Source organism: Bos indicus x Bos taurus, chromosome 9 (genome assembly GCF_003369695.1).
Source record: "Bos indicus x Bos taurus breed Angus x Brahman F1 hybrid chromosome 9, Bos_hybrid_MaternalHap_v2.0, whole genome shotgun sequence".
Lineage (NCBI taxonomy): Eukaryota > Metazoa > Chordata > Mammalia > Artiodactyla > Bovidae > Bos > Bos indicus x Bos taurus.
In genome coordinates this window covers 72,149,389-72,293,567 of record NC_040084.1, presented here as the reverse complement: position 1 = coordinate 72,293,567, position 144,179 = coordinate 72,149,389, and the positions used below count along the sequence as shown (strand labels likewise).

The following is a 144,179-nucleotide window of genomic DNA, read 5'->3' as shown; positions in this document are numbered from 1 at the left end:
CTTTGCGGTGTCTCTATGGACTTAGATGGACTTCCTTGGTAGTTCAGCTGGTGAAGAACCTACCTGCGAATGCAGAAGATGCAAGGAATGCAGATTTGATCCCTGGGCGGGAAGATCCCCTGGAGAAAGAAATGGCAACTCATTCCAGTATTCATGCTTGGAAAATTCCATGGACAGAGGAGCCTGGAGGGCTACTGTCCATGGGATTGCAGAGTCAAACATGACTGAGCACGCACGCACACACATACGTGGCCTCAGATAATTTTTCAGATATTCAATTTCTTCATCTATAGAGTGGTGATCAAAAGATAGTTAGTGAGACTATCCAATGAGAGAGTGGGTGCCAAACATCAAATATTACTTTTTAGTTTTCTGCTTTTTTTGTCTTCCTTCTTTACCTAGGTGTGGACTAGCTATATCAATCCTCTAAAAGAAAACACTTAAATAGTGCACATTGTACTAGGCACTGTGAAATATACATATTTCATTTACATAGTCAAAGGTCTAACAGTAAGTGTAATGCTGAGCAATATGATCTAGCTGGAAGAACATGTCCTTGGTTCAGACTGCTGCTGCTAAGTCACTTCCGTCGTGTCCAACTCTGTGCGACCCCATAGACGGCAGCTCACCAGGCTCCCTCGTCCCTGGGATTCTCCAGGCAAGAACAGTGGAGTGGGTTGCCATTTCCTTCTCCAATGCATGAAAGTGAAAAGTGAAAGTGAAGTCACTCAGTCGTGTCCAACTCTTCACGACCCCATGGACTGCAGCCTACCAGGCTCCTCCATCCATGGGATTTTCCAGGCAAGAGTAGTGGAGTGGGGTGCCATTACCTTCTCCTGGTTCAGACTACACTGAACCTAAAGGAAGGGGATGGAAAGGCCCCTGAATTCTGCTTTCCCGTCATGTTTTTGCTTAACTTCCCTATGTTCTCATTCCCTCCTTTTTCAGGCTGAGCCTCCTCCTATTCTGTCTCAACCAGATTCCTATGGAATCCATTCGATCTTGGCCATCAGCCCATCGTCTGGTGGCGTGGTAAGTCACTTCAGTCATGTTCGACTCATTGTGACCCTATAGACTGTAGCCTGCCAGGTTCCTCTGTCCATGGGATTTTTTCAGGCAAGAGTTCTGGAGTAGGTGGCAGTTTCTTTCTCCAGGGGATCTTCCAGATCCAAGGATCACACCCACATCTCTTACGTCTCCTGCATTGGCAGGCAGGTTCTTTACCGCTAGCGCCATCTAGGAAGACCCCATCCCCTGATGGAGTGATTCTTAAGCCTTGGATGTGATGGATCAACACACCTTTTTTTTGTTGTTGTTGTTAAATAGGGACCATAATTAAGTTGCCCTGTTTTTATTTCAAATGGAGAAATAAATGGAGTTGAAAGCAACTACTATTCCCACCACCATTTGTGTTTTTTAAAGGATATTTGAACACCAAAAATAGTTAGAAAGGCATAATCTCCAAATAAAGGAAAACCTTTTAAATTGAGTGATTTTCCTTCAGGAAAAACTCCCTGGATGGTTTTTATTTCTCTCATTTTGTTTCAGTCTGATAAAAATGTGGGTGCAAAGGCTGGCTTTTAAAATTCCCTTCTGTTTTTCTTTCATCTTTTTTCTTTCTCTCTCTCCTTATCAAAATGTAACTATCTTGTGCTATGTTTCCTGAAAGCCTGCCTAGTGACAGGAATTAATTTAAAAAGTCAAATTTATAATAACAAATAGCCAAAGATGCTACTACTCCTTTTAATTTTTTTCTACCTACTAATGGCTTAAATAAGAAAGATGTCTGATTAAATAAGACAAATAAGAAAGATGCAGTAGGATTGCTTTGACTTGTAAGTTCAAAGATGTCATTAAGAATTGGCGTCCCTCCTTTTATTATTCTAGCTGCAAAAATCTGGCTCCCCTTCATGTTCACAGGATTGTGGCAAATGCTGTCTGCGTGATTTGTTTCTTCAACCACACCCAGGGAGAAAGCCCGTTCACACTTGTATTTGTTTATTTATTTGGCCACATGGCACAGCATGTGGGATCTTAGTTCCCCAACCGGAGATCAAACCCATGCCCCTACAATGGAAGCATGGAGTCTTGATCACTGGGCCTCCAGGAAAGTCTTGAGAGTCCCTTGGGCTGCAAGGAGATCCAACAATCCATCCTAAAGGAAATCAGTCCTGAATATTCGTGGAAAGGACTGATGCTGAAGCTGAAACTCCAATACTTTGGCCACCTGATGCAAATAACTGATTCATTTGAAAAAACCCTGATGCTGGGAGAGATTGAAGGTGGGAGGAGAAGGGGACAGCGGAGGATGAAATGGTTGGATGGCATCACCGACTCAATGGACATGAGTTTGAGTAAACTCCGGGAGTTGGTAATGAACAGGGAGGCCTGGCGTGCTGCAGTCCATGGGGTTGCAAAGAGCTGGACATGACTGTGTGACTGAACTGAACTGAACTGGGGGGAGCGTGGTGGGTTGCAAAGAGTTGGACAAGACTTAGTGAATGAGCACAAATGAATGCTTACCACCAGGAGAGAAGCATCATTACATCAGACAGCATCATTACATTTTGATGCTGGCCTTCCTGGCAGCAAAACTGTTTTGAAAGTCATATTGAGTCAGACATATCTTTTCATCAAGCAACTGCGTGTACCACCAGAAGGTCCATTTTAAAGAATAATGTTAAGAATTGACTATTTTGTAACTGGCCAGAGTCCCATCTTTCCAAAAATGACTTCTTTCTAACAAGGTATAAAGCCTGAGTTCCTGTGCTCAACTTTCAGTGACATACTCAGGAAGAGTTAAATTTTACCTTATCTTTCTTTCTTTTTTTCCTTTAGGTTTTTTTTTTTTTTTTTTTTTAAACTTGTTTGTTTGGCCAGCCAAGTGGCATGTGAGATCTTAGGTCCCAGACCAGGGATGGAACCCATGCCCCCTGAAGTGGAATCACAGAGTCTTAGCCACTGGGTCGCCAGGGAAGTCCCTGTGTAGTCTTTCTTCTCTTTTATCAATGATGAATTTTAAATCAATCCACTGAAATGCCATTCCCTTAAACTGAAATGCTATTTTAACAAGATGAGAGGGATAAAATTTGGCATATTTATTTGCATTTTATTTTTAATTCTGTAGGAAAACTGAGGAATGAGAGTTGTTTTCCCTCCTCTCACATCCTAAGAAACTAAATTCCAAGTGCTCCTTTGCTTCCGGGATATTTTTATTGCAGAACACAAGGTGGAAGCCACTCAGAATAAGCTCTTTCTTGCCCCCACGTGCCCTTCAGTTCTGGAAGGATAGCCCACTGAGAGTGGAGGAGCCAGGACTGGCCAGGCAGGGATGCTGGGAGTATTAGGTCCAGAGCCTGAAAAAGAACAGGTGGTTTGAGGTTCAGGATGGGTAGGTGCCTGAACCCCAAGAGGATAAGACGTCCATTATGAAGTGGCTCAAAACTGGTAGAGGAACTAAATGCTGGTGTATGGGGATTCCACTTATTCCTTTTCTTGATGATTCTTCTCATATGGCGAGGCCGCCACAAGAGTCAAACAACTAACCTCTCTCCATCCATAACTCTCTGTGCTCAGTGAGAAGAGAAACAACCTTTCTGATGAATGAGTGAGAAAAAGGAATTAGGCCTGCACATTCTAGGTCTTCTCCATTTTTCCTTGCTCTGTTCTACTGTCAGTTTTCCAGGATTTGCTGTAATAGAGGTAAATTGCAATTGCCTGGATCAGCCTTGGCTGGGTGGGTGAACCAGTCTAACTGGATGGGTGAGCCCAGCCTCGCTCTGGAGTTTAGTGTTAGCAAACCATTTGGCCATTTTTCCCAACAGCTTTATCACTATCGTAAGTGGTACTTTGATCTCCATCTGCACTGTTTCTGCATTTATTTCTCAGTTGGTCCTGAGCTTTAAGCAGGAGGCAAAAGAGAAGGCTGTGTATTAAGCCCTTCAGACACCAACAACTAAGAATCATGGCCCTGGACACCTAAGGAACAGATCTTCCTGTCCACTTTGAGTAATCATTCATTCACTTATCTCACATGCTAGTAAAGTAATGCTCAAAATTCTCCAAGCCGGGCTTCAGCAATATGTGAACCGTGAACTTCCTGATGTTCAATCTGGTTTTAGAAAAGGCAGAGGAACCAGAGATCAAATTGCCAACAGCCGCTGGATCATGGAAAAAGCAAGAGAGTTGCAGAAAAACATCTATTTCTGCTTTCTTGACTATGCCAAAGCCTTTGACTGTGTGGATCACAATAAACCGTGGAAAATTCTGAAAGAGATGGGAATCCCAGACCACCTGACCTGCCTCTTGAGAAACCTATATGCAGGTCAGGAAGCAACAGTTAGAAATGGACATGGAACAACAGACTGGTTCCAAATAGGAAAAGGAGTACATCAAGGCTGCATATTGTCACCCTGCTTATTTAACTTCTATGCAGAGTACATCATGAGAAACGCTGGACTGGAAGAAACACAAGCTGAAATCAAGATTGCCGGGAGAAATATCAATAACCTCAGATATGCAGATGACACCACCCTTATGGCAGAAAGTGCAGAGGAACTCAAAAGCCTCTTGATGAAAGTGAAAGTGGAGAGTGAAAAAGTTGGCTTAAAGCTCAACATTCAGAAAACGAAGATCATGGCATCTGGTCCCATCCCTTCATGAGAAATAGATGGGGAAACAGTGGAAACAGTGTCAGATTTTATTTTTGGGGGCTCCAAAATCACTGCAGATGGTGACTGCAGCCATGAAATTAAAAGACGCTTACTCCTTGGAAGGAAAGTTATGACCAACCTAGATAGCATATTAAAAAGCAGAGATACTACTTTGCCAACAAAGGTCCGTCTAGTCAAGGCTATGGTTTTTCCAGTGGTCATGTATGGATGTGAGAGTTGGACTGTGAAGAAGGCTGAGCGCCAAAGAATTGATGCTTTTGAACTATGGTGTTGGAGAAGACTCTTGAGAGTCCCTTGGACTGCAAGGAGATCCAACCAGTCCATTCTGAAGGAGATCAGCCCTGGGATTTCTTTGGAAGGAATGATGCTGAAGCTGAAACTCCAGTACTTTGGCCACCTCATGCAAAGAGTTGACTCATTGGAAAAGACTCTGATGCTGGGAAGGATTGGGGACAGGAGGAGAAGGGGATGACAGAGGATGAGATGGCTGGATAGCATCACTGACTCGATGGACTTGAGTCTGAGTGAACTCCAGGAGTTGGTGATGGACAGGGAGGCCTGGAGTGCTGGGATTCATGGGGTCGCAAAGAGTCAGACACGACTGAACGAATGAAATGAAATTAACCCATCATGTGCTAGGCACAGTTCTCAGTAGTAGGAATATAACAGGTGGGTGTCTCAACCACAACAGTGATGTGGTGAAAGCTAGAAACTTTTCTTGTTGATGCACCATTTGAGTCTTCAGATCCTTCAGACAACACCCACCCTCCCCCTGCCCCGCAAAACATAGCTGATGTATTTAATTTAGAATAATTCAGTCTTCCCCACATGTAAATACTGTAGCTCATATTCATATCTGCTACTAGTTTGTTTGTTTTGAAAGAGTAGCTGTTATTGAGACATTTGGAGGGTGGGATAGGAAGTAGAAAACTAAGGCCTTCCTTCAATCTAGTTACATGGACAATGTAAAAGTTGATCTTTTTTTTTTTTTTCCCACAAAACTATTCTATTATTTGGGAAAAAAAAAAAAAAGAAAGAAAGAAAATCCTAAACTGGAGTCGGAGAAGGCAATGGCACCCCACTCCAGTACTTTGGCCTGGAAAATCCCATGGATGGAGGATCCTGGTAGGCTGCAGTCTATGGGGTCACTAAGAGTTGGACGTGACTGAGAGACTTCACTTTCACTCTTCACTTTAATGCATTAGAGAAGGAAATGGCAACCCACTCCAGTGTTCTTGCCTTGAGAATCCCAGGGACAGGGGAGCCTGGTGGGCTGCTGTCTATGGGGTCGCACAGAGTCGGACACGACTGAAGCGACTTAGCAGCAGCAGCAGCAAACTAGAATAAATGAGCCTCAAAGAGAGGAAACTTAAAATACTAAATAATGGGAAAAAATAGAAATGAAGCAAACAAAAATCAGGCTTTTCTAACAACAGCCCAGACTTCTAAATAATTTTTTAGAAAACAAACCAAAAAAGTTACACAGAATGTTAAAATAAAAAGCTAAATGTAGCCTTCTCTTCTCTCCATACAAAAATTGTTAAAATTGTTGTACAGAATGTGTGTGCACTAAGTCACTTCAGTTGTGTCCAACTCTTTGCAACCCCATGAACCGAAATCTGCCAGGCTTCTCTGTAGGATTCTCCAGGCAAGAAAGCTGGAGTGGGTTCCCATGCCCTCCTCCAGGGGACCTTCCCAACCCAGGGATTGAACCCGAATTTATTTATTTATTTTTTTAAATTTTATTTTATTTTTAAACTTTACATAATTGTATTAGTTTTGCCAAGTATCAAAATGAATCCGCCACAGGTATACATGTGTTCCCCATCCTGAACCCTCCTCCCTCCTCCCTCCCCATACCATCCCTCTGGGTCGTCCCAGTGCACCAGCCCCAAGCATCCAGTATCGTGCATCAAACCTGGACTGGCATCTCCTGCACTGGCAGGAGATCTTTACCACTAGCGCCACCTGGGAAGTCCATTGTACAGAGAAGGAAATCCAAAAACGTTCATTTAAGGGTGGTCCGATTTAGTGTAAATAGCTGGATGAGCAAAACACCATATTTCTGAAGAGTGAATATTACTTAATATGACAGAATAAAAACAAAATAATTATCTTCCTCAAGACTTTTGAAAAATACATTACAATCCCTATTCCTTACTTAATTCAGAACTCCAAGAAAAAAGACTTGAAGATCCTAAAATCATAAAAATTATTTTTATTGTCACTTCTAATTCTTATGTTTGACTAGGGCCAAATGCCAAAAGCATTTAAAACTTTTCCATTTTCTCCTCATTTACCATAATGTTTGCCAAACCTAAAAAGGGAGTGAGAAATAATTTTAGTTTAGTTTTTTTTGTTTTAACATGTGGAGGAAAAAAAAGGCATATGACTATGCCAGTTCCTACCATGCTCTAATCACAGAATGTTGGGTTTAATTTGCATAATAGCTGTTGCAAAACTTGTCCCTCAGCAAATAACTCTGACTCAGCAAAGTCGTGAAGTGAGCGAATAGTCTTCTGGCCCAACCTTTTTATGGCCTGGGCCCCTCTCCGCCCTTCTTCCACTGTGGTCTCTGTTATTTCCCTACTAGGAAATTCCTAATTTAGGGTTAGTGGATCTCCCAAGCAAATTTTTATTTTGAAGATATGCAAATAAGAAATGCAAATGAGCAGCCTGAGTTAGGAGAAGATTTCTTCTATATAATTCTGTATCTGTGTCTGTATTATGAGGTCACACTGTGCTATATTTGTTTGTGCTTCTGACTCTCCCATTGGACTAAAAATTGTGCAGCACATTGGAAACCCTTGTCTCTAGCTACAGCCCTGGAGCATAGTAGGTAATCAATTTATTTTTGATGAATTAATAATGAATCAATGTTTTCATATTTGGACACGTTGACAATATATGTTCTGTCTTTATTCATCTCAACTGCTATCTCTAATTCTATTTTCATCTTTCCTCAAAAAGTACATTTGAAAGTTGGATCTGAGTAAACAAAATGGAAATGTAACTTCCACAGAGTATAAGCAGAAAGCAACTTCATTCTTCGTCTTCATTGCCTTTCAAACCTACCCTGAGGAGGTATTCCTTCTCTGTCTGTTGAATAAAACTTAAGGGAGGTCCTAAGAATCTTATAATAACTCTCAGGAAATTTTTCAAAAAGAAGACCTCTAGTTACTTCTAAGTATAGGAAACAGCTTTATTTTAATACCAATATTTTTTGTTCCAGGTACAGTAAGAACTCCAAAACTATTAAGTGAAGGCTTCTTCTTTATCCAGCTCAAGCTGCCCTCAGGCTGGAAACTTGCAATGGGGAGGAGGGGCGTGGTCATAGAGTTTCCTTTCTATTTCCTTGAACTTCCGTCTCCTCTCTACCAGCTGATCTGGGGCTGTAATTGGGGATGGGTAGTGGAGGTTCCTGGAGAAGGCAACCCACTCCTGTATTCTTGCCTGGGAAGTCCCATGGACCGAGGAGCCTTTCGGGCTACAGTTCATGGGGTCACTAAGAGTCAGACACAACTGAACAACTGAACAAAAACAATGGAGGTTCCACGCAGACAGTTTTCTTTGAGCACCCTAAGGGTTCTCAGAGGCCCCTCGTGAGACCTCACATCCAGCCCTCTGATGTGGATGATGTATATTCTAAATAAACAGTTGTGACAGCCACTACCCTTAGCACCGACCCAGAGGGCTTCCCTTGCCCTGATACTGATAGGATTACATCATTGGGTTAATCTCTTGTGTAGACTGCTTCCAGATGGATTTAGTTACAAACCTCACTGTCCACTTGGTCCAGAGTATACTCAAGCATCCTTGAGTATACCACCTGTCCCTATCGCAGCCCTCTTCCCTTTCCCTGTCTTCACACATGGCTTCAGCTTAGCCTTTTAGCTTTGTCTTCTTATGTATGGCCCCAAAATATTCCCACACACTAAGAAACACTCATCAAGCTTTGCAAATGTGTCTCTGAAGCCTTTCTCACTAGGCTTGAGTAAAGAGGAAGTAGTCCTCTCCTTTCCATATGTCTGGTGTCAGGGGAAGAAAAGAGACTTGGCTTGACAGCATTTTTTTCAAAGGAACTCTCTCTTCCGCCTTACCTTTTTACACCCTCTGGTGGATGTTAAGATGGAAGGGTCGCAGAAATAGCTTTCTAAAAATATACATTTATTTATTTTAATTGAAGGATAATTATAATATTGTGATGGTCAGGGAGGCCTGGCATGCCACAGTCTGTGGAGTCGCAAAGAGTCGGAAATGACTTAGCAATAGAACAACAAATTGTGATGGTCTCTGCCACACATCAACATGAGTTGGCCACAGGCATAGATGTGATCCTTCCCACCTCTCTCCCCATCCCATCCCTCCAGGTTGTCACAGATCACCAGCTTTGGGTTCCCTGCATCATACATCAAACTCTCACAGGCTATCTATTTTACATATGGTAATGTTTATGTTTCAATGGTATTCTCTCAAATTATCCCACCCTCTCCTTCTCCTGATCATCTTCCTTGCTAGCCCCATATAAGAGGTGCAGCACCTCACTGAGGAATGTGGGAATATTTGCTACCTATGATATTTGAATCAACCTTTTGAAGCTGTAGTCAAAATTGAGAGCAAAAGCGCCTATTTTAATTAGTCACTCAGTTGTGTCCAACTCTTTGCTACCTCATGGACTGTAGCCCACCAGGCTCCTGTATCCATGGGGATTCTCCAGGCAAAAATACTGGAGCGGGTTGCCATGCCCTCTTCCAGGGGATCTTCCCAACCCAGGGATCAAACTCAGGTCTCCCGCATTACAGGTGGATTCTTTACCATCTGAGCCACCAGGGAGTACAAGAATACTGGAGTGGGTAGCCTATCCCTTACCCAGGAGATTTTCCAAACCCAGGAATCAAACTGGGATCTCCTGCATTGCAGGTGGATTCTTTACCAGCTGAGCTATCAGGGAAGTCCATTTTAAATTCTATCCAAACACAAATGACAGGGTTTACAGTCACCTGTTGTTTCAAACCCAGACTCTTTTTAAAATAAAAGGATTAGGTTTCTGGTTCAAAATGTTAAGTGAGTGTATGAGTTACAAATGAAGAAATAGAGGAAAGGAAACAAGAGGCAATGAGATTTTAGCTGATTTCTGGAATACAGAAAGAAGACTGGGGATTGAACACCATGCCAGTCTGAGCAACCTCAGGAGAAGGTGATGTGCGAGGTGGCAGATGTTCTTTCAAGCTTCAGGGAGGCTAAGCTCAGCATCAGCAGGTCCAAGGCAGGAGTGGGAGGCAGGAGGCAGCATTCCCTGGAAGGCTTTCAGCAGAACGTGGGCGTTTCCATCTGTCTTCCCTAACCTCACACTTAACAAGCCACTGGCCAATACTCTCGCTAATGCTAGTGGCTGCCTTTCCATCTGTCTTCCCTAACCTCACACTTAACAAGCCACTGGCCAATACTCTCGCTAATGCTAGGAGAAAAAAAACCCCACACAGATGTGGTATCTAAAGAAAGGGGTGACTTATCACACTGGGCTTTGGGTTAACAAGAGTAGACACTAGCACATAAGAGTGAAGCCCTAGCCTTTTTGCCAACAAAATTAGCTTAAATGTCCTCTGCAGAGTTTCCACTCAAAGGTAAACCCTGTCATTCAGTGCATGTGTGTGTGTGTGTGTGCACATATACACACACACCTCCTCTACAGCATGCTGGTTTCAGGAAGAGCCTTGATGGGAGAACAGAGGTACTCAGTGCCTTTAGAAACTGTGTCAGTCACCTCTGTTCATCAGTCTTATCCTTCATAAAGAAATAAACACCCTAGGACAAGCAGAACACAGCCAGGGGGATCTGGGCAGCCCCCAGAGGCTGTCTGTGCTGGAAGCAGGAAGGACCCCAGTCTCTCATCTTGTAGAGAGGCCTGCTTGGTCTGGGGAGCAGCTGAACACGTGGTGGGGCATCCCAGCACAGACACCCTGACTCATTTTTCTCATCCTTTGTATAAATTGAGCACGATGATGGTCTTGAATGTGAAGAAAAAGAAAAAAAGATTGGCCTGGAGTACTGAGAAGTCTGAACTTAGAAGCAGGTTATTTAAGAGCCTTCTGACCAATGCCAGCTGTCCACATCTGGAGAATTTTAGGGCCTTTTAAGTGGGAAGTTGGGCTTCCCAGGTGGTGCTAGTGGTAAAGCATCTCCCTGCAAATGAAGGAGATACAGGTTTGATCTCTGGGTCAGGAGGATCCCCCAGAGTAGGAAACGGCAGCCCACTCCAATATCCTTGCCTGGAAAATCTCATGGATAGAGGGTCCTGGTGGGACTCTTTGTCCATGATGGTACAAAGAGTCAGACATGACTGAGTGACTGAGCATGCACTAGTAAGTGAGAAGTTGAGTTTGGGTACAAGTCCCCCACCCCAGTAGAGGCAGGCAGAGCACTTGACTACAGAGGAAATTTCAGGCTCTGCCCCTAAGAAGAGTGAAGCATCAGGCTCACTGTTGAGCTAGCTTGTTGCCAGGTAACCAAGAACAGCTTCCCAAAATTAGTTATCAAGAGAGAAGGACCAAGCAAAATAAACAGAATGACTAATTCTAGAGAAATTGAAGTTTACCCAGGGAACCAAAGAGACTTGAAAAAAAAAAAAAAGCTTTATTGTGCCCACCTTCCCACAGTACCATTACCCACGTACTTGCCTTCAGAGCAGAAGAGTTGAATTGTCAAAGCTGACACATTCGAATCACAGATCTCATCTAGCACCAACCTTCACTAATAACTCAAAGATTACTGGCAAGAAGCAGGGACAGACATGGCACTTCTTTCAGGAGAAGCCCCCATCTGTCAGACACAGCTTTTTAAAAGGTCTCTTTCTCCCTCCAAAGAATGCATTTTTTTTTTTCAGATTTCTAAACAAGGTATGTGGCATAGTTGTGTCTTGTCTATTCCTCAATCAGTCATCCTGCATAACTCCATAAATCTCATGGTTTTTTTAACAATCTTGATATGTTTCCTCCCTGGGATTAATTTTGAGTTTTACTGAGATAAATCATCAATACTTTTTTCAAAGAGTAAATGGTAGAACATTGTCTGAGAATGCCTTTATTTTGCCTTCATGTTGGAGTAATGATGTAGATCATTATATAGCTCTAGGTTGTCTTCCCTCTTATGGATCACAGCCTTGGCGTGGAGGAGGGGCTTGTGTAAATCAGTGACGCTGTGAACCATGCCTTTCAGGGCCACCCAAGATGAACAGGTCATAGTGAAGAGTTCTGACAAAACGTGGTCCACTGGAGGCTGGAATGGCAAATCACTCCAGTATTCTTGCTGCGAGAACCCCATGAACAATATGAAAAGGCAAAAAATATGACACCAGAAGATGAATACCACCCCCCTCCCCAGGTTGGAAGTATGCTATGGGGGGAGAGCAGACAGCAATTACTAATAGCTCCAGAAAGAATGAAGCAGCTGTGCCAATGTGGAAATGATGCTCAGTTGTGGATGTATCTGGTGGTGAAAGTAAGTACTTTGGCCACCTCATGTGAAGAGCCGACTCACTGGAAAAGACACTGATGCTGGAAAGTATTGAAGGCAAAAGGAGAAGGGAGCAGCAGAAGATGAGATGGTTAGATAGCATCACTGACTCAATGGACATGAATCTGAGAAAGCTCTGGGAGATAGGGGAGGACAGGGGAGACTGGTGTGCTGCAGTCCAGGGGGTCACAAAGAATTGGATACAACTTAGTCAGTGAACAACAATAAGGTTGTCTTAACTGACCACCTGAATTGGCTCCCCCTGCCTCTGTCTGACAGTAAATATCATTAATATGTTTACAAGAAGGTCCAGTCAAGGTCAGTGGACATGTAGGATATGACACTATTGTGACACAAACATACCTATGTCACATCTCCTCCATCACAAGTGTCTTATTTTCAGGAAGAACAGACAAAGAAGAGGACATCTTCCAGAGCATAGATTAAAGGGAAAAAAACATTTAAAAATAAAAATTGTGTGTGATGGCTTCAGGGGGTTTGACTGAGATACTTGGGATTCAGCAGACAGACTCTACGGTGGCCCCCTTCATGACCCCCCTACCTAGTGTTCACACTCTGGTATAATCCACTCCCATTGAGAGTGGGCTGGACTTTTAACTTTCTCCTAGTGAATCGGCTACAATAAACGTGATGGCATATCACATGTAATAAGGAACTACATTACCTTATTCAAGACCTTCTCTTGCTAGAAGACTAGTGTGCAGGGCTCTCTCTCCCCAGCTGGCTTTGATAAAGAGCCATATTGGAAGGTCCATGTGGCAAGTATCTGAAAGGGGCTTACAGGATTTAAACTCCCCCAAAACTGAGAGGCTCTCAGACTAACAGCTGAAGGGAAATGAATTCTTCCAAACTTGGAAGCAGATCCTTCCCCAGGCAAGCTTCCAGATGAGACTGTAAACCAACTGACATCACCACAGCCTTTTGAGATCTTGACCAGAGAACCCAGAGAAGCTGTGCCAGACAATGGGATAGTACATGTTTTGAGCTGCTGTTTAAGCTGTGATAATTTGTCATGCAGCAATAGCTAGCTAATACATGATAGATCAAACCAAAATCTGGTCCATAAGAGTTCCAGAAATAGAAATATTCAGTTCAGTTCAGTTCAGTTCAGTCGCTCAGTCGTGTCCAACTCTTTGTGACCCCATGAATTGCAGCACATCAGGCCTCCCTGTCCATCACCAACTCCCGGAGTTCACTCAGACTCATGTCCATGAGTCAGTAATGCCATCCAGCCATCTCATCCTCTGTCGTCCCCTTCTCCTCCTGCCCCCAATCCCTCCCAGCATCAGAGTCTTTTCCAATGAGTCAACTCTTCATATGAGATGGCCAAAGTACTGGAGTTTCAGCTTTAGCATCATTCCTTCCAAAGAAATCCCAGGGCTGATCTCCTTCAGAATGGGCTGGTTGGATCTCCTTGCAGTCCAAGGGACTCTCAAGAGTCTTCTCCAACACCACAGTTCAAAAGCATCAATTCTTCGGCGCTCAGCCTTCTTCACAGTCCAACTCTCACATCCATACATGACCACAGGAAAAACCATAGCCTTGACTAGACGGACCTTTTTTGGCAAAGTAATGTCTCTGCTTTTGAATATGCTATCTAGGTTGGTCATAACTTTCCTTCCAAGGAGTAAGCGTCTTTTAATTTCATGGCTGCAGTCACCATCTGCAGTGATTTTGGAGCCCAGAAAAATAAAGTCTGACACTGTTTCCACTGTTTCCCCATCTATTTCCCATGAAGTGATGGGACCGGATGCCATGATCTTCGTTTTCTGAATGTTGAGCTTTAAGCCGACTTTTTCACTCTCCTCTTTCACTTTCATCAAGAGGCTTTTGAGTTCCTCTTCACTTTCTGCCATAAGGGTGGTGTCATCTGCATATCTGAGTTTATTGATATTTCTGCTGGCAATCTTGATTCCAGCTTGTGTTTCTTCCAATCCAGCGTTTCTCATGATGTACTCTGCATAGAAGTTAAATAAGCAGGGTGATAATATACAGCTTTGATGTACTCCTTTTCCTATTTGGAACCAGTCTGTTGTTCCATGTCCAGTTCTAACTGTTGCCTCCTGAGCTGCATACAGATTTCTCAAGAGGCAGGTCAGGTGGTCTGGGATTCCCATCTCTTTCAGAATTTTCTACAGTTTATTGTGATCCACACAGTCAAAGGCTTTGGCATAGTCAATAAAACAGAAATAGAGGTTATTGGCTTGGCCCAAAAGTTCATTTGGGTTTTTCCATAATGGAACTTTTTTGTCAACCCAGTATGAAGACACAATTCTGAAATATAAAGAAAAATCTAACTACTTAGATTGAAAACTGTTGTGTGGATTAATGTGTGTGTGTGTGCTCAGTCACTCAGTCATGTCCGACTCCTTGCAACCCCATGAACTGTAGCCTGTCAGGCTCCTCTGTCCATGGGATTCTCCAGGCAAGAATACTGGAATGGATTGCCATGCCCTCCTCCAGGGAAACTTCCCAACCCAGGGATCGAACCCAGATCTCCCACATTGCAGGCAGATTCTTTACTGTCTGAGCCACCAGAAAAGCTCACGTGGAATAATAGGCGGGGATAGAAAAGATTCACCAATTCAGTTCAGTTCAATTCAGTCGCTCAGTCGTGTCCCCCATGGACTGCAGCATGCCAAGCCTCTCTGTCCATTACCAACTCCTGGAAGTTTCCCAAATTCAGGTCCATCGAGTTGGTGATGCCATCCAACCATCTCATCCTCTGTTGTCCCCTTCTCCTCCTACCTTCAATCTTTCCCAGCATCAGGGTCTTTTCAAATGAGTCAGTTTTTTGCATCAGGTGGCCAAAGTATTGGAGTTTCAGCTTCAGCATCAGTCCTTCCAATGAATATTCAGGATTGATTTCCTTTAGAATGGAATGGATGGATCTTTTTGCCACCCAAGGGACTCTCAAGAGTCTTCTCCAACACCACAATTTAAAAGCATCAGTTCGTTGGTGCTCAGCTTTCTTTATAGTTCAACTCTCACATACATACATGACTACTGGAAAAAATTCATACCAAAATATAAAAATTCAGGATACCAGGAATAAGTAAAACAGCTTAAAAGATTTTAAGAAAGGGAAAGAAATGCAAATTTCTCTAAAAGGAAGGAAAATTAGGTAGACATCCTCTTGCTGGATACCTTCAAAGTTCTTATTTTAACCTACTTATATATTTACTCGCACCATTAATTCAACATGCAGACAAAATAAAAGTATTCTTAGACTGCAGAGTTCAAATAGTTTTCTACTATTTACCTTTTTGAAAAAAATACTGTGACTATACCTCAGGAAAACTTAAAATGAATCAAATGAAGAAGGTATGAGGTCAAGAAAGAGGAAAGTAAACTATGATGAAGAATATACAGTGGATCTGGAAAAAAACCTGTTCAAACTAAAACAAGTCAAAGAAGGTGAGTGGATTCACCTTGACAAATATTATTAAGAAGCTCGATGACTTTAGTGAGAAGGTAAAGGTATATGCTTCTTTTAGTGAGACTACAAAGTAGGCAGAAAAAATCTATAAGAAATTATAGGTTCAAATAAAAAGCAATCTAAAACATGGTATGATTTTGAGCACTTAAAGAATAAGACAGTAAATTATTTGATTTTAACATTTGGACATGTTTTTTTCTCCTTGTGTCACAGCTTTTAGTGACATATGAAGACATTTCTTTACGTTTCCTGTCTTATTACTTCACTTAGCTCTTTAATCTTTAATGAATAGTATATTCATAATCATCATCTTATAACTGCTGTATGGTGAATACCAGTTTTAAAAGTCACTCTATATATTACCAAGGCTGTTGCCCCAGAATCACACGCCTGCCTCTCCCTTAAATGGAAACCAATTACTCTTACTGAAGTTTTAGGAGGAACCTGCAAAGAGAAAAACAAGAACTGGTTAGTACCAGCTAGGCCCGAGATGGTGGAAGATTTGACTTCCAGTAGACCTTGAACCTCATTATACCCTCCTTATAATACATCAGCATGCTAAATAACACAGCAACCAGTGCCATGAAAACTACCATGACAACAACTGGAAGAGCCCACGTGAGGAATGAAAAGGAGGGTTGCATCAGATCTGGGACCAAACCACTCCTCTGTTCTTGGATATGTCATGAATATTCCTCCCACTCTTGCCAACTCCCTCCTTTATTACTTCAATCATCATGTACATTTGATATCTCCACCCAAATTGGGTTGAGAAGCTGATTTGTGAACTAGGTTCCTGCTTCTCCATTCTTTGGCCATTAAATAAAGCTTGTGCTATTCCAGTCTCAGCATTGGTTTCATTACTGGCTGCACAAATCCACTTAAGAGAAACAGCCTTCCTGTCCAAGACAAAGGGTCTCAGCAGGGGTTCGGACCCCAGCATGGGTCCAGTCCACCAATTTGGTAACACATAGACAAATTATGAAAAATTAATTAGAGCTGAAGACATTAAAAACATAAACCCTATAAATATTGAGAATGTAAAAATTCATTGGGTTGTAACAGTTGAGAGGTGCTCTAGTGAGAATCACAGGCCTGAGGAAAAATCCAATAGGAGAACTAAAAATAACTCTAATGAACTGGGTGGTAAGAGGAGGCCTGAGGAGCTTTGTGTTTGTGAAAGAGCCATTGGGGATTGAAATGAATGCATTCTGTTCTCTGCTCTCTTTGAGTAAGCTTAGGGAGTTGGTGATGGACTGGGAAGCCTGGCGTGCAGCAGGCCACGCAGTTGCAAAGAGTCGGACATGACTGAGCGACTGACTGACTCTGCTCACCAACACCCAGTATGAGAGGGACAGCTTGGGGCAGCTCTAACTTCCAGGAAGAACTAGGTGAGGAGGAAAGGAACGATCCCTCTGGGTGAACCTAGAATCAGTTCCTCTCAGATTCTGCCCCCAAATGCTCAAGATTGTGAATATGTCAGGGTGAGGAGTGCTGCTTCTCTGGCTGTGGAATCACAAAAGCCCCCTCCACTCCCCAGTTCTGGAGGGGAGCGCGTCCCTTCAGGCACTTAGGTCTTTCCTACCCCGAGCACTCACTCCATTGGCTCTCGCTCTAAGGCAGCACAATTCCCCGGGATCAGCCAGGCCCAGGCAACACAAAAGCCAGGAGGAGGGGTGTCTTCTGGGTGCCTGGCAACCGTTCCTTCCAGCCTCGCCACACAAAGCGGCTGCCGGGAACATTGGGGCCTGGCTGTCTTCTGGAATGGGGGAGGTAAACACACAGGAGCAGCAAGACGCAAACTGCTATTTTCAAACAATCTTATCATTCTCCTCTCTTTCTTACCTTCTTGCACAATCCGGAGTCTCTGAAAAGAAAACAGCATTCCCGGCTTTGTCATACCTCCCAGGGGCCCAGGTCTGTTTCCCAGCATGTTAGCTTCTCCACTGGAAGCAGCTTTATCAGTCGGTGAGGGTTCAGGACTCCTAGACTTGAAGCCTGGGTCTGTAGCCAGTGGATGGGGAGGCAACTTCCCAGCTCATCATGAATCTCAGGTTTAGAATTTTCTTTGCCCAGTGAAGCCCAAAAAAACCTGAAGTTTGAGGGAGTGATGTTTGGCTTAAAGACAGCCAGAAAGGAAGAGTCCAGTTTTGACAAACCCAGATCTTGTCCCTAACTGGGGACTGGGCCCTCTTCTTCCTCACCATTCTTCCCTTCATTGTGGGGGCTCGCTGTAGGGTGGAATAAAAAAGAACACAGAAAGAGCCAGCTGAGCCTAATTTCTTGGTGTGTGGAGCTCCCCCACTCCTTGCTTTTCTCCCTAATTTGCTGAGATCACTGCAAATGCACCCGAGTTGCCGCTGTCAAGCTGCAAAGTCATTCTCGTGCACCATCTACCACAAGAGAAGGAAACACGAAGCCATTGGGCTTCCCTAATCCCTCAGTGGCTTTCTCTATATCTTCCCACATTGGGCTAAGCAGGGCCCTTGGTCTCCACTGGGGCCACTAGGGCTTGCTCCATGCTGTGGTCTCTTCACTTGGGTTCCAGGCCCCTCCTTCAAGGACCAGGTTCTTAAATGGGGAGGGATGAACCAGGCCAGAGGGTACTCTCTGTGGCTCAGCACTACCCCATTCCAGGGGACCCAGGCGAAGGATATCCACCATAAGATCCCCAAAGCCTGCACAAGAGCAATCAGGGCTTTTTATTGCTTTGCTAAATTCCCATCTGCCACAGCAGGCAAGATATGGGCTGCTGAAGTCAACTCATCCATGTCTCGCTCCAGTTTACATGGAAGTGAGCAACTGGCTCCTCATCTCTCTTCTCCCCCTTTCCTTCACCTGGTTCAATGGATAGGAGAGGATTTGGGAAGGGGGAGGGAACATAGGTTCAGTGAGGGTGGACATGCAGCAGCATGAGGCACTCAGCTGCATGTGTGTGCACGCCCAGTTTAAATGAGCAATTCTGAGCTACAGGGGTGTATCTCCCAGACCAGACACTTCTGTACCAAAGACTCTAATTCCAGTTTAAATACAGATCTCAACCTTTTCAACAGCCTTCAAGAGTAGACTTAGGGAACTGATCTGCAGCATCCTCTGGCTTTCAGTCAACTCTAAATCCTTTTCTGAAGTTCTCAGACATTCAGGCACAATGTCTGAAGAAAGGTTTCTCCAAGTGGGGTCCCAATTGTACCCCACTCCCCTAATTCATATATTGGAGGCCTAATCCCTGGGACCTCAGCATGTAACCTTATTGGAAATAGAGACTTTACAGATGCAGTTAGTTAAGGAGGTCATATGGGAGTAGGATGGTGTCCTTATGAAGAGACTTGTGTTGTTATTAATCCAATATGGTTGGTGTCCTTATAAAAAGAGAATACATAGAGGCATGCACACATAGGGAGAATGCCATCTGAAGATTGAGGTTATGCATGGCTCTGCTAACAGCTTGATCTCAGACTTGTAGACTCCAGGGCTATGAGACAATTAAGTTTCTGTGTCTAAGCCGCCCAGTCTGTGGTACTTTGTTACAGTAGCTTTGTTAGTCTGCTAACTAATACACCTAGGATGTCTCATCAGTTGACATCACTTCTGGCCTTGGAAATCTGTCAATGTGGCACCATCTACTTAATGCTCCCACTTTTCTCAGCCTGGGACCTATAGTCACTTATTCCCTGATTAATTTCCATCATGGACTCCCCTCACCCTCAAACGAATTCCAAAAGCTTAGCCTGTAACTCGGGCTCTCTGGTCAGGCTGGAAGATACAGGGGTTGCTCTTGTACTCCTAGAAAAGATTACTTTTTAAAAGAAATTCAGGGCTCCTTTATATCTTTTCATGATTTGAGAGTTCCAGTTGTTTTTTTTTGCAGCTTTTTCAATATAAGATGGGTGTTGGGCCTGCCTGTTCCTCATGCCAGCTTCAGGTCTCAAGTTCTAGCTTATGCAAACCTCCCTTCTCTCCAACTCTTATCTATTTTAGAACAAGAATTCAAAAAGGAGATGAGTGCCATAAAAGATACACATTAATGTGGTTATTTGAACTTAAAAATGAGTTTAAATATTTCGTGGTGAAAAAATAAGTTGTTATTCAACCAACTAAATCTCCAGTACTTTGGCCACCTGATGTGAAGAACTGACTCACTGAAAAAGACCCCAGTGCTGGGAAAGACTGAGGGCAGGAGAAGAAGGGGACGATGGAGGATGAGATGGTTGGATGCCATCACCAACTCGATGGACCTAAGTGAGCAAGCTCTGGGAATTGGTGATGGACAGGGGAGTCTGGAGTGCTGCAGTCCATGGGGTCACAAAGAGTAGGATGTGACTGAGCGATTGAAGTGAACTGAACTGATTCAACCATTTGATTTAACAGTAATGCCTATAAGAAGCCTGGATCAAAGGTCACAGTCTCAGAGAACCATGTCTACACAGTCTCAGAGAACCTAGAAAGGAAGAGTATTAGAGTCAAAATGAAGGTCAGGGCACAGGTACAAAGAACGCAGTCAGATCAACTGGAAAGGTCTTGAGTTCTTCTGGTTGTATTCATTGCTCCACCTCATCACCATGCATTGGGCTGGGTGCATCGTACATGACATTTGTGAGAACGGGTGAATGAGTGTTTGAAAGAACACCTACATTCCCTTTACTCCAGGCAGGCAGGCAGGCAGGCAGCAGGAGCAAGCAGCTAACCAGACCCACAAAACTGCACACAGCAGCTGACAAAGGCAACTCCCCCATCAATGTGGTGCTCTCTTTTCCCAGCAGACATTGGCAGCTACTGTTGCAGTCTCCAGGGTCCTTTAGCCCCTTGTAGCTGAAAACCTGCTTTTCCCTCTGTCTATCAAAAGGGGGCAGCAGAGAAGAGTAAATTCAGGGGCATGGGCGGTTGTGAGCAAAACCACCCCAATCCCACCAGCATCTGAATACAGATTGTCCAAACTGTGTCCTCCTAAAAATTAATGATTTTTTAAAATTAATTTTTTTGTGTGGAGAAAAGAAGGATTAAAGTTAAAGAAGTTAGGGGAAATCTACCTTAAAATTAGATTTCCCCTAACACGATTCTCAGAGGCTGAGAATCTACCTTTAAATTATTTTGTGTCTATAGTGAAAATTTTCTTAAATATAAAATGTTTCTTGGTGTTCTAAGTACAGTATGGTCTTCCCTGAGTGACTTTCACTTTCTTTCTAAGTACAGTATATCATATAGGGAATTTCTCAAACATTTTGGACAATAAAAGAGCCCCCTCATTTTTCAGTTCCTCAGAATGTCTGTTAATATCTCACACCTCTGTAGAAGAGGAAATAGGAAGTACCACCCTAGCCAAGAGAGTTTCCCAGGTGGCTAGGAGAGAAAAAGAATCCGCCTGCAATGCAGGAGCCGTAGGAGACGCAGGTTCAATCCTAGCCAATCCATTCTTATCTTAACACCAGAGTTGATTCTCTCCACTTTAAGGTATTGATTCTCTTTACCAACAGGGAAAGAAGGACTGGGACGTTGACCCCTGCCATTTCATAGAGTAAGCTCTCTAAAAATGGGGCTTGAAAGATGGGGCCTGATTGTTTCTTGGCGCTGTCTCTTCTCCCCTTCTCTCCTGGTGGTAAGCATTCATGTGTGCTCATTCACTAAGTCTTGTCCAACTCTTTGCAACCCCATGGACTGTAGCCCACCACGGTCCCCCCAGTTCAGTTCAGTTCAGTCACTCAATCGTGTCTGACTCTTTGTGATCCCATGAACTGCAGCACACCAGGCCTCCCTGTCCATCACCAACTCCAGGAGTTTACTCAAACTCATGTCCATTGAGTCAGGGATGTCATCCAACCATCTCATCCTCTGTTGTCCCCTTCTCCTCCTACCTTCAATCTTTCCCAGCATAAGGGTTTTTTCAAATGAGTCAGTTCCTTGCATCAGGTGGCCAAGGTATTGGAGTTTCAGCTTCAGCATCAGTCCTTCCCATGAATATTCAGGACTGATTTCCTTTAGGATGGACTGGTTGGATCTCCTTGTAGTCCAAGGGACTCTCAAGAGTTTTCTCCAACACCACAGTTCAAAAGCATCAATTTTTTGGCATTCAGCCGAAGCTCTCCTGTCCGTCGGATTATTTGGCAGGAATATTGGAGTGGAATTCCTCCTCCAGGGAATCAATCTTCCCAACCCAGGGATCAAAGCTGCATCTCCTGCAGCACCTGCATTGGGAGGTAGATTCTTTACCACCCAGCCACCTGGGAAATCCTCTGGTCATGAGAGCAGGCCCCAGATTCGTCTGAGAGTTAAAGATCTCACTGGGTCCTCCAGTTGGGTGTGTGGCTCTGTGAAATGTTGAGTCAGGTCATGCTATTGTAGAGGCTGGAGATGCGTGGACTGTTCTAGTGGACTGTTCTGGTTTATCACCACTATATCAGTTGCCACTCTACTGTCATATGGAATATCTGCCCTTATTTAGAAAGAGCTCCTGATGTTGTATGGATAAACAAACTGAGCATTAACTTGATTCTCTTCTATGGTTGCTACTGCTATTGCATTAGTGGATAAATTTTATTTATATAGCACCTGAACAGTTTTCAAAGTGCTTTCAAATATTTTCTCTGATTTTTATCTTAACCACAGTCCTTTGAGATAATTTTTGCTAAGGAATCTTTGGACTCTGGTCAACAGTAGCCAAAAACAAATGTGTTGCTGGGCTTTGACTGGTTTATAGGACTGCAGGAAAAAACAGGAAGAACGAAGTCTTGGGAGAAACCAGGAAAGTTCTGGAGAAATAGGTAATAGTGGGTGATATTTTCTGTTCTGTCATCAGGAATGAGTGACTGTTCCACTCAGGTATTGACCTGTGTCACCTCTCAAGACTCACATTCCGGGGATAGAACATCTGCTTGTTGTGGCAGGCATTAAAAGCCTACCCCTTGGCTAAGGGATGGTGCACATGTTGGCAGGTCAAAATGGCATGTCATTTCCCAACAGAAAATTACAAGGTTTTGCCAAAAGGAGAGAGCTTAGCTGCATGGCAAAAAAATTTATCAGCTTTCGGCAAAGCAAGTGTATGTTTTCCTATCTTAGAGATAAGGAAATAGCCTAGAAGAATCATTTGAATGGCTTAAAGTCAAGTAGATAATAAACAAAAAATACAATAGCATTTATATGATCTTACTCTTGAATCGGTTTGTTTGTTTTTTTCCTAGACTTACCTGTACTTCCACGGAGCCCCTTGGATTCAACAGCTATTATTTATTGAGGGTCACTGTGGTTGGATTGGAAGGACCGATGCTGAAGCATTGGAAGGACTGATATTGAAGCTGAAGCTCCAATACTTTGGCCACCTGATACAAAGAGCTGACTTACTGAAAAAGATTCTGATGCTGGGAAAGGTAGAAGGCAGGAGGAGAAGAGGAGGACAGAGGACAAGATGGCTGGATGGCATCACCGACTCAATGGACATGAGTTTGAGCAAGCTTTGGGAGATGGTGAAGGACAGGGAAGCCTGGCATGCTGAAGTCCATGGGGTCACAAAGAATCAGATGTGACCAAGCAACTCAACAACAACAACAATGGTAGGATACTGTTCTAAATACTTTCTTTATATTAATACATTTAATCTTCATAAGAACTCTAAGAGATGGGTGCTATTGTTATCCCATTTTAGAGATGAGAAAGCTGAGACATAAAGAGGTTCCTGAGTTAGTAAGTGATGCAGCCAGAATTAAAACCAAAGCTAGTCCTAGAACCTACTTTCAAAGTGATTTTATAAGGAAGCAATACAAAATCAATTTGAAGTTTTATTGTTCATCTCTATCTTTTTCTCCTGTGTTCCTTTATGCAAATATTTAGTGAGTGACTCAAGGTTTCAGCCACCATGCTAGACTCCGGAGGAGTGGCAGGGAACATGTGATCACAACTAGCCAGGTGGGCACAGTGGTTACAGTCTAGCAGGGAGAACAATTTAGGAAATCATCATGTCAGCACTGCACTCTATGCCATGGGAGCAGGGAGTGGGGTCCTTGGCCCAGCTTTTGTAAAGAGAGGACAGAGAAGACTGAGGCATCTGGCAGAGGGAGATGGGGAGGAAGTGGGAAAGGAAGGAAAAGATCATACCTCCCAATTCCTCCAGTATTGAAGGGCAAGTATAGAGCCCAACCAGACCTCATAGAAAGCCAAAAGCCAAGACCATTCTCCTGGGGCCTGACCTAAGAGTTCCACCTCTCTGTTTGACTCTGTGATTTTTCATTCTCTTGTTCCCTCTCCACCCAGCTTTCTCTGATTTTGCACATCTCCTCTGCTGCCTCTACTATAACTCTGGCTTGTACAGATTTTGGCCTGCCATGGCCTGCCATAGCTCTGACCCCAGGCTTCACTTCATATTAATCCAAACATTCACCCACCATTGGTGGATACAGTGGAATGGCCCTTTCAATTTCCATTCCATCCTCCTTCTGCTTGGCTAGAGTAGAAAACTACACTTCCCAGAGTTCTTTGCAATCAGGCTCTAGACATCAGTTGGAAGTATCTGCAAAACTGCAAAATGGTAGGAAAAAAAAAAGAAGAAGGTAGATATGATGGGAGGCTATTTTCTTTGCCTCCTTGGGAGTTTCCACTAGCCTCTGAGATTAAGTCAATGTGAGATTTTCCTGAGGCAGTATTTGACATCCATAACTTCTTGGAGAATGCGAATGTGGGGTGTGTTGTGCATGCTCAGTCATGTCCAACTCTTTGTGACCCCATGCTCTGTGGTCTGCTAGGTTTCTCTGTCCATGGCATTTCGCAGGCAGGAATACTGGAGTGGATTGCCGTTTCCTCCTCCAGGGGATCTTCCTGATCCAGGGATCGAGCCTGCATCTCCTATATCTCCTTCATTGGCAGGCAGAGGTAGATTCTTTACACTGTACCACTTGTGAAGCCCACAGTTGTTAGGGTTAGGGTTAGGGTTAGGGTTAGTGTTAGGTTTAGTATTTAAAACTGAACTCATTGCTCCATTAGGTAGCCTTAGACATAGGAGCTCAGCTGATGAGTCTGCTCTGTATTATTCTGGGAGTCATTTCTCAATGATTGGAATCAAATCTTTCAGGCTTTCCAATGATTTTATAAGCCCCCAGCTCCCTGTGTCAAAGTCCTTCTTGTTTAAAATTCCCAAAGAGAAATCTGACTGACATATAACCAATCTCTAATTTAGTTTAGAGAGTGAAGACCCCTGAAGAGAGGATCCTGGCTCATCCCTTTGGCTCCCTAAACATGGGAACTCTATTCCTAGTTTGGACAGTTGTGCTGGAGGTGAGCCTGAGGCGACTACAGGGAGGAGTGGGACAAGAATGTCTAAAAGCGTATGAGGTCAAGGAGGCACTGGCCCATCATAAAGTCCAAGATGGGACTAGATTGCAGAGTTTCCAGTGAGGAAGCAGCAGGGGATGCATCCAGAGAAATCAGCTGAAGCCAGATCATGCTGGGCATTTTAGGACTCATTAAGACATGTAGGCCAGTCCCAAGAACTGTTGGCAGTTGGTCAAAGGTTTAAAACAACTGGAACCATTTAAGGGTCTGGATTTTAGACAGAAGTCTTGGCTGTAGCATGGAAAGTGGGCTTTGGGGATCAAAGAATGCAGTCAGGTAGACCAGTTGGAGGTCACTACAGCTGTCCACACGGGAGGTGGAGAGTAGTCTGGATTTAGAGAGTGACAGCAGAGATGGGGGTGGGTTCCCTGGTGGCTCCGATGGCAAAGGATCTGTCTGCAATGCAGGAGACCCAGGTTTGATCCTTGGATTGGAAAGATCCCCTGGAGGAGGAAATGGCAACCCATCCCACTATTCTTACCTGGAGAATTCCATGGACAGAGGAGCCTGGTGGGTTAGAGTCTGTAGAGTTGCAAAGAGTTGGACACAACTGAAGTTACTTAGCAAACATGCACAAGACTCTCAAACCAAATATTTATCAAGTATGAGGAGTAAAGAGTAATTTTTTTTTCTGCCATTATGGCATAAAAAGAAAGATAACCTAAAGGAAAGCTTTGGTGATTGAAAAACTGTGGATGCTGCCATCCAAAAAGTTCCAAGGAAAATTTAAAAATTAAGAATAATTTAATTGGAAAAATAGGTAATAGAATGGAGAAGGGTGCGCATAGAGCTAAGCAATACAAAGGCAGATATAGGTTGAACCAACAGATAAGACATTGCAAAGCAGAGGAAGATTATAATTTGAACAGCCCCATTAATTGCCCAAATGGATCTTTGTGCAAATTACATTTTGATTTTCAGGAAAATCTGTTTTATAAATAAACAAATTTCTGTCTAAGGGAATGAGAATGACCCACCTATAATTGTGCGATGTACGTATTGCACAACAGTGTATGGCAACCCTAATTTGAAGCACTTTTCTTCAGATTTATACTTATTAGATAGACAGTATTATAACAACATTAAGAAAATATTTCTTCAGAAAATACTTTTAAACATGGTTTACCCATGATTAGGACTAAATTCATATGGAGAAGGCAATGGCACCCCACTCCAGTATTCCTGCCTGGAAAATCCCACGGACAGAGGAGCCTGGTAGGCTGCAGTCCATGGGGTCGAAGAGTCGTACACGACTGAGTGACTTCACTTTCACTTTTCACTTTCATGCATTGGAGGAGGAAATGGCAACCCACTCCAGTGTTCTTGCCTGGAGAATCCCATGGACAGAGGAGCCTGGTGGGCTGCCGTCTATGGGGTCGCACAGAGTCGGACACGACTGAAGCGACTTAGCAGCAGCAGCAGCATATGTGACCTAAGATTACTCTGTCAGTGTATTTGTTATTTTCAATTTTTCCAAATCCCCTTCTAGTCTCTGCCAATATTCATACTTTACAAAAAAAATTATTATGGTGGTAATCAGCATGCAATTTTCTACTCTGATTTTTTCATTTCAAATAATGGAAATAATATTTTATTATATCGCTATACTATCCTTCTTTTAACAATTCATTTTATAATTTTATATCAAATGGACATAGAATGAATTTAATCAGACTTCTTTTTTAATCTGAGGAAATTTAATCAATATGTTATAACTATTAATATTCTACTCATTAAAAATATTGAATACCCTTAGAAAAAGTTATTTGGGTAGTATGAACATGTAAAATAATAAATATTCTTCCAAAAAACTTCTACCAAGATGAATATTTTATTGGAGTATAGCTAAAAAGACCTGCATTGGTATCTGGATATTTTTGTCCAGAGATCATATTTGCCATTTGTGTTTATACTGTAATGCACTATTTTAGGATAAAAACTGGAGGTACATTTCACAAAACCAGAGGGCAAGGGGATGCACCACAGAGAAGCAACAGGGTGTAGTGGAAAGCATGTGAGTTTTGGAATGCAATGGATTTGGACTGCTGTGCTTTGAAATGGTATGTTCTGCAAAAAGACTTGCAGAATGCTCATAACAGCTTTATTTATAATAGCCCAAACAAAACAGCCCAGGCGCCCATCAGTAGGAAAATGGATAAATAAACTGTGATATATTTACCCATGGAATACTAGTCAGCAATAAGCAGAATAATCTACTAATACACACAAACATATGGATGAATGTTACAGTTATGGTCAGTGAAAGAAGCCTTACACAGGAGTATATACTCTTTGATTCCATTCTATGAGGAGCTAGAACAGGGAATGGTTACCCATGTGGAGAAAATCAGAACATTGGTTGCTTCTAGGGGTTTTGATGGGAAGTTACTCAGAAAAGACATAAAGGGATTTACTGGATGATAGTAATGTTCTGTAACTTAGTAGAGGTTTGGAGTGGACATATGTATGTGCGTCTCTGAATTTATATAATGTTACACATGGGATTTGTGCACATTGTTGTATGTAAAATGTCTCAAAGAAAAAAAAGAACCTAAACAGTTATTGGACTCTAGTTAATGACATACATACCAAAGTATTTCAACCTACTTTGAAATACATAAAATCTAAAATGAATCAATGGATGGATAGAGGGATTAAAATCCAGATACACAGGTGAAAGAGCAAGCCATAGTAAAATGTTGATTATTGGAAAGTGTTTTTTTTTTTTTTTTGATCTGTGACATGTTTCATAAACCTCTCAGTTTCAATTTCTGCCAAATGAAGGCAGTAGTCTTTACTTCACAAAGTTGTTGCAAGGTTTAAGAAAAATCATCATAAAAACAGACCTGGAGGATACATAGCAGAGGTGATGCTGCTTACCTTCTCCTTCATCTCCTCTTATTTCCCTTGTCAGTTTATAAGCTGTCATGTATAGTTTGGGATTTGGTCGCATTAACTATGAGCAGGTGGTCTGAAATGGTGGTTGCTGTTGTTTAATCCCTAAGTCATGTCTGACTCTTGTAACCCCATGGACTATAGCCTGCCAGACTCCTTTGTCCATGGATTTCCTAGCAAGAATATTGGAGTAGGGTGCCACTTCCTTCTTCTCCAGGGCATCTTCCCAACCCAGGGACAAAACCCCCACTCCTGCATTGACAGGTGAATTCTTTACTACTGAGTCATCAAGGAAGCCCAGTCTGAAATGGTATGTAGCAAAATTATTGAAATTATGGGATATGAACTGTCCATCTGTTGATTATATCTTCCTTAAGTGGAGGAACAGTTTTTAAGGATAGTAGTGGCTCAAATTCCACTAAAGAGGGACAGCCTGTGGCGATACTTGCTTTAAAGAGAGTACCAAAAAAGAAAAAAAGGACAAAGTGTTTCAGAAAGTAGTCAAAGGGGTTTTTAGAAACTACATAGTTAATCAGGTCATTCGTGCTGCGATTCATGGGGTCACAAAGAGTCGGACATGACTGAGGGACTGAACTGAACTGAACTGAACTGAAGAGCCCAATATGTGAGCAGTCACTTATTTAACATGTATTTATTGAGGGTTTGCTGCATGTCTAGCACTATGCTTAGAGCTAGGGACACAGAGATGAATGAATGCTCAGGGTAGACATAGGGGCCTGCCCTCATGGGGCTTACATTCAAGTCATGCTAAAGTTAGTTGGATTTACAGGAATCAGTCTGTCATCCAGCAAATATTTACTGAGTATTCACTCTGTGCCAGGAGCTTGGAATATCCATAATGAACCAAACAGACACAGTCCATTGTCACAGAGCCCGTGATCTAGCAGAAAAAAGGAAGGTTGAATCAAACTGCTGTTGTAACTATAATGAAACTGTATCACGGTAAGTGTACAAAATTCTATGAAGGAGAAGTACAGTGTTCTTCAGGAAATTTCGTCAGAAGAATATTTCACATTAGTCTGGGAGAAAAGACTTTTTCTCCTAAACTTTACTCTGTTTAAAAGAGAGAAGTGAGCACAGACCAGAGCTGGGGAGAACCAGTGGCCTGCACTGGGTCAACAGTGAGATAAAGAACAGAATTAGAGGTACCGGGAGCAATGTGGTCAGTCACATTGTGTGCTATTCCTTTGCATGTCTCCTTGGTTTCTGCCTTAGGAGATCCTATGTGGTTCGGCTACAGAAAGCAAATTGAGAATTGCTGAATTGCTCTTCACCATAGTAAGGGATTCTGGAATTAGGTTTATCTTCTACTTGGTCAAAGACTACAGAAAACACCCCCAACACATCCATGGTGCCAGGAAGCTGCTGGAGACACGGGGCCTGAGATCATTAAACAAAAGCAATTATACAGCTGATCCATCGCAAGAACATGTCCCCAGCCGAGGTCATGGATTCCCAGCAGAGAGAAGACAGAAGCCAAGAGAATACCAAGAGCTGATTAGAATACGTGTGTCTTGAAGATAAAACAAAACAAAACAAAACAAAAAACCTGTTGCTCCTACAATGATAACACATCCTGGGAACAAATACAAGCCACAGCATCACCGTACCACACATTCTATAGTGGGGACAGGCTAATCTGCTGCAGTCTGAACCACTCACCTCTGAATCAGAAGAGGGCTGGGTTACACTCAAATAACTAATTTTCCAGCACTAGCAGCTGACATATAATAGGTGCATGATAAACACTAGTTGAATCAACACAGGTTTGTTTCCATTTGCTGCCTGATTCTCTGAAGGAAAAGAAATACATGGAAACATCTAATGATGAGCAAAGTAAATGTATAAATTACAAGTTAATTTAGAGGTGTGTTAGGATCCAGCCAAAGTGATGAAAGTGAGTTCTTCACAGTTCAGCTTCTGCCTCTGCAAGCACGAACTTGTTTCTCTGTCCACAGGAATGACAAGGACCAAAAGCTGCAGTTCATCTTCTTCAGGTAAAGAAGTGCTCAAAGTGGCAGAAACCAAGAAAATCAGAGAAGCACAAGGCTTGAAAGTTAGCATATAAGAGTTATGGCATTAGATCACCTGGCTTCCTGGTCTCAGCTACACCACAGGCTAGCTGCTATTTTTGAGGTAAGTTACTTTGCCTCCATTTTCTTCTCTGTAGTATGGGTACCTGCCTCATAGTTTCTCCCCTCCCCAAAAAAGAATCATTTGAGTTAATGCCCTCAGCATAATTTCTGGCTCCATTGCATTAGTGCTCCATAAATTTTAGTTTTTACTCTTAATGATTTTCAAAAATGATCCCAATTTCTTCTCTAAGCTTTTTCAAGAAATATGGTTTGCTAAGTATATAACTAAAGGTAAAATGTCATGACTCTATAAGGCCTTTTATAGAAATATAGTCACAAATCAGGGTGGAAAAAAGTCCTTCTCAGGTCCTGATTTTGCTCCAGATTGGATGATACCACAGCCACACCATGGACCATAAAGTCTAGCCTCTTGGAATTGGAAATGCCCCTCCTTCTGCCATCAGGCTATCAGGCAACGCAACAAGAAATTTAGGGTCGGTTTCTCCTTTAGACAGCTATGCATAAATAAACTGGATTATCTTGCCGTAACCCCAGGATGCAAAAAGTCCAAAGAATCTGTGCGTTATGACTTTGCCTACGCTTGGTCTCAGGCCTTGATTTGTCTGACAAGCCTTGGAGAGAGCGAGTATGTATGGTGTTTACCTAAGGTAACAACAGGTAGAAACAATGACTATGCTTCATGCTTTGTTGACTTCTCTAAGTGTCATGACTCTTGGAACAACAGTCTTGTAGAGAAATTGACACACTTTCCTTTCTGGTGTGTCTCTGCATAAATTGTTCCTCCCTCTGCAAGATTAACTAATACCATCTGTGAGTATTCCAGGCCCTCCCTCAGTTTGCACTTGGATCTGCCTGTTTCTTTTCTCTGCCTCTTTTCAAAGGTGCAAGAAGAGGAGAGCTCCCCACCACCTAAGGGCCAAACACTGTCAGAGCTCAGGTTCCCAAGCCTTGAAATCCTTTGCTTCCAACTCTGCATCTGCAGGCAAAAACAATCCTCCGGAGATTCGGCCCTCCCACTGCCTGTGATAGGCTGCTTGGAATAGCAACAGCCTGTGTCACCGAAAAGGGCAAAGCTTTCGGAAATAGAAACAAAGTTGGTCACAAATCACATTGGCTTTGCTCGAAGTTTTTTTTTTTTTTCTTCCCCACCTTTCTTTAGCATGCAACTATGGGAAAAGTGACCGCTCGTGTCAGTTGGGGAAGTCGGGGTGGTTTGGTGCCCAGGGAACGGCTGTAACTTCTACGTGACCATGGTACCTGTTGAAAACGCAGAGGGCCCCAGTCTGCTGAAACCGAAGGGGCGAGCGGCGGAGACTGATGGCAGCGACAGAGCCAGCGGCGGCCCGCATCCTCCCTGGGCGCGAGGTAAAGCGAGGCAGCCTGGCTGGGGGACCGCGAGAGGAGCGCGCTGGACGCGTGTCTCACTCGTGTGTGTGCGTGTGCTTGTGTGTGTCCACGTGAGCGTGCAAGGTGCCTGGAGACAAGGGGACAGGATCTCGTGGGAGAAGCGACAAGGAGCTCTAATGTGAAGACTGAAGTCTCACTACTCCTAAGCCGGGTCCCCTCCTCTGTGTGGGCTGTATCAGGGATAAATCTCTTTCATTTGGAGAAATTGACTGGCAAGATAATCGCGCCGATGAAGACACCCCCACACACCCCCACATACACACATTTTTTTTTTTCATTTCTTGTCACACATGGGTAATCTGTAACAATTGGACATCCTAACCACCATTTTAAAAACCAGCATTTTAAGGAGGCTTCCTAAAATTATTAGTTACATAATCAATAAATTCAACTTTCTTTTTAAGTGCCCAGTGTCTTTTTGTAATGAATTTGAGCATTGTTTGCAGTCTAAAACCTCTGCTTACTTGCTCCTGCTTTCTTTAAAACTGGCATGTTAGACTGAGGTTTGTTTAATACTTCTCCTTCTGGAGGTGAAATTTGGAAAAGTTTTCATTCATTTCAGTTAACTTTGCTAAATCAAATGCCTTTCTTCACTTCCATATTTACAATTTTCACAAACACACTGCCCACATGTAGTTGCCTCTCCCGATCAGTTAGTCTTCAAAGGAATAGGAACTCAGTGTAATATGAAATGAAATCAGACACAAATAATACCCCCTTCCCCTGCTTCTCTCAGCTCTGCTCCCTCTAATCATATAATACATTCCCAGGCCATATATTAGAATTTCATGAACAATCCAAACCACCAAATAAATACAAAAAGCATTTATCTTTCATCTTGGGATGGATCTGTATACTTAGTTATTTTTTTTAACAATTGTTCTTTTAAAAGAATTTTGTTTTAATTTGATTTATTTATTGCATGCAGAGTATTAGTTCCCCAATTCCCTGATGGAGTCTTAACCACTGGACACCAGGGGAAGTCCCCTATATGCTTAGGTTTGCATGGTGGGATTGTCTGATCTTGGAATTGAATCCACATTGGAACTGAGGCACCAAGCGACCCCTCCTCATAAATGGAGAAGCTCTCCTTCTCCCCTGCCCTCTTCCAGCTTAGCCCTCTTTCTAGTCAAGAATTCCCTCCTTCTAGTCAAGAATTAATATCTGGGGTCCCTCACACTACGGCCCAGTCCTCTCTTCAGCAGAGCTGCCACTTTCTCTAAGTGTGAGCTAAGTCCAAGAAAAAACAAAAGAAACTTGTATTGGGGAGTAGAGAAAGAGTGGCGAAGTTCTCTCTGAATTCTCGCAAGATTGGGCTGGAGGGTAAGTTGAGGTGGTAATAGCGACAAAAGCAGTAACTATATAGAGTCAGTGATAAATGTCGCAAAGAAGTTGAAAACAAACTTTATGCTAGAGGGGCCTCCACAGTAACAATAAAAAACTATTTAGTTTTGATATGTCTTTGAAAGCACAGTGTCCTTTTAATAGGTCAGATTGTCCAAGTTCACAATGGAAAGCAAGAATGTGTGCTTCTAAAGACTGAACACACACAACTTTCAGTTTAAAGTACAACTTTAAACTGTTGAAACACTAAATGAATAAACACCATCAATTGTCTTTTACATTTAACTTTAAATGAATCTTTATCATGTAGAAGAAGAAACCTAAATGCTTTTCTTAACTCCTTAATGAATACAGCTTTGATGGGTGCTATATGTAGCTTATATTTAGACAAATACAAACCTTATTATTACTTTCATAAATTTTCCTAAATTGTCTTAGGCATTCTTGGTACCCAAAGGCAATTATACAGATCTACATATATAATGAACACATAGCAGGGACTTACTCAGCTGTTTTGACAAGTTAGTTTGTCTCTTCTATCGGGGTTGTATTTTTGTCTGATTTACAAAGATGTCAAATGAAATATTTGACAAAAACTTCTTTCAACTTCTTTATATTTTAAACTTCCGTAGCTTCATGCAGGAAACTTCAAGTGTTTAAAATATGCTTAATAATTATCCTTCTTTTCCTGCATTTGAAGGTAGCAAGTTGTTCTATATTCCTAGATGAAAAACAATGTACAAAGAGGAATGAGTTATAAACCCCGGATAAGGTAATTAAAGCATTTGAGATACTGAAAAATGAAACAAACAAACAAAAAACCCCCTGTGATTGCACCCTTTAATGCTATTGTGCATAGTGAGAAGGGTTGGCAGGTTTTCCCTGGCCAAACCCTCTAAACTGGAAGGAATGCTTTGTTCCAGTGGCTAGAAGCTAATGAATTTAAATTCATTTTCAAGAAGTTATGGCTTAAGTGGGTACATTTTTAGTAAACATTTCAGCTTTCATAGACATGTTATAATTGACCTCGTAGGGCAAGGTTGAGCTCAATTTGAAATCTTGGTACTTAAAGCCAGCAACAGATATAGATGAGGTGAGAAACGTGATGGCTAGAGCACCGCACACAAGGAGAACAGGAGTCCAGAAGATGTGTGGTTGGCCCAAGTTCAGGGGGTGGCTGATCAAGGCGGACCCTGGCAGCCTGTTGCCCAGCGGGGCCTGCTTCTCCACCTCAGAAGCTGGGTCTCCCAGGCTCCTCTAATTCATGATTCAACAATTGGTTAGGAAGAGGGTTTCCTTAAGTCCTACTTTACCCGACTCGCTCTGCTTTTCCACATCAGGTCTGCCCAAAAAGTCAGAAACAGAACAATATTTATGTGAGTGCATGTTTTCCACACCGCAGATCCAGCTGCCCCATGTACTGGAACCCAGATCGCTGGAACTAGGCTCACTGAATCAGCGACACTGACGGCACTTCATCCCCTCCCAGACCCTTCTAAGCCTGAGCTGCCACAGTCCCGCAGTCTGAGATTCATGAAATGCACACCTCTGCTAGTGAGGCGGCTGCACTATGGCAGTTGTCCTTAAACATGTTTAAAGCTGCAAACTCCTTTCTGCAAATGGAGTCTGAGTAGGTGGTCAGTATGTGAGGCAGGTAAACATGGCACTTATTTAGTGGAAAAGGGGCAAGTGTAGAAAGAAAGCCCTGTGGCCTGGCTGCTTCTCTGCTCCCCTCGCATCCCCTGTGGCCCTGAGCCGGCTCTGGGGTCAGGATCACATTAGCAAACCTCAGGTCCATCACTGCTCTGGTTATGCAGGTCATGTTTTTGAGGTTGGGGCATATTTATGGTGCTCCTACTGTGAGCCTTGGGCCCTCAGAATGAGCCTAAACCAGTCCTTCTTGAATTGAGTCAGGCTTGGCCTTCTCAGGCTTCCTCAGACAGCTCAAGGAGAAGTTTACTTGTAAGATAGACTGAGAAGACTTTGGGGAATAGACTTGTTATCAGAGAAGAGAAGGTCAGACTGACCACCTTGACCTGGTAACAGAGCTTTGACTGTGAGACCAACTTTGGGAAGTTACTTTGGGAAGGCCCAGACCTTGACCATTCCCATGTTCCCAGGCTTTCCACGTATTAAAAAGTGACTTCTGAAACTAATATAATATTATAAATCAACTATACCTTTAAAAAAGCAGGGAAAATTTTTTAAATAAACCATATACAGTATATATGTATCAAAAGAAAAAGTGACAAAACCCGTGACGAAACTTGTGCTTTTAAAAGCATGTGTATCTAACAAGTAAATGGCAGTTACAACAGCAACAACAAAAAAGTTGTGTATGGCTTGATATTCCCAAGGAAATGGCAGAATTTAGAGACATTTGAATTTATGAGGGACTATAGATGTTTTTGTCTGAAAATATGACCAAATTTAAAGATAACCATCTCCTCTTTCTCTTCAATCAGCTTATCTCTGGGTCTGTACATTTCACCCCATTTGGAAATCATATCAAAAATCTAAATTTGAGGGGTTTTGTTACAGTGAGACCTGGGTAAATGGCTTCTCTGGGACCTGTGGTGGTGGTGGTGTAAGTCATGTCCGACTCTTTGTGATCCCATGGACTGTATGTAGCTCCTCTGTCCATAGGATCTCCCAGGTAAGGGAGAAACCTCTAAACAAATATGGCGGGAGCTGTTCCTCTGCCAGCTCTGGGTGGGTGGTGTTTGACTCACACAGCAGGGATTTTTTTCCCCTTTAATATCATGTCACCCCGAGAGGTCAAGGAAGATTGCTGCTTGTCACAAACCACCTCTAGGCTGCCACCACAGCAGCAGACATGCATTGATGAGAGCCTGTGGTGGCAGAGCTTGGCAGACAAGGAGCCACCAACAGTTCCCCTGACCTGGAGGGCCTGAAATTAGCCTGTGGATACCAGCGTGCCCGAGCAGGCTTAAAGCTGATGTCTATTTTGATAGGACAGTACCTTGGTGCGGTTGTTAGGTATTTTCAACATCACCCTTCTGTCTAGTAAGATTGCTGACAGGACCTGAGTGAGTTCTTAGGAACAAGCCTGGTGAATAGCTGGAAGGACCCTACTGGGAGCCCTCAAGTATATTTTTTATGTATTCTCTAGGGAGTACGTTTTAGTGGTCTAGACCCTGTAGTAGCTGAGAAAAACAGAACTCAAAATGCAATGAGTCCACTCTGGAGGCGACTATGGAAAATAATTTCCATGTATGTATTAAAGGTGAATCAGCCAATCTTAAAATGCAGTTTGTAATTGCTATAGATGTGTGGGATGATATTTTGTCATTGAAGAATAGTTAGTTCTTTTTTAAAAACTGATTAATTTTTGGCTGTGCTGGGTCTTCACTGCTGTGTGCAGGCTTTCTCTAGTTAAGTCGGGGCTACCCTGCCATGCGGTACTCCAGCCTTTCACTGTGGTGGCTTCTCTTGTTGCGGAGCACAGGCATTTAAATTGAATGGAATTAGGGCTCCCAAATTCAGCTTTTTCTCATGAACAGCCTTCCCCAAGTGGATGAGTTAGCGAATAAAATAAGGCAACAAAAGAAAGTCACCTAGAGTTACACCAAGTCATGGTGTGAGAAAGGAGAAGAGTTGAAACGGGCTGCTTTCCAAGTGGCTATTTGACCAAATGCCAAATGAGAATAATTCTCTATGCTGTCTTCCCTCAGAAAGTATCTGCTGCTGTTGCTGGTTAGTCGCTTCAGTCATGGCAGCCCACCAGGCTCCCCCGTCCCTGGGATTCTCCAGACAAGAACACTGGAGTGGGTTGCCATTTCCTTCTCCAATGCATGAAAGTGAAAAAATAAAGTGAAGTCGCTCAGTCGTGTTCGACTCCTAGCGATCCCATGGACTGCAGCCCACCAGGCCCCTCCATCCGTGGGATTTTCCAGGCAAGAGTACTGGAGTGGAGCAGAAAGTATCCAACCTCTGGAAATTCCAGAGCAGTCCAGTGGTTAGGCCTCTGTGCTTTCACTGCTGAGGACCTGCGTTCAATCACCAGTCAGGGAAAAGGATCCCACAAGCAGTATGGCAAAAAAAAAAAAAAAAAAAGACACAGAACCTGAAATCCCTCCAAGTATTTCCCAGCTGAAATGTTGAGCCAATATACTACCTTTATAGTAAACGTAAAGTCATATGAGTTTTTTTTTCTTTTTTTTTCTGTCTTGGCTCCTTGGGAAAGCTGTTCTTCCTGTATCACAGCATGCTCATTTATCCATTTGCTAATGGTTATGATTCAGTGATATACTAATTTTTCTATACAATTTAGGTAGAAGTGGTCAGATCAGATCAGTCACTCAGTCATATCCAACTCTTTGCAACCCCATGAATCGCAGCACACCAGGCCTCCCTGTCCATCACCAATTCCTGGAGTTCACTGAGATTCACGTCCATCGAGTCAGTGATGCCCTCCAGCCATCTCATCCTCTGTCGCCCCCTTCTCCTCTTACCCTCAGTTCCTCCTAGCATCAGAGTTTTTCCAATGAGTCAACTCTTCGCATGAGGTGGCCAAAGTACTGGAGTTTCAGCTTTAGCATCATTCCTTCCAAAGAAATCCCAGGGCTGATCTCCTTCAGAATGGACTGGTTGAATCTCCTTGCAGTCCAAGGGACTCTCAAGAGTCTTCTCCAACACCACAGTTCAAAAGCATCAATTCTTCGGTGCTCAGCCTTCTTCACACTCCAACTCTCACATCCATACATGACCACTGGAAAAACCATAGCCTTAACTAGACGAACCTTTGTTGGCAAAGTAATGTCTCTGCTTTTGAATATGCTATCTAGGTTGGTCATAACTTTCCTTCCAAGGAGTAAGCGTCTTTTAATTTCATGGCTGCAGTCACCATCTGCAGTGATTTTGGAGCCCCCAAAAATAAAGTCTGACACTGTTTCCACTGTTTCCCCATCTATTTCCCATGAAGTGATGGGACCAGATGCTATGATCTTCGTTTTCTGAATGTTGAGCTTTAAGCCGACTTTTTCACTCTCCACTTTCACCAAGAGGCTTTTTAGTTCCTCTTCACTTTCTGCCATAAGGGTGGTGTCATCTGCATATCTGAGATTATTGATATTTCTCCCAGCAATCTTGATTCCAGCTTGTGTTTCTTCCAGCCCAGCGTTTCTCATGATGTACTCTGCATAGAAGTTAAATAAGCAGGGTGACAATATACAGCCTTGACGTACTCCTTTTCCTATTTGGAACCAGTCTGTTGTTCCATGTCCAGTTCTAACTGTTGCTTCCTGATCTGCATACAGATTTCTCAAGAGGCAGATCAGGTGGTCCGGTATTCCCATCTCTTTCAAAATTTTCCACAGTTTATTGTGATCCACACAGTCAAAGGCTTTGGCATAGTCAAGAAAGCAGAAATAGATGTTTTTCTGGAACTCTCTTGCTTTTTCCATGATCCAGAAGATGTTGGCCATTTGATCTCTGGTTCCTCTGCCTTTTCTAAAACCAGCTTGAACATCAGGAAGTTCACGGTTCATGTACTGCTGAAGCCTGGCTTGGAGAATTTTGAGCATTACTTTAGTAGCGTGTAAGATTAGTGCAATTGTGCGGTAGTTTGAGCATTCTTTGGCATTGCCTTTCTTTGGGATTGGAATGAAAACTGACCTTTCCAGTCCTGTGGCCACTGCTGAGTTTTCCAAATTTGCTGGCATATTGAGTGCAGCACTTTCACAGCATCATCTTTCAGGATTTGGAATAGCTCAACTGGAATTCTATCACCTCCTCTAGCTTTGTTTGTAGTGATGCTTTCTAAGGCCCACTTGACTGCACATTCCAAGATAGACTAAAATAATTTATCACCTTATTCTCACCTTAGGAACTTTCATTCTTTTTGACCGTGACTCACTTTATATTGTTGTACTGAAGTATCAGGGAGAAAAATGCAATCTTTTGACTTATAGGAATATTTTTTTCCCCTTAAGAAAATCAAGTATTATTTATATTGTAGAATTGTGCATCCCTTGGAAGTAATCTCCAACTAGTCCATCCTAAAGGAAATCAGTCCTGAATATTCATTGGAAGGACTGTTGCTGAAGCTGAAACTCCAATACTTTGGTCACCTAATGTGAAGAACTGACTCATTGGAAAATACCCTGATGCTGGGAAAGATTGAAGGCGGGAGGAGAAGGGGATGACAGAGGATGAGATGGTTGGATGGCATCACTGACTCAATGGACATGAGTTTGAGTAAACTCCGAGAGTTGGTGATGACAGGGAGGCCTGGCGTGCTGCAGTCCATGGGGTCGCAAAGAGCCGGACATAACTGAGCAACTGAACCGAACTGAACTGGAAGTAATTGTTTCTCAAAAACAATCATGATGAAGGTCTGCCTGCCATTATTAGGCTCTGTGGCTATTAGCTGCATCCATATTATTTTATTTATATTATTGTTATTTTATAATGTGTTGCCCCTGTATGCACTTGTTTCCACATGCTTTGTGCAAGTTATGAGCCATGTACAATGCTAATTTATATATGGCATCTCAGCCTCAGAAGTGCAAGGCTTTTTAAGAATAAGAGAGAGACTTTCCTGGTGGTCCAATGATTAAGGCACCGCCCTTCCACTGCAGGGGCCACAGGTTCAGTCTCTGGTTGGGGAACTAAAGATTTCACATGCCCTGTGGCCACAGGGCATGAAATAAAATAGAGATGATAAATAAAGAATAGGGGGAGAAGTTGTAATTTTAATCAGTTAATCTTGTGAAAGAACATCCTTAGCTAATGAACGTTTCATTTCTATTGGGAAACAAAATTGTGGAAAACTCAAGGCAAAATCACAGGAAGAATTTTTCATGATTTAAGTCCCATTATTGCCAAAAAAAAAAAAAAAAGGAATTCAGGAATGTATGAAAAGGCAGAATTGTTATGCTGGAAACAAGGTATCATTTTACTTCCTTTGCTATCAGTAAGAGATTGTTTCAAAGTTTTACTTACTTGTTAGAGAGATTTCACTCCATCAGTTCAGGTCAGTTCAGTCGCTCAGTCGCTCAGTCGTGTCTGACTCTTTGCAACCCCATGAATCGCAGCACACCAGGCCTCCCTGTCCATCACCAACTCCCGGAGTTCGCTCAAACTCATGTCCATCTAGTCGGTGATGCCATCCTCTGTTGTCCCCTTCTCCTCCTGCCCCCAATCGCTCCCAGCATCAGGGTCTTTTCCAGTGAGTCAGCTCTTCGCATGAGGTGGCCAAAGTATTGGAGTTTCAGCTTCAGCATCAGTCCTTCCAAGGAAATCCCAGGGCTGATCTCCTTCAGAATGGACTGGTTGGATCTCCTTGCAGTCCAAGGGACTCTAAAGAGTCTTCTCCAAAAGCATCAATTCTTCGGCGCTCAGCTTTCTTCACAGTCCAACTCTCACATCCATACATGACCACTGGAAAAACCACAGCCTTGACTAGCCGGATATTTGTTGGCAAAGTAATGTCTCTGCTTTTCAATATGCTATCTAGGTTGGTCATAACTTTCCTTCCAAGGAGTAAGCGTCTTTTAATCTTATGGCTGCAGTCACCATCTGCAGTGATTTTGGAGCCCCCAAAAATAAAGTCTGACACTGTTTCCACTGTTTCCCCATCTATTTCCCATGAAGTGATGGGACCAGATGCTATGATCTTACTTTTCTGAATGTTGAGCTTTAAGCCAACTTTTTCACTCTCCACTTTCACCAAGAGGCTTTTTAGTTCCTCTTCACTTTCTGCCATAAGGGTGGTGTCATCTGCATATCTGAGATTATTGATATTTCTCCCGGCAATCTTGATTCCAGCTTGTGCTTCTTCCAGCCCAGCGTTTCTCATGATGTACTCTGCATAGAAGTTAAATAAGCAGGGTGACAATATACAGCCTTGACGTACTCCTTTTCCTATTTGGAACCAGTCTGTGGTTCCATGTCCAGTTCTAACTGTTGCTTCCTGACCTGCATATAGGTTTCTCAAGAGGCAGATCAGGTGGTCCCATCTCTTTCAAAGAGATTCCCATCTCTTTCAAAATTTTCCACAGTTTATTGTGATCCACACAGTCAAAGGCTTTGGCATAGTCAAGAAAGCAGAAATAGATGTTTTTCTGGAACTCTCTTGCTTTTTCCATGATCCAGAAGATGTTGGCCATTTGATCTCTGGTTCCTCTGCCTTTTCTAAAACCAGCTTGAACATCAGGAAGTTCACGGTTCATGTACTGCTGAAGCCTGGCTTGGAGAATTTTGAGCATTACTTTAGTAGCGTGTAAGATTAGTGCAATTGTGCGGTAGTTTGAGCATTCTTTGGCATTGCCTTTCTTTGGGATTGGAATGAAAACTGACCTTTTCCAGTCCTGTGGCCACTGCTGAGTTTTCCAAATTTGCTGGCATATTGAGTGCAGCACTTTCACAGCATCATCTTTCAGGATTTGGAATAGCTCAACTGGAATTCCATAACCTCCACTAGCTTTGTTCGTAGTGATGCTTTCTAAGGCCCACTTGACTTCACATTCCAGGATGTCTGGCTCTAGGTGAGTGATCACACCATCGTGATTATCTGGATCATGAAGCTCTTTTTTGTACACTTCTCCTGTGTATTCTTGCCCCCTTTTCTTAACATCTTCCGCTTCTGTTAGGTCCATACCATTTCTGTCCTTTATCGAGCCCATCTTTGTTCCCTTGGTATCTCTAATTTTCTTGAAGAAATCTCTAGTCTTTCCCATTCTGTTGTTTTCCTCTATTTCTTTGCACTGATCGCTAAGGAAGGCTTTCTTATCTCTCCTTGCTATTCTTTGGAACTCTGCATTCAGATGCTTATATCTTTCCTTTTCTCCTTTGTTTTTCACTTCTCTTCTTTTCATAGCTATTTGTAAGCCCTCCTCAAACAGCCATTTTTCTTTTTTACATTTTTTTACATTTTTTGCTTTTTTACATTTTTTGCTTTTTCATGGGGATGGTGTTGATCCCTGTCTCCTGCACAATGTCACGAACCCCCGTCCATAGTTCATCAGGCACTCTGTTTATCAGATCTAGTCCCTTAAATCCATTTCTCACTTTCACTGTATAATCATAAGGGATTTGATTAGGTCATACCTGAATGGTCTAGTGGTTTTCCCCACTTTCTTCAATTTCAGTCTGAATTTGGCAATAAGGAGTTCATGATCTGAGCCACAGCCAGCTCCTGTCTTGTTTTTGCTGACAGTATAGAGCTTCTCCATCTTTGGCTGCAAATAATATAATCAGTCTGATTTCGGTGTTGACCATCTGGTGATGTCCATGTGTAGAGTCTTCTCTTGTGTTGTTGGAAGAGGGTGTTTGCTATGACCAGTGCATTCTCTTGGCAAAACTCCATTCAGACCAAACAAATCATTATTGAATGATTATTGTGGGTAATTCAATGAAGTAACATTACCCCTAGTTGACAGATAAGGAAACTAAAGCTAAGAGATCAAAAGCTAATAGTTACTAAGCACTTACTAGTGTGCACCAGCTACTTTTCTATTTCATTTATTCTCACAACTTTATGAGGTATGTGATATTATTATCTTTACCTTAGGACACAGAGGAACAGAAAGATTAAACTAGACATGTCAGAGTCTAGCTGCTAACTAACCAGGTATTCTGATTCCAAACTGTACCTTCAGTGTTAAGCCGAGGTACCTCTGGGAGAAAAGCAAATTGCTCCATGTAGCATGGATAAGAGCCTAGAGAGCTAAACCCCAGTGTTATAAATCTCTGGTGGCTCAGATGGTAAAGAATCAGCCTGTGAGGCAGGAGACCTGGGTTTGACCCATGGAGAACGGAATGGCTACCCACTCCAGTATTCTTCCCTGGAGAATTCCACGGACAAAGGAACCTGGCAGGCTACAGTCCATGGGGTCGCACAGAGTCAGACATGGCTGAGCAACTAACACTTTCACTTTTCACATTCTAAATCCACGCCAGGGTTTTGCACTTGAGCAACAATACTATCCAACACTGATGTCTCTACTTTCTGCTCTGTTCCGTGTTCTGATCTATGAATTTGGGTCCCCATTACACTTGTTTCAGAACTTCATTGCATTTCATTTTAACTAGTTCCCTAATTTTCCATATGATATGTCTTTTTCTGTAAGATTATGAATTTCTGGGTTAAAATATATATTTTTGAATCTATCAGATCTCTGAGCTAGCTGTTTAGAAAGTACCATATAGCTCATATGAGGTAGGAACTGTGCCTTTTCCTCTGTATTGCCATCAGGGATCATGTGCACACGCATAAGTAACGCCATCTTGTAGCCTAGGAAATGTGTCAGCACGGTGCTCAATGCGCCCACCTTGATGACTGCACTGTCCGTCCAGATGAACCTGTCTGCCCTCTGTGTCCAAGATGGTATTGCCACGGAGTACATGCTTAATTGTTAAATCAGTGAATGAGTGAAGTGTTTGTTGAGTTAAACTAAAGCCCATTCTAATTCTGCAATAGTTATTGACTATCTGTGTAAGAGGTACAGTGCAAAATACTTCAGTGTAAAAAATAAAAATATCTAAAATATTGTCTGGGTCCATAAGTTTTACCAACTCATCAGACAGATAAGAATCCAAATAATGACAATCATTTAGCAAATATTGAGCATCTTCTGGAATCAGACATGATGCTAGAACCTGGGTCCAGTGGTAAACCAGGAACATCTGTGCAATGCAGATGCATATTATCAATGGGCGATGAGAGAGAAGAGATCAAGAAATGTAGACAGGAGGAGGTGACCAGACACTATGCCTTGGTAGTACACAGGGGATCCTAGAAGACAGTATGGCTAAGCTGAGTCAAGAAAGTATCACTGAAGCCAATAAGTTTACAGAGAACATTCTAAGCAGAGAAAATAGCTTGTATATGAGTTTGGAGAAGAAAGAATGGCACATTCAGGGAACTACAAATATATTTGTCTGATGAAAGCAGAATTCAAAGAAGGAGAAAGAAGGTTGTGAATGAATCTGAAGATGTTGAGTAGAGACATGTCATGAAACCTTTGTGTGATAAGTAACATGACAGAAGGAATTGTTGAGAAAAGATCTTATTGGTTTACAGAAATCAGGAAAAGTTTCTTAAAGTGATGATAGTGGTGATGGAATTAGGGGGTCTTGGAAAACTCTTCCTGCATGCCTCTAAACCCTTACCATTCTTTTATTTTTAATTTTTTGGTTGCACCTCAGTTTGTGGTGCAACCAGGATTGAACATGGGGCCGTTGGCAGTGAGAATAAATAGTCCTAACCACTAGTCCATTCTAAAGGAGATCAGCCCTGGGTGTTCTTTGGAAGGAATGATGCTAAAGCTAAAACTCCAGTACTTTGGCCACCTCATGCGAAGAGTTGACTCATTGGAAAAGACTCTGATGCTGGGAGGGATTGGGGGCAGGAGGAGAAGGGGATGACAGAGGATGAGATGGCTGGATGGCATCACCGACTCGATGGAGATGAGTTTGGGTGAACTTTGGGAGTTGGTGACGGACAGGGAGGCCTGGTGTGCTGCGATTCATGGGGTCTCAAAGAGTCGGACACGACTGAGCGACTGAACTGAACTGAACTGAACCACTAGATCACTAGGAAAGTCCCACTATTCTTTTAACAGTTAAACAAAAATAGCTCCAGCTCCCATAAATTTAAAATCACATACCTCTTTGTTCCCCAGCTCTGCCCATCCTCAACCACACACAGTGTACTGGTGTGAGTCTTAGGATCAGAAAGTGGTTTCTGATCACTTTTTGCACCAGCTTCCTATTTATCCTGGTTTCTTGCCCTTTGCTTCCCAAAGCTGGTCTTTTCTCTTATCCCTCTTCTAGTCCATGCATGGATTACAATCCTTTCCTTCATATATTCAAATCCCATTCACTCAAGTTTTTGGTAGATTCTTACTAACAATCTGAAGAGGGCTATAGTGCAATTAAATATTAGGTGGACACATTCATACAATTCTCCTGTCAAATCCACCTTAGGGACTTTCTTGTCAACTAATTTTTGCTAGAAGCTACAAACCTCTTATACTATTTTTCTCTTATCTTCATTCCTCATCCTTACCCACCCTCCACAAGTTGACAAATTCTCCTGACTTTTTTTTTCATTTGTCTTATTTCTGGGTTCTGTTGGCCTTTCTTTCTTGAGCTCTGGTGTGTGTGTGTGTGTGTGTGTTGTCTCTCTCTCTTTCACACACCACACACACACACATACAAATTCGTGCTTCTTAGCATTTTCTCCCTTTCTCTCTCTCCCTCCCATGGCTCACCTCTGTGTTATCAACATGACCCATGGCCTTTTCCCTTAACCCTGAGGTGGCCATCCAGGTATTCATTTTTAGTAAATAAAGTGCTCTTCCTAAGAACTTTACATCCACAAGCTTTACAATATTATTTTCTCCCCATTCATTTCCTTAATTAAAGAATTTTTAAAGCACTGAGGATGACTTTCAACCATTTTGAGTCCCTGAATTCATTTTTAAATAGAAAAACAATTTCAAATTCTCATGTAATAGTTTTGACAGTTTTACATTTAATGATTAGAAAATATAGAATGGCAGGCAGATACTCTGCATTCACTCACACTTTGAATTAAAACCTTTTATTTCATCACATCTACACATATGTATGGAATCTTGAAGGACAAATGTGTATGTTACTATTTTTCCTAATGTTTAGTAAGCATTGATGGGATGAAGATCCTTTTTGAAGACTTTATCAGTTTTCAAATGTCCCTCACTTACCATAATTCACACAGATTGAGAATCTCCTTCCTGGAGATGTCAGAGGTCTCTGGGTGAATGGCTGTTGGTTTGTTCTCCAGAGTCACCCCCTCTTAACTGTCTATTGAAAGTCCTCTTGAAAAGATGGGAAGAGATGCAAAATTGCAATAACATTAAAGCCAGGTATACTTATCAATGGGTTAGAACTTGTGCTGTGCTTAGTTGCTCAGTTGTGTCCGACTCTTTGCCACCCCATGGACTGTAGCCCGTCAGCCTCGTCTGTCCATGGGATTTTCCAGGCAAGGATACTGGAGTGGGTTGCCTTGCCTCCAGGGGGTCTTCCCCACCCCAGAATTGAATCCACATCTGCTGTGGCTCCTGCATTGCAGGCAGATTCTACTCCTGAGCCACTGGAGAAGCCCAATGTATAAAACAGGGAGTAATATTTTAGCTTTCCACAAACTGTCACTGAGCATCCCTGCTGAGAGAATTTTCATCGATCAAAGTATGACATCTCCACAGACCTCTTGGAGCTGCTTTTTTGAAGGGTCAGAAGGTTTTGCTCCATAGTCTAATTCTTCCCACCCTATCCTATCACCGTCCCTTCCCATTCTATATCTCTCCAGTTCAGTTCAGTTCAGTCACTCAGTCGTGTCTGACTTTTTGCGACCTCATGAATCGCAGCACACCAGGCCTCCCTGTCCATCACCAACTCCTGGAATTCACTCAGACTGACCTCCATCGAGTCAATGATGCCATCCAGCCATCTCATCCTCTGTCGTCCCCTTATCCTCCTGCCCCCAATCCCTCCCAGCATCTATATCTCTTAGGGGCTACAATTTCCAAGATTTCAGCAACTCTGGCTAGACAAATGAAGGACAGTGGTATTCTAGAATGTGAAAATCAGTGTTAAGAAGAGACAATGCTCAGATGAGCCACTGGAGTGGTATATTCTGGATGTTGTAGTTTTGCATGTACTGTTTTTGACAAGCAAAAAAAGAAAGTTTGCTTTATACAATGCAGAGATGTTATCCCCTGTTCACAGTCAGGGGACAAAAAGTAGAAGGGAAAAAATTCCTTTCTCAGTTCAGTGGGGTCCCACCAGAAAAATAACTTACAGATATCAGAAATGTGGCTAGTGTCTGTGCACATTAACTCCTCCTTCAAGTCTAACTAAGAAAATTTCCAACTGCAACTGGGTGGTTATAGTAAGATGTGTCAGACACGGAAAACTTAATTGCTATCCCAACTTCCTTTTATTTCTTTGTCTTTTCCAACTAGGGAACTAGAAGATTCAGATACTTATTCTTATTCTCTCTTGCAGCCAAGTTTGACTATGGAACACACTGGTTCTGGTCAATGAGACATGAGGATAAGTCTTTGTGGGGAGGTAAAAAGTTATCCTCAACCTTTTTAGGGTCTGTGACTGAGTCCAAAAATTAAACCAACAAAGGCAGATTAACACAAAGCATCCATATTTAATTAATGTAAGTTTTATGTGACATGGAAACCTTCATAAGGAAATAAAAGCTCAAAGAAATGATTAAGCCTGAATATATTTATGCTTTATTTGTTATGAAAATACGACAAGAATATGAGGTAAGTGTAGTAAACCAGGGGAAACTTAGCAAATCTGTTCATTCAAATTCTTCTTGGTGCCCCTTTGCTTTCTGAGATAAGGATGTTCTTTTCCTCTGGGTATAACAGAAAGTACCTCTCACATGAAATATTCAACATGCCAAGGTGTTGAATTTTGGGTTAGCATGTTGTGAACGCCATCATCTTTCAAGGTTCTGCTGGAAAGTTCCCTCCATGATAAGAGGAAAGAGGCACATGGGGATAACTCCTTGCCCTAAGCCTTCTCCACTGTGAATCTGGTTGTGAGAGCATCTCACGCCTGGAGCTGTGACAGCCACCTGGCACATATGGTGACAGATTGGGGACAAAAGCCAGCCCTCTGTGCAGGCAGGAACAGATGGATGGGTAGAGTGTGAATCCTTGGAGACACCAAATTCAACCTGGTCTTCTCACAAACTAAACAGTAAATGCCCTTGTTTTTCAGGTTTTTGTTTTCCTACAGTCAAAAATATCATAACTGATTTGGGGGCTGGGTAAAGAGAATGTGGCAAGCCAGTTACTGTCAAGTACATTTTAAATACAAAGGCAAAACATGCATTCTAAGGTTTTTCTTTACAGGAAACACATATATTTTGGACAGTATCTGATTTCTGTTGTCTATAATTTAAAAAAAAATGGACTCTGGGGGGAAAAAAAATGACATGCAGGACAACAGCTGGTGATAAGAGTAAATTGAGGTAAAGATGGAGCTCTTGAGAAACCTATATGCAGGTCAGGAAGCAACAGTTAGAACTGGACATGAAACAACAGACTGGTTCCAAATAGGAAAAGGAGTACGCCAAGGCTGTATATTGTCACCCTGCTTATTTAACTTATATGCAGAGTACATCATGAGAAACGCTGGGCTGGAAGAAACACAAGCTGGAATCAAGATTGCCGGGAGAAATATCAATAATCTCAGATATGCAGATGATACCACCCTTATGGCAAAAAGTGAAGAGGAACTAAAAAGCTTCTTGATGAAAAAGAAAGTGGAGAGTGAAAAAGTTGGCTTAAAGCTCAACATTCAGAAAACGAAGATCATGGCATCTGGTCCCATCCCTTCATGGGAAATAGATGGGGGAACAGTGGAAACAGTGTCAGACTTTATTTTTGGGGGCTCCAAAATCACTGCAGATGGTGATTGCAGCCATAAAATTAAAAGATGTTTACTCCTTGGAAGGAAAGTTATGACCAACCTAGATAGCATATTCGAAAGCAGAGACATTACTTTGCCAAAAAAGGTCCATCTAGTCAAGGCTATGGTTTTTCCAGTGGTCATGTATGGATGTGAGAGTTGGACTGTAAAGAAAGCTGAACGCCGAAGAATTGATGCTTTTGAACTGTGGTGTTGGAGAAGACTCTTGAGAGTCCCTTGGACTGTAAGGAGATCCAACCAGTCCATTCTGAAGGAGATCAGCCCTGGGATTTCTTTGGAAGGACTGATGCTGAAGCTGAAACTCCAATACTTTGGCCACCTCATGCAAAGAGTTGACTCATTGGAAAAGACTCTGATGCTGGGAGGGATTGGGGGCAGGAGGATAAGGGGATGACAGAGGATGAAATGGATTGGATGGCATCACCAACTAGATGGCCATGAGTTTGAGTGAAGTCCAGGAGTTGGTGATGGACAGGGAGGCCTGGCGTGCTGCAGTTCATGGGGTCTCAAAGAGTCGGACACGACTGTATGACTGAACTGAACTGAACTGAACTGAACTAGAGCTAGTTGAGATTAGAGATGCAGATAGACCTAATATGAAATGTGTGAAGTGTCAGAGTCTAAAACTGCAAAAGCAGAATTATTATCTGAAATCTGTGATGTGGAGGGTAAATAAGAGAAGCTACTACGAATGCACATTAAAAAAAAAAAAGACAAGAAGAAAGAGACGAAAGAGAAAAGAATGAAGCAGGAGATAGATCCACCCTACCCCTACCCATGGTAAGCAATTCAAGTTGGGTCCTTGTGGATACAAACTCCAAAATACCAATAGGAGGACAACTGAGAGAGGAACTTTGGCCCTGTCTGGATAAGAAATAAGAGACCACATATTTCTCTATTTCTAAAATGGAAGGACTGAACCTGTTGCCTCCTTGGACTATTCAATCACTAAGTCATGTCCAGCTCTTTGTGACCCCATGGACTGCAGCACACCAGGCTTCCATGTCCTTCACTATCTCCCAGTTCAGTTCAGTTCAGTTCAGTCGCTTAGTCGTGTGCGACTCTTTGTGACCCCATGAATCGCAGCACACCAGGCCACCCTGTTGATCACCAACTCCCAAGTTCACTCAGACTCACATCCATTGAGTCAGTGATGTCATCCAGCCATCTCATCCTCTGTCGCCCCCTTCTCCTCCTGCCCCCAATCCCTCCCAGCATCAGAGTCTTTTCCAATGAGTTAACACTTCTCATGAGGTGGCCAAAGTATTGGAGTTTCAGCTTCAGCATCAGTCCTTCCAAGGAAATCCCAGGGCTGATCTCCTTCAGAATGGACTGGTTGGATCTCCTTGCAGTCCAAGGGACTCGCAAGAGTCTTCTCCAACACCTCAGTTCAAAAGCATCAATTCTTCGGCGCTCAGCTTTCTTCACAGTCCAACTCTCACATCCATACATGACCACTGGAAAAATCATAGCCTTGACTAGATGGACCTTTGTTGGCAAAGAAATGTCTTTGCTTTTGAATATGCTATCTAGGTTGGTCATAACTTTCCTTCCAAGGAGTAAGCGTCTTTTAATTTCATGGCTGCAGTCACCATCTGCAGTGATTTTGGAGCCCAAAAAGTAAAGTCTGACACTGTTTCCACTGTTCCCCCATCTATTTCCCATGAAGTGATGGGACCAGATGCCATGATCTTCGTTTTCTGAATGTTGAGCTTTAAGCCAACTTTTTCACTCTCCACTTTCTTTTTCATCAAGAAGCTTTTTAGTTCCTCTTCATTTTCTGCCATAAGGGTGGTATCAACTGCATATCTGAGTTTATTGATATTTCTCCCAGCAATCTTGATTCCAGCTTGTGCTTCTTCCAGCCCAGCGTTTCTCATGATGTACTCTGCATATAAGTTAAATAAGCAGGGTGACAATGTACAGCCTTGACATACTCCTTTTCCTAGAGTTTGTTCAAACTCATGTCTGTTGAGTCTGTGATGTAATCTAACCACCTCATCCTCTGTTGCCCCATGTCTCCTACTACTATCAATCTTTCCAAGCATCAGGGTCTTTTCCAGTGAGTCAGTTCTTCACATCAGTGGCCGAAGTCCTTCCTGGACTAAAAAGGTCTTAGTTGCAGAGGCGTAGAAAAGCTAAGGGAATTGGTAGTTGCACGACTTAGCGACTAAACAACAAGTTGCACCAGTCAGGATCATAATTAAATTATCCAGCATGGGCAGAGAAGTTTAATAAATGCCAAGAGTGAAGGTGAGAGGAAAGAAGACAATAGTTATCTAAATATACCAGAGCATCTCAATTAATCGGTAAGTAGATTGGAGTACCAGAAGGCAAGAGGAAGATAGTGGCTACAGGTACTTGGCAAGAGGCTAAGAAGTTTTTTTGTCCCTTCTGAATAAGAGCTTCAAGTCTTGGAGTGGCTCACTCATCCACCTGGAATTTTCAGTCTGTTCTGAGTCCCCCTGATCCTGTGGAGATTTGGAGAAAGGGATGGATTCTCAGGGATGGCTGGAATGTGGGTCTTCAGGTTCCTGTAATGTATCAGTGGAGACAGGTTTAATCCTAGACAGATGAACCCAACTGGTGACATCCTGGAGTTTAACTGCTGTAGGGTTGCTCAGAAAGACTGGTAAGAGCCCTTCTGTTTTGAGAGAAGCTGGTCACCGGGGACTCATTTTTCGAGGTCTTTCAGGGATTACAACAGGGTACCTGGGACTATCATCTGGAGCGGGCTGCACTCTGTTGCCGTATTCTTGTATTGCCTTCTGGACCCGGCCTAGGTTTAAAATGTATTTAAGTTGAGCCTTAAGTTGGGTTTCTGGATCAGTTAACATGTCCAGAGTAAGGAATGGCCTTCCAAATATCGTTTCAAAATGGCTTAACTTGGTGGTTGCTTTAGGAGCTGCCCTGACCCTTAAGAGGGCTATTGGCTGCAGGTGATGCCATGACTCAGACATTTCCTGATGGAGTTTGCCCAAGATTTTCTTTAGCCTGTTCTACTTCCCCTGAGGACTGAGGTCTCCAGGATGAATGGAGGTGGTATTTATTTCCTAAAGCCCATGAAAGCTGTTAAGTGACCTTTGCAACTGAAGGCCAGTTGTCACTCTGGAGGTGATGGGGCAATCCAAATCTAGGAATAATTTCCTCTAGGAGAGCCTTAGCCACTTCAGTTGCCTCCTCTGTTCTAGTGGGGGAAAGCCTCTCTCTATCCAGTAAAAGTATCCATAAAGAGTAATAAAAGTTTGAAGTCCTAGAAAGAGGGCATCTGAGTGAAATCTATTAACTTAGCTAGTCCTGTCTCCTGGGTAAGTCCCACCACACTGGACTGGGCTTAAGAGGGGAGGCTTGAGGTTATCTCCTGGATTATGGGTGGCACGGAGGGCACAGGCCCAAGTCACTCTTTTAATCGTCTCTGGGAGCCTTTTCCCTGTAAAAAAAAAAAAAAAAAGTCAGAAAACAATCATAGACATTGCATCTCTCCCCAGATGGAGAGAATCATGTAACCCTTTAATAATTTTTTCATTGGTCAGAGAGATATATGAGCAACTTCTGACCTATATGCCACCAGCCATCTGTTCCCTCAGGTCCCCCCTCTGTCTCATGCCCAGATCTCTGCTAAAGTCCAGTGCCTGGGTATAACATTAAAAGGGATAAGGGGTGGGATTAATGCCTTTTTGGTTTGGGGTATCTGGGCTGCTTCCTTTGCTTTCTGATCTGCCCCACTGTTTCCTTGGGAAATTTGAGAAGTTCCCTTTTGATACCTGTAGCTGTGGATGACACCTGCCTGTTTTGGTTTTTGAACCGTCTCTATGAGACGTAAAATCTTAGCCCCATATTTTATAGGGGAATTTCTTGCATTTAGAAGTCTTCTCTTTTTCCAGGTAGCTGCATGGGCATGTAAAACAGGGAAGACATATTTTGAATCTGTATGTAGATTTACAGCCTTTCCTTTCCCTAGGGTTAAGGCTCAGGTTAGAGCTGTCAGGGTTTTGCTTCTGTGACGCTGTGGCATACCCTCCCTCTTGACTCCATCTTTAATGAAACTGCTGCCATCAGTAAACCACTCTTCCTTTTTTTTCCCACAGCTTCATCTGCTAGGTCAGACCTGCAGGCATTCGGTCAACGGTTTTGAGACAAGAATGTGTTAGCTCTGAGTTTGCGGCAGACATTAAGGAGCGAGATTAAGAGGATGGCAAGTTTTGAAGGTTAGCTCTGGGAAGTCAAAGAGCAAATCCTGGTACTTAATAAGGCAGCCTTCAGTTAGCCAAGAGTGGCCTTTTATCTCTAGGATCCCTTGCACTTGATGAGGGGTCTGGACTTCCGTTGCTGTCCAAAGGTAAGCTTGTTAACTTCTTCCACTAATAAAACTGTGGCAGCTACTTCCCAGAGGCCCCCAGGCCAGCCTCAACCATAGAGTCTAGTTGTTTGGAAAAGTCTCCTATAGGCTGAAGAACTTCCCCTAGCTTCTGTATAAGGACCCCCAGAGCTGTCTCCTGCTTTTCATCCACATAGAAGATGAATGGCTTCTTCAAATTGGGAAGACTGAGAGTCGGGACTCTGGTGAGGCCCTACGTGATACCATTAAAAGTCTTTTCCTGTTCCCTGTTCCAAAGTAACAGTTCTGTATCTGGTCCTTAAACAGCTTTATACAGGGTCTTAGCCATAAGCCTGAATCCTGGAATCCAAATTCTACAAAATCCTACCATGCCCCAAAAGATAGAGATGTTCCTTTGTCTTTGGAACACTTAGGCCTAATATAGCTTGTTTTCTATCTGGAGATAACTGTCTACTTCCAAGGTTTATAATATATCCCAGATAGTTAACTTGTTTTTTTGGAGATTGATGCCTTTGTCTGAGAGACTCTCTAACTCTGGATCCCAAGGAAATGAAGGACTTCAATGATATTTTGATCTGAGCCTCCATGGAGGGACTTCATATTAATAGGGCATCTATGTACTGTAGCATAGCACCCTCTTTTGGGTGTATTTCCCTTATTTACTTTACAAGGGTCTGGGCAAACAAGTGTTCAGTTTAGTTCAGTTCAGTTGCTCAGTTGTGTTCAACTCTTTGCAACCCCATGGCCTGCAGCATGCCAGGCTTCCTGTCCAAAACCAACTCCTGGAGTTTACCTAAACTCATGTCCATTGAGTCAGTGATGCCATCCAACCATCTCATCCTCTGTCGTCCCCTTCTCCTCCTGCCCTCAATCTTTCCCAGCATCAGGGTCTTTTCAAATGAGTCAGCTCTTCGCATCAGGTGGCCAAAGTATTGGAGTTTCAGCTTCAACATCAGTTCTTCCAATGAACACTCAGGACTGATTTCCTTTAGGATGGACTGGTTGGATCTCCTTGCAGTCCAAGGGACTCTCAAGAGTCTTCTCCAACACCACAGTTCAAAAGCATCAATTCTTCGGTGCTCAGCTTTCTTTATAGTCCAACTCTCACATCCATACAGAACTACTGGAAAAACCATAGCCTTGACTAGACGGACCTTTGCTGTCCCGAAACCCCTGAGGCAATATTGTCCAGGTATATTGTTGCCTTTGGCCTGAGTCAAGGTTAGTCCATTCAAAGGCAAACAGATATTGTGATGATGGATGAATTGGGATGCAAAAAAGGCGTTCTAGAGATCCAGCACAGTTAAACCATTTAGCATCCTCAGAGATCTGGGCTAATATAAGGATTGGCCATGAAGGGATGTATAGGGACCATTACACAGTGGTGACGCATTTACTGCTTTAAGGTCTTATACCATCATATATTCCACATTTGGCTTAACAACTGGCAGAATAGGAATATTGCATGGAAACTGTTAGGGCAGCAAGATATCTTAAGACTTTATCCACGGGGGTTGTAAACCTTTCTTCACTTCCAACTTTATGAAGTATTGTCTCTTGTTAGGATAGGCAGCTTCTGGTCCAAGACTAATCCTTACAGATTGAGGGTTTATGGAGCTTCCAAGGTTTCCTTTGTCCCACATTGAAGGAGCCACTGCTTGTACAATATGACTGGGATGAAGACTTACTCCTCTGGCTGTTCTGTGTTATAGTCAAGATAAGAAACTGCTCAGGGCCTCCTAACTGGAGTATTGCCTGAGGGAGCTCAGGTCTCTCCCCCGCAGAGGGTGGGACACTTAGATATAACTAAAAGGACACGTGAAATCAACCGCTGCTCACATTTGCAAGTGAGAGGCCCTGTAAAGGAATGGCTGTGAGGCTTTCTGTCCACACCAGTCACAGTACGACTTTTGGAGGAAAGAGGTCCAGTGTGAATTTATTTATTCACTCAACAGATATTTATTGAAGACTGCTCCTGTGGAGAAGGCAATGGCACCCCACTCCAGCATTCTTGCCTGGAAAATCCCATGGGCAGAGGAGCCTGGTAGGCTATAGTCCATGGGGTCACTAAGAGTCGGACACAACTGAGTGACTTCACTTTCACTTTTCAATTTCATGCATTGGAGAAGGAAATGGCAACCCACTCCAGTGTTCTTGCCTGGAGAATCCCAGGGACGGGGGACTGAAGTGATTTAGCAGCAGCAGCAGCTCCTGTGCCAAAGACTAGAGTTGAGAATATAGATGTTAAGGAAAGGAGACTTCTTGCCTCAAAGTCTTCCTGTGTGAGAGGGGAAGACAAACAGGTCAATAAATGACTTACTAATATGCCTTCATATGTCTGGAACCCCATATTCTGTGCACAGTGGGAGTCCAGAGGGGTCGAGGGTGGGGTAGCAGAAGGTGACAGAACAGGCCAGTCACTCTGGGGGTGGTGGCACTTGAAATGACTCTTGAGTGATGGGTTGGGATTACAGGTGTTCGGGAAGGAGGAGCTGAGAGCAGGGAGAACACAGATGCAAGGCCATTTGGGGGCCACTGCAAGTTTTTCTCAAGCAAATGATGAAGTAGGAGGTCTTTTCAATGTGTGAAACCTTCACAGTTGGTCAAGCTGTATAATGACCTGGCTGCCTGCCAAAAAAAGAACCTGTGTGTGCACGCTTTCCAGTTTGCTGTAGAAGGCAGTCTTCCGCCAAGTGTCTGTTGTGTGTTCCATTATGTACTTATGATATAATAGGCATATGGAGAAGAAAAGGAAATAAAAAAGTGGGCACAAAGTCAAATATTGTGGAAGATGGAGTGTTCGGGTGCAAGCCAGTTAAAGTTGTGGTTTCGTCTGAGTCACCGTGAGTGGCAGACAATGCGGCTATTGTTGTGGAAGTGGCTGCAGCTGCCTAGCCTGTGGGAGTTGGCCGCCCTTTGTGCCAGGGATGTGGGTCTCAGTGCTCATTTGCATAAAGCCTCTGGGTTGTGATCACATCTTCAATAGGAACAGTTTTACTTTATTATCTTATTAAGGAATTATCCTTGCTCCAAAGGAACACGACTGGTCTATTACTAACAAAGCAGCCAGACTCAGAGTGTAGGCATGACCCAGCAGCCTGTGGGTACCAGTTAGAAGTTTCTAGATAGTTTCTACTTCTGTGATGTCCACAAAAGGCTGAGAATCCCCTATGGCACCTTTAGGGGGACACAGGGATGTAGAGAAGGGCTCTCGTGAAGCAAATCCATGGGCAGAATGGCCAGGAATGCTAAACTTCACCATGAACTGGAAGTTCGGACTGACTTCAGGGCTGGATGTTTGTTGAAAAGGCTCTAATTATGATTCCTCACCCTCCTCTCTCCTTCAGCGCTGGCTGCTTCTCCTCTGTCCACCCCAGACTCTGTCCTGCTCCAGACTGCCATTCATGATTAAGCAGCCATTCTTTTTCTTTCCTCCTGGTCTCTGTCAGATTTTTTGGGAAAGTTATCTCTGCTTTCTGGCATTCATAGGGTAGCATCCTGCTTCTGTCATCAGCAACCAAAAGGTAAATACAGAAAAAAAGAAAAGAAAAAACAAACCCTACTCTATGTCTTTCTTCATTTTATTTGTATGGTAAAGTAGCACCAGGAAAATTTCCTGTGGGGAAGTCCTAAGGTGTCACAGGGCTGAGATCTTGGAAGACTTGGGGACTAGCCTTCCACCCTAAATTAAAATTCCAAATCTTGAATGGGCAGCTTGAGGACCATAATGGACCTCAGCAGTAATAAGCAACAGTGAGATGAATGGGGAAACTAGTTTGGAGCAGTAGCCCTTAAACCATGTAACAGGGAAGATATACTCTTCCAATAAAATTCAGACAATGAAAACCTTAGCTTAATTCTGTAGCATATAACCTATGTTGGTATCACCTCACTCATGTGAGAATAGGGTCATGGAGTGCAAAAATTTTTTTAATAATTAATTTAATTTATTTATCAATGGCTGTGCTGGGTCTTCATTGCTAGGGGCTTTTCTCTAGTTGTGGTGAGCAGGGGCTCCTCTCTCGTTGCAGTGCTCGGCCTTCTTGTTGCAGTGGCTTCTGGTTGCAGAGCTTGGGCTCTAGGGTGTGCGGGCTTCAATAGTTGCAGCTCCCAGGCTCTAGAACACAGGATCAATAGGTGTGGCACACAAGCTTAGTTACTCAACGGCGTGTGGGATCTTCCTGGATCAAGGATTGAACCTGTGTCTCTTGCATTGGCAGGCAGATTCTTTACCACTGAGCCAACAGGGAAGCCTGGGATGCAGTTGTTGAAGGCAAATTGCCTAGATAGATAGGTGATTGTTTTGTGTGTCTCCAACTTTTTGCAACCCCATGGACTGCAGCACGCCAGGCTTCTCTATCACCAACTCCCAGAGCTTGCTCAAACTCATGTCCATTGAGTTGGTGATGCCATCCAACCATCTCATCCTCTGTCATCCCCTTCTCCTCCTGCCTTCAATCTTTCCCAGGATCAGGGTCTTTTCCAATGAGTAAGTTCTTTGCTTCAGGTGGCCAAAGTATTGGAGTTTCAGCTTCAGCATCAGTCCTTCCAATGAATATTCAGGACTGATTTCCTTTAGGATTGACTGGTTTGATCTCCTTGCAGTCCAAGGGACTCTCAAGTATCTTCTCCAACACCAGAGTTCAAAAGCATAACTTCTTTGGTGGGACAGCCAAGGCCCAGGGCATGTCATCCAGCCAGGGCCCAGGGCATGTCATCCAGCTATGCATCGATAGATAGATAATATTGTGATATATAATTTTTAAAAATTTGCGATTTTGTACAGATAATTTTTTATCAATTCATATAGAGACAATTTTATTATATCTCTGAAGAATTGTACTGAGCACTAGCTGCTGGATATCAAGAGGGCCACTGAAAAACTGGGATGGTTTCTAGACCCTTTGCACATACCCTAGTCTGTCAGTGTCCTATGAACTCTGAATAAAAGAACTAGGCATATGAAGTTAAGTCCAGAAAGCTGAAGAAAAGGCTACATCTCTGTTCTGTTAGGAGCTTTTTTCCCCAGACCACAAGAAGCTGGGCCTGGGACTTGTACCCTCCTCCACCTGCTTTCCCCCTTAATCCACCACCTCAACTCTCTCTAAAGTAGAATAATAGAGCATCAAGGAGTATCTGGATGTATCTCAAAGGGTCTTTTTTTCTGCTGCTGCTGCTGCTAAGTCATTTCAGTCGTGTCCAACTGTGTGTGACCCCGTAGAGGGCAGCCGATCAGGCTCCCCCGTCCCTGGGATTCTCCAGGCAAGAACACTAGAGTGGGTTGACATTTCCTTCTCCAATGCATGAAAGTGAAAAGTGAAAGGGAAGTCGCTCAGTAGTGTCTGACTCTTAGCAACCCATGGACTGCAGCCTATCAGGCTCCTCCATCCATGGGATTTTCCAGGCAAGAGTACTAGAGTGGGGTGCCATTGCCTTCTCCATTCTTTCTGCAGGGAAGCACTATTTCCCATCCAACAAGAGAGAGAAACTAGGGAAGGGGAAGGAGAAGGACAATGTGGCAAAGACATCTGCTGCTGCTCACACAGCTCTGGCATCTCTTCCGCCAGGTCCTTGCTCAGTACCTTCCTGCAGCCTTCTGTCCCTCTAAATCCCCTCTGAGGGGCCTCATGCAACCTGTTCCCCAGGTGCATCACTCTCCAGAATCACTTATTTCTCCAATCCGAATATTGGAGATGAATCGACGAAGCACACACCCTAATCAACACATCAGACTTAGCTAAAATGAACAATGACAAGAAGAGATACAAAGCAATACAATATTCTTATCCTAATATGAAAATCTGACCCAAATCTCCTTTTGGTAGAAGAATCTGCTGAGAATTTTAAGATTATGTGGGGAAATAATTTATGTGGAAACTGAGGGCACGAGAGTGCTGTAAACTGATTTTGCACATGAAAATTAAAAGAGATATGATAAATAATAGAGATATCACTGGAATGTTAAGTTTCTTGGGGGGCAAGAACCACATTTGTTTTGTTTCATTATGTTACATATAAAGAGATAACACCTGTTGTGTAGGGATTTTACATATCTGTTTTCCAATTAGCTGGATAAGTTGCTGATGTAGTTTCATTTTAATGGTTTGTGTTCACAATGCTCATGCTGCTGCTAAGTCGCTTCAGTCGTGTCCGACTCTGTGCGACCCCATAGACGGCAGCCCACCAGGCTCCCCCGTCCCTGGGATTCTCCAGGCAAGAACACTGGAATGGGTTGTCATTTCCTTCTCCAATGCATGAAAGTGAAAAGTGAAAAGCGAAAGGGAAGTCACTCAGTCGTGTCCGACTCTTAGCGACCCCATGGACTGCAGCCCACCAGGCTCCTCCGTCCATGGGATTTTCCAGGCAAGAGTGCTGGAGTGGGGTGCCATTGCCTTCTCGACAATGCTCATATATCAACTTTATTTTATTGTGGATTATTGCGTTTTTATTTGCTCCTCCATCTAAATAATTGATGCTTTTTAAATTTTATTTTTGGAGTCTTTCATTTTCCTTATGCCATCAGGATCCCAGAGATGTGAAATACCTTGGATACTTGTAGCGGGGGAAAGTGGTTTCAGATCACCTTTGTTTGACCTGCTCCTTTCACCAAAGCTAAACAGCATTTTAAAACCGTATCTGCTACTCCAGAATGGCACAATCTCAGCCCTAGCTCAGCCTGGGATAACTGTGTGTCCAAGTACACATTTCTAGTCCATTTCACACATATCTCAGTTCTGCTTCTCCATTGCCTTTGCTGTCATCTCCTCTTCTGAATGCTGGTGTTCCCAATATCCTCGCCTTTCGTCCTGTCTCTCCTGCTACTCTGTTCTGTCTCCCAAAGTGATCTCACCCCTTCCCATGGCTTTAAATATCATACACACATTGCTGAATCCCCAGTACATCTCTCCAGGCTTGACTTGTCTCTTAAGTTCCAGATCTGTATACTCAATCTGCTACCTGATATTTTAATCTGAACATCTTACAGGGAAAACAAACATTTTAGCAAGTCTAACGTGGAACTTCTGATTTCCACTTCTCCTTTCACCCCCACCCATAGCCAGGTCCCCTGGCCTTCTTCCCTAGGTCAGTCTATTGCCTGTATAGTATAATACGTAAGCCCATGTACAGGGTACTATTATAAAATCACCCAACTGACTGCTCAAACCAGGGGGCCATCTTGGGTTCTGATCTACTTCCTTACCCTCCAACACCAATTCATGAGCAAATGTCATCATTTTTACTTTCAAATTAACTCTTGAATTTGTCTGCTTGTCATCAATTCCATTCTCCACACCCAAATGCAAGCAAATGCAAGCTGGCACTGTTTCCTATCAACACCAAGGTTACAAACTACCCTCCCCTGCTACAAGTCTGGCCCCTTGAAGAACTAGTCTCCACACAAAAGCAAGAAGCTCAGAATACTTTCCCTTTTACTGGTCAGTAGGCATGCACACTGGAGAAGGCAATGGCACCCCACTCCAGTACTCTTGCCTGGAAAATCCCATGGATGGAGGAGCCTGGTGGGCTGCAGTCCAAGGGGTCACTAGGAGTCGGACACGACTGAGTGACTTCACTTTGACTTTTCACTTTCATGCATTGGAGGAGGAAATGGCAACCCACTCCAGTGTTCTTGCCTGGAGAATCCCATGGACAGAGGAGCCTGGTGGGCTGCCGTCTATGGGGTCGCACAGAGTCGGACACGACTGAGGCGACTTAGCAGCAGCAGCAGCAGTAGGCATGCACCCTCTGTTACTGGGAATACAATAAAAATTGTCACTGTGATCTGCCAGGTCCAGCATGAAGTCTACCTGTCCTCTCTACCTACCTATGCTCACTGACACACACCCCCTCTGCCTCCCTATCCAAGCTCAGGGTATGCCCCATACATCTGATAGTTCCTAAAACATGACCTAAGCTTCCTTGTGCTCAGACCTTGGAAGCTACTGCTTCTTCTGCCTGCAGTACTCTTCCCTGGCTTTTTGTCTTTTTTGTTTGTTTGTTTCCTTTCTGTTGTGACAAGTTGTTGTTCAGTCACTAAGTCATGGTGAACTCTTTGTTACCCCATGAACTGCAGCACTCCAGGTTTCCCTGTCCTCTGCTATCTCTCCAAGTTTGCTCAAATTCACGTCCATTGAGTCAGTGATGCTATCTAACCATCTCATCTTCTGCCGCCCCCTTCTCCTTTTGCCTTTAATCTTTCCCAGCATCAGGGTCTTTTCCAATGAATTGGCTCTTCGCATCAGGTACCCAAAGTAAATTACAAACATGTAACAAACATCGGTGTACCTACCACTGAAAATGAATGACTTAACATTTTGCCTGTTAAAATGAATTTGAGCAAACTCTGGGAGATAGTGGAGGATAGACAAGCCTAGGGTGCTACAGTCCACGGGGTCACAAAGAGTCAGACCTGACTTAGTGATACAACAACAATAACATTTTGCCATTTTCCCTCAGATATTAACCTCAAAAGAATGGGACAATACAAAGCCTCTTTTGTTCTTCTTCTCCACCCCTTCTTTCTGACCCAGCCCCGACTTTGTGAAGGCACTCACACCCTGGTCTTCCCCATCACCCTCCTGTGTTTCAGCAAAGCCAGGGGTGGCTGAATTTTGGCCAAGGAGACATGAGGGCAGGTTTCCTGGACGCTGTGCTTTATTTTCCCCCAGATTCCACACTGGGCAGACTGAGGCCCTTCCAGAGACTGCTTCCCTCTGTAACTTGCTCTCAAGGGTTTGCCTTAGACAGCAGGACCTGAGGAGCCAGGCGTTCTGAATTTCCAATCCAGCACCAAGACAGGAACAAAACTGTGTTCTTGCTTGTTCAGTCCCCATCATCTGTCATCTGTTTATCTCACATATGGGTCTGTTCAAAATGAAAACCAATATCACATCACACACACATACATACAAACAAAAACCATGTAAATGCCTCCACTCCCTCCTCACCAAAAAAGAAAAAAGGACTTTTCCTTCTTTATCTAATCATGTTTTGGTTAGTGTATTATTTGACTGTAATTATATGTGTTTATTGGTAAAGAATCCGCCTGCAATGTGGAAGACCTGGGTTTGATCCCTGGGTTGGGAAGATCCCCTGGAGAAGGGAAAGGCTACCCACTCCAGTATTCTGGCCTGGACAATTCCATGTACTGTATAGTACATGGGGTTGCAGAGTCGGACATGACTGAGAGACTTTCACATATATGTGTTTATAATCAGTGCTATGGAAAATGTACTTAGACAAGGTTGAGTCTCCATCAGATGCGACTCAGAACTGACCTGTTTCTTCTCTCTGCTCGTAGGTTGTGGCATGTATACTCTCCTGTCGTCTGTCACAGCTGCTGTCAGTGGCTTCCTGGTGGGGTATGAACTTGGAATCATCTCTGGGGCTCTTCTGCAAATAAGAACCTTGTTAGTCCTGACCTGCCATGAGCAGGAAATGGTGGTGAGCTCCCTGCTTATCGGGGCCCTCCTGGCCTCTCTAATCGGAGGAGTCCTGATTGACAGGTACGGGAGAAGGGCCGCCATCATTTTGTCCTCCTGCCTTCTCGGACTTGGAAGCCTGGTCTTGATTATCAGTTTATCTTACACCACTCTTATAGGGGGGCGCATTGCTATTGGAGTTTTCATTTCACTCTCCTCCACCGCCACTTGTGTCTACATCGCAGAAATTGCTCCCCAACACAGAAGAGGCCTTCTCGTGTCACTGAATGAACTGATGATTGTCATCGGAATTCTTTTTGCCTACATTTCAAATTATGCATTTGCCAACATTTCCCATGGCTGGAAATACATGTTCGGCCTTGTTATTCCCTTGGGAGTTTTGCAAGCCATTGCAATGTACTTTCTTCCTCCAAGTCCTCGATTTCTGGTGATGAAGGGACATGAGGAAGCTGCTAGTAAGGTTCTTGGAAAGCTGAGAGCTATCTCGGATACAACGGAGGAACTCACTGTGATAAAATCTTCCCTGAAAGATGAATATCAGTACAGTTTTTGGGATCTGTTTCGTTCAAAAGACAACATGAGGACCCGAATCATGATAGGCTTAATGCTGGTATTTTTTGTACAGATCACTGGCCAGCCAAACATATTATTCTATGCATCTACTGTTTTGAAGTCCGTTGGCTTCCAAAGCAATGAGGCAGCTAGCCTCGCCTCCACCGGGGTTGGGGTTGTCAAGGTCATCAGCACCATCCCAGCCACCCTTCTCGTAGACCAGGTTGGGAGCAAAACCTTCCTGTGTATCGGTTCCTCTGTGATGGCAGCTTCGTTGGTGACCATGGGCATCGTGAATCTCAACATCCACATGAACTTCACCAGTATCTGCAGAAACCATAGTCCTATCAACCAGTCCTTGGATGAGTCTGTGTTTTATGGACCAGGTAACTTGTCAGCCAGCAATGACACTCTTAGAGAATCCTTTAAAGGGATGACTTTCCACAGCAGAAGCTCACTGAGGCCCACGAGAAATGACATAAATGGGAAAGGAGAAACGACCCTGGCATCCTTACCAAATGCTGGACTAAGCCAAACTGAATACCGGATCGTCACAGACTCTGCAGATGTCCCCACTTTTTTGAAATGGCTTTCTTTAGCCAGCTTGCTTGTTTACGTTGCTGCCTTTTCAATTGGTCTAGGACCAAGTAAGTATTTTAGTTTTTATTCCTTCCCTCTCTTGCCTTATGAATGTTACCAATTACTTTTGACCAGTCAGAACATCCTACTGCTGTAATACTTCATACGTGGAAATACTAGAAGCAAGCCAGGAATAGTATTGGCCACCTCATGTTTCTGGTAATGAGGAAAATACACCTGTCTTATATCTGCTTTGTGAAATGTGCTGGGCTAGTATCCAACCAATGAGGAGCTTCCCGTTATCTGTCACATGAAGATGCTTTACTATTAATTAATTGGGAAGGAATCAGACCTCAAAAGATATATTGCTCAAGAGAATATATTGTTTTATGAAGTCTAAGTTTACTGGGACATTTTCTTCTGTATAATTCTCTAGTTTCTTTGAAGGTGGAAGAAAAAAATTGTGTTTAGATTTTTTCAAAGACACAATAATGGATTCATTCCAGTAATAATGAAGAAGGGAATTAAGACGGCATTATTTGGGGAAGGATGATATTTGATCACTAGAATAACCTCCCAAGACTATACTCTGTTAAATGGGTGAATGGGGATCCATGTATTCCCATTGAAAACAGTGCAAACAGTCCACAGGGAGGTAGCTACAAGACTGTTTTATTTGATATAGTTGGTCTTTTGCAATGACAAAGCTTAATTACTTCTCTTGAGCAAACTTCATCTAGAGTTTGCTAGCATAGGTTGGTTGTTGCCGTTCTTTAATCTTTTAGCTTCTCATCCAAACTCTAAACCTCTCTGCAGAGAAGTTGTGAAAGCTCTTTTTTTTTTTTTTTTTTGCACCTCATTGGAAAAGGACGGGCTTAAAAATCAAGGGCGGTCTGTCCCTACCACCTTTAGCTTCCATCTGCATCTCTCTCTCCCTTCTCATTCTTCTCCACCCCTCTTTCTTTCTTCCTCCTTTCTTTCCTCATTTACAGAGTTGATATTGAAATGTTTATTTACAATCATCAAGGAGCAGATATACTTGCTCCAAAAAAGGAAAGTGCTGGAAGCTCAGGAATAATAAGAAGATGTAGGCTGTGTTGAAGGAGAAGGAATTTCATGAACACATGCAGCTGCCAGACACGGGATAGTGTTTCTGGAAAAGGGCTTGACCTAGTGATCCACTGTTAGCTCTTCATTGAAATAATGTAGATTGAGTGACGAATTGTTTTAATAGCCAGGAACTATGAGTGATAGGGAAACAGTAATGAGCAAGACAGATATTGTCCTGTCTTCAAGGAGGTTTTTGGTTCAATGGATTGAGCTATGCTCCCTGTGTCTGCTTCATTCTGTTCAGCAATCAGCAGCTTTGGCCTGCTTAATCTGAGTTCATTAATGACTGGACTTGCACATGGCCAATGTGGCCTTTCCTTCAATTCTCTGCTTCCTCATCTTTTAGCTTCTACTCCTACTTCTTTGTGAAATCAATCTCTAGATAGTGATTCATTCAGATTCCAGAGAAGGAATCTGATCTACACTGCTCTTTGCTATGCCGAGTCATAACTGGCTGTTCTGGTATAAGCAGCGATGGCTAGATTGGATTGCATGATCTAAAGCATTGATGTCCTGAAGCTGGCCCTTTCTTTTGCAATATGGGTAGGCAGATTTCCCCATAAAGGACTGTGCTTAGGAAGAAGATGAAATACTACAGTACCATCAACCCTTGATCTCTCTGACAGATTCCTGGACCCTGGTACTGCTTCTTAAGGCTGAAAATGATGAATACCATTAACGAACAGTTTCCTGGAAACAAGTTTCTACCATTATTTCAGGATTCAATTACTTGGGTGTGTACCTGTGAGACGCTTGTTTTAATCAGCTTGGGTCGCCATGGCTTAGAGAACAAACATTAATTTCTCACAGTCTGGAGGCTGGGAAGTTCAAGATCAAGGAGTTAGGAGATTCAGTTCTTGGCAGCTCCCTCTTCCTGTGTTGTAAAGGCAGACTTCTTGCTGTGCTGGAGAGAGACAGAGAGAGAAGTAGCTATATCTTTTGTGTCTCTTATTATAAGGGTACTAATTCCATCATGGAAACTTCACCCTTATGATCTAATTACTTCCCAAAGGCCACATTTCAAATATCATCACAATGGGGTTTAGGGTTTCAATATATGAATTTTGGGGAGCCATAAAATGCAGCAATAACAATGCTTACATGTCAACTCTGATACATACAGCTAATGAAATAAATAAGTAAGCACCTTTTAAAAATTATTTTCAGAAACTCATTAAAGTCTACCGGAAGAGCAAGATATGAGTGCTAGCTTTTACCAAGGAACAACTTAGCCTTGTCTACGGACCTTTCTATATTAATAAGTACAATAATCTTTGCTCACTTGATAAACTTGAGGTGGTATTTATTGCTCCGTTGATTTCCTCTGCTGGCATCTTTTTTTTCCCTCTGTGCTTAGATGCTCAGTCAAGTCCGACTCTTTGCGACCCCACGGACTTTAACCTGTCAGCTTCTTCTGTCCATGGTGAGTCTCTAGGCAGGAATACTGGAGTGAGTTGCCATGCCCTCCTCCAGGGGATCTGCCCAACCCAGGGATCTAACTCAGGTCTCCTGCATTGCAAGCAGATTTTTACTGTCTGAGCCACCAGAGAAGCCCTTTTCCACCTATATATTTATCATAAAACTAAAAATATTTCCTTTTTTGCATCAGTTTTCTTGATCCAGTCTTTTGAAATATCACAGATCAACTAAGAATCTAAGAAAAGAATGCCTTTTTTTTTGTTTTGTTTTCATTCAGAGAACCTCTCAGATTGGAAGAGATTAATACATGCTACATATTATAATATGAGAAACTGATTTTAAACTTCCAGAGCCAACCTGTTCATTATAAGAATCTTCTTGAGCACATGCTACACTTCTTCTCTTTAGTTTTTGGATAACTTTGTAAAGTGCAGTAATTCTTCAGTTACACATATATCATTTGATACATTACTGTATTAGAGCAAGAGTTTTCCTTTTAGGATGTTCAGTCTGACTTTGGGGGAACTTATTGGAGGCTGTTTATTATTTACCTTCTGCTGCTGCTAAGTCGCTTCAGTCGTGTCCGACTCTGTGCGACCCCAGAGACAGCAGCCCACCAGGCTACCCCGTCCCTGAGATTCTCCAGGCAAGAACACTGGAGTGGGTTGCCATTTCCTTCTCCAATGCAGGAAAGTGAAAAATGAAAGTGAAGTCGCTCAGTCGTGTCCGACTCTTAGTGACCCCATGGACTGCAGCCTACCAGGCTCCTCCATCCATGGGATTTTCCAGGCAAGAGTACTGAAGTACTACAGTAGCCTTCTCTGATTTACCTTCTAGAATTCCTCAAATATTATTCTATACTAATTTTAAATATATATATATATAATTTAAACTTTAGAGTCAACTAATATTATGTCAAACACTGCTCTAGGAATTTTTTACATGTTTTGGAGGTTTCACCACAAGCCTTGGAAGAAAAACATTCACTAGATTTTATAAATGAAGACACTGAATCTCAGAGAAGTTAAGTGACTTGCTCACATGAAAACATGTACTGTTTATGAAATGGACAAGACAAACAGACAGAACTGTATTGGTCCTGATGGTAACCATTAATTGCTAGTTCAGTTCTCTCCTTGAAGATGTATTCAGCTCAGTTCAGTTCAGTCACTCAGTCATGTCTGACTCTTTGCAACCCCACGAATCGCAGCACACCAGGCTTCCCTGTCCATCACCAACTCCTGGAGTTCACTCAAACTCACGTCCATTGAGTCGGTGATGCCATCCAGCCATCTCATCCTCTGTTGTCCCCTTTTCCTCCTGCCCCTAATCCCTCCCAGCATCAGGGTCTTTTCCAATGAGTCAACTCTTCGCATGAGGTGGCCAAAGTACTGGAGTTTCAGCCTCAACATCATTCCCTCCAATGAACACCCAGGACTGGTCTCCTTTAGGATGGACTGGTTGGATCTCCTTGCAGTCCAAGGGACTCTCAAGAGTCTTCTCTAACACCACAGTTCAAAAGCATCAATTCTTTGGCGCTCAGCCTTCTTCACAGTCCAACTCTCACATCCATACATGACCATTGGAAAAACCATAGCCTTGACTAGATGGACCTTTGTTGCCAAAGTAGTGTCTCTGCTTTTGAATATGCTATCTAGGTTGGTCATAACTTTCCTTCCAAGGAATAAGCATCCTTTAATTTCATGGCTACAATCACCATCTGCAGTGAATTTGGAGCCCCCAAAAATAAAGTCTGACACTGTTTCCACTGTTTCCCCATCTATTTCCCATGAAGTGATGGGACCAGATGCCAGAAGATGTATTAGAAATAGGAATAAATGAAACTTGTGTATTATTATCCATTGCATGAATTCATTAAATAAGCCACTGCATTTTATGCAAGATAGAGGTAGTCTCTTTTTCTGAAGCTCTGCTAGGTAAGTGAGCATGTACATTTTTTATAAGATTGAACTATGGGCTAAAAGAGAAGGAAAATAATGATAAAATGAAGAAGGTTTTGACATGCATTTACCTGAATAACTAAAGAATTAAGATATGTTTAGCATGTATATTGGTTGAAATTCAAGGTCAGCTCCAACAAAGACCAAAATAAAAGTAGCTTAAGCAAGATAGGTGTTTCTTTCTTTCTCAGTTAACAGCTGGACCTGGGTAGTTCTGGGCATTATGGAGGTTTCCAGCTTAGTCACCAGTAGCCAAATAGTGTGCTTAAACCTCATGGTAGCCCGAACTTTGATATTGGTTTCCAGTCTATCATGAGGCCTATTTAGAAATATTAAAATGCATTTAAAAATTTCATCATCCTTTTCTGATAGCTGATGATCCTTTGAGAATAAGTGAAATGCACAAGTAGTCAATTAAAGGGAGGCTTGGTAGACAAAGGCCTGGTGAGAAGACACTGTGAGAAATTCTATAAGAAAAGGTAGAACCACTATGAGTGATATGAGATAAGGAATTTTCCGCAGGGATTAGACATCACATAATTGTGGGAGCTGCTGAGAAAGCACAGATCTGGAACGGACAGTTAGAGGAAAGAGAGAAGATCACTTATCAGGGCCTCAGAGGAAAGCTGGTAGAGTCTGGGAAGCCTGTGCCCTCTGCATCTGGATGCTGCCTGAAGTTTCTGCAGGTCAGCAGGGCAGGTGGGAGGAAAAGCTGCACTTGGAACAGGGGCAGCAAAGACCAGGGGCCCTGCTAGGACAAGCAGGAATCCCTGAGGAGAAATGGGAACCCACATTTGTCTCTCACCACGTCAATTCTGATAATGCAGGCCACCTGCAGGAAACCAGTGTCCTTTTTCACAGAGCCCTCCCATGTGCCTGGCCTGGTACTTGAAGGTGAAGGAGGAGATCTGGGTGTACTGGCTGCTCCTCCATGCCAACAAGGACAACCAGCATATCACAACAACTTATACATCCTGCATTGATGTCCAGGGCGCCAGCCCCCAAGCATGGGGCTCAGTGTCACCTTGGCCTTCCAAGTCTCAGGCAAATTTCTCTTTTGGCCAACCCTCACCCAGAACTACATGGGGAAGGGAATTCTGGGAAATGTAGTTCCAGCTTAGCTAAATTGGCACAGGACAAAATTGTCAGGTAATAAACTCGACTAAGAGAATAAATATGAATCTGGAAAGAAATATTTCAGAGGGTCAAAGGCTCTGTATTCTGTCTTCTGTGTAGACATTTATTTCTTTTAATTGAACATTACTTGTTAAAATATATGACTAGCTTCCATTCCATCTAGTTCTAAAAAAGAGGTTAGGTCATTTCATTATTGTCTCTTGGCTTTTGTTTCTTTAGCTATAAAACCAAAGGCACTCTTTTGCTAATGCATGATAAAAGCTTTCATATTTATTTTCTCAGGAATGTTAATTGTCTCCCTTGAGCTGACGATCGTCACGTATCTCGAGTTCCATCACCTCACATGACTTCTTGTTCCTTTTTTCCCAATGAGTGCTGGACTTTTCCATTTTGATGCTTCACTGTCAGCTGAACACAAAGAAGCTGTTGCTGAATTCTTATTCCCCTTATGCCAAGAAGACGTGTCTTTGTTTTCCATGGAATAGTCACTCTTCCAGTCACTTAGTTCTAATGCTCTGGGACCATTTCCCGATGGAGTCAATGATCAAAAGTTCTTGGATTTTCCCTCAAAATGGACTCCTCTGTTCATATTGTCCCTCCCTTTTCTGCCATCCTCATCTATTCTTTATGGTCTCATCCTGAGATTACTGGGAAGCCCTTCCTGTGGTTCTTTCCCCTTCCAGCCTTTTCTACATACATACATCCACCATACCAGTATTCCCTAAACAACCATGTTCCTCATGTCACCACAGCTCACAAATCTACCATGACTTCCCACTTTCTTCCATATCAGAAAAGTCAAATCATTTTCAAGATGAAAAGAAGACTAGAAATGCTCCACTCTACATTTCCCTTTTATAAAAAAGAAACAAGAAATTCTGAGAGATTGAGATCACAGAGATTTAGGACTAGATCTCTGGGTATCTATCCGAAGCCTAATTCCATTCTCTTTCTACTATGATATCACACATCTTGGAAGGAAAGGAAGTGTGATTTTCAAGGCCCTCCATGATCCACCCAACTCCATCAGGGTGTCTGCATGACTCCAAGGGAACCATTTACATCATAGTCTATAGATTTTTCTTCCAGGGCTACCATTCATATAGAAATACATTTAGGTTCTTAAGGATACGAAGAGTTGTGACATGAGGCAATACTTTGCTCTCTGTGCGTTTTTATCTTCCACTGCTCCATACCCAGGTCAGGAGACAGAAAGCACTTGTTGTGACCTCTTTTCCTTCTGCCTCTAGTCTGCCCAAATCCCTCCTATCTTGAAAGCTCAGTGAAAGTCTTATCTCCTCTATGAATTCACTCCATTTCTTCAAGGTCTTTATTCATATGAACTACCAGTTATTTCTAGTGTAGAGTAGTTCAGTTCTGGGCTACAAAGAGCCTGAATTTGAAATCAGAAAACTTGAGTTCTAATCTCAGTTCTTCTGCCTACTGGTTATGTGATTTTGAGTCATTTATTTTCTCGGAAGCTGTTTCTAAATCTATGAACTAGGCATAATAATACCTGTCCTACATCACAGAGTATAGGTGAGTATCAAGGGAGCCAATGCATAGTGTTTGGATCCTGGAGTGTACGATGTAAATGAAAGTTACCACGTGATAACAACTTAGTCCTTAATGAAACAGTGTATTGCTTTTGAGTGTTTACTGGTTTATTAATCAGAATGTGGTTACTGGATTGTAAGCTCTTGGAGGGAAGACATGACATCTCATATTTTTTCCTTCTATCCCTTGAAGTCATGCTGAGTGCTAAGTTGCTCAGTCTTGTCTGACTCTTTGTGCCAAGAGTAGTCCACCAGCCTCCCTGTCCATGGGATTCTCCAGACAAGAATACTGAACTGGGTTGCCATGCCCTCCTTCCGGGGATTTTCCCAAGCCAGACTCAAACCTACATCTCCTTTGTCTCCTGATTGGCAGGAAGGTTCTTTACCATTAGCACCACTTGTTTGAAAATGATGCTGGGGTATGTTCATGTTTCTAAGGAGGAGAGCAAAAGAACTTTAAAACAAAGATGAATATACAGGAAAATCTCGGACTGTGTTTCTTTATCTATGTCAAGCTATATCTAGTTGGTAGGATAAGTACTAACAAAGCTAGGGTCACTAGGTTGCCACAGAAAAGCCTGTATGTCCTGAAACCATCAAGTTTTTGCAGAACAATCCATCACTTTGCAATCACACACCTCAATTTGGGACTCAAACCCACAGTCTTCTAACCTCACTCCTTTGGGTGGGACTCCAATCCAGCTGCACTTCAGATGGTACTGGAACCCACAATTTCTGGCTTAAGAGGGGCCTTAAACCCACAGTCTCCCAGCTGAAACCACACACCTGGTCACAGGACTTAATGGACCTCAGGTTATTTATGTCTTGCTGCAGAAAAAAATTCAGCAAGAGGCATAGTGACAGGCAAAAAGTAGGTTTATTAATATAGGACACTTGTGAAGGATATAAGAGGGCAGGCAAGAGGAATCTGCTCTGAAAAGTAAATAGGAAAGCAGGTTTATTTAGGGAGAAACACACTCCACAGACAGAGTTCAGGCCATCTCAGAAGGCGAGAGGCCCCAAAATATTGGGGGGTCGCACAGAGTCAGACATGACTGAAGTGACTTAGCAGCAGCAGCAGCAGCAGCAGTTTGTATGAGCTGGATAATTTCATAGGCTAATAAGTGGGAGAATTATTCCAACTATTTTGGAGAAGGGGACTGAGATTTCCAGGAACTGAGCCACTGCCCACTCTGACCTTTTATGGTTAGCCTCAGAACTGTCATGGTGCCTGTGAGTGTGTCATTTTGCACATGCTAATATATTATAATGAGCATATAATGAGGCTAAGATTCACTGAAAGTCAGTCTTCTGCCATTTTGGGCCTAATCTGTTCTAACCAGCCTTTATCATACCCTCAATGGCCTTGTCATTCTTTTAAAGGTTGTGCCCTGCCCCCTTCCCTCCCGTCTCAATTTGGGCATGAGTTCTAAAAATCTTTTTCTGTTGTGGTCTCTAAGAAAAGATGCAGGAGAGTTAGCAGTGCTCAGAAACAAGTAATTGGAAGCACTTAGGGCATTTGTCAAGTCATAAAGAGTTATTTGGGAATTTCAGACACAAAGTATCTAAAATAGTACCAGATTTTTTTTTTTTTTTGACATCTCTGCTTTTTACTCTCACATGGAGAAGAGTCTTTCAGAGCATTTCTTAGAACAAAAGCAAAGCTAATGAGATGAGAATCTCAGGTTTGAAGGAGGTTTGCATTTGGGAAAGGGAAATAACCCATCATCTCCTGATTTCTTCCACTTGCGATTGCTGTTTCAAGCACTGATTCAGATATTCACACCTGAGGCTAGAAGGCAAGCAGTAGGGGACAGAATGTGGTGGTGGTTTAGTTACTCAGTCTTGTCAAACTCTTGTGACCCCATTGATTGTAGCCTGCCAGGCTCCTCTGTCCTTGGGATTCCCCAGGCAAGAATACTGGAGTGGGTTGCCATTTCTTTCTCCAAGGGATCTTCCCAACCCAAGGATCAAACCCGAAGATCCCCTGGAGAAAGAAACGGCAACCCAACCAGTCCATCCTAAAGGACACCAGTCCTGGGTGTTCATTGGAAGGAATGATGCTGAGGCTGAAACTCCAAGTACCTCATGCGAAGAGTTGACTCACTGGAAAAGACCCTGATGCTGGGAGGGATTAGGGGCAGGAGGAGAAGGGGATGACAGAGGATGAGATGGCTGGATGGCATCACAGATTCAATGGACATGAATTTGGGTGAACTCCAGGAGTTGGTGATGGACAGGGAGGCCTGCGATTCATGGGGTCGCAAAGAGTCGGACACGACTGAGAGACTGAACTGAACTGAACTTTACTGCTGAGCCACCAGAGAAGCTCGAATACATTCCCTTTAAGGAAAACAAGCAGTTAATTTACACTGATGGCTTGAGACTATCAATACTGCTAGAGTTTTTAGAAGAGATCTGAATAATTCTCCTTTTTTTCTTGCTAAGAGTTAGTCATTTATGTCCATGTTCATATTGTATTTAATTTTTTCTTTTCCAAAGAAACCATGCCATAAGAATTCCAATTCAATAACCAAAATTGTGTTCTAGAGTATTGGCACAAATGATTTGAAATTTAAAGAATCTTTTTATTAAGAGCAAATTTTCATGCCAGATCATGAATGCATCATAAAACTTATTAACCTGATGCGATTATTGCTCAGGTATTTCATTTAAAGAGTTTATTACTTGTAATAGAAGCAAATCCTTTGTGTCAACAGGGGCATAAAGGGAAAAGTACTTGCTGTTCCAAAGAAAACTCAAAAGCAAGATTAAATCATCTTTATTAAATCTTTTAAAATATGGGTTGGCTTAGAACAACATTCCTTCATTGTATTAGATCACAACATAGTTTCTCTTGTCAGAAAGTATTTCTATTTTTAGGCTAAAGTGTATGCCCTACATTATTTCACTTTCTGGTCCTCTGTTTGCCTGAGTCTAGAATAATTGGGGTACTCTGGAATCTAGAATTCAGAAGGGGGCTTAAATTTGCAACCAAGTAATCTTACATATTTTATTTTGTACATTTAAAATATTATTCTATGGAGGAATCCATAGGTTTCATGAGCCTGCTGAAGGGGTTCATAGAGGTTAAGAACTTCTGCCCTCCTGTAACTCATACTAAAACTCTTCCATCAAATAAAATCACAATATATACCCCACTGCTTTTATTACTTTTATGAAACATTCTGTTTTCCACGACTCATCTCTCCCTTTAAAATATGTTCAAAATCTTTCCTTGACTCTCCACTCTTTCTGGGGTGATTCTGGTCATTTTAGCTCCTTCTAATAATGAACACTTTTCTATTGTAGTTCAAGCTTCAGGGTAGAACCAAAGATCCCTGACATTGTGAGGATATAGAGCCACATAGAGATTTGTCTTCTTCTTAGGCTTCAAAAGTAAAGCAGAAATGAGTCCAAACCCAAAGCATAAAGTTATTATCTCATGAGTTCATTTGAGGTAATACTTGTGTAGCCGCCTTCCTTAAAATAGCCTCTGCAACTCAGAAAAATGTGTGTGACTGTTCTTTTCAAAACAATTATTAGGGCCTTTTTTAAAAATCCAAAAACTCCTACGTCCATTAATTAATTAATTAACCTCTTCTTCTTATCTCATGACTAATATCTTTTCATTAGAGCAGATTGAAGGAATTTGTCCATGGTCACATATTAAGCTCCATAATGAGGCTATAACTGTTATCCTTTATCTGCCTTTGTATTCTCAAGTTTAAACAGAACTTTACCCTGAAGATTGAATGACAGATGACACCAAATCACCTCCATCTCTTCTTCCAAATAGGCAGGAGCTCCAGCAAGAAAGTATCTTGGAGTGACCCGGAAGAGAGGAGAGGGGCAGAAGGTGGTGGGGATTCATCTGGTCACTCACTTGTCCAGCACATGTGAATGGCTCAGTCATGACCCATTGGGCATGGGGCCCATTGATGGTGACTCAGGGATGGATGAGTGAAAGCCACACCTCCCCTGCATGGGGACATAGTGGTGGGGACAGGCAATAAAACAGAAAATAAATAGATGTATAATACAGCTTCGAGAAGAGAGAAGTGTCAACATTTAAGTGGAAGTAAGAGTGATGAAGAAAAATAAAAAAGGATCAGGGATAAGATCAATGGCCTTAAGGGGGTCACACAAGGTTTAGGAGAGAAAGAAAGCCTGCAGAGGTTGTAAACAAAGTGCATGAATTCAGACAAGACATTGGCATCAAGCTTCCTGACACTGAATTGCAGTTCCATGGTGTAGGACTCCAGACAAGTCAATCCATCTCCCCAGGATTCAGCTTCCTGACCTACCTCACAATTTAACTGTGGGGTTGAACAAAGCTATTTGCATGTAGTATACCTAGTGCATAGCCTGGTGGGTGGCATGGACTCAATACACTTAGTTATTAGTGCTATTAAACATCTGGGTACAGTCTAGACATGAGATGGATGGTTCCAGTAATGCCAAGCGCTGACCTCAGCTGGCATTTTGCTTAAGCCATTTCAGGAGACATAGCAAATGTTCCATAGCTCCATACTGAATTATGATGCCATGGTCCTTCTCACCTCCCTTCCAAGCATCATTCCAATTAGGTCAAGACTAAAGAAAATACATGTATTGCTTGAAGTATGGTTCAGTTCTGCATTACCTACAGTCAAGAGAGCCTTCTTTTATAGTATATCAGACAGATGTTACAGAAAATTCTGAGGCTTTGGTGAAAGGTGTGATTTAGGCTGAGAAATAACCAATTTCTTTGTTATTCTGAGTTGGCACAACTAATTTAGACTCTGTCTTGGATGTGCACAGTCCGTCTTGTTCATTGTTGTTTCCTTGAGCCTAACCTCGTGCCTGGCCCACAGGAAAGGCTCAAGAAATATTTGTTAGATGAGTCCAAAAAAGTTTCTGGAACTCTTTCAGCTTCTGTGATGTAGGGGTGCTGTCTCTCTAGTCAGGTGTTGACATATCCTGATCTCCTCTAGTATGAATTTGTATCAATATAGAGGGCATCAGAAATAAAAGTGGTTTGTGTGGAACCTCATACACATTTGACCAAAAGTTATGTCAGAGTAAAGCTACTCAATTGAGGATGTGGAGCCATCTCTAATTCATTTGGTGACTTAAGAAGTTTCATGTCTTAAAGTTACAAAAATTAAGGCCATAAAAAATTTATGGTATTAGAAAATATTTATTTCTATTATATTCTCCAAATATAAGATTCAACCCTTCTCCTGAAGTGGAAAAAAAGACTGAGATTAGCCATATCATGGGATAATAATTCCTATCTTGGTTTAGTAATTGAATGTTTTAAAACTTGACACTTTCCAAAAAAGTGTTGAGATAATTTCTTCCCGGTTTTCCTAGCAGAAATATACAAAAGTCTAAGTCTGGTATTTGGGGGTTGTTTTTACTTACTTAATTAGTGTTAGAGCTTATAGAAATATTTCAATGGATTATCTGAGGCTTAAGAATCATGTAAAATTTCTCAGATGTAAGTGGGAAGTCTAAAGTTAATAATGGTAATAAAAGATCTTTTTTAAAAATTCATACCATAGCTACAAATAATCAGCTCTCAAGAACTATAAACTGGCTGATATTTGAGCCCACTAGAAAGCTTACAAATTAGCCTGTCTCAGTTTCATGGATTTTGGCAAAAGACACTAGACTCTTTGGTCAGAGACAAAAGACAGTTTATTACTCTTAGCAATAGCAATAGCCAGAGTTAACCACATTTGCATGGTTCCCCAAGCCCTAATGCCTTGACATCATGAACCAGGCCAGATGACACCTACACATAGAATGGGTTATTTTAGAGGAGAGGAATCCCAACCTTGGGGAACCCAAGTCTTTTATAATAGACAGTAAACCGACCTGATCTTTCCCTTGGAGGGAGACATTAATGTAAGCAATAGTAAGCAAACTTTTGCCCAGAGGAGACACTCCATCTTCCAAGGCTGCTTGTTATATGAACATCCTTAGAAAGATAGTCTGGAACAAAGTCAGTGCTTTTCTCAGGAAACATACTGAAATGCAAGACCCATGAAAAATTGCTTTTCAACTCAAATATTCTAAAACATATTAAACAATGTTCTGTTTAAAACAAAACACTGAAACTTGTTAAGGCACAAAGATTGTAGAGCCTAGCTTTGGTTGTTTGGTTTTGTGGCGTTTAAGCAGCCTTTTGGAGGATAGGTATCAGTAGTAAGCATATGACTCTTCTGCCATAACATTTAATCTAAAATTTATAACTAAATAATGAACTCCTCTAAAAGAAATTGTTCATGTGATGTTTGCATAGTTAAAGATGATGACAATTCCAGGGATGTGGAACAGCAGGTTCTAATTTGGAAGTTTACTTAGCTGCTCGACTCCAAGATATACAGGGTTTAGAACAAAGGCTTGCAGACCAGAATTTCATCAAATGTTTCCAAAGAGATTTTGATATTCTTTATATTTCCTTCTAGGCTCCAGGCCTCTAATATTCAAAACCATTACAGTCAAAGACTTTTTTAGTGCTCAATCTTTTCTTTTCCCTACCATTCTTATGGAATAATACATACTTTTAGAGAAAAGGTATATTGATTAAATTATTATTCTTTAAACAGAGAATTTTATTATCAAATGTAGCCATTATACAATCATATTCACCCAATGGGTTTGTGTTGTGTGTCTACCTTTAAGATCTTCCAAATATGTCTTTTCTTTCAAGTTTTATGTTTCAGTTATTCAAAATTCATACCAATACTGTTCCTCCTCCCCCCAAGATAATTAAGTTAAAAGATATTTAACTTGATTAAAGTGGTGATTTATTTGGTCCTCTGGTGTTAGTCATTACAGTAATGCAAAGTAAACCAACAATAGTATCTGAATGGTTTTGTACTAAATTTGCATCCAAGCAAAAGAGGAAAAACTTAAAGAAAAGAAATATATGCCCTTTGCTAATTAAATTTCACTTTCCTCTTTGGAGTTAGATGATGCACAGTGGTTCCCAAAAGAACCAAAGAGTCTGAAACTGTATTTTTGTAGCACAAACACAGCTAAACACAGAGAAATTGCACCATTTATTACATTGCCATCAACAACTTTTCACATAATATAATACATTAGTGTTTAACTTTCCTCTCTGACCTGCACTATGATCATTGTCTCATGCCCTTAAAAATTATGAATATCAGACACTGAAAACATTAAAGAAATAGAGTAAAGATTTTAACACTATCTTAATAAGCACAGTATGTGCTTGTTACTTTATTGTTCTTCAGAACATGTTAAACATTTTTCCAAAGAACACTTGCAACATTAAAAACTATAATACTTTTCATTATATTTTTTATTATGAATACTGAAGCATCATTCACAAGAAAAGTACAACATAAAATGTTACGTGTGAAGCACTCCATTCACATCATACTGTAAACCAGAGTGGACTACTTTTTTGTAACTCCTTCCCTTTTTTTTGTTTTTCATTTTGAATTCTAGTTCAGTGATCTGCAAATTGGGATAAGCATACTCCTGGGGGCTACTTTCTGGAATCTTCCTTCAATGATTCATTAAAGGAAATCAATTTCTTGATCTTTAGGAAAAATCTGTTTCCTAGTTTCTTCTTCCTTATCTTCCCACTAAAAACTATTCTTCCACTTAAAAGAAAGCACATCTATTACCTTCCAGAAATCTTATTATGACAATATATCCCCAATTATAAAAACCTGAGGAACACTAATCAAAAAGGCAGTTTGAGATATTGGTGTAGGTGTGGACTAGAAAAATGACTCTAATGACTATACAATAATACTTCTTAAGCTTAGATATTTCCAATAATTTTCTTTCAACAAATCTATAGGCTGAGCTAATCAAGTTATCAACTGATTTATCATTACAACAAATTTTTTTTGTTAATTTAAAGAATGTAGTGACACTGCTATTATAAAAAATTTTCAACTCCCCATCAATTTTTATTATTCTTGAGAATATTTCATCTATTTAAAAATGTAAACTTTATATTAAATGCCATATTGCTATATTTTTAAATGGATGAAGATGAATATCAAATAGAGATGGTATTTAAATTCCTCTGGAACTATTTGAGTGATATAAATATTCTCTATTATAAACATAGATTTTAAATGCCATCAAAAATAAATAAATAATCATTGAAATTGCATATTTTGCTGTCATTTAAATTTATGGTAAAAAAAAAAGTGAGATGTTGACTTATAAATGAAAGAAAGTACTTAGCTTTTCTAATTATTTTAAAGGCTACACAAGCATTAAAGCTTGGAGACCCTGCCACAGTTCTTATTCCCAATTGGTACCTGCTCACAATAGGGTTCCATCTTTAACTCTGGAATTTTTTTAAGGATTTAAAATTTAATCCAATTAATCCACATAATCCAATTTCTCCTAAAATATTTTAGAAAATAATTTCTGATGGATTCTGACTAGAAATCATTAAAATAGAAAGATTGGGGAACATTGAGGCTTTATTTCATTGCTTTTCTTGGTTTGTTAAGATTCTTGAATAAAGTATCTATTTTAAAAGCGGCCAGGAGTGAGCAAAATTCAGAGAGACTGAGAGAAGGGAAAATACAAAAAATAAAGTAAAAATATCATTGCTGATGTTGCGGATGGTGGTTTGCTGTGCTGTGCTTAGTCGCTCAGTCATGTCTGACACTTTGCTACCCCATGGACTGTAGCCAGCCAGGCTTCTCTGTCCATGGAGATTCTCCAGGCAAGAATATTAGAGTGGGTTGTCATGTCCTTCTCTAGGGGATCTTCCCAACCCAGGGATCGAACCCAGGTCTCCTGCATTACAAGTGGATTCTTTACCATCTGAATCACCAGGGAAGCCCAAGAATACTAGAGTGGGTAGCCTATCTCTTCACTAGTGGAACTTCCTGACCCAGGAATTGAACCAGGGTCTCATGCATTGCAAGAGAATCCTTTACCAGCTGAGATACCTGGGAAGCCTGATGGTGGCTTATGGAGGAGTATATTTTTAAAGGACAAGATTTTCCCACTCAAGGCACTTATAAGATCATAATTTAAACATCTAGTTGGAAGGAAATGAGCATACTCCCTTTCAAATCCACATTTTAAGTACCTCTTTACAGTGAAAGGAGAGCTTGGGTCTGCTGCACATTGCCTGCAAAGTCAGTAAAAGCCGTAGGATTTGGCTTCACTCCTACAAAGTATAGGACACTGGCTCCATCAGGTTGTTGGGAACTCTACAGCTTAACTGTAGAACTTCCTCCAAATTGCTAGGAGTTCCCTAAGAGTTTCAAGGTAAGGTAAGAGTTTCAAGCCTTCCATGAGTCTTTCAGACCTGAGGCTGAAATGCTCAAGCCAAATGGAAAGCATGCCTGAAATGCTGCAGGGTTTACATCTGAAAGCACAGGGAGAGAAAGGACAGCCTCAGTGGAAAAAAATGTTCAGCAGTGGCAGAAATATAGGAGGAGGGGGAGATAAGCATGGCTGCCGACATGGCAGAGCTCAGCTGTTTCCACTGATTGGCTCTATTTATCCAAGTTTGTGTCCTCTGCTGCACACAGAGCCACTTCAACGAGCTTGTCCCTCATGGTCGTTTTATGGCACTCTGTGCAGCCATAAACACCACAGATTTCATCTGGATCAGGCCTGTTCTGACAGACAACCTTGGTGATTGAATACCATGTGAAATATGAGTCTCAATATTTGTGGACAATCATCTCCCAGCAAGTCCAAAGTTTTCTCAATCCTTGTAACCTGGAAAAGACTTTAAAGACTCACGCAGACGTTTATAGAGGCACATATGTCAGAGGTGGTCCTGGAAGAGTAGGGTAAAAGGTGAAATAATAGATGTCAAGGAGAATTGTTGCAGGGCCTGCTCACCTGCAGTGAATGGCTGTACTCATTGTGGAAGAATTATTATATCTCTGACTACTCCAGAGAGAGCCACCACTTTACTGCGGCATGTGGCAATAACTTGATTTTTGGTGGTGAAAAATTAGGCTCTCTCATTGGAAAAACATTTGGGATTAAAAAAAAAAAAAAAACTTCCATCTATTATTAAATATCAATATATTAAATTCCTGTGATAGTTTATACCTCTTTGCTCTTTACTTATGACTTGAAACAGCTTCTCCATTCCCTCTGCTCTGGGTACTCACAGCCCTTTTCCAGAGAGTGTGGAGACATAAAATTGTGGCACCATCTTGCACCTAAGACTGCCATGGAGGGACTTTACCCTTTCAGTAAGTTCTATCTTGCTGCAAATGGCACTTTCACATTTTTATTTCACTCTCTATGGATCTGAAAACCTGTACTTTTTATGATTCTGAGATCTGTTAAAGCTATTTTAACATTGTCGTTGTTGTTCAGTCGCTAAGTTGTGTCAGAGCCTTTGAGACCCCATGGACTGTAACACGCCAGGCTTCCCTTTCCTTCACTATCTCCTGGAGTTTGCTCAAACTCATGTCCATTGAGTCGGTGATGCCATCCAACCATCTCATCCTCTGTCATCCCTGTTTCTTCCTGCCTTCAATGTTTCCCAGCATCAGGGTCTTTTCCAATGAGTGGGCTCTTTGCAACAGGTGGCGAAAGTTTTAGAGTTTCAGCTTCAGCATCAGTCCTTCCAATGAATATTCAGGGTTGATTTCCTTTAGGATTAACTGGTTTGATCTCCTTGCAGTCCAAGGGATTCTCAAGAGTCTTCTCCAATACCACAGTTCGAAAGCAGGACTCCTACCTGAATCAAATATCCATGGCAGGAAGGAGCCCGGGGGGACTGGTCTTTGGCATAGGTGATTTGTCTTCAACAAAGTGAACTTACTTACTTTTATCTTGTATTTGCTCAAGGACAGCCTTGTTACAAAGGCTTCACCAAAATTACGCAGCTATCACTCTTCTCAGAGCCAGATCCTCAGTCTGCAAAGCTCAGGGCAAGGTTACCTGATCTTTGCACTGGTCTCCAAGGATATAATCTGCAGGAATCTGGTGAAGGACTTTGGGGCACAGAGTGGAGGGGAGGGCTCTGGAGTGCTATTTTGGAATTCCTTATTAATTAGAACAATAATCATGTTCCTTTGCTTGCGATTCTCTTCCATACCCTCAAGGTAACTGTATGTAGATTCACTTGGAGCAAATAATCAAGGGGAAAAAAATGTGTTTGCAGCCCTCTTCTGTAATTTAAATATTTTTCTTTGAAACAGCAAATTTACTTTGAGCAGATGTTCTCTCTACAGAGCATGATCCTGCTACGAGAGGTAAATTTTCCGTCAGAGACCGAGGTGACAGCCCCACGATTCTGGCACAGGCAGCCCGAGTGGTTGCTGGTCAAGGGGGGCCCTCCTCAGCCTCTTGTTTCTTCCTCCTCCGGGGTAGGAGGACGCAGCTGGGCTGGGTATAAACACTGGGTTTGCAACACAAGGTGACTTGGCCAGCACTGAGCCAGGGCTGGGGCAGCTCCTAAGCCCTTCTTTCCTCAGCATCAGAAGTGCTTATACTCCTTATCTACATGCTCATTAACAAATCTTTATTGAGCCACTCCCAAGAGCGCACCGAGATGAAAAAGTGTGAGATCCAGAGATGGTCGGGCTCCATGCCCCCTCCGAGCTCTGTTAGTGTTTAGTCGCTCAGTCATGTCCAACTCATTGTGACCCCATGGAGCCCGCCTGGCTCCTCTACCCGTGGAATTTTCCAGGCAATAACACTGGAGTGGGTTGCATGCCCTCCTCCAGGGGATCTTTCCGATCCAGGGATCAAACCTGCATCTCTTATGTCTCCTGCATTGACAGGGGAATTCTTTACCACTAGCGCCACCTGGGAAGCCAGTGTTGGGACCTTGGCAAATTATGAACTCCTTTCAACCTCAGTTTCCTCTACTTTTTGGCGTCCCTGGTGGCTCAGAGGTTAAAGCATCTGCCTGGAATGCAGGAGACCCGGGTTCGATCCCTGGGTCGAGAAGGAAATGGCAACCCAGTCCAGTACTCTTGCCTGGAGAATCCCATGGAGGGAGGAGCCTGGTAGGCTACAGTCTATGGGGTCACAAATAGTCGGACAACTGAGAGACTTCACTTTCACTTTCCTTTACTTTAAAAGAGGGGAAGAGTAATGTTAGTCCCTAATGAGGAGGGATTCAGCGAGGATACAATGACAACAAGGTTTGTAAAGGGCTGAGTCCATTGAAAGAACTTGTAGCTATTAGGCAAACTGTTTTTGACAGGCTGTGAGCAGAAGTCAAGTAATCCCATCAGGCAGGTCCTATAGTGGTCTGTGTCACTCTCAGATCACAAAAAAGTCCTCGGATCAGTTCTTGTGCCAAGAAGAGTCTCCTTTCAGAAAGTCAAATATTTGATATAAAATCAAATCCTACAGCTCTGTTTAATTGAGAGCTTCTCTCCACCCAGCTTGCCACAGGCCGGGAAGCCCGAGTGGGGGAAGGGAGAGGAGCCAGTCTCCTCTTCCACTCTCCTGGCTCTGTCTCCTACCCACTCCGTAGCTGTGATGGTGGACTTCTCCAAGGTTAGGGGCAGAGGAGATTACAGGATAGGGCCCAGAGGACAGTGGGGAGATCCAGCGTCTGGCACTGAGGCTCTGTGCTTGGCAGAGCCTCAGAGCTGCCTCCTGTCATGGGCAGGCGGCCCCAGCCGCCGCGCTTCCCCTTTGCAGTTCTCAGCCAGTGTCACCTGCCCCAGCCCTTTATGTTGCTCCCCCTACTTCCAGGGGCCCTTGTCAAGCTCCCTCAGTTTCTCACTTGACTGGAGAGAGAAGAAAGCACATCCCTCCTCCTTCCTCATGTAGAAGGACACGGCCCTGCAACCACAAATCTCGCAGAGGTCAGTGGGGCAGAGGTCAGTGAGCTGGCTGTCAGCTTCAGTGGATTTTCCATCATTTTGCTGTTCCCCGTCCACTCTTCCCTTTCTTCCAGTGCCCTGGTTGGTGCTGAGCGAGATTTTTCCCGGAGGAATTCGAGGACGTGCCATGGCTCTAACTTCCAGCATGAACTGGGGCATCAATCTCCTCATCTCTCTGACATTTTTGACGGTGACGGGTAAGAACTTGCTTTTCCCTAAGGCCTTTTATGCTCTTAGGACAGGTGTTAGGGAAGTACATCACCTGAAAAACACTTTCTTGTCAACATTTTCAAACACTCAAAAGTAAAGAGGATGGCCGTGAACCTGGTGTACCCACCACCCAATTTAAACAATTATCAATCCTTAATTCAGTCATGACCCCACTTGTTCTGCCCACAAATTACCTTAAGTCATGTTCCAAACACATCTCTAAAGTTTCAACAGAGACCTCTAAAAGATAAGACATTTAAATACTGTGACTACATAGCATTTTCACCCCTAAAAAAAATACTACTAATAATCCCTTGGTATCAAGTATCCAGTCTGGGTTCACATCCTTTCAATTGTTTTATAATTATTTTTTATACCTTATTTGAATCACAGTTCAAATAACTGATTTACAATTGATTGGTATGTCTCATAATTTACAGGTTTCAACTCTATGTTTCTTCCCTCCACACACTTTATATTTTTAATAAAGAAGCTGGGTCATTTGTTTCATAGACTTTTTCCCAGGCTGGTTTTGCTCATTGTAGTCATATCATATGACCTCCTGTCCTTTGTGTTTTTCCTATAAACTGCTATTTATCTGTGAGTGCTCAGTCACTCAGTCATGTCTGACTCTTTGTGACCCCATGGACTGGAGCCTGCCAGGCACCTCTGTTCATGGGATCTTACAGGCAAGAATGCTGGAGTGGGTTACCATTTCCTTTTCCAGGGGATCTTCCCAACCCAGGGATCTAATCCGAGTCTTTTGCGTCTCCTGCATTGGCAGGTGATTCTTTACCCCTAGAGCCACCTGAGAAGCCTATTTATCTGTAGAGGCTAGAAAAGATTTAGCTTTTCTTGTTTATTTGCAAACCTCTTCCCAGGTGATGGCGTGTGTCCTGCTATTAGAGGCATGTCCTGTCTGTTTGTCTCCCACCTTGTCGTGTCTGCACCTTTGAGGATCATTGCCCAGATCCATTATTTTCCTTCCATTATCCCTAAAAGACCCTGATGCTAGGAAAGATTGAGGACAGGAAGAGAAAGGGGCGACAGAGGATGAGATCACTGAATAGTATCATTGACTCAATGGATATGAGTTTGAGCAAACTCTGGGAGATGATGATGAAGGACAGGGAAGCCTGGTGTGCTGCAGTCCATGGGGTCACAAAGAGTCAGATACAACTGAGCAACTTAACAACAACTGAATTTTTATCAGCAGTATTTCTCTAAGGAGAAAATTCTTCTCATTAGTTGTTTGCCTGCCCTGAAGTATGGATCATATACTAGATTCATATACTAGCAAGATTAGTGTTTGAAACTTTCTCTTTATTTTCTAGTTTTCAAAATAATAAGGTGGTTCCCCAGCATCCTCAAAAACTAATGAGTTGAGTTTTCTTTATTTTATATGCATATATATATATAAAATACATAAATTTTAAATAGTGTGTATATATATATATACATAATATAGAGATAATATATACATTTTCAGAAGTGGTTCATGCGTGCATACTTAGTCTCTCAGTCATGTCTGACTCTTTGCGACTCCATGGATTGTAGCCCACCAGGCTCCTTTGTCCATGGGATTTTCTGGGTGAGAATATTGAAATGGGTTGCCATTTTCTTTTCCAGGGGATGTATACTCAAAAAAATATATATCTAGAGGGAAAAACAAGAGTCTTTGAACTCATGTACTTCTGAATCTTGTTGACCACTTTCTTTTTTCTTTTTTAGTACATCTACTTTTGGAAGTGAACTTTTGGAGTTATTAATTAAACTTAGCTTGTGTTTTTAATAAAATTTTTAAATATTTATGTCCCACATTTTTGGAAATAGCCCAAGATGAAACAAAGGAACTGGTCATTTGCACCAGCCATACATCTCCTGCTGAGATCACACACATAGATCCATGCCCTTCACCTTCTCTCTCTCTCTGTCTCTCACACACACACACACACACACTTACACGACATTTATATAGAGAAAGAGAAATATAAAAGAAAGAATGGAAATGATGGAGGACAAGTAAAGATGATACAAATCTCTGGGAAGGATGGCTAATATACAGGATGAGCTGATGAAGACTCAAGTTCTGAGTGGACTTTTAGAACAAATGTTTGGAAAGCATATTCATTTATTAAAAAAAAATCCTGGTATGATCTCAGACCTGTAGATGATATTTCATTGGACTAAGTTTGAAATTCTATACTTCTTTTCAAAAATCAGTTTTCCAAGTAAAAGATATAAGGGTTCAGCTTGACAGCAAGCCCTTGGGCACTGACTTTTAGTGTAATGTCAGCTGTACCAATAAAAGAAGAATGTTCTGGAGACACAGACATACCCTCCTGTGGTCATAATACAGCTGGGTACTGCTTTCAGCTCTGAGTAAAATATTTTTAGAGAGTTTCAGTGTGTCCCCCAAGGAGGGCACCCTGGGTGACATGGGCACATGACCTATGGTCTGTGAAGAACAGTTGCAGGAACTCGGGGTGTTTGACTTGGACAAGAGGATGCTCAGGAAGGGATGGAGGTGCATTCAAATATTTGCGGCATGTCTTGAAGAAGGAATGAGAAGGTTGATGCAGAGAACAAAACAGAGCCTCTGAACCCAAATTCCCAGAAGGGAGACTTGGCTTTAGAAATGAGTGAGAAGTATGTTTGAACAGACAGGGCTGATTCACAATGAAGTGTACATCTTTGTAAGTGGTGAGCTCCCTGTCACTGTAAGTACTCAGACAGAAAAGGGGACAAGTTTGATGAGATGAGCTTTCCCCAACCACCACCTTCTACATTTCTGATTTTATGCTCCAGAGAGGGAAGGAGGACCAAATCTTTAAACTCTTTATTAAGTATTCGCTTGGGGGAAACCATGCATCAGGAGCAAGAAAGGCAAGAGAGAGCAGACTTTAATTAAAATTGCCAGGAGAACTGCAGTGCTGGTCTTTTTTGCCTCTTGAACCCTCCTCAGCACAGCTGGCCTACAAGTGCTTAATATGTGTAGATCCTTCCACTCTGCATTTACCAAACTGCCTTCTTGCATAATTGCTCAGTCAGTGTTCCTGACTGACTAGCTGTGATTTGTGGCCACTCCAAGGGCTATTTGCACTGTTTCAGTCTGTGGCTGGTCTGAGCCAGGCTCCTCGTCTCGGCTCCTGGCTACACTGGACTTTCTGTTGTGCACAGGATGCCGCAATACAAGGTCAGACTCAAGTGCATTGGGGGCCGCCTCTCACTAGCTACCTTACCTTGACCTTGGTCAGTACTACAAAGGGACAGTACCTCTGGCAAGAAGCCGTCAGAGGAAACACTAGGTTAGCAGATAAGATCCATCAAAACCTGGAGGATCCTGCTTCTTCCTGATGCTTCTTAGCAAGTTAATATCCTTCATTCAAACCATTATCACTTTTTTTCCCTCTGAATCCAGGAAGCAGCATTGCAAATACAGTGCCAGCTACTAAAATGATGAAATGCTGCCAACATGAAGTGATTTATTCAAGTCAGAGTAAAGAAGGGGGAGCTCATTCCAAGAAGAGTCCATTTGTATAAATGTCTTTACAAATGTCGACCAAATAGAAACCAAACTGCCATGGCAGTGATTCCCGAGAGAGGAACTGTAGGGGGTGAGGAGAGAGGAGAGTGCCTACTTTCTGCTTTATGTGTTTCTGTGTTATTCGAGGTTCTTTTTGTTTGTTTTGCAACGAACATGTCTATTACCATTTTGAAAACAAAAAGTATGTTCACCAAGAAAATGGCATTGAGTTTAAATTGTGATCCTTACAAGACTGTTATTCACTTCACCAGAGAGAGCTGGGGTTGTTTGTGAAAATGAACCTTTCAGATGCTGGCTATATTTTTAATTTGTGATTGCTATTTCTCTGGCTACTACTGGCATGTTTGAAAATACATATGTTTTTATATGTGTCCTAAGAAGCATCTATCCACAAATAGGATGGAAGCCACACAAAATGCATCTCTAACTAGTTTCTTTTGTCTCCCCCAGATCTCATTGGCCTGCCGTGGGTGTGCTTTATATATACAGTTATGAGTCTAGCATCCCTGGTTTTTGTTATTGTGTTTATACCTGAAACAAAGGGATGCTCTTTGGAACAAATATCAGTGGAGCTGGCAAAAGAGTGAGTATTGTGTGCGTTGCTCTCTGAACAGCACTCTTAGCTCAAAAATTCAGCTTTTATATACAATGAAATGATAATATCTGAAATTATTTTAGGATATATGCTTTGGTGGGGAACCATATCTCAAAAAATAATTCTAGTTTCTCTGCTATGTGTTTAATTTGCATAATTCACCTAAGAATTTAGAATAAGCATGGTTTTTTAGTCTTCCAAAGCTCTTTTCAGTAATGATTGAAGAACCTCTCCCGTCTCTGTGCCTCCCCTCACAGGAGTGGTTTTTTTGCTTGGGGGTTTCAGATTGGTCCCAGAATGACATGCTCACCCTGTGCTAAAATAGTGGGCTTCAGCCTTCTGTATCACACTGGTAGGTTTCTTGAAGTTCTAAACACCCATTAAGGCTAAGATTACCAGGAAAACTCTTGGGCTTAAATGTCTAGAATTATTCCAAATATGGCACAAAGTATGTTATGCAAGATGAAGAGTTTCCTAATGAATAGGCAATTAGAACAAAGGTTAAATAAAACTCACATGGAGAGATTGCTTAAACAATTCAACACAGCAGTGGGCTGCAGAAAACCCCTGTTTTCTTTAGGAACAGAACTCACAACTCTGAGTGATGAAACTGGTCTGCGGGAGGAGGTGATCAGTGCACAGAGGTCAGGGATGAAAGGGAACTTGCTGCTCTTCCTAGCTTTTAATCATTCTACTTGAAATACAGGAATACTTGTGCTTAGGCTGTAACATGACAGGAGGAAAATATATATTTACAGTTTGATTTTCTTCTAAAAATACTTCCAGTACACTAGAGAGAAATGTTATGATGGCTAAAGAAATTTGTAAGCACAGTGATTCTTCAGCTTTTGTCTGAAGGAAGAATAAACCTGAGGGCTGAACTGACATCCACTGACAGGTACATGTGTGCAAATATATAGACCGAGTTTTTAATCCTGGTTTAAAAGTATTATATAATAATTATTTGTTATTATTATTATTAGGGTACAAAGGAAGTAGGAGTATGGACGATTTTTACTTTGTACTTTATATACTTTATTTATTTATTTTTTTGGCTTTTATTTTTGTTTTACAAGTAATTATCTGGTCCTTCAGTAATTAGGACTCGGTGCTCTCACTGCCAGGGCCTGGGCTCAATCCCTGATTGGAGAACTAAGATCTCATAAGCTGAGTGGGGCAGCCAAAAACAAACAAACATAAAAAGGCTTACATTTTAAAGACATTTCCTTTTAGTAAGCAGAAAAACTTTTCTCTTAATTCAGCATAAATATCAACTGTAAGGCTAATTTTTGATGCAGATAAGGCCTTATTTTATAAGTATTCAATGAAAATGAAAATTATTCACTTACAAAAAAAATATGTATATATATAGTTGTCATGAAAGCCAGATATCCCCTTGGCCTGGTCAGAGCATTGTCTGGCTCTATACAAGTTAAAGTCAAACAATTGGATTTCTTGGTGAGCGCAGAATCTGAACAAGACAATTAATTACACATACATGATTTACATAAGGAATATCTTCAGACCTTAATAACGCATTCATCTGTAGACTGAAAACATGTCTGACAGAGGCAGGCCTTTTCCAGAACTGAGATGCCAGGACCCTGTTGACATCCACCTCTGTTGGTCACCCTTTACTTCTCATCCTTTCCTAAGAGCTTGTTTCACATCAGTGGTCTGTTTAGATATAAAACCTTCTCCCCAGATGTAGTGGATTGAAATACACTAGTTGCTATTTCCCATGATTCTTTGGTTTGGCTGGGTGGGGCCCCTGCTCATTTCACCTGAGCTCAGTCACGTGACTCCAGCATCAGCAGGAAGGGCAGCTGGTGGAAGATGCTGACATAGAGGGGAGTTTCAGTTCTCTTTGGGTGGCCTCATCCTCCATGAGGCTAATGTGGCTTCCTCACCTGTCAGACTCTGGGCAGCATTCCCAGGTAGTGGAGGCAGAAGCTGCAAGGTTCCGTGAGGTTTCCATTCTGGAAGTCCCGCTACATCACTTTCATCAATTTCTATTGTCAGTACAAGTCCTAAGGCCAGCCCAGATTCACATAGAGAGTGACTTATGTCTTGATGAAATGAAGGGCAAAGGTCTTTTGTTTGTTTGTCACATTTAACCTATCACATCTATTCTTTCTTTTTTTTTTTTTAAGTCATTTATTTATTTGGCTGCACCAGGCCTTAATTGAAGCATGTGGGATCTAGTTCCCTGCTGCTGCTGCTGCTAAGTCATTTCTTGGTGAGAAGTAGTGTCCAACTCTGTGCGACCCCATAGACGGCAGCCCACCAGGCTCCCATGTCCCTGGGATTCTCCAGGCAAGAATACTGGAGGGGGTTGCCATTTCCTTCTCCAATGCATGAAAGTGAAAAGTTAAAGTGAAATCACTCAGTCGTGTCCAACTCTTAGCGACCTCATGAACTGCAGCCTACTAGGCTCCTCTGTCCATGGGATTTTCCAAGCAAGAGTACTGGAGTGGGGTGCCATTGCCTTCTCCACTAGTTCCCTGAGCAGGGAATGAACCCAGGCCTCCTGCATTGGGAGCTCAGAGTCTTTGCTACTTTGGACTGTGATGGAAGTCCCACCCCTACTGTTTCTTGAAAGTCTTTTACCTCTTGCATGCATGCTAAGTCACTTCAGTCATGTCCAACACTTTGCAACACTATGGACTGTAGCCCGCCAGGCTCCTCTGTCCAAGGGATTCTCTAAGCAAGAATACTGGAGTGGGATGCCATTTCAGTCTCCAAGGGATCTTCCCAACCCAGAGATCGAACCCGCATCTCTTACTTCTCCTGCATTGCAAGTGGATTCTTTACCACTAATGCCACCTGGGAAACCCTTTTACCTCCTAAGAAACACTTTTTCCCCCTGGGGCTTCTTCTCCTACTTCATCAACTCTTAATTCCTTCTTTCTCCTTCTACTCCTACATGATAGTTATCTTTGATATCTTAGCCATACATCCTTTTGCCTTAAGGCCAAATCTTCATCTTCAAAGCCTTGAGTAACCCTAGCCCTGGATAGTATTCCTTTCTCCTGGATCTTCAAGATTTTCTAGTCCTAGTTTCTTTTTATGTTGCCCTAGCTAAAATTCTTGTGGTTTCACTTCCTTAAGTACTTTATAAAATTTTGGTTTCCAGGGATGGTCTTGACCCATTATCTTTCTTATGTAACGTCTACAGTGCCTAGATTAAAACTGATTCCTAGTGGATGACTGAAAAACATCCACCATGTGGTCTGTCGATCCAATGCTGAATTCACTGTATGTGGGTATTAGATTGCAGGCAACAATACAAATCATAACAGGTTTTGATCTGTGGATCATAGGATGAGATTTAATCTATGACCTAACAGTCATAGAGGAGAAAGAGGTATGTGTTCAGAAAAGGGAGATGAATGGGCTTCACCATACTGCTCCCTTCCCACAACTGCAGAGATTACTCATTCAGCTCTTTGTTGATGATCTACTAGGGACTAGACACTGTATTAGGAAAGAACTGAAGGTATCCAGAGTTCATAACTTCCTTATTTGAAGAGGCAGACCAGAAAACAGACCATCGCAATACACTGTGTTGGCAAGTGCAAAGGAAGGTCACATGTATTGGGGAAGAGAATTCCTTTAAAGGTAAGGGTTCGTTACCATTCTGGTGAGCAGTATTAATTTAAAAAATTGAAGTAGGGAGAAAGCAGTAATGAATGAACTGAACAAGACTATGCATCACTCATTATTGCACTCTCTTTTAAAAAGTCTGAAAGCAGAATGTTCTCAATGAATTAAAGTTAAGAAACTTTTAGATCTTTCTTTTTCATATGGGACTGTCAGAATGTATCAAACTTCAAACCAAATGAAAATTTGAAGACAAAACTTAAGAAAAGCCAGTCTTCCTATCCAGTAGACCTTCAGAATAAGGCATTCGTAAGAACATAGTGATTTGGGTGGCTAAAATTCAACAAAACGTATGCATTAGAATTGAGGGTAGGGAAGAAATTCGTCTAAATTAGCAAAACTCTGCATTATGAAATGTTTTTGAAAGAATCACATTTCTGTTCCTTTTGAGTCAAACAATTACTCAAACTTAAATCCATACCCTCTCCAAGAAAGTTTTACATCGCAAATTAGGAGAGATCCAAAAGCCAAAGGCAGACTCTTCTTGTGCCAGGAGGTTGATGTAGAACAGAAACAGATAATGGCACAGGTGTGAATTATGAAAGATGAGTTGGCAAAACAGTTCTGCATTTTGAATTCATTTCTAGCAGCAGCAAGCAGCAGTATCTACCTGGGTTGCATTCTTGCAGAGAAGCCCAGCACCTGAGGGCAGAAAGGAAACAGTTGCTTTCAGAAATCTTGGTTAACTGATTTCTACAACACCAAAGAACCTGGGACAAGTCTTAGCTTGAAGCAGCAGATTGGCCAATGCTTTAAAAATTAAGAAGTAAGCAGCCTGAATGGTGTAAATTGACCAAAGTTATGTATGAAGTATGGGTGTTAAACAAGGTTCCCTGGAGGGAAATGGTGGAGACAAAACTAGAAGTAAAATACATAATTTTATTGAAAATGTATTGAACTAGCTAAGTGAATATGGGGTGGCAGAAAGCCCCAGGGAACTTGAGAGGACATGAAAGTTGAAGAAAACTTGAAGATGGAGGAAGGCCACAGCTGAGCTAAGAAAGTCTTTCTGAACTTAGAAGTTGGTGAAACAAAGAATCAACTTTTGTTACCAGGGAAACACAGAGTTCAGATGTTATGTCCAGTGATTTTCTAAGCAAGAAAGGAAACTACTTATAACATCGAATTAACTTCAAATTTGATACTCCATTCCACTTAATATTTTCGTTTCTCATATTTAGAGCTGGCTTCTTTTCCTTCTGTTTCTACAAGACTGAGAAAACACATCTTCTTCCAAAGTTGTTAAATTTTTTGTAAGATAAACAATGACTCAGCGGAGAGGTCAGAAAAGATCTCACTAATAATGTAATTTGAAAGGATTTTATTTTGAACTCGTGCCCTGCCAGCTACAAACACAAAATGGGACACTTGCCATGTGTGCTATTTCAGCTGTGACTTTCATTCTTTTCCTCGATTTAAGTGGAAGCAATTAGAGAAACACAAGTTAATGTTTTGTAAATATTTTAGCTCTGAGGCTTAGATTATTTTTCACTTTTAGCAGCTAATTTTATGTGGCCATTCCTTCATTCATTCACACAAATTCATTTATTCTCTGAATATTTACCGAGCATCTGTTCCATGCCACACACTGCTCTAAGTGCTATAACATTCATCAGTGAGCAAAGTGCCGTAAGAATTAAGATAGTAAATGTGTGTGTGTGTGTGTGTTGGGTGGGTACTTTGAATTGGTGATCTGAGAAGATATCCTGAAAGATAACATTTTAGATAAAAACTGAGTGCTTATAGTCAGTCCTGCAAAGAGAGAGGGAAAGAAAATTCATGCAGAGAGAATACTAGTGCAAAGGCTACAGTAACATTCTTGACCTGTTCTAAGAACTGAAAGATGCCCAGGAGGAGGCTGCAATCTTTGAGATTCAGTGAGAAAGTCAGTGGAAATGGATGTGACTGAGTGTGGATTTCATTCTAAGTGCAATGGGAAGCTACAAAAGTACTTTAAGCAGGGAAGTGACGTGACCTGATTTACTTTAAGGTGTGCCGAGCTAGTGTCTGCAGGCACACAGCTGCACAGGGCAGAGAAAGCACACGAGAACAGGGCTGGGCCCCAGGTTCAATCCCCCTCATACCTCCAGGGCCCCTCCCATGCTGCCCGGCCATTGCCCACGTCCATTGTCTATGAACTGCCTCTCCTGGACAACTGCTCAACACCAACTCCTCTCTCTGGGAACTTCCCACCTCCTTGGTGGTGGTGGTTTAGTCCCTAAGTCATGTCCAACTCTTGTGACCCCATGGACTGTAGCCTGTCAGGCTCCTCTATCCATGGGATTCTGGACAAAAATACTGGAGTGGGTTGCCATTTCCTTCTCCAGGGGATATTCCTGACCCAGGAATTGAACCTGGGTCTCTTGCATTGCAGGAAGATTCTTTACGACTGAGCTATGAGGAAAGCCCACCTCCTTAGCCCTCCTCATTCCTGCTGACAGCCTTGCTTCTGACTCCATGGAGGCATGCGTGCCCATTCACTCAGTTGTGTATGACTGTTTTGTGACCCCACGGGCTGTAGTCCACAAGGCTCCTCTCTCCATGGAGTTCTCCAGGCAAGAAAACTGGAGTGGGTTGCCGTTTCCTTCTCCAGGGGATCTTCCTGACCCAGGGATTGAACCCAAGTCTCTTGTGTCTCCTGCATTGGCAGGCGGATTCTCTACCACTGAGCCACCTGGGAAGCCTCTACTTCTGACTTCACGGAAGAAATGAACACAATCAGAAAGGAAACTTCCCTAACCTTCCGCCTCACCCTCATCTCAGTGTCTGTATTGAAATATAGTACCGTCCCTCTAGGTTCTACCTTTAACTTATTGCTACATGAAGGTGACCACTTCACACCCTCTTCCCTTCCCTTTTCCAGAAAATTCCCCAGCAGTACTCCTGGTCCACCCCATCCATATCTCCCTTCTCTCCTGGATCTTTCCTTCTCATCAGCAGAAAGATCTTATGTGATTTTTTCCCCTATCTTAAACAAAAAAGTCTTTTGGTCCCATTTTCCTCTCTAGGTTTTGCTCTGCTGTCATTTATTTTCATGTTTTCTTTGCCATTATTTGTAGCAAAGTTCTTCCAGAGTTGTCTCTATTCCCTGTCAGCAATTCCTCTCTTCCTATTCTCTCATGAACCTGCTCCAGTGAGCAGACTTTTGTGGCCACTACTCCACTGACATTGTTCCTTTTAACATCCAGGTTACTCCGCATTGCTAAACCCAGCAGTCCGTTCTCAGTCAGCATCTTAATGGCTGGGATAGTGACCATTGCCAGCATGGACTGGGGTGAGCGTGTCCTTCTTTCCAAGACCCTTGCTTCACTGCCTTCAGGGACCAACCTCCTGGTTGTCTTCTGCCACTCGCTCCTTCTCAGCATCCTCTGCTGGATCCATCTCATGTTTCACTGTCTTAAAGTTGGCGTGCCCTGGGGCTTCATCCTCTGATCACCTCTCTCCCTCACTGGCTCATTGATCTTAAAGCCATGGTGCTTATACTATCCATATGCCACTGATTTCAACATTTATACCTCTAGCTTCAATATCTTCCCTGAATTCAAGTCTTGTTTATTCAACTCTTTGCTCTACACCTTTTTTCAAATGTCTAACAAATCTTTCAAACTGAGCATGATCTAAATTCAACCCCAATGCCCCCCAAACCTACTCCACTCACAGACATCCACCTCACTTGAGGTCAACCTTATCCTTCTACTTGCTCTGGTCACAGACCTTCGAGTCTTCCCTCTCCTTCCCTCCCACTCCATGTTCAATCTTTCAGAATATAGTGTTGGTTCTTATTTCAAAATACATCTAGAACCTGGCCATCTTCACTGTTCTTTCTTTGATCTGAGTCACTATGCTCTCTCCTGTATTACTGTAGTAACCATCTGTGCATGCTCATTCTCTTCAGTCATGTCCAACTCTCTGAAACCCTATGGACTATAGCCCACCAGGCTCCTCTGTCCATTGGGATTCTCCAGGCAAGAATACTGGAGTGGATTGCCATGCCCTCCTCCAGGGGATCTTCCCAACCTGGGGATTGAACCCACATCTGCCTTCATCTCCTGCATTGCAGGTGTATTCCACTGAGCCACCGGAGACCCACCTAACTGGTCCTGTTTTCAGACTCCATCCCCTCCAGTGTTTTCAGCATAGCAACCAGTGACCCCTTTAAATGTGATCAAGCCATTGCTTTGCTCAACTCTTCCAGCAGCTTTGATGGCCCATGTTCTTCAGTTGCCAAGTCACATCTGACTCTGCAACCCCACGAGCTGCAGCACACCCAGCCTCCCTGTGCCTTACCATCTCCCGGAGTTTGCTCAAATTCACGTCCATTGAATTGGTGATGCCATCCAACCATCCCGTTCTCTATCATCCCCTTCTCCTCCTGCCTTCAATCTTTCCCAGCCTCAGGGTCTTTTCCAACGAGTCAGCTCTTCGCATCAGGTAGCCAAAGTATTGGAGCTTCAGCTTCAACTTCAGTCCTTCCAATGTGTATTCAGGCCCATGCAGGTCTACATATCCTACCACTCTTCCCCACTCTCACTCTTACCAGCTGTATAGGTCATTCTGCTGTATCCCAAACACACCAGGAAATGGTCAAGACTCAGGGTCTCTGCCCTAGTTTTTGTATACTTAGTTCACTGTAGTTTCCCAGCACCTGGAATAATTTCTTTGCATATAATTGAAGCACATTATTGAAAATGAATGGATGAATGAATGAATTCAATATAGGAGTAAGGTAATGGAGTAGTGGGGCTTCTCCAGTGGCTGGGCAGTAAAAGAATCCGCCTGCAATGCAGGAGATGTGGGTTCAATCCCTGGGCTGGCCAGATCCCCTGGAGAAGGAAATGGCAACCCACTCGACTATTCTTACCTGGGAAATCCCACGGACGGAGGACCCTGGCAGCTACAGTCCATGAAGTTGCAAAAGAGTTGGACATGACTGAGCAACTAAACCACAGCAATGAAATAGTCAGGATAATAACTAAATTTTTAGCTTGAGAAGCTGCATGGATGGTAAAATTGGGGAGCCTGAAAGAGAACTTGGTTTCAGAGCTGGAAAGATTTCAGAGATGTCCATTTGACATCAGATGGATGTGTATTCATTGGCAGCTGGATACATGAGATTCTGGAGACATTCAGAGTCTGGGTCAGATTTGGGAGTAAATGGTATGTAGGTTATGGAACCAGATGAGATCATCTAGTCAGAGAGCAGAGCAAAGAGAATGAGATCCAGGACCAAGCCCTAGTTTATGCCAACATTCAGAGAACAAGCAGGGGAGAGTGAGCATGGAAAGCACTGAAAAGGAGCCAACAGTAGGGTTGGAGAGGAGCCCGGAAAATATGGAATCACTGAAGCCAGAAGGAGTGTTGTGGGAAGGTGGCACCAAATGATGTTAAATGCTGCAGAGTGGCCAAGTACAAAGGTGGGTGGTGACTACAGGTTGTTGGGTACAGTCTCAGTGGGATTGGGAGGACAGAAGGGACCGAGGAGGCTTGAGAGTGGAAGTTTGTGAAGACATCAGCTACAGTCCAGTTTTGCTGGGAATGGGAACAAACAAGATGATCACGGTCTTGACTGTCTTAACCCATCACCACTCCTTTCATAAGCCTCCCACGCACCCTTGGACCACTCTGCATTTCAGCTCACTCTCTCAAACACCTGCCAGGACTGGGAATCCACTGAAGAGTCATCGTCCACTTCCTTTCTTACGTTAGATTCCATGCACCACCCCTCCCTTTACCTTGTCCCCTCTCCCTTCATTGTTCAGGCAAATCTTAGTTAAGTCTATTCTTAATCAGGCAAATGTGATTAAGTCTGTTCTTAGCCTGTTTTTTCCCTGCATCCAAGGAACTACACATGGCTGGAGAAAATAGCCAACTGTGCTAGGTAAGTTCAGTTTTGAATTGCTGAACGTAAATCTCAAGTAGGTTTCCAGGAATGTCCTTCCGGAGTTGGTCTTCTACTGTCCTAGATGGCAACCTCACACTCTGTCACCTCTCAAACCTCCAGCATTCCGTCCCACTTCCTCACCCCCTGCTGATGGTCTTGGCTTTTTAGTTCACACACACGCAAAAAGAGAGAGAGAGAGAAATAAAGAGCCCACCTCATGCTCTATGCCATCTACTAAACTACCTACATCTATGCCCGTTTTCTGCGTCTTGGTATAAAGGCCAATTCTTCCATTTGTCCTGAGTATGTCATCAATTTCCCCTTTCTATGGGATTATCTGGAGAAGGTGATGGCACCCCACTCCAGTACTCTTGCCTGGAAAATCTCATGGACGGAGGAGCCTGGTAGGCTGCAGTCCATGGGGTCGCTAGGAGTCGGACATGACTGAGCGACTTCACTTTCACTTTCATGCACTGGAGAAGGAAATGGCAACCTACTCCAGTGTTCTCACCTGGAGAATCCCAGGGACGGGGGAGCCTGGTGGGCTGCCGTCTATGGGGTCGCACAGAGTCAGACACGACTGAAGGGACTTAGCAGCATGGGATTATCACTACATACACACACACAGCTACAGTACTTCCCATCCTAAACAAAATACCTCCCTAGACCTCAAGTCTCAAATTCCCCTCAGGTACCACCCACTCCTTGCTCTCACTATTCAGTTACAGAGTATTTTGTTTGCTGTCTCCACACCATCACCTCTCATTCAGTATTGAACTCACCCCACTCAGGTTTTCTTTCCTGCTTTCTTACTCCCCATGACTTCTGCTGTTACCAAACCTGTTACGTTCCCGTTATGTGACTCTAGCAGTATGTGCCCAGTTCTCCATGCTCCCATCTTTAAACACTTTTTCTTCTACTTATCTTCTAGAATATTGTACTTTCTTGGTTTTCCTCCCTCATCAGTGACTCCCTGGTCTCCTTTGTTTCCCTTTCTGTCCCTCCTTCCTCCCTCCCTCCAAATACCATAATGCCCAGAGCTCCATCCTTGATGTCCATCTACACTCACTTCTTGGGTGTATTCCCCTGGCTTTATAAGCCATCCATAAATTGATGATACCCAAGTGATTTTCTCTGGTCTCTGACCTTTTACCTGATTTTCAGTTCCCAAATCTGTCTACTTGACATCTTCGGTTAGAATGTCCATAGGCATCTCTAATTTAACATGACCTGCACAGAACTCTGGATTCCCAGTACCATTGACTACCCTTCTTATATTTCCTCCACAAGTCTTTTGCTTGGGGGAACCTCTGAGGCCAGAGGCTTAGGACTCATCCTAAGTGTAAGGAACAGTGTAATGTTCCTTACACTGTCAGTCTTGTTAGCTGTGAACATGCGAATATACACTTTCTACCAGTACTATTCTAACTCCAAGCCACCATCTTTTATCTGGACTAACCTCCAAACTAGTCCTCTTTCAACTTCCACCTTCTGCAGTCCATCCTCCATACAGCAGCTAGATGGATCTTTTAAAAATATGTCGTTCTTAAAGCTCAAAATCCTACTACATTTCAAATAAAATTCATGCTTCTTAATTATGGCTGCTACCTACCCCTCCAGCCTCACCTGTCATTCACATACTCGCCATGTTCTAGCCATGCTGGACTGTCCGTAACATGGTCCTTAGTTGCAGTCCTTCACATGGTTTCCTCCCTAACTTCACTCCAGTTTCTGACCAAACGTCACCTCATCTTTGGAGATGCCAGCAGTATGATAGAGTCCTCCACATCCCCACTAAGTCATTCTTTTCCCCTTTCTTGGTTTACTTTTCTCATTACACTCTTACTAGTTGAAATCATACGCTTATGTGCTTGTCTCCTTTGTTAAGATGTAAGATCCTTGAAAGCAAGGTCTTTATCTACTCCAACCACAGAACACCTGGAATGTTGTAGCCACTAAACGAACTGGATAAACCATAGGACAGTATATTTAAGGGGAGAGAAAGGTTTGAAGGTGGTCTTTTTAAAAGTAAACATAAAATATTGGAGCATGTTTCTATGCTGATGGAAATAATCTTGTAGAAATGAATTTGTTAAAGCAGGAGCAAGAGAATAACGCAGAAAGCAGAATGTGTAGACACAAATATAGGCATATTGGTAACCAGTCTGAGAAAAGGGGGGAAAAAATAAGAGGATCTTGGTTGTAATCTCCACTCATTCTACGTAAGACTACCCTTGGAATCCTTCCTTGCAGACAGGAATGCCATGGTTGTTCTGAGAAGACACCCCACCTTACCCTTTGCATGAGATCGATCAAAGGTCTGTGGTGCCCAGAATTTCGTGACACGTGGAAACTTTGCAATAAACATTGGTCTTTTTTGCACAGCTAAAACATTAAAGCCCCAGGGTGATTTTAAAAAATGATAGCCTGCACATTTTTTCCCCTCAAATACTGTAAATTAAGAATGACATTTTCATTAGTGCCTCTTTCTCTTTCAGGAACTATGTGAAAAACAACATTTGTTTTATGAGTCATCACCGGGAGGAATTAGTGCCAAAACAGCTTCAAAAAAGAAAACCCCAAGAGCAGTTCTTGGAGTCTAAAAAGCTAAGGGGTAAGGGACAGCCAAGGCAGCTTTCTTCAGAGGTCTAATGGCCTCAAAACTCTTCAAGTGTTGATACAGAAAGAGTACTTACGGTGTCTTCCTATCAATATGTGTTAGCCACGCCTGTGTTTTCTTTTCAGTGTCATAGAGCTAGTTTACAAAGGATACCCTGAAATTATAGTCTTTACTCATTACCCCACCCCCCAAAGGAGCCATGAAAGGTATTTGAGGAACAAGGTCCCAAGTGGTCTCTTTCTTACTCTGAGCAGGACACCAGGATAAAAATAATACCAGCTGGTTCAGTATTTTCCACCTTCTTCACAGAGGAGCCTTTGAAAGACGATGAACTAGTGATGAGAGCAACTTTTATCTTAAGGTTTGTTATGCATAGAGGCCTGTTGCGGCTTTATTATTCAGACACATAAGTTGTCCGAACATAAGCTTGCAGTTCTTTGCCTACCAAGACACTCCCCACACTAGGTCTTGTGTAAAAAAGAACCAAGACACAATACAGACAATTGCACACATGTTCTAGGTTAGGATGGGGTCCTGGTTAGGACTTCAGTGATCATCTCTAATTATAGTTCAACAACTATAAGGATTATCCATCTTATTTTATGAATCATGAACTACAATGTAATTCAAAATACTCTTTTATGAATTTGATGTTAGTATTACCAAGTATTAAAAAAGAAACAACTCTGCAATAGTTGAGAAAGATAAGCATTTTTCTATCCATTAAAAAATATATGAGTAGAAAGGATACTTTCAAAATCGTGGGATCATATTTATTTAGTAGTAGTTGTTAGTAAACATGAGAAAAGGAGTCAGGTCATTAGGTTATTTATCCAAATCTGTAAGTAATTAGGTTTGAGTTACTAAGTTAAGCTTGCACACGTCTCTCTTTGTAAGACTTTCATGATAACTTAGATCCATAGTTTCCTGCAGTTCTTCACACGCCTCAGGAATATCACTACCTCAAGTTACAGCCTATGGGCTATAATTGATGCTGACTTTCAGATGCTTGCAGACATAATAAATGACATCTGGACATTGGGACAATTCCCTCACTATGTTCTTTTCTATGATGAAACAGAGATCACTGACTGTACCAAAAACTTGGGTTTTCACCCACACAGTAATGGACTGCTCTTTTCTGTACTGCACCAGTTGAATTTTAAGATGTGGGGAGGCATTTTACCAATACATTTTGGTACACTAGAAAATCTACAATAAAAAACCTCAAACCATTTATGCAATAATCCATTAAATGACTTAAGCTATGGGAAACACACACAAAACATAATGAACAACCTAAGTTGAAAAAGAATACAAAAATATGATTACCCTGAAGAAAAGAGAATCCTCAGAGTCAAAAGCCCTTTTCAATTAGCCTGAAATTTTTGTATTGGCCCGTAACAAACTGTCCCAGTTTGATATAAGGAAGTAAGATCTACTGCAGCCCTTTATAATGAAATGGTCAGACTTCAGCCTCTGTAAGCAACAGTAAAACTGTATTATCAGAAACTCAGGAGAATGACTAAAAGCCCTGGTGCTGAAAAACACTATCTACATTAAAATTGGCAGGGGAACTTATGAAGAAAGATCTGCAACCTCCATTCTGCACAGTACATTTCTCACGCAAGTTAGAGCATGCATTGTTCATTTGTTCTGGAAGAAGGGAAAGTATGTTCTGTAGAGGTAATCGATTGAAGAAATTTATTAAGAACCTTCAGTGGAATTATATGCTGACATTAAAAAAGGTCAAGACAGGTAATTAATCAGTATGATGTTTTTTTCTTTGCCAAGCATCACAGATTGTAAGATACTAACAAAACTGTTAAACTGTGCAAGTTCAAACACTGTATCCATTAGCTATTTCATGGCTTAGCCATGCATTATCAATGGGCAGGAAACTGTTTATAAACTTAGTAGGTTTATCATTAAGTGATTTCAACTTCAGTATCTTAAACATTCTATTTTTCTTTTATTATTCAGAATCTGTAATGAAACAATTCTATTTTCAAGCTAATTTTTACCCAATACAACCCCAACTACAGCATTTTCACTTTCAAAAATAAAAAGGGGGAATACTTACACTTTTTATGTATATATTTACAGTTTTTATTTATAAAAAAAAATGTACAGCACTTGTGAAAAGCCAGAAGACATCAGACACACTCATTTCTTACCAGCTTTAAGTCTAGTGGGTCACACCCATGGCACTTTGCCAGGCGACACGCGAGCAGCAGCCCTGAAACCAGACCAGTTGGATTGTCTTTCTTCCACTTTTCTGAGAAAGCGTTTTGATGAGCTACTGATCTACCTAGTTTTCAAGTCACTCCAATACTGAAAAATCTTAGAACATTTGGATCTGCCTCTTGGCTATATCATCATGTTCCCCTCCAGCCCTCCTTCTCTTTTTCTTTTTCTGTGAACACTGCAGAACAGGAGATCACTTAATTACTGTTAATTAAGTTTAAGTGAAAACTCAAATTTTTCAAACAGTCTGCCCAGAACCTATAATTTTCATTGAATTTTATTCTGTATATATTTTATGAGGCTACCTAAACACAAACGTAACAAGTGAGAAAGAAGTCTGAAAATCACAATTAAGTCTCTCCCAAGAGAGAAAATATAAAAGTTAGCCCTTGCCTCCAACTTATGAAAAGTCAGAGGAAGGGCAGGGGAAGGTATTGAGAAGACAAAGATAAACATAAAATAATATGCATTGTTCAGTACAGTTTTCAAGATTTTAGAACATGGTCAGGAAAATGTACTAGAATATAGAGGTTAAAGTGTTCCAATTTTTCACAAAGGTTCCAAAACATTTTGGAAATTCAAGGTTTTAGTGGAAGACTATGTTGTATTATTATCTCTGTTAATGTTAACTGAGAACTAATATGACTCTCCACTTAGTTTTATTTCTAGGTAAAATCATTCTTAGTTAATACTCAATTGGTCGAGCACCATTACAGCTTGATACTGTTATTACCATTCCCGGGCTCATGGGTGAGCCAGAGTTACTGGTTCACAAATGCGTATTTCCTGTTAACTTTAAAGGCGCAATCCCATGTATTGAATAGTCACTCTTTAGCTTCATTCAATAAGACACAGCAAGGGGAAAGACTTATCTTGCAAAATGGCTTTCAAGTTCAAGTTGAACTGCAGTATTAATATAGTCACACTGGGGCACTTCTTGTTAAAACAGCACGTTTCAACTTCTGACAAGACTCCTAATATACAGCCTTGAGTATCAACCTCAGATTATTCTTTTCCTATAACCAGAGTTGAGTCTTTCCAGAATAACAAAGGTACATATGAGGTACAACCCATCACAGCTTTTCTTGTATTTATCTTGTAGGTAATAAGAGGTTTCTTTTTTTAAAACTACAACTCTGCAACTTTTAAAAGATGGTTAACATTTTCTACCATGTTAAATTAGCAACATAAAACATTATGCTTAATCTATAAAGTTCTACTCTGGTTCCCTACAATTTATATACAGGTTTTCATTTCTAATCTTCAAGAAAAAAAAAAATTCCTATTTGATATTTGGTAACAGAGCATTAAAAGATACTATACACATATGGCATATTTACAAAATACACTTCAAAACGAAGCTGACACACTTTAGCAAAAGTCTAAGCTTGCATAGATTAAAAAAAAGAATTATGAATACAATTTTTGTTAAAATAGAAAAATGGGGAATAAAAGTTATAGAATGGATATGAAGAGAGATCTTTTCCAAACTTTTATTTGTGCACATTCAATTGAAAAAGGTAACTTTTACAGGTTCTTTGGTGCCCATATTCAGCATACAAAAATGTAAAAGACTATTCACAAATAAAACACATTAGCTCAAACTGGAAAAAAATAATGACAACAACAAAACGATCTGCGGTAGTGCACACGGTGACAGCTCTGCTCACGGGGACATGAAAATTACTGCGAAAATAAATAGAAATGTCCTTTTGTAAAAGCAGCAATGTCATGTCTTGTAAACTTCCTTTTTATATTACAGCAAGGTTTGACATAAAATCCAAAGGGCCTGGAGCTTACACTGTAGCCGTGAAAGAATAAAAGAGTCTATTTCCTCAGTTACTGTTGGTCCGGTTTTCCTTTTGAGTCCAATGTGCAGCAGGTTTTAAAAGGTGCTCAGTTAAGGATTCTAACCAATTAAGTGGTGAATTATAAAATCTCTTTCCTGCTTTCAAACACAAATGGGTAAATCTGTTCCACAGCAGTAGCAACAGCCTTTACATTGGGTCCTGCAACAACACAATGGAGGAAGAGGTGAGAAGAGGCAGAAGAAAACTAGGAAAAGCTGATTTCCCAGAATTACAAAGAACTGAGTACTTTAGAATATCAGGTTGTTCTTTTAAAAATCTACACTTATATAACTGTACACATAGTAAGAACCAAGAAATACAACTTTTTACGAACAATTAAAGGGAATCAAACATAAAATGATGTTATTCATCTTGGTTTGGGCACCATTGTGAAAATAAAGTATATTAAACACACACACATACAAAGTCACAGAGCAAATACGAATTGCTAAAATATGCTCATTAAAGGAAGGGAAAACAAACGGAACTAGACAACTATTAATAATATTATCCTTTTGGTCACTGTAGCCTAGCTTCTGGTTAGGCTACGACTAAAGCTCATCACAGGAGTATCAAGGAACCCAGCAGAAGTAAACAAAGCTGCTACCAGAGTTGGGAAACCAGAGGGCTGTTATAAACTGCACAGTCTGAACATCCCTACAGATTTACCACTATCTGGTATTCACATCTTTATTACTAATCTGGTCATTCAGCTTACATCCTTACATCCTTACAGCTTACATCCCTGGTGGCTCAGTGGAAAAGAGCCAATGCAGGAGATGCCAGTTTGATTCTTGAATTGGGAAGATCCCCTGAGAAGGAAATGGCAACCCACTTCAGTATTCTTGGCTGGGAAATCCCATGGACAGAGGAATTTGGCAGGATACAGTTCATGGGGTCCCAAAGAGTCAGACATGACTTAGTGACTGAACAATAACTGCCAATTAAAAACAAAAAAGCACCAGGGGATGGGTGATGCAATATATTTATTAATCCATACAATGCTAAGAATAACTTTAAAATAAGTAAGCTTTCATCTAAATAGGTAAAAATATATATAGAAAAGAAAGTGAAAAATAGTTTCATAAAATCTATTTTGAATAAACACATGTATTTCCCCCCACTAACATTTACACTTACTTTTTGAAAGATCCTAAAAATGTACATATGCATCCACTGGGAACCCTTTCCTGACTCACCTCAGTCCCTCCAGAGACTAGAGCTCTGCCTGTCGGGACCACTCAGAATGTGTCCACTGAACCAACAGATCAGAGGGTATTCCAGATGTTAATATATAATGCATAATAGGTAACCAGGTCAATGGTCTTCAGTTTGCCATTGTGTTAATTATCTATTAACTTAATATACATATTTTACATAAGCATTATTTTATTCCATACTTCTTGTTGTTTTGTCACTAAGTCGTGTCTGACTTTTTTGCAACCCCATGGACTATAGCCCACCAGGCTCTTCAGTGCATGGGATTTCCCAGGTAAGAATACTGGAGTGGGTTGCTATGTCCTTCTCCAGGGAATCTTCCCAACCCAGGGATCAAACCGAGTCTCCTGCTTGACAGGCAGATTCTTTACCACTAAGCCACCAGGGAAGCCCAAGTCTATACTTAGCAAGGACTTTATATATTTTAGAACCTCTGTGAAATCTGAGCTCCAAAGTGTACACACCCAAAGAAGGAAAGAAAGAGACTTGTTCCCCATGATCCTGGCAAGAGCCTTTAAAAGTCTCCAAGGAAGATGTGAAAACCCAAGGATGAATAAAAACTAAAGCCTTTCTATTGAAGGTTTATAGGTATATTTTCCTTTAAGGATTAATGAAATAAAAAGAAAATTCAAGGACCTAAAGAAATTTTCCTTAATTTTCCCAAAGGTTGGACCTGACTCCAAAGTACTGTCTGCTGCTGCTGCTAAGTTACTTCAGTCATGTCCGACTCTGTGCGACCCCATAGACGGCAGCCCACCAGGCTCCCCCGTCCCTGGGATTCTCCAGGCAAGAACACTGGAGTGGGTTGCCATTTCCTTCTCCAATGCATGAAAGTGAAAAGTGAAAGTGAAGTCGATCAGTTGTGTCCGACCCCCAGCGACCCCATAGACTGCAGCCCTCTAGGCTCCCCCATCCATGGGATTTTCCAGGCAAGAGTACTGGAGTGGGGTGCCATGAACAATTTATAACCACAATACCATTTAAAAAAAATCACCCTGCATGCTAAATGCTACCCTTTGACATCTATGCCTACTCTTTTGAAATCACCTCTTCCAAATAATTAAAAAGACTTGAAAGATATAACAAAATACACATTACAAATAGATACCAATTATATTTGAATATTCTGCTCATGTAAAACCTCTATGAAGTTCATAAAATAGGCTTCTCTTGAGTATTTTAAATGCAAGACATCATAAACTTAAAAACAATGTATAAAAACACATACTAGAATATTCTTAATTCCAAACTGAAAACCCAAATGTCCATGGAACAACAGATTCACACACTGGGTACTAAACAGCAATAAGAATGACTGATCCACAACTATGTGGAACAATACAGATGAATCTACTAAGGTAATGAAGAAGATAAAGAAGACAGACATAAAACTGTATACATAAGATTTCAAAGTAGTATATAAAAGCAGGTTAAACTCATCTACTGTGTTTGCCAACAAAGGTCTGTAGAGTCAAAGCTATGGTTTTTCCAATAGTCCTGTACAGATGTGAGAGTTGGATCATATGGAAGGCTGAGTGCTGAAGAATTGATGCTTTTGAACTGTGGTGCTGGAGAAGACTCTTGAGAGTCCCCTGGACAGCAAGGAGATCAAACCAGTCAATCCTAAATGAAATTAATCATGAATATTCATCGGAAGGACTGATGCAGAAGCTGAAGCTCCAATACATTGGCCACCTGATGTGAAGAGCCGACTCATTGGAAAAGACTCTGATGCTGGAAAAGATTGAAGGCAGGAGAAGAAGGGGGCAACAGAGGATGAGATGGTTGGACGGCATCACTGACTCAATGGACATGAGTTTGCGCTAACTCTGGGAAATGGTGAAGAACAGGGAGCCTGGCGTGCTATAGTCCATGGGGTTGCAAAGAGTCAGACATGACTTAGTAGCTGAACAACAACAACTGTGTTAAAAATGAGGAGACTGGCTCTCTGAGGAAGGCAGAAGGGAAAAAGCATACTTCATCTCTATTTTGGTATGAACACCTCCTTATCTCATTCAATCCATAATTGACAACTTGGTTTCAATAAAATAAAATACCTGTTACTGTGATACTTCCTGTTGAAAAAATCTGTAATGTAGCTCTTAGCGATTTTATCCGATAGCACACAGCAGGATGAAGCTCAGGTTCGTAACTATACCAAAAGAGCCAAAATTAATATAAATATTTATAGACTGACAAGTAATTTCAAATTTGGTAAGTTACGTTGATTCTTTGAAGACCTACCTGGCATGAGGTCTATTGTTCTTTGTGAATTCTGGCAAACGGATTTCAAACGGCATGTTACACACTGCCAAAACGTTAACAACCTTAAAATCTGTAAATATTACCTTTAGGAGAGAAGTAAAACCAATGAATTATTTTGAAACAAACAAAAAAACCTTACTCATCATGGCAATCTTAATTTTAAATCTTAAATTTTAATCCTTAAAAATAAGAGCAAACAAGATAAATAGAAACATTTCAAGCATGGTTTAATATTTGAAGTTACCAGAGACTCCTTAATGCTGTAATTAAAGCGGGGAGGCGGGGAGCTCAAAAACTTTATTGAAAAATAAACAAAGCCTGAGATAACTGCATGAATAAAATAGTACATCTGGGTCTTCTGAATCTTATTTTAAGACTGTACTTTAAACGGGATATTTAATCTACCGGTGTAAGAGGGAGAACGGTGAGGAAACATTAAAGCAGATTCCTCCAAAAAGAGTCAAAATGGAAAAGCTGTCATTTCAAACTCAAAAAGCAGTGGACACTGAGCTCCAAAGGCCAGACTTTTTCTTATACACAGTAAGGTAGAATCACGTTTCTGCAAATTTAGTTAGATGTTTGCTCTTTTGGGGGGACAGAATGAGGAACAGAGTGACAAAACTGTGTCTTTAACTCACTGGGATTTCTCGCAACATCTCTAATGTAAAAGAGGCTCCAAGGCTGAAAATAATGTCCTCTCAATATTAATAACTTTAGCCACTTCTGCCAATGTTTTAATGGTTTTACCCTGTTATCCTTTCAACTGTTCCTAGTAAAACCGCAAATCTGGATGAACTAACTATCCTCTAACTCAGCACAGCCACAAAGCAGTGAGAGAAAGTCAAGAGACGTGCCCAGTGGCCCTGCCATCAGTCTCGGCTCTCTACTGTACTCTTGGCCAGCACCAACACCCCCACACCCCCCAGCACCTCGGGGCCTGCTTAGCACCTTCCACCTCAGGGGAGACTGCAGTCATCAGAGAGAAACTTGACCCCCATCCCCTCCCACCCAAATCCCAAACTGCCTAGGCCCATCTCTTTTTCTTTTACTTACTCATCATTTCTAAGTGACCCAGCGAGTCCAGGATACATATTCACCTTATTCAAAGTTATGCCTCCAGAAATTATATTTTATAAGGCTGACCTGCTAGAGATGGTCACCTTACAAGGCTGAGAGCCTGCTAAGCAGTGTGTACATGTCAACAGGGTCCTGTGGCTCTCGCTCATCATCCTGACACAGCATTCTTGTGATGATCAAACACAGATTGTGTGTGTGCATGTGTGTGTGAGAGTGTGAATGAGAGAGAGAGAGAGAGAAGTGAAAAATGTAAGGAGTTGTAAAGCAGTTAATGTATAAGGAAACACGTCTCTTTGGGAAAGCAATTTGTGAAAAAGCCAGGATCCCACACAAACATCCACGTGGGCAAAGTCTGCCACTACAGTTTTGAGCTGAAGGACAGAATTACACAACTTAAAAAAAGGTCAATCATAAGAGGGGACTTCTTCAAATCATTAAATAAGATATATATATATATATATATATATATATATAAAATTTACAGAAATAAATTTTTGGATATCTGCAGCTTGGATAGCTTTTGAAAACATTACCTGAAATCCTAGTTTCTGGAGACTACGGGCTAAACGTCTGGCACCAAATTTAGCTTCTTCTTCACTATGGTTTGAAAGAAAGAAAAAGATTATCAGTTACACAGGAAACAAATTGTACACTGAGGAACACAACACACTGTACATGTGATTTTGTTTTCAAGTCTGGAAAAATATCTTTCCCATGAGGGGCAAATTAAAAAGTAAAAACCCAAGTAACATTTACCTTGTTGCTCCAGTGCAAATAATTTTTCCTGAGGACCAAATTGTAGCTGTAATTCTAGGCTTTCTAAGCTTCATTAATACTTTCTGCAAAAAGAAAAGAAAACCAAAAACCCAACAGCTTGGTTAATTTCCACACATGGTTCTACTCTGTGTGGCCATTTTACGTTTAAATACTACTTCAAGCTTACCCAAGACTGAAATAACTGTTCTCCAAACCACCCACTCTGAAATCAAGAACCACACTGAACATAAAGAACATATTAAGTCAAAAGGACATTTAATTAATAAAAAATTCAAGGCCTGTATATATCTCTCACTATATACTTGAAATCAATGTACTACAAATACACATTCCAACTTCTCACTCTGCTCACATAACTGGAATTTGCAATTTCCATGGATTCTCGAACATGCCAAATTGTGCATGCCTTAGGACCTTGTTACTTTCTTCTGGTATTCTCTTCCTTCAGTGTTCTCACTTCATTCAGGTCTCTCACCAGATGTCATCTCTACAGAGACCTTCCCTGACCATTTCACCAAAACACCCATCCCTTCACCCCTCTGTGACTTCTAACCCTGCTTTTCTCTGCTTCATGGTGCTTATTACTTTCTTCTGTGTCTTACAGCTGATATGCCTATTACATATTCATGACTGATGTGCAAATCTTGAATGCAGGAGGAAGTTTGGAGCTGGAGATGTAATTTTAGATTCCTTAGAAATGAAAGGCACTTAAAGCTATGGATTTGGACTAAATTATCTATAGTGTGAGTGTAAATAGGTCAGGGACTAAGATCCAAGATAACATGTGAATTTAAATTTTCATGGCAACTTTTCATTTATGGCAATATTTAAGAAATGGCCATAATATATAAAAGAGCTAAATGTTTTACTGAATATGAAACAAAAAAAGGAATTGGACATTTCTTCTTAATACTCTTGACATTTTGAGTTCCTCTCTTTCTCTGTCATATATTATTAAACTACAAAGCTAGTAAACCTGGGGAGACCCAATTTATCACAGGCTCAAAATAAAATTTGAGCTAAAATAGATTATAAAATTTCTTACCTAAGTGGCTGAGAAACAGAGTTTTTTCTTCATTTAGTTGTCTTTCACTACCAGCTTGTCCATCGACTCAAGACATAAACCTTCCCAGGAATAATGACTTGTCTGCCATATGGCATGCTCAAATTTCAATGCAGCATTAAGCCTGTCCCTCTCTTTTTAGCAGATTATTTACTTCTTTTTAAAAGTGAAGATGGCATTATTGATGAACATGAAAATCTTTAATTGTGACTCACTGAAATTTTTAATTGAATTCATCTGTACTTCATTTCTAGCCTGAAGAACTAATGCAAATTTACCAAGATATACTGGCATCTAATTTTTAGAGCTTCAGCAGGGCCTTCATACCCATTCTTAATTTTTATAATAAATGTATAAGGTATTGTCCTCATTCTTTACTTAGTATGTCATTCACAGCACTATACAATTAGGCTATGTAGCACACATGACAAAAATCAGATACTTACTCCAACATCACGCTTATAAATTACGTTTGCTCCCTCTAAAGCAATCTTCCTTAAGTTCAAATGGCATCTTGTTCTAAAAACACATACTACATTTGTAATTAGAATGTCCAGTGCAACATCACTGTCTGCATCCATTGGGGTAGTTTAAAAACTTGGCTTCCCACCACGAAGATCACATCCTGAGAAATAAAAACAAACAAATAATTGAACTCAAATGTTCTGTTACTGTTAATATTTTCGTCACAAGGAATTGAAAACTAAAATGCAAGAAGTAGATCTCTATTTTTTATTTTTCAAATGTTATTCAAATCACGTCCTTTCTTTTCCCCATGAAAAAGGTCACTTTCTAAAAGATAACATGTCATAGAAAGTCTTTGAAAACCTGAATCTAACTTTTATTCCTTAAAACCAATCAGTAACTTTTACATGCCAGGAACTTGCCAGACTTAACTCTTGCAACTCGCCTTTACAGCCACCACTTTCCAGGTGTGTCACGGCTACGGTGATTCTCCAAACACACCATGTTCAAGGGCTGGACTCTATGCGGTCCCAATGTCCAACCATTAATGGGACTAAAACCCACCTCATACAACTTGAAAGGGCTATATAAAGAATGACCTACTTTTTCTCTATTCTGGTAGGGCCACTGACTTTCTTAAGTTTTAAGACACAGCAATGTTAATAATAACATTCATTAACAGACTTTCTTCATTTACTAGTCATTAATTCATTAATCACTTACTGAAAACCTCTACACACTGAAGAGACTGGAGAAAAACAGAAATAAGGCAAGGCCTTTCGTCCTGAAGCAGCTCACCGGGCTGTGTACGTACGGGGAATCTCTAACAAACAACTGCTCAGCACAATACCACTTTTACCAAGATCCCAACCTTACAGACTGCACATCTTTTCAAAACAATGCCAGGATCATTTCCAAAAGCAAACGAAAATGAGCCCTAGTTTTTACTAAGTACACGATCTAAGTCCGGCTAAAATATTTTCTCTTTGAGTATCCACATCTTAAAAAATAAGCAATGGTAATTCAGTTGACCTATCCCACAAAGAGAAAAACCAGAAAATGGTAACAATGCTATTATAATTATCTTTATAATTCCTTGAAGCACAATATGAAAAAGAACTAGTATTCTTTATAAGGATTCAAATTATTATATGACTAAAAAATGAAGCCAAGAGTCCAAATTTAAAAAAAAAATTCTACCTTGTTTTTCTGCCTTTTAGTTTCTGGTAGGACACAATGAGAAGTCAGGTGGAGACTTTTAGCATCTCTCTAGGATCCTACAGCATTGAACTCTGTGTATCATTTGAACCCCAACTTCATTCTATTTTCTTTCTTCTATTTAGTTCAATCTACCTATCTTTTTGTTTTTCTGTTCTTTGTGCTTGAGCAACCTCAAATGATTCTTGGGTACAAGAGGCGGGGACAGGGGTGGCAGTGGCATCTGAGGGATAGATACATAGGTGGACAGATTAATAAACAGAGGACGGAAGCAGTTATAAGTGACGATCTTTTAAGTGCACATTCAACGTTCGACTCACCACTGACTATTCGGAGGACACGGGCCAATTATACCATCTATCTGTGTCTTGGTTTTCTCACCTATGCCATGAAATGGACAGTGCCTAACAGATAGTGCCATGGGAATTACATAAAATGTATGAAAAGTACTTAACACATAACACATATACTTGGAAAATAGTAACACAAAAAATAACAGTGATTAGGGGTAAAAGTTTAAGTCCAAGTCCACAGGTAGAGCAGAAGTTTCTTAGCCGTCACTTTGCATGATTGTATCATAACCCAGATATTGCTCCACTTGCTACTTTCCTATTAGAACTCTGAAATAACTGTGAGGCAGAGGCTCCTGACTGCTCACCCCAACACCCATTTCACCCCTCCTTCACAATGAACAGAACCCAGATGTCTAGCTGGATACATTGTGGCAGGAAAAAAAAAATTCTATACATTTTAGCCTCCCTGGCAACAGACATTTCCCAAGAGGACACAAGCGCTGCACTGTCAAAGAAACGTAAAACACTATGGCTTCATGACTTTTGAGAAGCCTGCTCAGAGGGACCGAATTAACCAGAAGACCCTTTTGCCTTTCTGCTCTTCTTCACTCTTGCTGGATGGAGTCTGGATGTGAGGGCTGGAATTCAAGAAGCCATTCGGGATCATGAGATGGGCACGGAAGAACAGTAAGAGAAGGAGCCTGTGACCCTGATACTGTGAAACTCCTTGTCACCCCCATCATTTTCTAATTCTAGACTTTATGAATGTGAGGGGGAAATCAATTTCTATTTTAAGCCCTCCTGGTGGACTTTAGCTATATGCAGCCAAATCTAATCCTGACTGATACACATCCCAAGATAAGAGGCCACAAAAAGCATGACTTAAAAGAGAAATTACATATTAAGGAACTATGTTGAATTTACCGCCTCACACAGACTTTTTACATCAAACAGGCTAAAACAAATGATTCAGATCTCCTACTCTGAGTATTAACTGCTGAACTGTCTGGAAAGACTACAAGGATAACATACAAGGTAAAAATAAGTCAAGAAACAAGGGGGAACGCAAACTTTGAGAATGCAAAGAAGCCTTGAAATTAATCAAAATTTGATGATAGTTTCCATACATTAGCAACTTAAAATCTAAAAATAAAGTCATGGGCATAGATAAGTTAGGAAGTATTCATATTTTAGATAAGCATCCTAGCAAACAGTCTCAGAAGATATATCATTGATTTAAGAGGTTTTAAATCAAGAGTAAAATATGAGAAAGTCATTACTAAGGAAAACAAAGAGGCAGGAATACTACATGAAAACTCCAGATTTTTAAAGCAGTACTAAAAAAGAGATGCATTTGCAAACAGTTTATCTATCTTGTAAAACAAGAGTAGTACTGAGTATTAAAAAGATTCACTTCTTACAGCTAAGCACTTCATATCACTTTTAAGTAGGATAATTCAAATGGCAATCTAGTGAAAGAGACAAATCTCAATTTCTACAGAGCATCTGACAGCCTATCATAGTCCTTCCAATTCTGAATGAAGCTAAATCATTTATCAATGTGTGAAAAATTCTACCTGAGTAAACTTAACTCTCAGCATTAAAGAGGAATGAATTGATTATCTCTAAAATTAGTTCAGAAGGCTTACATTATTCCTAAAACATACACATAACTTTTTTATTAATTAATTTAAATCACTGCAAATGGTGACTGCAGCCATGAAATTAAAAGACGCTTGCTCCTTGGAAGAAAAGCTATGACAAATTTAGACAGCATATTAAAAAGCAGAGACATCACTTTGCCTACAAAGCTCTATAAAGTCAAAGCTATGGTTTTTCCAGTAGTTATGTATGGATGTGAGAGCTGGACTATAAAGAAAGCTGAGCACTGAAGAACTGATGCTTTTAAACTGTGGTGTTGGAGAAGACTGTTGAGAGTCCCTTGGACTACAAGGAGATCCAACCAGTCCATCCTAAGGGAGATCAGTCCTGAATGTTCACTGGAAGGACTGATGTTGAAGCTGAAACTCCAATACTTTGGCCACCTGAAGTGAAGAACTGACACACTGGAAAAGACCCTGATGCTGGGAAAGACTGAAGGCAGGAGGAAAAGGGGACGACAGAGGATGAGACGGTTGGATGGCATCACTGACTTGATGGACATGAGTTTGAGCAAGCTCCAGGAATTGGTGATGGACAGGGAAGCCTGGTGTGCTGTAGTCCATGGGGTTGCAAAGAGTTGAACATGACTGAGCAACTGAACTTAGTTTTTAATTGAAGGATAACTGCTTTACAGAATTTTGTTGTTTTCTGTTAAACCTCAACATGAATCAGCCATAGGTATACATATGTCCCCTTCCTCATGAACCTCCCTCCCATCTCCCTCCCCACCCCACCCCTCTAGGCTGATATAGAGCTCCTGTTTGAGTTCCCTGAGACATATAGCAAATTCCCATTGGCTATCTATTTTACATATTATAATGTAGTTTCCATGTTACTCTCTCCATACATCTCACCCTCTCCTCTCCTCTCCCCATGTCCATAAGTCAGTTCTCTATGTCTGTTTCCCCACTGCTGCCCTGAAAATAAATTCTTTGGTACCATCTTTCTAGATTCCGTATATATGCATTAGTATACGATATTTATCTTTCTCTTTCTGATTCTGTATAATAGGCTCTAGGTTCATCCACCTCATTGGAACTGATTCAACGGTGTTCTTTTTTATGGCTGAGTAATATTCCATTCAAAAACCAATACCCAGCTGTGGATGTAACTGGTGATAGAAGCAAGGTCTGATGCCATTAAGAGCAATATTGCATAGGAACCTGGAATGTCAGGTCCATGAATCAGGGCAAAGTGGAAGTGGTCAAACAAGAGATGGCAAGAGTGAATGTTGACATTCTAGGAATCAGCGAACTAAAATGGACTGGAATGGGTGAATTTAACTCAGATGACCATTACATCTACTACTGCGGGCAAGAATCCCTCAGAAGAAATGGAGTAGCCATCATGGTCAACAAAAGAGTCCGAAATGCAGTACTTGGATGCAATCTCAAAAACGACAGAATGATCTCTGTTCATTTCCAAGGCAAACCATTCAATATCACAGTAATCCAAGTCTATGCCCCAACCAGTAACACTGAAGAAGCTGAAGTTGAATGGTTCTATGAAGACCTACAAGACCTTTTAGAACTAACACCCAAAAAAGATGTCCTTTTCATTATAGGGGACTGGAATGCAAAAGTAGGAAGTTAAGAAACACCTGGAGTAACAAGCAAATTTGGCCTTGGAATACGGAATGAAGCAGGGAAAAGACTAATAGAGTTTTGCCAAGAAAATGCACTGGTCATAGCAAACACTCTCTTCCAACAACACAAGAGAAGACTCTACACATGGACATCACCAGATGGTCAACACCCAAATCAGATTGATTATATTCTTTGCAGCCAAAGATGGAGAAGCTCTATACAGTCAACAAAAACAAGACCAGGAGCTGACTGTGGCTCAGACCATGAACTCCTTATTGCCAAATTCAGACTGAAATTGAAGAAAGTAGGGAAAACCAATAGACCATTCAGGTATGACCTAAATCAAATCCCTTATGATTATACAGTGGAAGTGAGAAATAGATTTAAGGGCCTAGATCTGGTAGATAGAGTGCCTGATGAAAATGAGGTTCATGACAATGTACAGGAGACAGGGATCAAGACCATCCCCATGGAAAAGAAATGCAAAAAAGCAAAATGGCTGTCTGGGGAGGCCTTACAAATAGCTGTGAAAAGAAGAGAAGCGAAAAGCAAAGGAGAAAAGGAAAGATACAAGCATCTGAATGCAGAGTTCCAAAGAATAGCAAGAAGAGATAAGAAAGCATTCCTCAGCAATCAATGCAAAGAAATAGAGGAAAACAACAGAATGGGAAAGACTAGAGATCTCTTCAAGAAAATTAGAGAAACCAAGGGAACATTTCATGCAAAGACGGGCTCGATAAAGGACAGAAATGGTATGGACCTAACAGAAGTAGAAGATATTAAGAAGAGGTGGCAAGAATACACAGAAGAACTGTACAAAAAAGATCTTCACGACCCAGATAATCACGATGCTGTGATCACTCACCTAGAGCCAGACATCCTGGAATGTTAAGTCAAGTGGGCCTTAGAAAGCATCACTACAAACAAAGCTAGTGGAGGTGACGGAATTCCAGTTGAACTGTTTCAAATCCTGAAAGATGATGCTGTGAAAATGCTTCACTCAATATGCCAGCAAATTAGGAAAACTCAGCAGTGGCCACAGGACTGGAAAAGGTCAGTTTTCATTCCAATCCCAAAGAAAGGCAATGCCAAAAAATGCTCAAACTACTGCACAATTGCACTCACCTCACATGCTAGTAAAGTAATGCTCAAAATTCTCCAAGCCAGGCTTCAGCAATATGTGAACTGTGAACTTCCTGATGTTCAAGCTGGTTTTAGAAAAGGCACAGGAACCAGAGATCAAATTGCCAACAGCCGCTGGATCATGGAAAAAGCAAGCGAGTTGCAGAAAAACATCTATTTCTGCTTTAATGACTATGCCAAAGCCTTTGACTGTGTGGATCACAATAAACTGTGGAAAATTCTGAAAGAGATGGGAATGCCAGACCACCTGACCTGCCTCTTGAGAAATCTGTATTCAGGTCAGGAAGCAACAGTTAGAACTGGACACAGACCAACAGACTGGTTCCAAATAGGAAAAGGAGTTCATCAAGGCTGTATATTGTCACCCTGCTTATTTAACTTCTATGCAGAGTACATCATGAGGAACACTGGACTGGAAGAAACATAAGCTGGAATCAAGATTGCTGGGAGAAATATCAATAACCTCAGATATGCAGGTGACACCACCCTTATGGCAGAAAGTGAAGAGGAACTCAAAAGACTCTTGATGAAAGTGAAAGAGGAGAGTGAAAAAGTTGGCTTAAAGCTCAACATTCAGAAAATGAAGATCATGGCATCCGGTTCCATCACTTCTTGGGAAATAGATGTGGAAACAGTGGAAACAGTGTCAGACTTTCTTTTTTGGGGCTCCAAAATCACTGCAGATGGTGACTGCAGCCATGAAATTAAAAGCCGCTTACTCCTTGGAAGGAAAGTTATGACCAACTTGGATAGCATATTCAAAAGCAGGGACATTACTTTGCCAACAAAGGTCCATCTAGTTAAGGCTATGGTTTTTCCTGTGGTCATGTATGGATGTGAGAGTTGGACTGTGAAGAAGGCTGAGCGCTGAAGAATTGATGCTTTTGAACTGTGGTGTTGGAGAAGACTCTTGAGAGTCCCTTGGACTGCAAGGAGATCCAACCAGTCCATTCTGAAGCAGATCAGCCCTGGTATTTCTTTGGAAGGAATGATGCTGAAGCTGAAACTCCAGTACTTTGGCCACCTCATGTGAAGAGCTGACTCACTGGAAAAGACTCTGATGCTGGGAGGGATTGGGAGCAGGAGGGGAAGGGGACGACAGAGGATGAGATGGCTGGATGGCATCACTGACTCGATGGACGTGAGTCTGAGTGAACTCTGGGAATTGGTGATGGACAGGGAGGCCTGGCGTGCTGCGATTCATGGGGTCGCAAAGAGTCGGATATGACTGAGCGACTGAACTGAACTGAATATTCCATTGTGTATATGTACCACAACTTCTTTATCCACTCATCTGTTGATTGACATCTAGGTTGCTTCCATGTTCTAGCTATTGTAAACAGTGCTGCAAGGAACATTGAGGTCATTTGTCTTTTTCAATTTTGGTTTCCTCAGGGTATATGCTTAGGAGTGGGACTGTTGTGTCATATGGTAGCAGGGCAGGGGGCACTGAATGCAGCAGAGCATGCAGGGGACCTTTGAAGGAAGTTGCTATTATCTTCATTACCTTCACCATAGTTTGCCTCCAGGTCAAAAAAGAGCCAGAGAACACTGCCTCCCTCATCAACAGAAAACTGGATTAAAGATTTACTGAGCATGGCCCTGCCCATTAGAGCAAGACCCAGTTTCCCCCGTCAGTCTCTCCCATCAGGAAGCTTCCATAAGCCTCATTATCCATCAGAGGGCAGACAGAATGAAAATCACAATCACGGAAAACTAATCAAACTGATCACATGGACCACAGGCTTGTCTAATTCAATGAAACCATGAGCCATGCCACGTAGGGCCACCCAAGATGGATGGGTCATGCTGGAGAGTTCTGACAAAATGTGATCCACTGGAGAAGGGAATGGCGAACCGCTTCAGTATTCTTGCCTTGAGAACCCCATGAACAGTATGAAAAGGCAAAATGATAGGACACTGAAAGAGGAACTCCCCAGGTTGGTAGGTGCCCAAATTGCTACAGATCAGTGGAGAAATAACTCCAGAAAGCATGAAGAGACAGAGCTAAAGCAAAAACAACACCCAGTTGTGGATGTGACTGGTGATGGAAGTAAAGTCCAATGCTGCAAAAAACAATACTGCATAGGAACCTGGAATGTTAGGTCCACGAATCAAGACAAATTGGAAGTGGTGAAACAGGAGATGGAAAGAGTGAACATCGACATTTTAGGAATCAGTGAACTAAAATGGACTGGAATGGGTGAATTTAACTCAGATGATCATTATATCTACTACTGTGGGCAAGAATCCCTTAGAAGAGATGGAGTAGCCATCATAGTTAACAAAAAAAGTCCAAAATGCAGTTCTTTGGTGCAATCTCAAAAATGACGGAATGATCTCTGTTCGTTTCCAAGGCAAACCATTCAGTATCACAGTAATCCAAGTCTAGGCTCCAACCAGTAATGCTGAAGAAGCTGAAGTTGAATGGTTCTATGAAGACCTACAAGACCTTCTAGAACTAACACCAAAAAACGATGTCTTCTTCATCATAGGGGACTGGAATGCAAAATTAGGAAGTCAAGAAACACCTGGAGTAACAGGCAAATTTGGCCTTGGAGTACAGAATGAAGCAGGGCAAAGGCTAACAGAGTTTTCCCAAGAGAAACCACTGGCCATAGCAAACACCCACTTCCAATAACACAAGAAAAGCCTCTATGCATGGACATCACCAGATGATCAATATCAAAATCATAATGACTATATTCTTTGCAGCCAAAGATGATACAGTCAGCAAAAATAAGACCGGGAGCTGACTGTGGCTCAGATCATGAACTCCTTATTGCCAAATTCCAACTTAAATTGAAGAAAGTAGGGAAACCACTGGACCATTCAGGTATGACTTAAATCAAATCCCTTACAATTATACAGTGGAAGTGACAAATAGATTCAAGGGATTAGATCTGCTAGACAGAGTGCCTGAAGAACTATGGACGGAGGTTGGTGATACTGTACAGGAGGCAGTGATCAAGACCATGCCCAAGAAAAAGAAATGCAAGAAGGCAAAATGGCTGTTTAAAGAGGCCTTACAAATTGCTGAGAAGAGAAGCTAAAGGCAAAGGAGAAAATGAAAGATATAGCCATTTGAATGCAGAGTTCCAAAGAATAGCAAGGAGAGATAAGAAAGTCTTCCTCAGTGATCAATGCAAAGAAATAGAGGAAAACAATAGAATGGGAAAGACTAGAGATCTCTTCAAGAAAATCAGAGATACCAAGGGAAGATTTCATGCAAAGATGGGCTCGATAAAGAACAGAAATGGTATAGGCCTAACAGAAGCAGAAGATGTTAAGAAGAGGTGATAAGAATACACAGAAGAACTGTACAAAAAAGATTTTCATGACCCAGATAACCACAATGGTGTGATCACTCATCTAGAGCCAGACATCTTGGAATATGAAGTCAGGTGGGCCTTAGGAAGCATTACTACGAACAAAGCTAGTGGAGGTGATGGAATTTCAGCTAAGCTATTTCAAATCCTAAAAGATGATGCTGTGAAAGTGCTGCAGTCAATATGCCAGTAAATTTGGAAAACTCGGCAGTGGCCACAGGACTGGAAAAGGTCAGTTTTTATTCAAATCCCAAAGAAAGGCAATGCCAAAGAATGCTCAAACTACTGCACAATTGCACTCATCTTACACGCTAGCAAAGTAATGCTCAAAATCTTCCAAGCCAGGCTTCAACAGTATGTGAATCTTGAACTTCCAGATGTTCAGATTCTAGATTTAAAAGAGGCAGAGGAACCAGAGATCAAATTGCCAACATCCGCTGGACCACATATAAAGTAAGAGAGTTCTAGAAAAATATCTACTTCTGCTTTATTGACTACACCAAAGCCTTTGACTGTGTGGATCACAATAGACTGTGGAAAATGCTTAAAGAGATTGGAATACCAGATCACCTTACCTGCCTCCTGAAAAATCTGTATGCAGGTCAAGAAGCAACAGTTAGAACTGGACATGGGACAACAGACTGGTTCCAAATTGGGAAAGGAGTACATCAGGCTGTATATTGTCACCCTGCATATTTAACTTATATGCAGAGTACATCTCTGCATATAAGTACAGAGTGAAATGCCAGGCTGGATGAAGCACAAGCTGGAATCAAGACTGCCGGGAGAAATATCAGTAACTTCAGATATGCAGATGACACCACCCATGGCAGAAAGCAAAGAACTAAAGAGCTTTTTGATGAAAGTGAAAGAGGAGAGTGAGAAAGTTAGCTTAAAACTCAACATTCAGCAAACTAAGATCATGGCATTTCGTCCCATTCAGTCAGTTCAGTTCAGTTCAGTCGCTCAGTCGTGTCCGACTCTTTGCGACCTCATGAATCGCAGCATGCCAGGCCTCCCTGTCCATCACCAACTCCCGGAGTTCACTCAGACTCACGTCCATCGAGTCAGTGATGCCATCCAGCCATCTCATCCTCTGTCGTCCCCTTCTCCTGCCCCCAATCCCTCCCAGCATCAGAGTCTTTTCCAGTGTGTCAACTCTTCGCATGAGGTGGCCAAAGTTCTGGAGTTTCAGCTTCCATTACTTCATGGCGATTAGATGAGGAAACAATGGAAAGAAACAGTGAGTGACTTTATTTTTTGGGGCTCCAAAATCACTGCAGATGATATAGCCATGAAATTCAAAGACGCTTGCTCCTTGGAAGAAAAGCTATGACAAACCTAGACAGCATGTTAAAAAGCAGAAACATTACTTTGCCAAAAAGGTCCATCTAGTCAATGCTCTGGTTTTTCCAGTAGTCATGTATGGATGTGAGAGCTGGACTATAAAGAAATGAACTGTGGTGTTGGAGAAGACTCTGGAGAGTCCTTGGGACCACAAGGAGATCAAACCAGTCAATCCTGAAGAAAATCAGTCCTAAATATTCATTGGAAGGACTGATGCTGAAGCTGAAGCCCCACTACTTTGGCTACCTGATGCAAAGAGCTGACTCACTGGAAAAGACCCTGATGCTGGGAAAGACTGAAGGTAGGAGGAGAAGGGGATGACAGAGGAGGAGACCGTTGGATGGCATCACGGACTTGATTGACATGGGTTTGAGTATGCTCTGGGAGTTGGTGATGGACAGGGAATCCTGGGTGCTGCAGTCCATGGGGTCACAGAGTTGGACATGACTGAGTGACTGAACTGAACTGAACTCATGGTGGTTTCTGCCTTATGGCAGAAAGCGAAGAATAATTAAAGAGCCTCTTGATGAAAGTGAAAGTGGAGAGTGAAAAAGCTGGCTTAAAACTCAACATTCAGAAAACAAAGATCATGGCATCCAGTCCCATCACTTCATGGCAAATAGATGGGGAAACAATGGAAACAGTGACAGACTTTATTTTCATGGGCTCCAAAATCACTGCAGATAATGACTGCAGCCATGAAATTCAGACGCTTGCTCCTTAAAAGAAAAGCTATGACAAATCTAGACAGCACATTAAAAAGCAGGGACATTATTTTGCCAACAAAAGTCCATCTAGTCAAGGCTATGGTTTTTCCAGTAGTCATGTATGGATGTGAGAGCTGAACCATAAAGAAAACTGAGTGCTGAAGAATTGATGCTTTTGAACTGTGGTGTTGGAGAAGACACTTTCGAGTCCCTTGGACTGCAAGGAGATCCAACCAGTCCATTCTGAAGGAGATCAGCCCTGGGATTTCTTTGGAAGGAATGATGCTAAAGCTGAAACTCCAGTACTTTGGCCACCTCATGTGAAGAGTTGACTCATTGGAAAAGACTCTGATGCTGGGAGGGATTGGGAGCAGGAGGAGAAGGGGACGACAGAGGATGAGATGGCTGGATGGCATCACTGACTCGATGGATGTGAGTCTCAGTGAACTCCGAGAGTTGGTGATGGACAGGGAGGCCTGGCGTGCTGCAATTCATGGGGTCGCAAAGAGTCAGACACGACTGAGCGACTGAACTGAACTGAAATGAATAATGAGTGATATTTAGCATCTTTTCATGTGTTTGTTGGCCATCTGTATGTCTTCTTTGGAGAAATGTCTGTTAGGTCTTTTTCCCACTTTTTGATCGGGTTGTTTGTTTTTCTGATATTGAGTTGTATGAGCTGCTTGTATATTTTGTAAATTAATCCTTTGTCAGTTGTTTCATTTGCTCTTATTTTCTCGCATTCTGAAGGCTGTCTTTTCACCTTGCTTATCGTCTCCTTTGCTGTGCAAAAGCTTTTAAGTTTAATCAGGTCCCACTTGTTTACTTTAAAACATACCCATAACTTTTAAAACACAGTTTAAACACACACATACACAGCTACAACTATAAAAAAGATGGGGAGAATTAACTGAACTGAACTGAGGGGAGAAATAGACCAAATTGCTTGTAACTATGGTACCTATAGTTCCCTATGGTACCTTGAAGTTCCCTGATAGTTCCCACAGTAAAGCGTCTGCCTACAATGTGGGAGACCTGGGTTCGATCCCTGGGTCAGGAAGATCCTCTGGAGAAGGAGATGGCACCCCACTCCAGTACTCTTGCCTAGAAAATCCCATGGACAGAGGAGCCTGGTAGGCTACAGTCCATGGGGTTGCAAAAAGTCGGACATGACTGAGCAACTTCACTTTTCATGGTACCTATAGTTAAACATCTATTTCACTTATTATATTCTGAAGGTTAAAGACTACATCTTAAACTCACATTCATGACTTGGCACCATATCTCATTCATTGAAAATGTTCTATTACTATTTCGTGAATAAATGCTACAAAATCCAACAGTTCAATCTTCAGGTTAAATTAAAATTCTCATTAGCTAGAATCCCAAACTACTATTTTTTTTAATATTGGTTATGGAAAAAAAAAAAAGCAAAACTAAAAGCTCCTGAAGAAAGTGCTTCAGGTCAAGTCCAGCCTGCTTTAAAGTCAAAATGGAACCATCAATTTGAAGCAAAATGAATCCAAAACAGAGTGAGTGCCACTAGTCTACTAAATCTCAGAATTGAGGTAAACTAAACATAATAGTGTTTACTTGATGATAATACATTATTATTAAAGAAAAACAACATGTAACAGAAAGAAAAAAAGAAACTAAAAGCAAGCCTGAAACTTCAGTTCCAAAGCCACTCATTCTCATTTAAATGAAGAAGAGCGAAGAGTCTTTTTCTTCCCTACATGCCCCTTAATATCCATGAAAATGCATATGTAGTGTTCTTTACTATATTTCATGATGGCTTACACATTTAAAACTTTTAAACTTGTTTGCATGCATCCAAGGGAAATAGGTCTCAGCAAATCCACAAAAAACACCATTTTAAAGTGGCATTTAAATTTACAAAGCTGTTAAGCCTGCTAACACTATAGCACAAAATACTTAAGACAACATAAATGACAAAAACAAACATCTATGTTCCTACCACCCAGCTTAAAAAATATAATTTACAATACAATGGATGTCTCCCCTCTTGCTCTTCTCCTAGATAAGGTCCTCAATTCCTTTCTCTGGAGAAAACTCTATTCTCACGGAACTGTTTTATCATTCTCATATATTCCTCTTAAGGTTATGACATACACATTGTATCCTTGGACCCAATAAATCATTAAAAAAATACATTAATGGATTTGGCTTGCTAATACTTCATTTTGGATTAATACATCTATTTTTGTAAGCAGAATTTACCTATAATCTTTTCTTGGACTTTATCTGGTTTGAGTATCATTCATGGTGATACCACACTTACTAGACAAGTTAGGTTGCCTTCTTCTTTAAAAAAAAAAAAAAAAAAAATCTCTGGAAGACAGTTTTAGAAGACCTTATTTGAAAACTATCTTGACCTGTTTCTTGGTTCCTTTTTTTAAAAGGTTAATTCAATGTAAGAGTTTTAAGACATTTGATATCTTCTATTTCTTCCTTGATCAGTTTTCCCAAATTAAATTTTCTTGGGAAATTTTCCAGTTCTTCTAAAATTTAACATTTTATGGCATATAATTTTTCGTGGTTTTCCTACAAATTTTAAAAACTCAACTTCAGTATACTTATCTCTTCATCATAGTATCATTTATCCCTGATTTTTTTTTCTATCATCAATCTTGCTGAAAAGTTTTTCTATTTTTTGTTTGTTCAAAGGACAAACTATTGGTAGTTCGATCCTCTTTATTAAATTTTTTTTTTTCCTTGTGTTCTTCCTTCTACAGATCTACTCTTTTCTTGATTTCTTATATTGGAAAGTAAGCTGGATGCTTAATATGTCAGTTTTGAACTTTTTCTCTTTTCTTGTATGAGCATTTACAGGAGTGATAACCAAGTGCATTCAGTATTTCTGAAGTTGGATATATAATGTTTTCACTATCCCTTGATTCTAACAATAGTTGCATTTCCATTATTATTTTTCTTAAGACTACTTATTTATTAATTATTTATCTTTAGACATACATAGCTTTAAAATCACTAGCAATGAGGAAGTGCTAACTTAAAAGAATGAGATACCACTACTCATACTGGTAAACATCAAACATTGCTGATGAATGCATCTTGAGAAATTATTCAACTGAGCAAAGTATAAATAAAGATGATATACTGCAATTCTGTTAATAGCAGAAACCTACGTGCCAATGCAGAAGGGGTTGGTTAAATAAAGTATAGCCCAGTCTAATAAAACAGACTACTAAACTGACTTTACAAATTATAACTACATGGATATAGACAGAGGTTCATAATGTGAAAACAAACATACATTTGATAGAGTTCATTTTGGTTTATATATCTACGTATGTACTAAAAATGCCAAAATGTTCACAATTATTCTATTCAGAGAACTGGCAACAGGGTGACTTTGGTAATTTCCCCACTGTCCAAAGCCTAATAGTAAGACGTGATTTAACAAGACGTTTTGTCCTGTTTCTCAAGTAAATGCCAAATATGAGTTTGTCAAGTATTTCCTTCTAATAAAAAGCAAAGTTGAAAGTTGAAGCTGTCCTACTTCAGGAAATAACATATTTCTAGCATTGTATTAAGATACAGTACTGAGTTGAAGCAGATTTTTATGGACAAGTTAGGTCCTCCTGGTGGTATTCCAACCACAACCTTAAAGCATCAACTGGAAAACATCGCCACCTCCTGGTTTTTAAGACAAATTACATCCAACACTGCTACATTTAAAATTTCCCACTGGAGGAAAGAAGGAAATGGCAACCCACTAGTCAGTGTTCTTGTCTGGGAAATGGCATAGACATGAAGGAGCCTGGTGGGCTGCTACAGTCCATGGGGTCACAAAGGAGTCGGACAGGACTTAGCAACTGAGCACACTAGGAAAGATATTTTAAACTAAAAGGGCACAATAAGCATTGTTATGAAAACAAAGCAAAAATAGCCCTAAAATCTAACCAAAAGCCAAAAGAATAAAGTAAAATAAAACTGAGAATACAGAACAGTAGATTCTGGCTACTTTTAAGTGTACTTAAGTTGGATCTGAGGATACAGTGGGTGGGTCCTCTAAGGTTTAACCACAGAACTACTCTCCATGATTTGAGAAATGGCAGACAGAGGCAGACTGGACACAGTCCAGCTGCAAACACAGCGTGAGCCCAGGTGGTGTCCTGGGGGTCGTTCTTTTCTACAAACAAGACACGCCACCCAAACTAACTGCATATTCTTTATAAAGTTCCCAAAATAGCAGTTTAGGAAAGAGATATTTTGTGTTCCTGATTCCAACAGATTACTCAACCATCTCTCAATACACACCTGTGACTGAGATGGAGAAAGGCTAATATTCTGCCTGTTACAAAGAGGGTCTTCTTTCACATAGATTTAATATTAATAGTACACCATAAACCTTATAAAACAGGGTGCTGACCTAGTGTTCACATTTAGGTATGTGACACTGGGTAAGTTACCTAACCTCTGTCTTAAGTCCTAATTTTCTCTTCTCTTCTCACCCATCTTATCTCCCAGGGTGTTTTTAAGAAGTAAGGACTAATTATCTGTGTCAAGTACACAGCATACTGTGTGTATTCACTAAATGGTAACTATTACCATTTAATGGATTCACAGGTAGAATATTGCAACCAGATGGTATTAATGAACTGACACAAAACTTGGGAACAATCATAGTGATAGAAAAAAACAAACAAACAGACCATAATAGGTTAGGCAGGGGTCAGTAACATAACAACCCGTGGGCCAGGCCCTGATTTTTTTTTTTTAAATCTTACTGAAACAGTCATGCTCATGTGTTTACTTAATGACTATGTGGCAGAGCTGAGCAGTTGTTAAAGCGAAAGTGAAAGGCACTCAGTGGTGTCTGAATCTTTGCTACCTCATGGACTATACAGTCCATGGAATTCTCCGGGCCAGAATACTGAAGTGGGTAGCCTTTCCCTTCTCCAAGGGATCTTCCCAACCCAGGGATCAAACCCAGGTCTCCTGCATTGCAGGCGGATTCTTTACCAGCTGAGCCACAAGGGAAGCCCTAGCAGTTGTGACAAAGACCAAAAGACCCACAAGCCTAAAGTAGTTACTATATGGTCCTCTAAGAAAAAGTTTGCAGATCCCCGGGCTAGTGCAATGGGGCAGTATCAATAAAATGACATCTAATGTAAATAAAGTTTACATTTTTATTAAGATGAACAAAATATCTGTATACCATGGTCCCTGATTGGCTCCTGGTTTGAACAAAACAGGTGTTAAAATCTGAATACGATAGATAATTTGAGTATATTAGATAGTATTAGGGAACTGCTATTAATTTTGCTAGGCCAAATAATAGAGTGGTCATACAGACGATTATGCTTATTTTTTAATATGCATATTCAAATAGTCAAGGGAAAAATGCCATGTCTGGAATCACTATCTGAACTCAGTAACAAACAGATTTGGTAAAGTTTCAGATGATCCCCTCAATATCTAGCATCTTGCCACAGGAACCAAACAAATTTGGACAATTTGAGTACAGAACAGATCTGGATCATAGGTATAATTTTAAGACAAAGAAATGCCATATTACTGCCTCAACTCTTAACAATGATTAAATCTAGGCGAAAGGGTATAAGGGTATTCATCACACTGCTCTCCCTACATTTTGGTCTAAAAAAATGTCCATAATAATTTTTAAAAGCTGTTTAAAAAGAAAAACAAATTTCTTCACAAATAGGCCACACTAAGACAATGTGGGCATTAATTATATATATATTTTTTAAAAGAAAAACCAGATCAGATAAGAGTATTCAGAGCAAAGGAATTACTAGCTTCTTTGCTACTAAAACATCTAGAATATCCTGACCTTATCATTTAAAGAGGCCACTGATATCCAGATATCCAGAGGAAAGTACGGTGGCGTGAGATATAAAAATACTTGTGAGGAAAGTCTCAGGATATTTAGCACAAGACAGGAAAGACAGCAGTTGCTTTCAGATGTCTGAATAAAAAGGAAACTGAAAAATCCAAATGAAGGCCCAGAGGAGACCTTATGAAGCCACACCAAAAACCAAATACCTGCAACGCAGTAGGCTCCATGGAAGATAAGTGGCCAAAAAAACGGAGGCAGGGCAAGACGAACTGGAGTGTTAGAGAATGAGTTTTTTATTCGGTAAAAGATGTGACTAGATGGTTTCTAAGATGCCCATCTAACTCTCAAATCCCAGGATTCCAACATCTTAGATGAAGACATACTCTAGACACATCTAGGAATTACACACTAAATTTCAATTTTCAGTCTAGAACTATTATGTAGTTTAGTTAAATTGACAACCCATTCTGAACTCCCCACTTTTCCTACAACAAGCACTTGCATTCAAATGGACAATACAGAGAGGAAGTTAGACGCATCGAGGGCCAACAGCACAGGCAGATGACCCAACTGCAAAATCCGTCTGACCTGGTGACATCGCATCGTGAAGACACTTCTGTGTGTGGCCCAACAGCTTATACTTTATACCAACAGTTCTTGGTGTTGGCGTTTTTGTGTTCTAGCCACATGCAGAAAATTTTATTAACAATATGCCTGACCACAAAAATCCTTGTATATTCTAAAGGAAAGGATTCTGAAGGAAAGGATCATATAGTATACTACTCATATGACAAAAAACAGTTAACAAATGCTTAAGTAAAAGAGAAAGTATGTACAAAACCGTAATTTGTTGTTGTTCCATTGCTAAGTCTTGACCAACTCTTCGTGACCCCATGGACTGCAGCACGCCAGGCTTGCCTGTCCTTCACTCTCTCCCAGAGTTGGCTCAAACTCACGTCCATTGAGTTGGTGATGCCATCCTCTGTCTTCACTACATATGTATCTACCTTTTACCTTTGACTTTTTCTAAATACCAATTCTGAAGACTGGTATATCAGAATAGTTATTACAATTTTTAAAAATCTACATCAAGAAAATTACAAATACTGTTTTTCTCTAGTTTTTATTTTACATTGGAGTACAGTTAATTCACACGTTGTGTTCCTTTCAAGTGCACAGCAAAATGATTTAGTTACACATATACATACATCTATTCTTTTTCAGATTCTTTTCCCTTATAGATTATTACAGAGAAAGGTACTGGTTTTTAAACAACTCTGATGGTTGCCAGCAACCATCTATTTAAAAAATCAGTAAGGAGAAGTATATTTTATGTTTCAGTCAATAAAAATATCTGTAATGATGCCTAAAAGGTGGTGGAGGAAGATTTAAACAGTGCTGATTTTCAGAATGAGTGCTTAAGTCACTGGTTTATACAATCATAAAAAAGTTCCAGTACAAAAACAAATCTGCCTGCAATGATGGACACCTGAGTTTGATCCCTGGGTTGGGAAGATCCCCTGGAGGAGGGCATGGAAACACACTCCAGTATTCTTGCCTGGAGAATCCACATGGACAGAGGAGCCTTGTGGGCTACAGTCCATGGGGTTGCAAAGAGTTGGACACGACTGAGCAACTAAGCATCTTGCAATTTGAGAATACATAATCTAATACTTATCCTATATTAACAATGTTTAAACAGTAGACTGTTAAAGGATTTCACTATTTTAATATGTACTAAAATGTATCTGTGAAGTAAGAAAACTTGGGTATTAAGGTGTGGACTCTAAAATGGATGCTATGTGACACAGACTGATTCTAAACTGTTCTTACCTTTATATGCAAAATACAAACAACACTATTTACTCACAATATGACTGATTTGAGGGATTAATGAGCACCTCACAAATTATAATAGCGTGGGGTTTAGTCGCTAAGTTGTGTCTGAGCCCTTGATACCTCATGGACTGTAGCCCACCAGGCTCCTCTGTCTATGAGACTTTTCAGGCAAGAATACTGGAGCAGGTTGCCATTTCCTTCTCCAGCACAAATTATAATATGCTCTATTAAAGTAACATTACACTAGTCAATGCTAACATTAATTTTAACTAATGTACTATTATAAGAGGATAAAGTATATTTTGATGAATACAACTTGAAATTTGGGGATTCAAACTCAAAGATGAAGAAATCTGGCATAGAGATTCCTTACTATGTAAAAGAAAAATTTATTTTGGCTAGATTTCTTAGTATTTCAAATAAGTGGTCTTAACATATGATTTTTAAAGATTATATGTCATTTTCTGATTACATAAGAAATATTTAAAGAAAAAAAGTCATCTATAGTCCCACCACTGTGATAATTACTACTGTTTTTCTATGCTCATATGGGCACATGTTTTTAGGCTGCTAAGTCCACATACTTATTTGTATATACTAAACAAGGTTGAGATCATATGCATATGCTGTTGCATCTAGTCAACAAAAGATTTTGTAAAAATATCTGCAACTTTTGCTAAGAAAAACAGTAATATTGAATTCATTAATTTTCCTTGAACACTAATGAAAGTGAACTTTTCAAATATTAATAGTTACATTTACTCTAGGCTAATTGCCTCATATTCTTTGCTCATTTTCCTTCTGAGATATCCTACTGATTTTATAAATGCTCTTATATGTAAAGAAGTATCAGTCTTTTGCCTGCTTATGCTATTTCTTCAGCTAAAAATGATTAATGCCTATTTTTACACCTGGCTCATTCCTACTTGTTCTACAAGTTACCTTCATTCATAATCAGTTCTGGAACAATAAACGGTAATCTAAGCATCAGGCCCCATCTTAGTGGATGGGGATCCAGTAGTGAGGAAGGCTTGGCAGAGGGGACAGCAGGCCTTCTCAGCTCTGAGGAGAGGAATGTGAACTGTTCAGATGTGAAGAAGGGCCAGTCTGGCTAGAGTGGGAAGAGGGAAAGGGGCACGAGACCAGGCTGGAGGTGCAGGGAGGGGTTAAGTCCTGCCTTCCAGACCATGTTAAGGATTTTCACATTTATTCCAAGAAACTGGTGGACTAAAGAGAAGCAAGAAATGACATAACGTATTTGCTTTTCATGAGACTCTATCATTGCCATTTCTTTAACAAAAGAATGGGATGCAAGGCAAGAAAGGGCAGAAAACTCAGTCACGTCCACCGCTGAGGTCCTGGTGAGAAGGGACAGTAGTGGGAGCAGGGTGGATGAAGAGGCAAAGCGGTAGGTCAGAGAGAGACTTCTTTAGGAGACAGAGGGAACAGAGCTTTGCGACTGATACAGAGAAGAGGAAAATGGAGATGGAGTATGCCTCCAGGTTTGTGGCCTAAGACGCCGTCTACTGGGACAGACACACTGGAGGCAGAGCAGGTTTGCAAGGGGGTAAGGATTCTGATTTTGACCTGTTGATTTGAAGGAACTTGTGAGACATCCACAAGGAGAAACAATCAGGTAAGAGTCCACTGCTCAGGACAGGCCTAGGTCTAGACTGCAGGTGAAATCTTAGAAACCCACATGTAGAAGGTAATTAAAACCATGCTGGATAAAATAAGAAATCAAAGGTACTAAGACCTCTGGTCTCCAAGACTGAGCCATTACCATGACCCACTACACAGCACTTGCTCACACTACAGTGGAATTTCATATTTCAGTGTCTCTATGGTAGACAATAAGCTCCTCAGAAGAATGATCAATTCTTACTTATTTCTGTACCCAAGTCTTGGTATAGGTCCCAAGGCATGAAACACATTCAATGAAGTGTCTGTGAGAGGTTAACTGTTAGCTTGAGATTATTAAAAAGCAGTATCTCCAAACACGCACAGAGAAACAAGTTTTAAGAGCCCAGGCTCCGGAGCAGATTACTTGGGTTAAATCCAGACTCTACCACTTATCAGTCATATGGCTTGGGAAAGTTATTTAATGCCTTTGTGCCTCAACTTCCACATCCATAAAATAACAGGTAGCAGCATCTACCGCCAAGTGTTGGGAAAACTAAAATTTCATGCAGACCATTTAGCATAGTACTTGTACATGATAAGCATTCAAATTTAGCTATTCTTATTGTTCTATTATTATATTCTTTCTTCATCTTCCATAGATAGAGAAACGTGCAAAAATGGAAAGGATTTCCAGTTATTCATTGTGGTCCTCCAGCTTTGGAATGCAAAAACAGATCATGTTGTTTCAGGTCTAAAAGCAAGGGTAAAAATAAAACAACTTTGATGTATCTGGTAAATGATATAAGGATTTAGAAAACAACTAAATTTAACAGTGAATTAAAAAAAAAAAGCCCTAACAATAACAAAATCATCTCAAACCAACACAAAAAGTAGTTGTTGACTATGTCAGGTGTTTTTCTGGAGGGGGCAGTGGAATATGGGGGAGACAGAGACAGGAATAGACAAGAAGAAAGAGTCTGACCAAGTCTACAACAAATTACAAAACAGACATTTTGCTAATGTTTACTTAGCTAGGTACCTGGAAAAACAGGAAAACTTCACTTAAAAAATCAGCAAGTTTATCTCTTTATAGAGAATCTTGATATCTGCCTTAAGTTACCCATGATAAGTAACTACAATTTGTGACTAATCTCATCATTATGCTGATGCTATTAACACAGCAGACTCTTTTAAGATTATCGTTTTCTTTGCAAGTAAAAATGTTAATTCATGAGGTTGCTAACAAACTGAATAAACCCTCTTCCAGCTTGTGGCTGGTGTCAAGGCTGGCATGCATAAAGATCATTTTTCTCCATATTCTAATTTTTATTTCAAGGGTGTGAATGCAGCATTCAAGCTTGAACTTCTGACAGCTCGTCAAGAATTTAATCCAGAGAAAGCACTGCAAGGTGAAAACACAACAGGCTGAATTTCGTATTTTGACAGTTTCCTTTCAACCACTTTTATAGGCTTACCTTTCATATGAAATGTCTGTTTTAATGGAGACAAACTGTTTAAGGTCTGGGTCATGTATGACTGCCATTTTAAAAACAGGAAGGTAAGATTATGAAATTAGCTATTTGGAAAACAGTGTACAGAGTTCAAACTTTTCTAGTTAAAAAACAGTTTTTGCTATTTAGTGAAAAAAAAAAAAAGCAACATTTAAATAAAAGCAAACAGGACTACAGAGTGAATACTTTCCACGTGTTGGCACCATTAAGAATTTCTTGTTTTACTCAGAAATGGGCAGATCTTTCACTGATTGAGGGCTGTATCATCCAAAGAAGACATATGTGTACAACTCGGCTAAAGATCAGAAGAAAGCCACAAAAAATATTTTGAATTAGAAATTCAAATTCAATGTAAAAAGGACTACAGGGAACTGATTTAAAACTAGCATGACAGTAAGCTAAGTAACTGATGATAATGTACAAGAAAGTGTTCTAACACAGAATACACAAGAGTGATAAGGAGGTTTTCTGATGGGTACACTGGTTCTTAATTCTAAGAAAAAGCCAAAACAAAACAAAATAAAAGCTATAAAAGAGGCACAAGCCCCAGAGATATTGATTAACTAACCTTTGCACGGCCCTGATTTTAAAAACATTTCCAAGTTGTTTCTAATGGGGCAGTCAGTTGAGAACCACTGGGCTGAAACGCCACAACAGGTCAACAAAATGATAGAACTTCCCTCTCAGTAGGTCCTTAAAATGGGTTATAGTCTCACACCAGGGCTGTTTATCATAGAGAACATCAAGATTTCTGCACTGTTTCCCATGTGTGGCTTCCTTAACTCGGATTCATGCCTTAAATTGTCACAATCTGCCTTCTGCCTCTGCCTGGGATTAAGTGTTACAAAAAACTGCTCCTTGCTGAATCCAGTGTCACCACTGACACTTCCTTTTATTGGACTACTCCAGAGCATAAAGCCGAAGAAGGTGCTGGCACCCCACTCCAGTACTCTTGCCTGGAAAATCCCATGGATGGAGGAGCCTGGTAGGCTGCAGTCCATGGGGTCGTGAAGAGTTGGGACACGACTAAGCGACTTCACTTTCACTTTTCACTTTCATGCACTGGAGAAGGAAATGGCAACCCACTCCAGTGTTCTTGCCTGGAGAATCCCAGGGACGGGGGAGCCTGGTGGGCTGCCGTCTATGGGGTCGCACAGAGTCGGACATGACTGAAGCGACTTAGCAGCAGCAGAGCTTAAAGCACTGGGAACCCCTGATTCCCCAAATTCTTCCTCACTATTCCCTATCCTTGGCTTCTGAGGCACCTTTCCTAGGTTCTCCTCCTATCTCAAATATTGCTCTGTCTGCCTCTTAAATCATAAATTCTTCAGGGAAGTCAGTGACATTCCCTTAAAAGGTCAGCAACGGGTTCTAGAGGGCAAACTCCCTTGGAATCATATCCACACTAACCTGGATACGTATCTGAGGAGGCCATTATTTTCTTCATATTTTCAAAAGGATTTAAGATCTTTGAAGGTTATAAATCATTGCCTTAAATACTTTTTAATTTAAGCTTTCCAGGCTTCAATCACTATCCATAAATTTAGAGGTCTTACTTCAATATTAACCTATCAGAGACTGAATCCAGATTCCTATCTGTTAGGCATATTCATTGAGCTAAACCAATGTATCCAAAACAAATAATTAATCCCCTCAGAAATACTTGCTCAGAATAAAATGGTCAGGTAAGGAGCCCTCCTGACAGTTGTCCTCCAGTGGAAGAAACAGACGACAAGCAATGAGAATAATTAGAGAATGTGATCTATGTTATAAAAGAAATGGCATGAGAGAAACTTCAGAGTGATCCAGGAAGGCCTCTTAACTTCCTTAGAAATGAAAATTATTTTTAAAATGAGATCTTGAAGGTTAAGGAGGAGCCAGTTATATGAAACACTGAGAGAAGAGACTCCAAGTAGAGGGCACAGCAAGTGCAAAGGTACTGACTGTACTTAACTGTCTACTAGACTGTAGGCACTGTGATCCTTAAAGAGAACGATTTAATATAAATGTGTATCTTTGGAATGTGGGTTAGTAACTGGTACTTGGTCCTAAACTCAATAAGTAGTTGCTGAATTAAATGCAAAAGGACAACTGAAAGAAAGAATTATGGAGTTGGGTGGCTGCTAAGTGGGAAGGGGGTGGGGGAGGAATGGATTGATAATAAAGCCATTATTCCTCTCTTTATAAAGTGAGAGTGAGGATACAATACAGATAAATTAAGAACATAGTTTCACAGATTTGAAACTCTTCCAATTTAACAGGCCCCAAACAAAAAGCCTACTAAGAGTAACTTTAAAGGCATGCATTCTTAATATATAGACAAATTAACAATTATCCAAAGTAGGTTTACACTATGCATTGAAGTGGAATTTTCAAGATTACAAGATTTATACTGGCAATATGCTGCTGTGATGATGGAAAAAAGCATTATTCATAGATTAATATGATTTTTTTTTAAATCAGTTGTGAATTGTTGAACCATGTCACATCCTTTATCTCAGCTTCTCCCCCACCAACAAAAAAGAGGAGAGAACTGAATTAAGAAATCTGGCAGACTTTTGAGATGAGCACACCAAGTTTGTTTCAGGAAGGTCCAATGAACTGGTGACTGTGTCTTCTACATAGCTGTGGCTCCTACCATCACCCTAACCTGCCACATCCTGGGATGTGGTCAACCCACAAGCAATTAAGGGAGGCTCATTACCACCTCACTAGGCTGCACATGCATACAAGAAACTACAGATATACAAGATGCTCACCACAGCCATAAGCAGGTGACAGAAAAAAGGTTTTGGGCTCAACAAAAGTATTTGGCAAATTCAAAAGAAAAGGTTCTTGTTTCATAAAAGCTGCAGGTTCCTCATGAACCTAAACAGAGGTTCAAACAACGACAGGATCTATTAAGTGTTGGCCGTATTCACAAACCAAACGCCCATCTTCAGATCTGCACTTTGGGGTTACACACTGGTTTTATTCTCTTCACGTCTGAAAGATGGCAACACCTGTCCCTGAAAAAGAGTGATGTTGAGAACACCAGGGAAATATTAACCATGTGGCAGAATACAACACCTAGCTTTTATTCTGGGCAATAGTACTGACACCTTGAAGACCTGTTGTCATAAAAGTTCCCAATACAGTTCTCAGAATATCTAAAATTAAAGGATATATGGATGGAGGAGCCTGGTAGGCTACAGTCCATGGGGTCACTGAGGGTCGGACATGACTGAGCGACTTCACTTTCACTTTTCACTTTCATGCATTGGGAAGGAAATGGCAACCCACTCCAGTGTTCTTGCCTGGAGAATCCCAGGGATGGGGGAGCCTGTTGGGCTGCTGTCTATGGGGTCGCACAGAGTCAGACACGACTGAAGTGACTTAGCATACATGTGTATGTATACGCGCGCGCACACACACACACACACTTATATGAAAATATATATATGAAACAGCCAGGATCATTTCTATGCTTATTTCAATATTTTTTTAGATCTGGACTCCATGATGGTTATAGGCATTATGTTAACAATATTACATCAGTACTTCCTCTATTGTGGCCAATGTAGTTATCAGTACTCAATGAAATCAACAGTAGCAACTAGATGTCACTCTCTTCAAAAAGGAAAACAAAAGTCACGCCTCTAAACACAAACATATTTACCAATCTGGGGGAGGGAGAGTTATAAAAACCAACTAAAACAAAAATTGCACAATATGGAAGAATTATAAAATTTTACCCCTGTATATTGAAAGCAAAACATACTTTTAATAATGTGTTTTATATAAACTTCCATATGTCTTATAAAAAATATTATTTCAACTAAAAACTAAGACCTATACATTAGCCAAAAAGAGAGAACAGTTTGCAATTTATTATACTTAAGCAGAAATAGTCATTTTCTAGTCAATAATTTCAAAGGTCCATATAACTAAACTAAGACATTTGGACTTAACATTAAAAAAAGTTAGCCATTTCAACAGCAGTCTAATAAAGCTATATTTATCAGGTTACTCCCTGATTAGGCAGTCTCAGTATTTGGTGTCAACCTTATCATAAACAAATAATCTTGCAATCATATGCAGTCATTCCTGAGCTACTTGTATTATCAGAGCAGAGCAGCAGTTTCAACTACATCTAAAATGACAAGAAAGCTACTATGAAGAGCACATTTATACTGACACAAAAACCTCAAGCTAAATGGTCTGACAATGACATCAGCAAGTTTCAAGTTTACCATCACCTACGGTTATACAAGTAAAAACAGTGTATTCTACAGAAAGACTAATTCTGCTAAATGAAACCACTGGGGTCTATTCCTTTTATTCAGAAGTACCATACAACTAAACAAGCAGTCAAGTCCACAGGGAAATAGCATTTCAATAGCTGCAACATGGTGCCAGACCAGCCTTTGTTGGCCTTCCTTTTCCAAGAAACAGAGATGTCTCTTTTTACTGAGTCCATCTGCCATAAGTGATAACCAGATGTCTGTGTGACGATTCAAAATTAAAACAAAAGTCCTTTCCCCTCCGAAGACCTAATAAGCAGACATGAGTCCAACAGGCAGCATTACAAAGAGTTTCAATGTTTTAATCGCCTCCAACTGAAAGAAATAAAGTTAACTGTGCCACCGCAACAAGCACCAGCCAGTATCTTTTCAGCTAACTTCGCACAACACTGTGCTAAGTGCTTTACACTTCCTTATCACGGCAACCCTATGAGGTGGTACTAACATTAACCCCATTTTACAGCTAAGAAACTGGGGAATGAAGGCAGTGAAAAGACTTGTTCAAGGCCATACCGCTAATAAGCAGCATCGCCACCACACTGAACACAGGCAACCTGTATCTAGAGTCCATACAAGGGCTATACAAAGCCTAGTCTCAAGAAAGTATAACAGATTTTGATCAAAACTGATTTTACAATGAAAACTGTAATTTATTAGAGGGAAGAAAGTTAATGCCTGATTCTTTGAAACCATTTCATTAATAAAAACAAATTCTGACTTCTTTTAAAATGTTCTCAGTTCTCACTTACTGAATTACAAAACAAAGGTGTATCAGGTCTCAGTGTCTATGGACAGCAGTCTATGATGGTAACGATGACAATTAAAATACAAAGAGTCATCCATATAGGTCCCGAGAAAACCATCCATAAAGATGCAATCTGATTTTCAGTATTCTTTCTTGACAGATGAATATTTGCATGGTCAAAGTCGCCAAAGTTTTATGGTGCATTTTTTGGGGGTGAAATTTTAAATAGCTTCATTATGGACTCACACATGAAGGCTGATTTGAACTGTCCCAGAATTCACCTTAGTATGTTATGGTTTTTGTTTTTAGTATTTAGTGGGATCCCCAAGCAGCACACTTCGCATTACAAAACAAGCCATTTAAACCAAATTGTGAATTTTATCACCCGTTAACCACATGAAAAGACCAGATGGGTACAATTTTTGATACGACCTGAACTGATTCCTTTCTACTATGACACAGTTCTGGAATCTTGTTTTTTCACAACTATACAAACATACTCCATTTTTCTTCTAAATCAAAGGTTGTGTCACAATACAAGAATCAAATTTGTCTACATGGCCTGTGAAGACCTCAGATAAATATACTCTTTTACCCTTTTGAAATTACTCAAAGTGACAGTCATGGGACAAGAGCAAATACTGTATCAACTCAAAGCAGTAAACCATTATTTTTATTATTTGAATTGGTTAAAAAAAAAAAGCCCTAATCATGTTTGAGAAATTTTGTTGCTTAGAATATACAGCCAATATAAAAGTTTAATTTTAGGCATCAGGATTAGATTCCTAATTAGATTAGATGTCTAAAAGTTCCCTTCATCTACTAGATAAGTCCCTGAAAGGAAATAAATAAAATATGTATATCCTTTAATTAATGTTAATCTTCAAAACACACACACACAAACATACAACAGGATGGCAATTTACAGTCCTGATCCCCAAGAAACTTCTAATTTACCAGGCATGATGAAATCCGTACACCAGTAAGTATAGCACCAGGAAGCATGTAATAAAGGCTTTAAAATCCAGATTTGTGTTTGTCATGTTTTGGTGTCTACCTATGTCATTTCCCTGCTATCTACAAGTGCACAAAAACGCACCTGATGAGAGACACCTTTAATACAGCTTTACACACCATGGCATCAGACATATTAAAGGTGCAACAAACATGGGTGTAAATTTCAGGAAATCTTTATTAATTCAAATGCCACAATACAGCTAAACTGCCAAAGCACTACAGGTTTTGAGAACACTGTGGAAACATTCTACTATTATCAATTCTAAAATCCATTTAACAATTATTCATCACACGGGCTATGATGCAACAGAAAGAAATCAATCACTAGATAATTATAAGCCTCCTTCACCAAAAAACAGCACTGATACCCACTTAACTAAATTATACAGTATTTGCTGATTTTTAAATAATGTGCCACGTTCATGCTAAGAAAGAACACTCTCCAGAAGTTTTCAGCTGTAAATTTCCTATTTATTCATACTACTTTATAGCAAATTCTATACATTCTATATATATATACATCTATAAAAATTTTGATATGACAATTTCCCACACATGAAAAAAAATTATGGGACTCACTTAGTTTTCCCCTCTAATTTGGCAAAGCATAATTTCAGTCAAGTACTCAGATGCAAAATGATCTGAAAAGTTGGATGTTAAGACAAGGTTTTTAGAGTACAAATTTTGAAAATCTAAGGTTCAATTAAAAACAGGGCTGTACTATATCTTTTATCTTTTTTTTAAAAAAGTGACTACATCTTCAATAATAGTGTTACTAACTGGACTTCTGTAACACCTTTTATTCCTAAAAGTTCAAACATTTTTACATGCCTTATTTCAGTACAGTCTTGATTCTCAGCACAAGGCTCTTACCTGTCATATCATACAACCAACAGTTGTTGGTTCAGAATGAATAGAGAACATCTGACATGAATACTCCATTCTCAATATAAGCGGAGGGATACAGAAGGAAAATGCAACAGACAAAGTAACGTTAACGAAAAGGATACACAGGCCAAGGACATATGTTGAAAACTCCCTAAGAAACAGAAATAATACAAACAGCATAAGGAATCATTTTTGATTGGGACATGATGAGGTGAAGAGAGGAACTAAGACAACACGAAATGCTGCAAATATTGGAGCAGATGGCAGGGAAAGCGGGGATTGTTAATAAATGTAGAAGCTGAGGTAGCTGGGGCTTAAATCCTTTTCCTCAAATACAGAAGGGGTAAAGGGAAGAGGCAGCAGCAATTAAGAGCTAAATGAAGTGAGTGTGACGGCAGCCCTGAGGCAGAGGGAACTCAGTGAATCTCACATGAACCAAGAACATTCTCCAGCACCTCAAGTGCCATCATCCCCCAGCACAACCTCAAACAAGAGAGTAAGCCAAAGTCCTTGACTCACTAATCTACAGACGACAATATTAGGTTTTTCTTCTCAAGAGGTTTAAAATGCAATTTTAAGTTTCCCAATGTTTGTACTTCCCGGGCATCCCAGGTGGCGCCAGTTGTAAAGAATCTGCCTGCCAACACAAGATGCGGGTTCGATCCCTGGGTTGGGAAGATCGTCTGGAGGAGCGCACGCAACCCACTCCAGTATCCTTGCCTAGAGAATCCCATGGACAGAGAGGCCTGGCAGGGTGCAGTCCAAAGGGGTGCAAAGAGTCAGACACGACTGAAGCAACTTAACACACACACAATATTTATATTTTGCATCTTTGTTAAAGGTATCTTCCCACCTCTTTGCACATATATGAAATTGGTTTAACAAGAGATACTGTACCTCAATTCCATGAAAATATCCGAGTCAAAAACTCGATTCTGACATCAACCAATCAAGAGCACAGAGCAGCAGATCATAATAGTCTCGGAGACTGACTTTGAGGGCAGAGTACAAAAGCAGGGGTTTGGGGGAGCAGGATGAAACGTTTTTACTTAAGACAAGCCAGACTTAGGGGAAAAGTGAGAGGGAAAAAAAAGTAAGGGACAAACAGAAACCATGGTTGACATCATTGCTTCTGTGATTTATCAATTTTCTTTTCATCTTTAATCTTCAACTAAAGAGCTTTGTTCCCGCTGGACACAAAAATAGTATTACTGTAGCATGCGTATATGGCCATTTCAGTATGCCACAGGAAAACCTCATTTACTGACCTAGAAAGGTTTGGGAAGCATAAAACCATTAAACAGAGGCCTAAGGCCTAATGAGATGGCACAAACTGGTAAGCAAGATATCAGCTGTGAATAATTCTTTCAACTAGAGTGATGATAAAAGTCCTTTTTCGATTTAACTGCCATTCTCTCAAACTTTCCAAAAGACTGCATGCAGATTATGCTAAAATAGCTAAACCTTCTCATATTTCTCTTTTTCAATTTCCCCACGGAAAATGTCATTCTTTCTGCAAACAAAAATCACACCAAGCTCGTTTCCTTTTCTTTCCTTGAGCCAATTTTAAGTCACTCTCCTTAACTCTAAATACACAAGCCCACGCTGGTCAACTGCCAGTGTCTCTCTAGAACTGCAGGTGACAGATGCAGTCAGAGAGCTCACAGACGTGGATTGGCTGCGGTCTGAATCCTATTGCAATGAACACACTGACAGAGCCCGCAGAAGCACATCTCGGCAGAAGGAGAGAGTTTAAAAACCGTCATTTCCAATCGAATTTACTTTTAGACCTCTTACTGGCTATTATCCTCTTACCCCGGTTCTCAACCTTGCTTAGCCCTACGTCCTACCTATTTTATTCTCCTCAGTTCCAGATCCTTCATCAAGCCTAATTCTGGTTAATACTACTACTACTAACAACAACAACAAAAAGGTGGGGGGAGGTGCTGCAGGCATTGCCAAAAGTAGGAACCGACCAAGGTGCTATTTGGGGAGCCTTCCCGCCGCGGCCGAGGCCGCAGGAACTTTTCTGGGAAGCAACGGACCCTTTTAGCATCTTTGCACGATTTCCCGTCCCCTGGGTGAGGGCTCCACAGAGAAAGATGGGGAATTTCCCTTCTCCAGTCTTCCCCAGTGGTGGCTAACCCAATAAATAAAAATATATCTTTTCTTATCCTACATCCCGCCGGATAACGTTCCCAGGCAGTGACGCCCCACCCCCACCCCGTTATCCCAGACGAGATCCCCAAATATCACCCCGTCCTCCTGAAAGCTGGACCCTCCCTCGGCCGCTGGACCAATTTTCCGCATCGGAGCTGCTCTCCCCCCAGCCCCGGCATCCGCCCCCGCACACTCCATCAGGAGCACGGCCGCGGCTCCGCACAAGCCCGCCCCGCGCCAAGACGCCCCGCAGCCGGCACTTGGGCAGCCCCGAAGACCGCGCTACCCCCCGCCCAGGGTCGCCGACCGGGTTACCGTGGGAAGAGCGGGCGGCGGCAGAGGACGCGGCGGCAGCGCTGCTGCCGGTTGCGGCGGACGCGAAGGATAAGCTGGAGGATAAGGATGATGATGAGGCGAGCGCGCTCCCCAGTCTCCATGGAACTCCCGCCCCGGCCGGTTGCTAGGAGCCCCCAAGGCTCGGGCTCCGTCTTTCGTGCTTTGTTGTTCCGGGTACAGGGCGGCCGCTGCTTCCCCGCGACAATAAATAGACCAGACGCGGGGGAGCATAGAGACAACGCGCGGCGGCTAGAGCGCCGCCGGACAGGGCCCTGCTGGGTTCCTCGCTAGCCAGTCATATCCGGCTCTCACTGCTCCCGTCACTTTCCCCCGCCCTTTCCTCCACTTTCCCTTCCTCCTTCCTGGTGTCCGGGTCGGCCCGGCCTGCCTAAGGGCTTGACGAGGTGGGGCTAGTGGGGAAAGGTGTGGAATAGGCTAGACTTGTTTTGCTTGAGAACCGCCTGGAAAGATTGCGAAAAAACTGTGCATCCCTTGTACATTTTTAGCTAGTAGTTACACATGAGTACGTGATTTCTGGCATACAGTGTAATATAAACGGACTTTAGGGTTTTTATTTTGAGGGGTGGGGGTGGGGCAAAACCTTGCCACTTCTGTTAGTTCATTCAATTCATAGAAAAGGTCCACCATTCAATATAGTTAGCGAAGCTGGTCCTCAACAGCTAAAAGTTGTTTTCTAATTCTGACGAATACATTTTCTGTCTTGAAAAAGTCCGACTTCGCTTTTTCGGTTAAAACAAACGCGTTAATTTAAGTGATCAAGCTCTTGTGAAGGAATGCTAATCCTAGTCCTAAAATACAGTGATAGGATATGACAGGTAAAAGAATGGATAGATAGGTGATAGATCATGCAGGGGGGTTAGGTCGCATTTCTGTCGCCTGTCCCTTTGGCAACCATACTCAACTTGGGTTTGCGGTCAGGACTCTGCCTTGGAAGCCGGGAAGCACTTGAGAGGCTTTTAAGCCGCGTAGCTGGATCCAAGAAGGATGGGAGGAGGGAGAGGGCGGCTGCACGCTGGGACCGGGGTGCTGGGCAGAGGCGGCGGCGGCTCTGCTCACACGGAAGCCGGGCGCCTGAGGACTGAGGCCCTTCTGTAGCTCCGCGCCCAAGTGGCCCTGGAATGACCCGGGGGACTCCGAGAGGCGCACACTTCGCCAGTTTGAACGGCTGCGCTTGGGCCCTCGGGGCCCCTCGGGGGCCACTTGAAGGGTGCTGCCTGCGAGAGCGAGACGGGACTAACGGTCCGGGAGCTCCAAGCAGCGGCGCGAACACCCGCCGCGCCCCCGAGTCCCACTCCCAGGCCGGCCGGCGCAGGCCTCTGCTTAGAGTTGGGCTGCAGTTAGAAACCTCCCTGGATGAGGCCAGTGGGCAGCTCTAATTTTAATAAAAGGCCCGAAGGGGCTCATGAATACCTGGCCGCTGGTTGGTGTGCATCCGGCATGAATCATGCTAATACCACAGTCCTTTTTGAAAGAGATGACTTGGGCTGACTTCTGAGGGGTTAGGGAGTAGGCAACCATTTGAGTATTTCACTACTTATGGGGTCTTCAAGGATGGCTATAGATCTTTTCCTTCCCACTCTGAATATTCAGTAAAATATGTGAGCATTTAAAGGCACTGTAGAATTATGGAACTTTGATCTGTTTCAGTTTGTGTACTCATTTATTCTTTGAACAGTATTAAATAATTATAGCTTGTATTAGGTGTAATGAAGACAAACAAGCTATCTGAATGGGAATGGAAGGGGTGCCCAGTGTTCCAGGTGGAGGGAACAAGACAGGCTAGAGCTATCTTTGTGGGAGATTGCAGCCATGAAATTAAAAGACACTTACTCCTTGGAAGGAAAATTATGACCAACCTAGACAGCATATTCAAAAGCAGAGATATTACTTTGCCAACAAAGGTCCATCTAGTCAAGGCTGTGGTTTTTCCAGTGGTCATGTATGGATGTGAGAGTTGGACTGTGAAGAAAGCTGAGCGCCGAAGAACTGATACTTTTGAATTGTGGTGTTGGAGAAGACTCTTGAGAGTCCCTTGGACTG

The 144,179-nt window shown here is 41.5% G+C and overlaps 2 protein-coding genes across 3 annotated transcripts; one reads left to right on the top strand and one right to left on the bottom strand.

The window, feature by feature from the left end:
• The first annotated feature begins 29,855 nt into the window (after positions 1–29,855).
• On the top strand, positions 29,856–105,699 carry SLC2A12 (solute carrier family 2 member 12). Of its 2 annotated transcripts, XM_027551612.1 has the most exons (7): positions 29,856–30,009; positions 30,851–31,334; positions 61,829–63,169; positions 83,183–83,305; positions 87,316–87,448; positions 99,503–99,618; positions 105,606–105,699. In XM_027551612.1, the coding sequence occupies exons 2-7, from the start codon at positions 31,220–31,222 to the stop codon at positions 105,614–105,616; spliced, it is 1,839 nt and encodes a 612-aa protein (XP_027407413.1). In that variant the 5' UTR covers positions 29,856–30,009; positions 30,851–31,219; the 3' UTR covers positions 105,617–105,699. The 2 variants fall into 2 exon arrangements, with proteins under 2 accessions (XP_027407413.1, XP_027407412.1); XM_027551611.1 differs by lacking the exon at positions 105,606–105,699 and having other exon boundaries at positions 29,857–30,009; positions 99,503–101,386.
• Positions 101,315–142,426, bottom strand: TBPL1 (TATA-box binding protein like 1). Its single transcript, XM_027551613.1, has 7 exons — positions 142,098–142,426; positions 110,568–110,746; positions 109,038–109,120; positions 108,815–108,878; positions 107,184–107,287; positions 106,997–107,091; positions 101,315–103,880 (listed from the first exon to the last, which is right to left on the bottom strand). The coding sequence occupies exons 2-7, from the start codon at positions 110,700–110,702 to the stop codon at positions 103,801–103,803; spliced, it is 561 nt and encodes a 186-aa protein (XP_027407414.1). The 5' UTR covers positions 110,703–110,746; positions 142,098–142,426; the 3' UTR covers positions 101,315–103,800.
• Between the last annotated feature and the right edge of the window lie 1,753 nt (positions 142,427–144,179).

Bases quoted from the DNA above. Each gene is read 5' to 3' on its own strand.
- TBPL1 (XM_027551613.1), bottom strand. From the start codon at position 110,702: ATGGATGCAGACAGTGATGTTGCACTGGACATTCTAATTACAAATGTA. The intron at 107,288-108,814 runs GTAATGTTTTCA...TCTCTCCTAAAG, and splicing joins TCCAGAAACTAGGATTTCAG to GTAATATTTACAGATTTTAA. The intron at 107,092-107,183 runs GTAGGTCTTCAA...CTTTTGGTATAG, and splicing joins AACAATAGACCTCATGCCAG to TTACGAACCTGAGCTTCATC.
- SLC2A12 (XM_027551611.1), top strand. From the start codon at position 31,220: ATGGTACCTGTTGAAAACGCAGAGGGCCCCAGTCTGCTGAAACCGAAG. The intron at 63,170-83,182 runs GTAAGTATTTTA...CCTTTCTTCCAG, and splicing joins TTCAATTGGTCTAGGACCAA to TGCCCTGGTTGGTGCTGAGC. The intron at 87,449-99,502 runs GTGAGTATTGTG...TTTCTCTTTCAG, and splicing joins TCAGTGGAGCTGGCAAAAGA to GAACTATGTGAAAAACAACA.